General features: G+C 30.8%; 2 protein-coding genes across 2 annotated transcripts; one reads left to right on the top strand and one right to left on the bottom strand.

Moving 5' to 3' along the window:
* Positions 1-23603: 23603 nt before the first annotated feature.
* LOC148309259 (protein CFDP2-like) lies at positions 23604-24666 on the bottom strand (the record flags this gene model as incomplete). Its single annotated transcript, XM_088260426.1, has 1 exon — positions 23604-24666. A coding segment is annotated over exon 1 (1063 nt), but the record flags the coding sequence as incomplete, so codon positions are not given.
* Positions 24667-24688: 22 nt separating this feature from the next.
* LOC148309258 (protein grainyhead-like) lies at positions 24689-142449 on the top strand. The gene is made up of 14 exons (XM_088260425.1): positions 24689-24828; positions 25188-25409; positions 51896-52037; positions 53448-53765; positions 66808-66986; positions 87547-87709; positions 119220-119331; positions 130123-130217; positions 133462-133518; positions 134578-134676; positions 135715-136055; positions 137126-137369; positions 138688-138752; positions 139229-142449. The coding sequence occupies exons 1-14, from the start codon at positions 24689-24691 to the stop codon at positions 139362-139364; spliced, it is 2313 nt and encodes a 770-aa protein (XP_088116551.1). The 3' UTR covers positions 139365-142449.
* The last annotated feature ends 1730 nt before the right edge of the window (positions 142450-144179 follow it).

The raw sequence follows: 144179 nt of genomic DNA, 5'->3' as shown, positions 1-144179 counted from the left end.
CATAGAGAGAAATAACTCTATAATTCACAATATTATTAAGTCGATAAAATCTTTATTCAAATCATTTGTTTTGTAATTCATACTACAAAATGGCGAAATATAATAATTATTTATTTAGACTAGGTTTGAATTTTATTATCGCTGAAGGTAACAAACTCGTAAAACACGAAATTTAACTATTAAATTAATATTTATTAACTATATTAGAATCCATGAAAAGAAGCATTATGATTTAGATAAAATAAAGGATTTATTGTATCGTAGGATGTTGCTAAATTGTATATACTATTAAAACTAAAAATTATATCTCTAAGAGTACATTTCAATCGTATATATTTGAAGAAAAAATGATGATGGTTTTGCATTTTATTTGCAATTAATAAAAATATTATTAATTTAATAAGGCAAAATAGAGAATTGAAGAATGGTGTCTGCAAATTTATTTATTTTAATTTGTTAACTAGATATTTCAAATTATAAAATATATTTTTCTATTGTAGCTGTGCTTCTCCAAGAAAGAGACTAACCACTTTTGCTTGCAGAGGGACTTACACCCAATATTTATTTATTGTAGGTACTTAATTTAGGTCATAATGCAATATTTTTATTCTGTCTCTTTTTTAATTTAACTTTTTTTATTTCTTGTACACGATAGGCATATTTTTTTTAGTAGTTTAGTATCCTGAATTTTATGATATCCGTAGGGAGGCATTTATTACATTTGATTCCCAAATATTTGAAATTTTGTTGGAAATTTCGTAGCTTGATGATGTATTTTATTATTCTGAAATCATTTTGGAATTTCAATAATCTCCTTTTTTAGATTTAAATATTATATTTTTTTAATAATAAATGCTTAATTTTTTTTCAAATGGTTTCTATTGTACATTGGAAACTTTGAAATTTTTAAATTTTGAAAACAATATTTTTATAAATTAAGTTTTCTTTTTTAGAATTACTTTATAAATAATTGTTCTTTGAACTATTATATTTTGACAGAGTTCAGTGTGTTATTAAGTTATCAATAAAATTACTAATAGTCAATGTCAAAAATAATTTCTTTTCACGACATAACGTAACTATCCGTCAATCCGTATTTGGTCGTAGCTCAGTTCGATTCGTAACGCTCGTTACTCGATACGGTTTTGAGGGCAGCTGTATTTACATAGTCGAGGAACGGTGGCAGATCAAAGTGACTGATGTAGGTAATTAGTTACTCCACTTTGCCGCTTGATGCTTTTATGTCAAACAAGGATCTTGAACAAATATAATTTAGAAATACATTGTATATTGTGGTAGGAGTACGAACGACTTAATAAATATTATTTATATAACTGCTTTTTGTCGGAAAAAAGTATTATTTTTTTAAATATGGAAGTAGAACACTTCAATACACGGTACAGAGTATTTTCCATTTGTTGCCGGTGGAGGTAATAGGGCAAACGAAAATATGGAGAAGAGGCAAAATAAAGGAATGGGTAAATGATCAAGAGTTAATATTGTAAAAAGAGTGTAATTTTTTTATTCATTTTTGTGTGTATTATAGTAGATATATTAAAAAAAAAAGGATGTAAAAAAAACTATCGACAAGGCACATAAGGTGGTCTCCGCAAAAAAAAACGTAATAAATATGTTTTATGAATATATGTATGTATGATACATGTACGTATACATTTTTAACAAATAAATAAATTTCTGAATAAAAAAATTATAGAGTTTTCGTAACGTTAAAACGTGTTTTTGTATTAAATTTTGGATCATTTTTTTAAGGTAAAATTAAAATTAAAATAATAAATTTTATTTCAGCTTGACTAAGCGGTATAATAATATTTCGAAAACATTTTGTTTTCGTTACATTCCATAAAATGTTTTTCTTTTCCTTTCTTTCAACTCCATCTGATTCTAGTTATTTTAAATATCATCTATCGTATTTTTTCCGTGACCAAAGCATGACAAACTAATAACTTAACTTCGTGATCACCACATTAATGATTGGAATCAGTTTTTTTGAAGGAATACTCCGCGGTCTCTGTTTTCAGTAGCCGCAGATGGGATGTTAAGGATAGGGAAGGATGTGAAAAATACGTTACAAATACGCAGACCAATAGAAAACATATTAATTAAATTAATTTTTCAATAAGCGGGAATCGAACCTGCGACGAAAGTTTCGCTGTCAGGCGTCTTCCCACTAAGCTACGTTGCCTCTCATTTATTTACAGTTATTATTGGTTTCATTTTTATTTCGAGTCGGGTTGAGATCCCATCGTAATATTTCTGTCGTAGTTTAAAAGAGTAGTTGTAGTTCAGGATAGACGAGTGTGGCGTTTCATCTTCTCTGCTACCCCTACAAGAAAGTGGGGTGATGGTAGAAGCAGTAGTAGTATGTAAATATTTATATATGTTTCAGTCTCATGTAAATAATGTCGATTACATATTTTCTTTTTCTTTATACGCAAATAATCATCCATATTTTTTTTCATTCCCCGTACCTACACCCTTAAGTAAATAATGTCACACGTAACAAATCTAGCTAACGTATCATTTTAATATTATGTATGTGCATAAATTGATTCGCTGAATTTTATATCACACATGCCACACTTTAAAAGCCCATTAGTTCATAAACATTAGCAATTCCTGCGTGTTGCTACTCGTAAAAAAACATTTTCCCACAGGTTAATATGGATCTACTGTGTACAGAGCCAAAATTGATTTAATTTTCAATTAGTCTCCTGGTTTTGAAGAATCACGATGCGTCATTATTCACGAACGTATAAAAAAGACTGCTTGTTGCTTGATACTATATGACTCGGCTTTTTTGGCCTTGATACCGAATAACTAATTCAGATTATTAGATATGCGTTTTTTTTACTTACCAAGTTATCTCAAATTAATCACGTAAATAATTTAAATAAATATCAAATCCATTTGGATGAATTCGTAAAACGAAATCGACACATTGAAATATTGAATATTTTGTTGTTTGAGATCATTAATAGCAATATTGGATTGTCTTGAAATTATTGAAATTGATAGGAATTTAAATTCTCAAAAATGTTTTTATCACCCCCCAAAAAAATGCATATGATATTTTTTCAAAGACTTCAATGTGTTTCATCTGTCATTGCTAGTCTTTGTCATTGGGATGCATTGTAAGCAGGATTTACTCTAAATTAAATATTCGCAATGCATTTATACGCCTCCACAGCGTAGTTGTTGGTGCTTTAAGCTACAGTGCTAAAGGTCCTTGATTCGATTCCCAAGAGAGTCAAAATAAATATAAATGGTTTTTCACCCTTGTATTTAACTTGGACTGATACCTAGAGCTCTAGACTGATCACCTTTCATTAATGTATTTAAGGATATACGATAACACTGCTGCTATGCGATGTAGTGCTCTAAACACTATTAAGTAAGGGAAAAGGGTTAAAAAAAGAGGATGTATTTAGTTGTTCGCTTGATCTTCTTACCTGCTTTATTTATTTTAAATATATTTTTAAATAGCAAGTTTTTACCGTGTATGTAAAATAATAATCAAATTAATTTTGATGATGTTCATGTTTTCAGAAATGATTTTTTTTTATAAACGTAAAATGTAATTAATTTGTGTAATGATATATCGCTCACTTCTTTCAAGAACGTCATAAATCAAAAAACTTGATTTTTCAGGAGAACGTTTTTAAAGTTAAAAAATATAACACAATGTATTAAAAATAAATATCAATATATTATTGAACTTTTTAGGTAAAACCTGAAGGTTTTTTCTCCATTTAAAAAATATTTAGTATATTTAATAAAATAAGTAAACAATACCTTTTCTTCAAAATGCAAAAACCACATTTTCTGCCCTATAACGGGTATATATTATGTTAAAAATATGCCGCTTTTGCTGGGATATAGTATATTTTCTGGGCATTCTGAAAATATGCACAACTGAAAACGGTCGATTTTTTAATTATGACGTTCTTGAAAGGAGTGGGCGATATGTCTTATTAAAACATTTGTATTATTTTACTCTTAAAGAATCGTACATTTTAACGTTGCTTTAACCACGTATTTATTTAGTCACTAAAAGCGACCTTTTATCGTGACTGATAGATATCCTTAGATCGGCTGCTGTATCAAGCAGATATTTTTTATGTAATGTTATAATTTAATAATAATAAATTGATTTATTTCCTTCAAAGTAAATAAGTGGTGAAAACAAAAATGCTGGTGTTTTGATTCATAAAAGGATGCAATTCGACTTAAAAATTTTGGTACAACGATATCAGTTTTACAGTAGTCAAATACAATGTATCAAGAAATATGAACTATATTATGTTTCAAATAATTTCTAAGTGTAGAAATGTAAAATAATTAGGTTGTTCATTAATCACCCATTACGTGAGTCATAAATCTTTGAGAAAACCAACCTGGGTTGTTTCGCATATATTGGGTTTGCAGTTTTCAAGTCAAATTTGAACCCTAGACCCCGAGCGTATTAAATTCCCAACTAATTTATAGCTCGCCTCCCTGCAATTTAATTCGATATTTAAATGTTTTAATGTAATAATAATAATCTTGTTAATATTAAAAATATATAATATTTTGTTTCGATTCACGATTCCGCGTACCAGTGGAAAACACGTACGAAGCGATGTTTCTCCTGTATAAAAAGTAGGAGTTGAGTTCCACGACTTTCTCGATAGCATTTATTAATAGAAAAAGTTTTTTAAACAAAATAGTAGGTACTTTTATACAAAATTCTGATACGATGCATCACTGGTACACTGTCAATTATACGAAGTTAAATTAATGTTTTAATTTAAACGTTAATTAAAAATGTTAATGAACTGTGTCTGCTTTTACAAAATATTTGATAGTTTTTTGAGAACACCTCAAAAACTCTTATTCTGAAGAATTCTAATTAACAACTAAAATAGTCGTTTGATGGGTCTATTCCCTAAAAATTTCTAGAATTTATTTTAATGGATTTGATTTATACTCGCACCTTCAATATTTCCATTTAAACAGAGAAAACTGAGTTTTTATTTAATATTGGTAAGAATAAGTTTTTTTAGTGTTAGATAAATATCAATCATTTGAACGAATCACAAAAACCATATGACGTTTCTTTGATAAACGAAAGCATATAGAAAGTTCAACAAATATAGAGTTATTCCAATTTTCTACTTATTTTCTTTGGAAAGTACGTTAAGAGAACTGGGTTGCGTGTAAATTGATTTCAAGCACATCTGACACATAGCCACGTTAATTTACAAAATAAATGATAGTTTCAACTGAATGAAGAAGAATACAGAATATGAAAACTGGCCTAATATATTTAATAATGTCTTAATAAGACGAAACGCGTCACATATTATCATATGTACGTAAATTAAAGTAGAATTCAATCCAAGAACCGTGTTTAATTTTGGATATTGAAAATGAATTGAAAATGAAATTCTACCAACTGTCTGCAGTAACAATAAGCTAATCTATTTTTTTTCGTATAGGTTTTTCGTTACAATGTGAAATCAAAAATCAACTATAAAATTACGATTATTTAAAAAAATAGATATAAATATACCTTCGATTTATGAGAAAGTATAATAGATTCTCAATCATAATGATGGTTTACAATCTGACTGCGGAGCACTTTGACATCAAAATTATATGTCTATTAAATCGTTTATACGAAGCGACTCCTGCAGTTAGAATGTAATTCTTAAAACATTACACATTTCTAGAACCATATAAGCCAATCTCCCAGCTCCACAACCGTATGCTATGTAATATGGACACATCTGAATATGCTTTTAATACAAGGAGATACCTAATATGAATATAAATTTTATTCAAGTCTTAACTCATCAGTGGCGGGCCGTAAATTTTCTGATAAGTAATAGGTAGGTACAGGTATTTAACATGTATATGTAAAAAAAGTATTTCAATAATCCAAAATACAAGAAGAGAAAATAAAAATAAATTAAAAGGACTCCAGTCAACAAAGCGGGAAGGGACATTTAACTTGATGCGGTGTGCTGAGCACTATTAGGTACTAATAATGGTTAGAAGAATAAGAAAAATAAAAAAAAAACTTCAACAAAAAAAACTAATGAACAAACATAAAGTTGAAAAGAAAGAAATAAAGAGTGGCGTTCTATTCTCTATGCCTACCCCTGCGGGGAAGCGTCGTTATGGTTAGTTGGTAAGTTAGGATAAGAGTAAAAGTTGGAACAAGTCGGGATTTATTTTGTGGATGAAAAATCCAAACTTATACTCAACCCATTCAAATCTATATAATAAAAAAATTCTTTTAACGCAGTGTTATGTTGATCGTTACTTACACGAAGGCAAGGCGATCACTCCTTCGCTTCAGGGACCAGTCCAGAGTAGTATTGAATAAATATTAGAGTGTAAAATCAACAAGATTTATTCCCCCCCCCTGGGAATCGAACCCGGGGCCACCAGGACGGTAGCTGAACACGCCAACTATATATTACACCACGGAGGCGGACATAAAAATAAAATCAGCGGCTCCTAAAAGGACGCAAAACCTGTTCGCTCCCAAGACGATAACCCTAAAAGGCACGCGCATAACCGGACGAAGAACAAAAATATTACAAAAAATGGTCCGGAGCCTGTAAAGAGATGCACCCGGCAGTGATTTTGGACCAGTTTTTAGAAATGGACAAAACAACTTGCCCGGCCCGTATTACAGGTTTACCCACTAAGCGGGATTACAAATCATACCGCTACCGAGGGGTTAAACACGTGGTGACCGTTTAAGTGATAGTCCAGTTATATTGCATACTAGCTGTACCCGGCCACGCGTTTTTGTGGCTCAACCTAGTTAAATAGAAATGAAATAAAAGGAAAAACACATATAACTAATTAAATATTTGTTTTTCACAATCCTTGAATGTATAAAATATTTTAGCAGCTGCCAAGAAAGACAATCTCCACCGTGAGCAATTTTTAATATGGCTTGTGCTTCTATTATTTTCAACAGACGGCGCTGCCATTGCTGTATTTTTATTTTTTTAAATAATTTTTTACACGACACACGTAAAGACACCTGACACAAGAATAATAATGCGCGTGCATACGAATACAACGTTGTGTCAAAATTTCAAAGCAAGTAGGAAATTACGTTAGTGAGATTTAAGATTTTGTGCAAATTAACATGGACTTTTCTTCGTGCAATTAATAATTTTTAAAAATATATGTAAATCAAAATTTGTGATATTTACTTTTATTTATACATTCAGTATATACTCGTATAATAGGTACCTACATCTTACTAAATACGACGATCAAATCATAAGGGATGTTTTTCCTAAAAAAATCAATCTGTTACTACCTTCATCATCTTTGATACCCATAAGTATGTACGCATTGGTACACATACTCTTTTTACTTTTTCTCTTGAATATGTGATTTTTTCAATCTTTATTCATTAATCTCTTCAATGTTTATATTACTATTTTTATAAATAATATAACAAATGTAAAGCTGTATGTTTCCCATATATTAAACCAATATACATATGTAATTTTTTTGACATCTCATCAAAGATGAAGAAGAATATGGAAGTCTGGGCATTTACGGGGCTGACGACCGTCATAGGCTGGTTAAAGTGATCACTTTACACACGTCTAACATTCACCAATTCTACCTATTATTGACAACCACACTACTCAAATTCTTAGAAGTTCGATATATATATATGAACCAATTTTTGAAACATTGTTCTTGAATCATTAGAACTTCACTAGAGATATCTATTGGTGAGATGAAAAGAAGTATTTTAATTAGCAGTAACTCTTTTATTAGTATGTGAGGTCCGAATCCTGGATTATAATCACACACATGAGAAACGACAAAAAATTTAATTTTCATTTTTATTATTTAAACTTAGAGCAGATAATTTATTTACAACACTTTGAGTGTGTCCAAATACTTTTTGTTAACAAGTATTTGGACACACTCAAAATGTTGTCAATATACATATATTAATCCACTGAGGTTTAAGTTTAAGTCTGACTCAAGCTGTGCAACTATTCTGTATGCAGTCTTAGTACAACCAAATCTATCAATCCTTACTTATCCAGCATCTGTTCAGTCGTCCTCTGCTCTCTTAATAAATAAACAGTTTTTTTTTAATTAAACACATAACCGGACGATAACTGTCAATTTATTTATTGCCGACTACGCAAACTCGTAGATAACATCGCTACTAAGTGCGCGGTCGCCGTACTAATGTAGTCTTCCATTCGAATCTAATCTCTTCGATATTCGTTACATAGTGTCTTCCATTCGAATCTAATCTCTTCGGTATTCGTTACATTGTAGCTCTGATAGGTTAATCTCTAGTGTCACTATTGCGAAATACCATGAAAGGTTGTATGAGATTATGTAAGCCGCGTAAATGACGCTTTATTATATTTCATTACAATTTAAATGCAATTTCTGATTACTACCTTAAACTTTAGTAACTGCATTTTTTAGATTCTCATTCGTATTCTCATTTTTTAAATTCTCGGCTTATTATATATGCATAAATATGTTTACCTGTAAAAAAATAAAAATAATATATATATATATATATATATATATATATATATATATATATATATATATATATATATATATATATATATATATATATATATATATATATATATATATATATATATATATTATATATATATATTATTATTTTTTTTTTAAATATATATACACATATATTTATGTAGGGGCGTGCCTTACATATAGGCAGAAAAGCAGTGCCTATTCTAACTTACTCGCGTGACACATAAAAACGCAACCAGTAACTCATCATCAAACCCTTATCCGTACCTCAACGGTGCATATGGCACTGCATTATATAAACACGGTGTTATCTTGATCGTTAACACGAAGGAAAGGTGATCAGCCCTCCGCTTCTGGTACCAGTCCAGGGTAATATTGAATAAATATTATAGTGAAAAAATCACTTATATTTATTTGACCCCCACTGGGAATCGAACGCGGCACCTCCAGAACGGTAGCCGAGCGTGCTGACCGTTACACTACGGAGGTGGACAAACAAACACCAGTAACTACCCTACCTTATTAAGTAGTACCAGCTTACCTTTATACCTACCTCTACTGCTTACCCTAGTAAGTAGTACCTAGCTTACCTTACTACTACCTCCACTGCCTACCCTAATTAATTATCAGTGCACGCCACTATTACGTGTGTGTGTGTGTGTGTGTGTGTGTGTGTGTGTGTGTGTGTGTGTGTGTGTGTGTGTGTATGTGTGTGTGTGTATGTGTGTATGTGTGTGTGTGTGTGTATGTGTGTGTGTGTGTGTGTAATTAAGTAGGTACGTATAATAATTGTTTTTAGTAGTTTCGTTGATAGATTTATCATTTGTCATATATGTGGTAATAAAGATGAGCTTTTTCTTGGTAAATACAAATAAATTGAAAGCTATGGTGACTCGTATTTAGCTGCATCGTGAAAATAATGGTAAAAGTTTAAATTAAAAGGGTATTACGTAACTCGCTGTATGAATGGTAAATGTTACAAGTGTATAAAGTGATCACTTAAACAACCTATGAAAGATCGTAAATGACTTTCATATTCTTCTTCATATATGTTATGATATTGATAAATAATTATACCGTATTTTATGAGACGCGTTACAGTTGTAACCTGTGATTCGTCTGTATTTAAGTAGTAACATAAAATTAAGTAACCTTATTACAAGAAATAAAATATAATTCGCATTTGCATGCGTAGCTATTTATTCAAATTTAATGATTTATCCTGGGGCTGGTATTTTGGTGAAAATTGAACTCAAATGATAATTGAGATATACATAAAGTTAAATAGCCTCGAACGTATGAATTACGTACTTACGGTCAAAAAGGAAAAATTGAAGGTATACTGTAATTAGCCGCGAGACCTTAGTCTATTAGCTGGTGAATTTAAATAATAAGTGCCATACATAGTTATCAAATAAAAATCATGTCAAATTTGAGTTACGGTGGATTTATTTATGTGGTAATTTTTTTGAATAAAAAATCGATTTGTCTACACTTGCCTACTGTATTATACAACTTACTTCTAGTTAGGCAATCCTTACGTCACAAGTGTAAAAATGGCTACCGTCCGGCGTATCCTAACCTTTTGACCACTTGTGACCATTTTATTGCTTTTTATTATTTAATATACATACATTAACTGATTAATTCAATGGGTTATTAAATAAATGTCACTGCTAACCTTTAAAGAAATTCAAATCATTATTGACTTAGTATTTGAAATTATTTTTAAACCGGCAATACACACAATTACATACAAAAAGTGGTCTCTGCTGCCCATAAACAGATTTTTTTTTACTCTCATCTGCTCAGATGGTGAATAGGGCACCGCATTGAATATAAGGTATATAACTTATCATTCATTAACTTTATATAAAAAGCAAGAATACACAAGTGTGAGTTTTTCTACTAAGGAATTATTTTTACAATGTAAAATAATTCATCGAAGGATCTTGTATATATTTAAAAATAAAAGAGTCTCTTCTAAATGATATTTACTCAAATCAACCATATATACCACTGCGAATTCATACATAAAGCGATGTGTGAAAAAAATGAGATGATGAGTTCGAAAAATTTAAGTAGTGTGATTATCAATCATGGGTAGAATCGTGAATATTATAAGTGTATAAAGTGATCAATTAAACCACTATTTGATAGATCTGAAGCCCTGTAAATATTCATACTTCCATATTTTTCTTCATCCACGTTGAGATTTTAAAATGGAAATGGTTTAAGCTTGAATTTAATATTTTGTATATTGAAATCATTGATTACTTTGTGGTATGGTAATATGACACTCTCCTTATCATTCATCGTTCACTTTGTGTAATACCACTTTTATGAACACTCATTCAAAATTGTATTTTTGTACAAATGTCAAATCGTAATTATATGACCTGATGATGGAATGATTATTCGGAAACCGGCAGTCACGAATAAATGTTTACAAATGTGGTATTACACAATGTGAATGATGAATCAATGATTAAAGAAAACACTTATTTTTTACCACTTGAGTTTTATTAAAGACTACATGTTTCAGAAGTTAAACTTCCATCATTCAGGTCTGTATAATAAATAAAACTCAAGTGGTAAAAAACAAATGTTTTCTTTAATCATTGTAACATGTTTTACCACAAAGTTAATGCCGAAACAATAAATGAATGATGAATGATAAGGAGAGTGTTGTATTTCATCTATAAACAGTTGACACTTGCAACATATGAAAAAAAAAATCGTAATTATGTAGTTCATTAATTGATTCTCATAAAACCATGAACTAATCTCGATCGCTTTTAATTCACGACTGAAAGTGTTATTAATTTCTACCACGATTTAATTGAATTAACAATGCAGAATTACTTTTAGCAACATATTAAAGCACCTGGTCAAATAGTTCTATAAGCCATCCAAATAGATTAGCTTTATAGCCTTATAGCGAGGACCACTTAAATTTCCTTTTGATATTAAGCGCCCGTTCATTTTGACCAATCAAATTATCATGAAATTGTTTTTATTTGATTATTATACAATAAAGTACATATTTATTATATTATTAAAACTGTTCAGGCAGTTCAATCTGACTTGGAAAGAGATATTGCAGATTACGCTTTTTTTTTCAATCTTATTTTAGTATCGATTGCATCTCCGGCATCAGAAATCATAGACTCTCTGGTTAAAATTATATCTAACCCATAAATAGTACTCAGACCTTCATTGCTTGTAAGTACTCGGCAATTTATTTATTTTTATTAAACTGAGCATAAGAAACATCATATTACCTCCACTTAGTTACGTTGTAATGATATGAGTAAAAATTTGTAGGTAATATCCTACAAACCATCCTTTTCCGGGACGATTTGTTGTTCGCAACGAGAGACTCGCCTTTTTTTCGATTTACACGGTAGAAGATAAGCGTATGTTCAGAAAAAATAATTTAGGTTTATTATTATTATTCCAGATATATAAAATTAAACGAGTAATTTGATTTTTTTATTAAATAAAGAAGTATTTCTGTTTTTAATATTTACTTATTAAATACAAAAATACTTCAATTTTATACTATTTCTTAGAGCCAAAGCAGCTCATTATTAGAAATAGGTATCAAATTGTGGTAGAGTGAATTCGAACCGAGAAACTCTGACTCAAGAGTCCGCGACATATGATGAACCAAATTCAGTTTATTTTTGTATATTTAAAGCATAGTTATCTTTGTGGTATGGTAATATAACATTCTCCTTATCATTCATCGTTCACTTTGCGTAAGTGGTATAACCAGAGTGAACGTTTATATAATGATTAAAGAAAACACTTGTTTTTTACCACTTGAGTTTTATTATAGACTACATGTTTCAGAAGTTAAACTTCCATCATTCAGGTCTGTATAATAACTAAAATATAAAATATAAAATTGTTCTAAAAATAAGGAGAGGGGAAAGTAAGGGAAGGAACTTATTTTTAGAACAATTTTATATTTTATATTTTAGTTATTATACAGACCTGAATGATGGAAGTTTAACTTCTGAAACATGTTGTCTATAATAAAACTCAAGTGGTAAAAAACAAGTGTTTTCTTTAATCATTGTAACATGTCTTACCAAAAGTTAATGCCGAAACAATAAATAAAATAACGTTTATATATATATATATATATATATATATATATATATATATATATATATATATATATATATATATATATATATATATATATATATATATATATATATATATATATATATATATATATATATATATATATATATATATATATATATATATATATATATATATATATATATATATATATATATATATATATATAAATATAAATATATATATATATATATATATATATATATATATATATATATATATATATATATATATATATATATATATATATATATATATATATATATATATATATATATATATATATACATACATATATATATATACATACATATATATACATATAGATATATATATATATATATACATGTCACAATAGATTATATGAAATAGTGGTATTTAACAGGTAAAATTTCAATTCAAAACGTAATGATATCTATCACCATAAATAACTGCGGGATCAATTGATATCAAATTACTTAATATGATTATTATGATATTCAACATATTAATATATTCAACATATAAGATTCTTATAGTAAATTCAACTTACACATGTAACTAATAAACAGCAACTATTTTGACCTATCATGTTTAAGGAATTGTATTTTGATAAATGCATAAATTAAAAAGATATTTGTATCATATCTCCATACAAACTTTTCAATCTCCATATATCCAAGGTGATATTCTTCCCATCATGTTATCAAATCGCTTGATTTGAATTAAACGTTAACAACAAAGCAATAAAAAAGACAAATGGTTTGAAACTTTATCAAATCACGATATAAAATACTTATGGTATTTTCCATTTGAATGTTATTCGTAATGATACAAATCTTAAAATTACGAACATATTAAGCACCTTATAATTTTTAAACAATATCATCATGATCTGAAATATTTATTCTCCATACAGAAAATGAAGATTGCTCATAAAGGATACCGGGTTCGGTTTAGGGTAGATCCATATAATAAATTTAAAAAAACAGTGAAATGTTTTTCAATGCATATATTTCAAGAACTATGAGCATTCATTTTATTTGTGTAAATTAACGCTCCCTCCAATTGACAATCGACTTTATTGCATTGTGGTACATTGACATGACACGCACAGAAGAGAAGATTATAGCGTAAGTCAACCTATTGCCACTGCCTAAATACATATGTATATGGTATTATATTTATGTATAGTGTTTTAAAATAAAAAAATGTTTTTAAAAAACTAAATAAGTGTATTAAAGCCCCTTGTTTTAAAGTATATTAAAGAAAGATAAAATACAATCTCAAAATAGAGAGAGTGTTTTTGCCCAGAATTTTCAATCATGAATTACATAAATTGCATGAATTTAAGTGAAGTGAATGAATAGATTTACTCTTTGTTTAAAGTTACTTCATGTAAATATATTCACGAGTAGATATGGGCTATAAAACTTTTTTCTTCATATAATATATATGTAAACTAGAAATTGATTGTAAACTAGAAGTTGATATATAAAACTTAACATTGTTTTAAATGTTGTTTGTTTTACTTTATCCGTTATTTGATACGAAATAAAATAAACATAGGTACAGTTGTAAGTACCAATATATATATTGAAAAAAACTATGTTTGCAAAAATGAACCTTCGATGTATTAAACAGTTCTGTATTTTATCCCAGTTTTACCGAATCCTCACCATAACGAATGTTCAATTTTCAAAGTCAATAAATTTTGGGTTTACACAGTTTTAATTACAAGGAGGGATAATTGAATAGTTTCGCGGCGTGTTAAGTTCTCCGAGGGCCGCTCTTAAAGTTATGGGTGGGCCGGAGAGATTTACTAACGTTCCGTATAAAAAATGGTCACAGATAAACACCAATTTGGTCTTAAACGGTACTAAAGTATGACTCCGGAGATAAACCGTCCATTTAAAGATAAAATTACACACATTTCGAATATTTATTCGACATCTTAAATATGTTCATTTGTTTTTTTATTTTTTTATTTTTTATTAAATCTCAAATTCAAATCTGAAAACCATTTAGCGTGTCAGATTCCAAAGTCAATCAATATTTAACAATAAAATTGGCAGATTTAATGATATTTTAAATCGATAGTTTACTGATGTAGAGATAATAATCGTATGCAAATTTAAGGACATATTTTAAATGCCTTGTTATAACTACGTTTTAAAATATAATATATTAAAGATGGACATACAAAACTTCACCATGCTATATACATGAGGTCATAAACATTTACGATGCTTACCGTAACTAAGGATTTATATATTTATACAAAGAGAATCATTAAAATATCTTACTCATTATCAGATATCTACGACTTTTATACAAAACAAATTTTTAAGTAAGCAAATTATTACACATTTTTTTTTGTTACTAGTTAGATTAGCATTATTTTTTAAAAGTTTTGTTACATATTTTATTGTATTATTATGGCATATCTCACAGAGACGGATCTCATGGCTCAGGAATATACGAGATTAGACGGGGATCAGTACCGTCGAGGCACTGCTTAGAGCTGTCCAAGACAAGGGACAATTACTCTCAAGTGATAGTCGACGTCAAAGGTACCTGATATGACACGCACAGCAGAGAAGATCATAGCATAAGTCAACCTATTGCCATCGCCTAAATATATGGTATATGCTTATGTATAATTTTTTGCAAGGCGAGACCTTATACCCATTCCATTATTCAGAAGAATAATGGAATGGGTATAAGGTCTCGCCGAGTCCATTGTTCAACATATGTACTATTCGGAAGCAGTCATCTGAATATTGTATCAATCTAGTTTTTTACTAGAATAATGGCAATCTGAGTATCTTGCACTATATACTTTTTGTTCAATATATAATAATAATAATAAAAACCCTTATCCGCACCCCAATGGTGCATAGGGCACTGCTTCATATAAACGCAGTGTTATCTTGATCGTTAACACATGAAGGAAAGGTGATCAGCCCTCCGCTTCAGGTACCAGTCCAGGGTAATATTGAATAAATATTATAATGAAAAAAAAACACTTATATATATTTGACCCCCCCTGGGAATCGAACCCGGGACTTCCAGAATGGTAGCCGAGCGTGCTGACCATTACACTACGGAGGCGGACAAAATTGTTCAAAATCACAATAAATAATTTTTTACTGGGCATGAAGATTTAAGGTAGCCGAATGTCAGTTTGTAAGCCCTGGAATGCTCAGACTTACATCATATCTTAGTTTGAAAACAATAGATGCTCCGTCTCAGTTTAGACACCTATAATGTATTGTATATCATGATATATCATCTATATATAGGGTGACAAATTCAATATCATTGTTCGTGATTTTTTCACATGCGATTTAAGTATTACTGTGATATTATGAAGGTCTAAAAATGTGGTTTGAGGAGATAAATATCAACTCTAATCACGCTTTTTATGAAGTCCAAAATAGCTGACCAAATACAAGGTGTGACAAAATGTTTATATTTATACTCGCTTGGTTCATCAACAAATATTAGGACATCCTTAATAATATCGTTGAGTTTTGAATGTGTGCTTCGTTTTGTGGTATTTATACCTCTTAAGTAAAATTACCTTTTTTGTCAGCATCCTTCTTAAGACAATCGTAGCACACCCTTAATCCAATACACATGTACATTTTCAAGTATTTGGTGTACTCGATCATACTATCAGTCTTTTTCTGTTTCAGTATACAGTATAGAATATGAAGATACATCTTTACAAACCAAAAAAAAATTGCTTCGTGAATATGTTTTGCCGAACTTTCATTATTCATTCGCTCCACCTTCCAAAATCATCTTAACACACCTTTTTAATTTTATAGGAAACGCGATTTAAATAAACATTAAATAGCATTACCATTTAATAGTTTCGGAGTTATTACCGATACTAAATTTTATTAACCAGATAAATACTTAAATCTTTTGGTAATTGTTAGAATATGTTCACTTTTTAGATTCGTTCAGCAGAGCATCGGGCCTTTGAATCCGAGGCTAGGTCTAATATGCAAGCGGATATAGTAATGGTATATTCGGTTATTTATTTCACAATAATTGTGCATCTGATACAATTAATCATTTGACCACATCGGAACTGGAGTAATTTTGACATGTTTATTGGTCTTAAAGCCTGTCTTGTCGATTAAGCTGGAATTATTCATGTTACGAGTATCTGCCATTATTTACTAGTAGTAAAAAACATAAATATTGTATATTTTTAGTTTAAGTAGTTACGGGCGTTTAACATACGAATCTCGTATCAATTTATCTAAACAAGTCTATAAATGTAATATATTTGGGTATCAAGATGCCTAAAAGACTTTTGGGTTATTTAACACCTAGAATTAACTATTCGTAGGGGTTAATTATTATTCAAATAATAATTGGCACTCAGAAAGATATTTATAATAACGTAAACATTACTTAAAAAATGGTAGTCGTGAATCATAAAAATAAACAATACTCTACGATGTTATCCTGGTAAATCTAACATCAGTACCTACATACGTATAGGTATTTACTATTCTCATTGTAAAGCTTGGTAAATTGGTGTCGGGTTGTGGTCCCGTGGTTAATGTCGCAGACTCTTAAGTCAGGGTTTCTCGGTTTGAACCCACTCTACTACAATTTGATATCTATTTCTAACAATGAGCCGCTTAGGCTCACATAAATAGTGTAAAATTTAAGTAATAGATTTATATTATCCACTGACACTTCGTGATGGAATTGCATTTTTAATTTATTATTAGATTAAAACCAATATTTTTAGCTGACCAGTCTGATGATGTCGGTAACGACGAAACCCGGTCGCTGGTCAAATAAAAAAGTGGAAAAGCTAAAAATATTGGTTTTAATCTAATAATAAATTAAAATTTAAGTACTTAAATTTCATAAGTCAATAATAAAAACACAAACACTTATCTTTTTACTAAATTAAAAAAAAAATATGTATATATTTTTAAAATGGATTAAAACTACCTCTCTATGCCAGCGTTTCTACAAATGTATCAGTAGTATAGTACGTTCTAGGGTTAAAATATTTAATTAAAGAAACATAATTTACATCATATTATTGTACATTAGTTTACAAAAATAATTTTTAAAATAGAAAAATTATATATAAACTTTCTGGTAATGAATTATATCAAATCTTCTCATTTTCAAACGATACATAGTGTTCTTAACAGTAAAAATATCAGTTATTGATAGAAATTGTAACAATATGTAAAAATAATATATATATATTTCTAATAATATATAAACTTTTGATGTAATCACTTAACGTTATATATTGTATTTAATCAATTACGGAAATCAAAGATATCCTCTAAAACGTAAGTTTTGTAAACCAGGAAATGAATCAAGTAATAACGGATATGATTAAAATATTTAGGTCTTCCGAGTTTTCTATCTCGAATTATCGTCAATCTTCTTCTACTTGTTAAAATAAATATCAATTAGGCTGATAATATTAACTATTCACGCTATTAATCTATAGTATACCTACTGAAAAATGTTTTAACGAACTTGTTTGGGCTACCACCAACCGTTATATGTATTGAATTTTGACTTTATCGACCCAATTTACTAATAATTAATATCTCTCAATCGTTGGCGGTATGCAGGTAGATTCGGAAACTTGTTTCGAATTCGAGAGTAAGAATCAGAAAATTTTTCCTAAGAATACTTGTCAGTTAAAGAATATAGTTACTCATACATATCATAGATGAAACAGATAGTAATTAAGCCGGATACCGGATATCCGACAAGCTTTTCTGCCGGAGAGAAGGTGCAATGTCATATCACAGCTTGTGACGATTCTATGTAGAGCCAATGGTGACTCCAAAACATAGCAAGAAAAGGAATACAAATAATAGAAGATGAAGAAAAAACAAAACTTACCACCACGCTTCAACGCGTATGTAAAAAAAACAGCAGTGGCGTGCACAGATTAATTAGAATAGGCAGTAGAGGTGGGTATTAAGGTAAGCTAGGTACCAGTTATTAGGGTAGGTAGTAAGGTAAGCTAGGTACTACTTAGTAAGGTAGGGTAGGTACTGGTTGCGTTTTTATGTCACGCGGGTAAGTTAGGATAGGCACTGCTTTTCTGCCTGTATGGAAGATACGCCCGTGGTAGACATAATATAACGCCATGCCAATCTGTATTTTTTTTTGCCTCTTCCGCATTCATGCATCTCCTCATACAAATGATATTGATCATGATATTAGCTATGAAACCCATGCAAGTTTTTGGAATGCCTTAGGTAGAATTGTAACAGCATGAGAGAGTATTAGATTATTTATATTGATATCTCAACATAGATAACGAAGGATATGGAAGTCTAGGTATTTACAGTGCTAAATAACTGTAAAAGGCTGGTTTAAGTGATCAATTTATACAAGTGTGGCATTCTTTATTTTACCCATGATTGACAACCATACTACTTAAATTTTTGGTAAGTGTTAGTGTAAAGTACATACTTTTTTACACTCTACTTCTCAGCACCATCTATAGTTGAATTAATTTAGTTTTATTTAATTAGCAGACCTTTATAAAATGTATATAAGATTCATTGCGAATTATTTTACATTCTAGGAAACGCTTCAGAACACCATTTTCAATTTTCAAAAAAAAATGTTTTCACCATTTTTTTTTAACCCAGATTTGTGATCAAAGATTTGGACACACTCAAAATATTGTAAAATCATAATTTTTTTACCCTTTTCTGCAGACTAAGTAAATATGAAGTTAGATATTTTTTATTAAGCTGACTATATTTTTTCACACATACATTTTTTTATAAGTAATTACTGCTATAATTAAATATTAATCTGGGGTGTTTGTATCATATGATGATAATGAAAAAAATCGGCATAATCAAGCGGAAAATTAATCAATATGATTGGAATTCGATTTCATGCACTATATTTTTTTTCTTGTTGCTTAGTTGATCGTAAATGTGTATTTTTATATTGTATTTTTTTATTATGCGAAACAGTTTTTACCATTTTGTCTTCCAAGAGACCTTGAAATTTTCGGGACACCATTATGGTAAAAAAAATCATCAAAACATTGAATATTCATAACGAAATTCCTACGTAAATATCACATGATGAGTGGGTTTGGGCTTGGTGTATTTTAAGACATATTTATAGCTCCACTAATGTCAAGGTCGATTAGTTACCGAAGGTCTCACCATTAGATAAGAGATCCTAATAGGTGGGTACAGATTATCGTCATGTATTCAATCAATTTAATTAATGTTTTATAGATCAGTAAAGTTCCCGATAGCATTTTTTTTTTACTTCAAATGGATCTATGGAAATCGATTTAAATTCATGTATGTTTTTTTTTTACCAAAAAAACATAGAACTGGAATACATGTATAAAATTTAAATGCATGTTTTTTTTATTTATACCTTTAATAACGGGTTGTGGTCCAGTGGTTATTGTCGCGGATTCTGAGTTATAGTTTTAAGGTTCGAACCCATTCTATCACAAATTTATTTCTATTTTTGCTTCATTTAGGCTTAAAAAATAGCATGGTGTCAGAATATTCGAGAACACAAATATTTCTCAATATTTTCAGTATGTCCAAATCTTTGTTCACAACTATGGATTTCTTCCATTAGTAGTTATTTATATTGACATGATGAAGACAAATACGATGATGACCAACACAGATGAAGAAAAATATTGAAAACTAGGTATTTACAGGGCTTACATAGTAATACATAGTAATTTATAGGGCCTGTCATAGGCTAGCTTAAGCGATCACGTTACATATACACATTCACCATTCTACCCATGATTGACAACCACACTGCTGAAATACTAAAAAACTTTAACATGTATATATTGTACACCATACATCGAAACACGTATCAAAATAGATATAGTGATATTTAGTAAGTAAAATTTTAATAAAAATGAATAGATATTACCACAAGCTGCCGAATCACCACCACATTTCGAAAGCGTCAATTTTTCTCCATTTAGCTTCTTTTATGGTCCGTGTTTCAGGAGCTTACAGAAAAATGGAGTGGACCAAACTCTTGACAAGCTTTATCTTGATGTTGTTAGTTACACCACGGTCTTTCCAGATTTTGTCTAGCTTAGATATGACACTTTTGGCTATGGCGATACACCCCATATCGAAAGCTTCAATCTCCACATCAAATGGAGTGGACCAAACCCATGACAAGCTTTATCTTACACCACACCACACGCCACATCAGGCAAACACATTTTATTTTGAGCTTAATAGTATTTTCACTCTTTCTTGTTGTTATATATATATATATATTAAATATGAGGTAGTATCATACATGATAAAAATAGTGAAGGACATTGGTTATATAAACCAAAGTAGGACACGAAATGCCGAACCCTCTTCTAGTGGAACGGAAGGTCTGCTGATGACAGTCAACAGTCCGCCTTCTCCTGAGGAGTTTTACGTGATTTCCTCCTAGCAATGAGCAAATGCTGAGAGGTTCCTGTTGGGCCCACACTAGATTATCCCTCCTGTTCCCAACACAGATTCAAATAAAAACATATTTAATTAGCTAGAAGGAACGAAAATCCACTAAATGATCTATAAACCTTGTACCTACATAATAAGCAAGGTAAATAATAAATGCAATTCCCATCTAAATATATAGATATATATATATATATATATATATATATATATATATATATATATATATATATATATATATATAGATATATATATATATATATATATATATATATATATATATATATATATATATATATATATATATATATATATATATATATATATATAAATATAAATATATATATATATATATATATATATATATATATATATATATACATATATATAAATATAAATATAAATATATATATATATATATATATATATATATATATATATATATATATATATATATACATATATATATATATATATATATATATTTATATACATATATATATATATATATATATATATATATATATATATATATATATATAATAATAATAATAACCATATCCGCTCCCTAGGTGGAGCATATGGAGTCCACAAACTGTCTCCAGGCTTTTCTGTCAGCTGCCAGCTCCCTTGCATCCTCCCAAGTCAGATCCGCGTCGCGAAGTTCTGACGAGAACTGCCGACGAATTGTCAGCAATGGTCGCCCTGGGCGGCGCGAACCTGATGCCTTGTAAAAGAGGCAAGCTTGATTAAGGCTCTCAGGAGGCATGCGGAGTACGTGGCCAAGCCAACTGAATCGCCTTTTTTTGACGACAGTTGTGACCAAGATTTGCTGCGTCCTACGCCTTATCTCTTCATTCCTCACAAAGTCAAACCACCGCACGCCTAAGATTCTCCGCAAACACCTGTTCTCAAAGCTTAGTACACGGCTGCTTTGGGCCCTTGTAAGGTGCCATGTTTCACAGCCGTATAAGAGAACAGGAGCAATGCAGGCATTGTATAGGCGGCATTTGGTTTTCACCGAGTATAAATCCGATCTCCAGACAGCCTTCATACTGTTGAATGCGGACCCAGCGAGTCCTAACCGCACTCCCAGTTCCTTTTGAAGGCTGCCATTTTCAGTCGCGTACACTCCCAAGTACTTGAAACTCTCGACCCTTTCGATGCGCTGGTTACTCAACGTCAAGGGTTGTTGGGCATCTAGGCATGAGCTGTTGCACAACACATGGGTTTTTGCAACATTTATTGTAAGCCCCATGTGCGTAGAGTACCTATTTACCCTGTCGACGATCAATTGAAGACCCTCGACGGAGTCATCAATTAAAACAGCATCATCTGCGTACTCTAGGTCGCAGAGTTTCCGGGAGGGGGAGATGGATATACCTCGGTCAGATGGTAATGACTTTCGAAGAATGAAATCCATGAGGATGATGAAGAGAAACGGTGCAAGGACGCAGCCTTGTCTGACTCCGGTAGAGACCCCAAACCAATCCGTGACAACATCGTCAACTCTCATTCGGCATTCACTATTGAGGTGAAGGGACTTAATTAGCTCCACTAATTTCGCAGGCACCCCATAAGCTTCCAGTACTTTCCAGAGTGTGGGCCTGTGCGGACTATCAAACGCTTTCTCATAGTCTACAAAACACATCGCCAGAGAACTGTTAAATTCCTGGCTCTGCTGTAGAATGTGGCGAATATTATGGATTTGATCCGCACAGGACCTGCCAGGCAGAAACCCTGCCTGGTTTTCTCTGAGCACCTGCATAATGGGGGCTCGGATTCTCTGCAAGATTACGTGGGCAAGCACCTTCCCAGGTACGCTGAGTAGCGTAATGCCGCGGTAGTTGTCACAGTTGAGTGGATCACCCTTCTTATGTAACACGGTAATCTCCCCATTTATCCAGTCTCTAGGGCATCGCTCTTCTTCCCACACACTGGACATTAATTGGTGTAAAGGGCCAATAATGCCAGTAACGCTGCATTTCAAGAATTCCGGGTGGATACCATCAACACCAGGGGCAGTCCCATTTTTCAATTTCGACACGGCAGCTATAATTTCTGCCTGTGTCGGTGGACCATCAGGTATGGCGACCGCCCGCGGAATGCTTGACGCAGCCTCCGTGGGAATATCGAGGATGATTGGAGGAGGAGGGCGATTCAAGACCCTGTGGAAATGATCACGCCATATTTCCTTTATACGATCCGCGTCAGATTCGGTAACTCCATTTGTGTTTTTCACAGCTCCAGGGGTTACCGAATTCTTTCCGCAGATCTTCCTTGTTATTTGGAATAATTTCCGCGTGTCATTTCCTTGGGCAGCATGTTCCGCCGTTACAATAAGAGAATCGAGATGACGGCGCTTATCGAGTCTGCATGATCGTTTGACTATACGATCTTGGCGCCTGTAGTCATCTCTGAGGGTGTCCAGTTGGTAGGGGTCACTTTCACTGTCCCTCAGTGCTTTTAAGTGAGCGCGCTCAGCCATCTTTCCCCAGGTCTCATCTGACATCCAATGGGGTCTTTCTCCTATCCTGGGGCCAAGAACCTCATTGGCGGAAGAGTTGAGAGCCGATTTGAGACTGGCCCACTGTGCCTCAATCGAGTCAACATTAATGGGCTGAGGATCGGTGTCTTGCTGGACACGTTGTCCGACCGTTTCCTCGAATCTCAATCTTATTTCGGCACTCTTCAACTTGTCTAAGTTGATTCTCTTCCGCCGAGGACATCTCGGCAGACGTTTGAGCTGCAGACAGATTCTTCCGACGAGTAACTCGTGATCACTATGAATGTCGGCCCCTCTGTAGGACCTGACATCGAGGAGCTCTCGCCGGTTAGCACGTCCATAGAGGATGTGATCTATCTGCGCTCTTGTTCGTCCGTCAGGGGAGGTCCAGGTGTACTTATGGATGGACCTATGGGGAAATAGCGTACCACCAATGACAAGGTCGTTAATACTAGCGAACTCGACCAGTCTTTCTCCATTGCCATTGGCTTGCCCATAGCCGTGCCTTCCCATCACCGTTGGGGCAAGTGATGGGTCTGTTCCGACTCTCGCGTTAAAATCTCCCAATACTACCACGCGGGTTCTTCTTGGGAGAGAGGCGATGACCGCATGGAGAGAGTCGTAGAAGGCATCTTTTGTTTGGGCATCTGCAATTTCGGTAGGCGCGTAGCACTGTAGGACAGTGACAGAACTATCGGCCGTTTGGAGGGTGATGCGTATAAGCCTTTCAGAAATTGGTTCCCAACTAAGCAAGCACTTTGCTGCTCTTTCTGAAAGGAGAATTGCCACCCCTTGACGGTGATATCGTACTTGGCCGGAGTGCAGACACATGTGACTATCCAACAACCTCTTTCCAGATCCTTTCCATCGCGACTCGCTCAGTCCTAGGATATCTAACTTGTAGTCATCCATGATACGAGTCGCGTGAATATCTTTTCCGTGGACCTGCATTGTCCGCACATTGTACGTTCCAATGCGGAAAGATGAATTGTTGGATAGGAGCCGTTTAGTGAGCGCAGTCCTAATACCACAGCCGGGTCGGGGGGTGCCAGAGAAGCCGGTGTCCGAGGCATTTCGTGGACTTATCGTAATCAAAGGGTTTAGGGAGGCAGAGTGATTGGCCCAGCGCTCCCGAGGCCTGAGGTCCGAGGACCCCTCAACAGGTCGGCTCAACCTTGTTTCCCACTTTGTCTGGCCTCTCTTCACCAACCTGCTTGGCATGGGAGACCCTTCTGGTAGTTAGACTACCGCCATAGCCTGGTGAATCACTGAGGCACGCAAGCCCCCTCACCGCGACAAGGTGGGGATCAAGAGGGGGAAATATATATATATATATATATATTCTCATTATCGGCTCCTTATATTGTATATGTATATTATTTTTCTTAATGGCTGTTGATTTCCAATTACTAAATAAATCTTGGTGTACTCACATCTTGGATTCTCTAATAATTCATTGTTTTTGTCCTCAGACGACGTCGCGAGCCGCCGGAGCGCGGCGGGGGCGGCTCCCTCGAGGAGCGCGAATGGCGGGAGTCCCTCATGGACGAGGTGGTGACCCCCACGCTCATGGTGGGCGGCCAGCCCGTGTCGGAGTCCCCCATGATGTACGACTACTACAAGCTGCCGCCGATATCCTCGCCCGCGCAGCAGATCATCACCACCAAGGACGGGAAGTTTGCCGACGTCTGGTCGTGAGTATAACATTCAACATCTCTATGGCACTGGCTTTGGATTATCCTGTAAAGTACAATAGTGGTAACAAACTATGGTTTAAAACAAAATAGAAAATGTAAAGTAAACCATCCATCGAACCGATTACCATCCATGATAATCTTATTCACAACTTGCTAGTTATCCTTGTAAACTTCTAAATTGAGAAAAAAACTGTATATATTATATTATTCTATCCCTTAACCGCACCCAATGGTGCATAGGGCTCTGCATCGTATTGACGCAGTGTTATTTTGATCGTCACTTTCATGAAGGCAATTTGACTGTTATTTAAATGTGTGTGTGTGTGTAAAATAAATTAACAACTACATATTTATTTTTTCCTACTTAGTCTATTAGTTTAACTTGACTAGTGACCGGGATTCGTCGTAACTGGTCAAATAAAATAAACGTGAAAACAACTAAATGGTTATTTTATTATATAAAATTCAATGGCACCAAGAAATGGCAGTATAAAATTTAAATATATCATCCCTGGCTCTATAAAATACACGAGTGGACAGGAGTACAGAACGTCGAAGAGATATTTCGGACTGCCCAAAGTAAAGACACATTCTCGTAAGTGATACTTACGAAAGTTTATTCGAAATTCAAACCGTTTATTCGATTTGATTCTTTAGAAAAACGAAATGAACAATCGATTCGTTGTGACTAGGAATACGTGTAAAGTTGGGAAGTTTCTCTCACGCGTCGTTAGCCCCGGGCCATGATCACGCATCGCGATGTCTTCAACCCTTAGCGGCACAAAGGGCGCGTTAAGAATAACAAATAATAAAAATTTAAATTAAATACTCAATAAATCACGCGCCCGAATTTACATTTATTCTAATTCGGAATCCCGGTAGCGAATTCAGAACGCGCTCTCGTATTCTAATTTTTTTCGCACACACAGAGCCGGAATATCATAGGTATATAATTTGATATACGAGTTTTAATATATATTTGAAACTATTCATTTATTTATACAATACAATATAATGCATCATTTTACGAACAATAGTAGTATGAACCTTTTAATTAAAAAGTATTTTAAGCGTAAAGAGCGGATAAATGAATAATTAAAAGTATTAATTTATTTTTTAATATAGTATGCATACGAGTATAATCAATCAGAACGCTAAATTTTACATTTTAAAATAAAAACATACCTCAATTTTTTTTTTATGAATAGGAGAATTGTTGATATTTTAAAAATACATATTAGATGCGTAGTTTTTAACACGTTTTATTTTTCACTCTGATTTTATTTGATTTTATCCTGGACTAATGGCACCAGAAGCGATCACTGTTTCTTCATGTATTCAACGTTCAAGATAACACTGTTAATAAACAATACAGTTTTCTATGCACCATAGGGTGTGAAAAAGAGTTAGAGAGGAAATAAAATATTTTGGAAATAAAATAACCGTTTCGTAATTTTACATAAAATTAATGGCAGTTTACATTTCAAACGAATTCGTTTTTAGATTTTTACATAATTTATAATAAAACCCTTATCCGCACCCCAATGGTGCATAGAGCACTGCGTCATATAAACGCAGTGTTATCTTGATCGTTTACACATGAAGGAAAGGTGATCAGCCCTCCGCTTCAGGTACCAGTCCAGGGTAATATTGAATAAATATGACAGTGAAAAAATCACTAATATTTATTTTACCCCCCTTGGGAATCGAACCCGGGACCTCCAGAACGGTAGCCGAGCGTGCTGACCATTACACTACGGAGGCGGATGAAAAGATTTTTATATGTAAAGGAATTCTTAAATTTTTTGATAAAAACAAAACTTTTGGTATTGTATCCAAGTCCTTGTTGTTCAAACTAATAACAATTTTTATTGTAGAATATTAAAATGATACCTTATTGACAAAAAGTTCCCAATTCGTCTCTCTATCTTTATCACTTTTCTGCATATATTACCCCAAAAAAGAGCTCACAATAAATGTGGAGATTGTTAACAACCCAACTTTAATAGAAATGAGCAAATGGGGCATAAAAAGTCTCAATAACATCTTACATAAATAATCAAGGGGGGGTTGCTAAGCAGATCCCCACTCCCCGCATCCCCTGACTCAAAACCACCTTCCCCCAGGGCTCTCAATCATCCCTCTCGATGTTCTTTCTTAACCAAATCAAGCAGAAAGATTATTTTAATATCACCTAGATACGTATAGTAGTCCACGGATAACTCCGTTTGTGTTTTCAGTCCACAAACATATTGAAGAATTGAAAGTAATACTATTTTTAATTTAACAAAAACTCTTTTTAATTTCTTTTGATATCTCATCAAAGATGAAGAAGAACAAGTGTGTACATTTACAGGGCTGACGACTTTTATAATTAATAAATTATTTTTTAATTAATGTTTTTCTTGGTAAATACCACTATTTCTTCAAATCTACTGTGACACGTGTTTCGATGCATTCTGCATCATTTTCAAACACCGTATACGGTGTTTGAACATCACAAAGTGACTACCGAATTAATTAATGAAAAAATATTTTATCAAGATTTTATAAAATAATATATTATTTCTTTTCATATATTTACTTTTTAAATTTGTCAACATTCTTGGAGTATTTCACAAGTAACACTCTCCTTATCATTTATCGTCAATTTTGTGTAATATCAGTTTAATAAACCCTTATTCATGACAACCGGTTTCGGAATAATCATTCCATCATCACGTCATTGAAATAAAATTATCACGGTCTGACATTTGTACAAAAATAAAATATTTTTATTACTTACTTTAATGTCACCATAAAAATAATGTTTCCAAATCTGGGTTTCTCCACTAAGTATTTTTTTTTTAAATTGTTGAGATGCCAAAAATAAGGGTATATATAAACTTACAATATTATATTACAAAGCACGTATACCTAAATACATTTGAATACTATAATATTAAAAATTTATACGGAAAAAATATACAAGAAGTTCAAATAAAAAAAATATACAATACATCATACATATATACAATATAGAAGTCAAGGACAAGGTACTGAAAATTTTTTTTTTTCCAACGAACTGTATTATTTTCTCTTCAAAGTGTGTTTGTCACTCACTTCGTATATAAATATATAATGTACGTGTCCACTTGTCTGGATTGTACTAGTAAATAAGACCACAACTAATTCCTTACGGATCGGCTGACAGCCTCCAAGTTATACCCTGGCTGGCCGACTGTACCAAACATCGGACCTTTGTATGCTAATAGCAGCGGGGCCTCGCATGCGCCCGAAGAAGTTTCTCGACTCTCCGACGTAAGAATGACAGGAGACAGACTGATGGAACTGTAGAGTGCTGCCAGAGATGCGTGGACTCGTAAAACCTCCAAACCAGCGAAAGGCTCATCACCAAAAAACCAAACTGTCGTAAGCCAAGTAAATGCCCAGACTTCCGTATTCTTCTTCATCGATGTTGAGATGTCAAAAAAATAATATGAAAAATAACTCCTAATTAACCAGATTTGTAAACGAGTATTTGGACACATTAAAAATGTTGTTATTACCTTACAGCACTCAAATCTACGCGAATATTTTTTTTATTTCTAAACTAATTACATACTTGAGTTATATAATATTCCCGAAAAGTAATTGGGACATGCGATTAAGGTTAAGGATAATACAAATAAGAAAGTTCAAAAAATATGAAAAATTAAAAAAAAAAACTAACACAGGGCAAATTATAAAATATAAAACAATAATGTGTATAGTAAATAGGCATATCAAAAATAAGGTTAGAGCATGTTTAAAAGAAACAAATGAGAAAACATAACTAAGAACCGACTCAAATACATATTTTTCCATAAAGTATTTTTTCAGTTTTTTTATTATTATTATGGATCCTTGAATGGGTTGTATTTTATATATGTTTGTCAGGTAGCTGGTTAATTTGGGTATAGGCAATGTATTGTAAGGACCTTACTCCAAACTTAGGTGTGTTTATCGGCTCCACGTCTATTTGATTATATCCTAGTGTATTATAATGATGATTTTTTTTGTTAAAAATCGGTTTGGTGTTGCTGTGAGTCTTTTTCAATATTATTTGTAATCTCATAAAAAAATACACCTTTAAATTAATTTTAACCTTTTTGTTCAAGTGCCATATCAAAATTCACATTTGCTTTGTATGGGATATAGATCACGCTGAAGACTGGTGTGATTATGCATGCCATGTTAAGTAAGGATTCCGTGAAAGGAGATTTTGGTCAAAGAGGTTTTAGGGTTTCGTAAGTTTGATACTTTTGATAAGATGATAGCGGGTGTCCATTTTTTACTGCCATATAAAGTACCGACATGCCTAAACGAAACATATCAGAAGGAGAGCACATGCGATTTGAACATAAAAAAGCTCATTTATCAACACCACACACGACTTGAGACACCTCACCGCGCACCGGTTATATAATGAATATCAACATTTAAAATTCATATTATATTTCGTAAAATCCGTATTTGTACACAAATTCTTATCTGCCTCCATAGTAAAAATGTTAGTACGTTTGGAAATCATACACATGTTTCTTGGCAATTTTTTTTAATTAAACACTTGAATATACCCCTTTTAAGAGTTTTATTTATATATACGACTAGTTTCGAAAACTTACAGATGTTTTCATCTTCTGGTACAAATTAAAACTAAACTTAATTAACTTAAATAAGAAACTATCGTATATATAAATAAAACTCGTTAGAGTGGTATATTCAAGTGTTTAATTTTAAAAAAGTCAACATGTCATTCCACAAAGTTAATGCCGAATCAATACAAAATATGTTTCTTGGTTAGCAAAAATACCTATATTTTTATACATTAGTATTAATAAGGAACTAAAGATGAAGATTTATCAACTTTCCTTCATCTTTTATAAGAATCTATATAATATGGCATTAATGTAATAAATACAGATAAGATATTGAAGAAAAAACATATGATATAATAAATTGCAAGCAAACTTTGCAAGCGACTTGGCAAAAAACATAGAGCATTTAAATGTAAATTATTTTCCGTACATTTTCGACGTCCTAATTTTGTTCATCGTTCATCTAGTTGTTAATCACGAAATTCTACTAAGACAAAATGTACGCAAGATTTTTTCGATATTCTATCTTGTTTTTTTGTTTTATTTAAATGCTGATTTTATAGTGTAGACCTGAATGTTAGATAAACGAACTTTTATTAATATTTCAAAGGAGTTTTGAAAATACCCTTAGTTTCAGATGTAATCAAGAGGTTATCAATCCTTTTAATATCCTATTGTAAGCGTATTGATTGAGATAATCGTAATTATGCATTAAAAATAGTTTATCTTGTATCCTCTCACGCGATCTACCAAGGATCCGAGTTCCTAGACCACAATGAAAGCGAGTTGTTATTAACAATCGCCGTACCGGGGAGGCGAGCAATAAATTTATTTATACACATGCCGTCGTATAAAACTATGAATGCTCCCCTTGATCTTCTCTGTCCGCTGTTATTATTGTATTATGTACCTCTGATATATCTCTCGTAGTAATAATAGTGCCCGAAGTAAAAACACCATTGTAGGTCGTCTGTTACGAGAGACCCCAAATATGGTAGGATTTTATAGGTGTCTTGTATCTACCGAGATAATATGAAACGCGGGCTATAAAGCTCCTTGCGCTCCGCTGTTAGTCGCTTCATACCTACATGCTAGGACCAAATTACTTCGTTTCAGTTTATGACATTGAAATATGCTATACCTACTAGTCTAATTCATTTATTTTCCGTACTGGAGGTCCCGAGTTCCATTCCTATGAAGATCAAAATAAAAAATTATTTTGATCTTATATTTATTTAATATCATCTTGGATGTGAAGCGCAAGACTGATCACCTTTTTTGCTTAATTAACGATCAAGGTAACACTGCGTCGATGCAACGCAGCTCCCTATGTACCATAGAAGAAGGAGAAGAAGATCTTAGTATACTACTCTATTATCATAATAAATTTAATGATTCTTTTTGATGTCACGATAAAACACATCTTTACAGGTAAAAACACTCACATGTTGTTTACCTACATTCTTCCCTAATTTAACCTAATTTCATTTAATTGGATAAATCTTATCTAAGCATCCATTCCATCAGGAAGGTATTTTTTACTATTTAGCATAAATAACATTAACTTTGATTTTCAACTTTTATTTTAATAAACATTAGCAATTCGAAACTGTCTATAGATCACTAATGAAATGGAAAAGAAAATTAACGTTTGCTTGTATTCTCACAAAAAAGAAGTAAAATAATAGTCATTTACACTACATACTTGAGGCATTATCTTTTCAGCCCAGAAAACACATTGTGTTTAAATCTGGTAAAGTACCTACCGCATATCTTTTTACCTACATATCTGAGTATTAAACCTTACAAGTATTTAGACTCGCTCGTTTAGGTTTCACTCATGGTGAATTAACCAAAATTTTACACTCACTCTTAATTATTTTTAATTATTAAAATATCACATCACAGATTCTACTTGTTTTAACTGTCCGTATTTATCAAAATACCTGTACACATCTACTTGTCGTAAAGAAACCAGTCTCCAACATAAATAGAAACTTATCCATGTTGAATTAAAAAAAGACACGTGTGTTCATAATTTATCTAAATACATGCTATTCAAGTCGATGTTATTTATAAACATTTAACTTAGAATAATAATTTAATACGGAATTCAACGAAAGTGGAATATATAATTAAACAACCATTTTTCTGGCGTATAGTTTTTCTATTTTGAAACCCTGTTACTGGTCAAATAAAACTAAAATGCAAAAATGTAAATGGTTGTTCTTTTACTATATGAAATGCAGTTCCACCCAAAAATGAAAGTACAAAACTTAAATGCGATAGTGGCATAAAACCACGCCATCTTCTACAGAGTGTTTACAGGAATTTTATAAAACAATTTACTACCTCCTTAATGGTTGTTCAAGTACCTACCTAGTGTATTGCACTCCTTATATTTATGTAACGATTTATTTTTAAGGGTTTCAGTTTAGCGGCGAACGGAATTTCGAATCGTCGACCATTAATTTAATTGATTCCACGTTCTTCGAGTTTTTTATTGAATAAAAATATCTCTTCAGTTCGTCATATCTACAAATTATTTCAAATCACGTCCGACAGAAAATGGAAACGGATTGTTATCTTACATTATGTATGAGAAGAGAGACATAATGAATTGATTTTGCAATTATGATTTCATAGAGGTGCTAGTGGAATAAATTGTTTTTTTTTTTTATATCGAATGGTTTTCAGATTCAATTTCATTTATAATGAGACAGAGGAATAGATACGCGTAGGTGACGTTATGCAATTTTCAATTTGTTTTGAAAGATGGCATGAAGTATTCAATCTGCGCTTATTACATATTATATTCGCGAACCACAATAATTTAAGGCGACGTAATAAATTCTCATTTTTTCACGATGACCATAAAGTCTGTAATAATTCTTGCAACACTATTGAAAACGATCCAAAGAACATCCGATCGAAACCGCAATACATTACGAATTTGATTATCTGAAATGAATGCTCAATTTGGTGTGCCGATGCAGAAATGTCACACAGCACTCGAAGCGCGACCTTTTTTTACATTAGGAAATATTATAAATAGTAAGGTTAATGGCACTGGCAAAAAATCCCTCCTAGAACAGAGCAAGGCTCTCCTTGTGTCAAGGAATTGTAACGACTTTGCGGCAAACCGGTTTTCCGTTTACCCGACATGTGAGAGACAACCAAAAACCACGAGGCGTGCAACAATGGCGGGAAACTTGCAGAAAAAACGCACAAAAGCGAGACAAGAAATTACGTATAATTTTTCATCTGTCTTCAAAAAGGATGTTCAACATCTCGGAGCCTCTTCATGAGTGGCTTATAGGTTTGTACCATTTGGCGAGAGACCCGCTGCTGGATTAATGTGTCTCATTTCGTGTAACTAATAACAAGTAGCCGTCTTACCAAAGCTACAATTGAGCAAGTCTGCCTACACTGATCTTACAACAAAAACTGTTAGATGAGATGAGTTTTATTATAATGTCATCTTAAAAACAACATCGACTATTATGTTTCTGATGTTTTTAAACGCTCATTCTGATATATGAGTTGAGACACAAAAGCGCTATTGAAAATGCGATTAAACAACCGCGTTTACAGCATGAAAATGAAACAAAAATATATGTTCTTAATCCATTTGTTCAACACTTAATTTATACGGAATATTATCGGTAAACGTGATGGTAGTTTAACTCTTTATTTTTTCGATGTATGGAAACGGTTAGTAAAACCGGTTTTAAAACAATAACTACTTACTATCAACTTATCAGGTAATAAAAGAAAAAAAATGGTTGAGACGCCTTAGGTTAAAAAACATGCACCAAATATAGACCACGAACAAAAGTGCTTCTGGTTCCTAGAGAACTTTTATAATTATCAACATTAGAAATCGTTTTCATTTAAATAATATATGAAATTAAGGCGATTCGAAAATACTGGCCAGTCTCACATTTTTAAAATGTACTCTATTGGTAACTATGATACCTGATCAATGGTCAAATATATAATCGTTTAAAACAAAAATGCCTGTGTTTCAATTTATAATTAAATGAATTTCTACTAAGAAATATCAGTATACAATATCCATGTTTTAAAATTAACTGTATTTTACACATATATTTTATGTCTTAATTCGGAATTGAGGTGACCAGTTATTTGTAAATATTGAACAAATAATACAAATGCAAAAACATAATTATAATAACAGCACGTGCAAAATGTAGATGCCTACGTATTATTCATCGATTTGGCTTGTGGAATAACATGAAGATTCAAATATAAAAAGAAACACTTACAAATAAACACTTCTTTGAGTTTATTAATGTAAACACGACCAGTTACGAGAACTACGATGTTTTCATTACCATGTGAAAATACAAACTTTTTAATAGATTTATATTATCCACTGACACTTCGTGATGGAATTGCATTCTTAATATATTATTAGATTAAACCCATATTTTTAGCTTTTCCACTTTTTTTATTTGACCAGCGACCGGGTTTCGTCGTTACCGACATCATCAGACTGGTGATGTCGGTAACGACGAAACCCGGTCGCTGGTCAAATAAAAAAAATGGAAAAGCTAAAAATATTGGTTTTAATCTAATAATATATTAAAAATACAAACTGTTTGTAGTTTCACCTGTTGGTGAGAACATCTTTAGTTCTTGAAAGTAGTCGTGTTTATATTTTTATACTAAAAAGTGGTCTTTCATAAGTGTTATATTTTTATATTTAAACTATCAAAAATTGAAGCAAGAAAGTAATACTAACCGTGAAAACGTTACAAATACCATCCCAATCGGGTAACCGAAGTACTCAATAGTTACATCTCTATTTTGGACCATTTAATTTACCATTGTATCCTACACGACTTTATTTTTTTTTTATTCCTACACACCTGTATAAATTTTTCACTTTCAGCACTGAAAACAATACGAACTCAAATATTTATTGTGTTGCTGGCTGTCTTTATTAAACGCAATAAAATATTTTGAAAATGAGACGTTTAACTATTAAGTCACAATTATTATTACACTGAGATGAGTCTAAGATTTCTATCAGGTTCCCGCGGTCCCTTGCATGTTCTTGTATCCGTTCCCCCATCATAACAGCGGCATGAACTCTTCAACGAATAAAGGGAAGATCACACCTTATCTCTATTGAAAATCTCCGTGAAACATGATATCAATATGCCGTCATCACCCAAGATCTGCTTCGCGATAAAGCTCGCAGCATTCTGCATACCTGTATCACAAAACACGGCAACAAATATAGTCTTTACTGTGCATTAGCATAAAATCCAATTTCCCCGCGCATAATCTGGAGAATTTATAAAGCAATTTGTAACAGCACCCTTTGCCAGGGAGGAGATTTTTGTGAATAATTTATCATGCGTAAGGGTGCTAAGTAAACATTGGGTTGGAAATATATGTAACATTATAATTGTTAATTCGATTTTGTTCATTTCGTATGCATGAGATTTGATTGATTCGCGACAGCTTCCGTACCTTTTCGCTGAAAATAATTCAAACTGTCGGATTACCCGAGTATCGCATTTCGACACTGAAATATTCATTCTTAGGGATAGAAAATTTTAAAGACTTTTTAGCATTATCACTTATTCCATGCATGCTGCATCTTTCGCTAGTACACGAGATTTCCGTATTTTGCATCAAGTAATGTATAGGGTACAACGTCGTTCTTCATATGAACTGTCGTATCTGCAGTTACAGAAATTTTCCAATAGAGCTTTCATGTGTTTGAAGTTATTACCACTGGCTTTGCGTTTGAAAGTGGTGTACTTTTTTAATGATTCATTTTTTCTTTATTCGTCGATACAAAATACATATCTATAATAAATTATTAATTTTGCAAGTATTTTAGAAAGCGCATACGAAAAATGTTTATATACTAGATTCCAGTTTAACTATTAAATACAGAGATAACAGAAGTCAGTTACGACAGTTATCCTGGAGAGTGATGATATAAAACTAGGTATACACTCCTATACTCTAAATTCTTCGGTCTTTCTCCAACCCTTATCCGCACATAGGGCACTTCAAAGTTTATAAGGACTAATCTTGATCGTTAAATACATTACGAGAAGGTCATCATCCTTTAGCTTCAGATACCCTGGACTGGTCCAGGGTAATATTAAATAAATATTTTAGTGAAAAATCGCTTTTACGAGTATTTCTCTATTTTCTTGGATAGATGCCTTTAATGCTGTAAATGAAATACTTAAAGGTGAACGATTATTACTTAAAGAAAATTACTGCTAAACATATATGGAAAAGATACAAAATTAGTTGACAGTTATTTTGTAAAAACATGTGTCAGTCATTGTACATAAGTTAATTTAATTTAATATTTCATATAACATTGATTATCTGGAGGACATATAAAACCATTGAATCGTACCAATAAATTAAAAATAAAATACTTAAATAATGATAACGCATAACGACACACACGTTAAATAAATACATGTTCAAACGAACTAAAATACTTTCCACACTAACTAAAAATGAAAAATCAATATAAAAACACGTGATGTTCCATTAGTATAAGCTATCTGAATTTTTTTAAACTTCTGTTTTCAGTGGCAAAACACCGGTTGCTAAGATAAAAAGCTCTAATATGTGTGTATGCTCCGTTACATTACATACGCGTATGTAGGCACCTTGAAATAAATAATATAATTATTTACCCTGTCATTATGTTCGTACGTACTTTATTTTTTTATCGATTTGAAACAAAAACCAATGTCCTAATTACAAGTATTGCGAACGATTGTGCGTTGACCGCAAAAGATTTATCATAACGAAACCTGAGCCTTAATTTTTTGTACATACGAGTATGTTCTTGGATAATATATGGTTACCTACGTAAATATTTCAATTGCCTATTTTTTTCTCCGTACGCTTGATAATGTTACCATAGGCTGTCAGTGCGTAGGTACTTGCTCTTATAAATGGACACCACAGCACCTAATTTTTAATTACGAATTAATTAAAATGTTCAATGAATTATTCATTTAATTGCTATTAAGGGCGTGACCTGGGTGTTTTAAGAACATTTATATTAAAAATAATGATTAATGGTGTTGTCCTGAGGCATTAATATACTAATTACTGCAGTACTGAATATTAATATTCTACCTTCTAATTTCAGTGAGGACTAAACAGACCATTTCGTTTAATCATATTATATTATATACTTCATATATGTATATATATATATATATATATATATATATATATATATATATATATATATATATATATATATATATATATATATATATATATATATATATATATATATATATATATATATATATATATATATATATATATATATATATATATATATATATATATATATATATATATATATAGCATACACTGATATCCTATATATATAAACTCACTAAGGAATAAATCATAGGAATAAAATCATGCATTTAAGTAACTTTATTTATAACTTGAAGCAATGCATTGTATAAACTCCCGCCTTCAATGAGATACCGAGTGCTTTTACCTGAAATTTTTACTAAGAATTGCATGAAATGAAATTAATTTTTAACATAAAGAGTAAACTCTCTCACAAGTAGAAATATGATATAAAACTTGGTATAATGTTGGAGTCTTAGCAGGAACATGATTAGCTGTGTTTCATTAGCCGTACCTATATATCAGTTGTCACTTAGACGTTAGGTTATTTAAAATTACCCTATAGCACTAATTCCCTGTTTAGAGCGGCAGCACCCTTCAGCGTTAAACGGGACCATCAGAAGAATAATAAGATGTTTCACAAAGAGGTTCCTATTATACGACTGTTTTATAATCTTTATATGATATTTAATATTCTAGTATGCGAAATAACAATCTCCAAATTAATTAATTTCGTTATGTAAAATATAATCAATATATGCATGTTCGGACGTATATCATTTTACGTATTCCGCTTTCTCCTGCCTCATACGTGTCAATTTTGCGGTGGGAAATTTCAATTAAGTATTGGAAAAAAACCTAACCAATTTATTCAAATAATTGCGACATTTTTCTTAGCAGCTTCATTTGGATCGATACATTCAACCCGCTAATGCATGAAAATTTTCGATAAGAATTTCAATTAAGATTAATAACGGTAACAATTACAATGTATGATTTTTTCTTAATTAAAAACATTGACAAGATTCGTGTAAAACACTTTGAGGAAATACCTGTTAATATAGTATAATTGTAAGTCCTACTTTATTAAGATAAATCTAAAATATGTATAAATAATTTTTTATCCATCATATGTTTGTTAAAATTTCTGGATTCTTGTGAAGAATAATAAAAATAATAAAAATACATATAAAGCAACAAGGCAATCGTAAAACATTTAGAAAACTCTTCTTATTGACAGCGCTTGTCAGAAACGTGCTATCCGCCATGAACAATTTTTAATTTTTTACAATTTTTAATTTTTTTAACACATTTTTAACCTGTCCTCTGATTCATGATTTATTTATGTAAATGAAGACACGAGGGTATTCAAATGCAACGTTTTGTCAAAATTTCGAAGAAATTTGTGAATTACTTTAGGAAATTAAAGATTTTTAAAAATCAAACACACAAGGTACTTTAAAATTAATATTCCAATATACACCGCTATACATACTTTCCATTATTCTATCTTACCCTGATCTCTATCTAATATGTGTTGTAATCAAATGTTATTTTTATATTTTTATAACTTAAAATAAATTTCGAGTACGAAATTGAACTTTAAATACTTAAACAAGTTTCAAATAGTCATAAGGGAAGCCATATTTTATTTCGAGAAATATTTAATTATATAACAAACACTTTATCTTATTAATCGCAAAGAAATAAATACCAGTGTTATGTATATGATAAAAAAAAGTTCGTGTGATAAAATTAGTCAATCTTTTTTCTATACTAATTAAGCAATCCTTTGATATAAAATCACTTATGCATATATTATATAAATGGATAGATATTTATTAAATGGAGAATGTAGGTACACATATGGCTTTTTACATATATTTCATCTGTCACATTGCCATGTTTTTTTTACAGTTGATAAATCGGAATGTATAATTTTTATATTAACTATAATTAATATAGATTAATATAATCAAATGTTATACGCGGTGGCGAGGTACAATGGTGATAATACTTGTGTTTATTTCGTCAACTTTGGTTAAAAATGGGTGTAACATAAATTACGTTAATTTTTTTCATTAATTGATTCGGTAGTCACTTCGCGGTAAAATCTATCAATTTTTAATCAAAGTTTTACTTGGTAAATATCACTTTTTTTCTTAAATCCATCGTGACATGTGTTTGGATGCGTTCCTCGTCATTTTCAAACACCGTATGTGTTTGAAATACGGTGTTTGAAAGTAATGCGGAATGCATCAAAATACATGTCAGAATAGATTGAATGAAATAGTAGCATTCACAAAGTTAAATTAAAAATGTATTAAATTTTTCCAATCTTTACGATATTAACTGAAAAACTCACTGCTCTTAATTTTCTCATGCGTACTCAAAGATACAATATATATATACATATAAATGTCCGCCTCTATGGTGTTATGATTATAGAGTTTGGCTAACGTGCTGGAGCCCCTAGTTCAATTCCCAGGGGAATCAAAATAATGTGATTTTTCACTTTACTATTCATTAAACACATTGGAATTGTACCTGAAGCACAACACAGATCACTTTGTCTTCATGTAAAATATTAACGATCACGTTAACATTGCGTCGTATGATACAGTGCCCTATGCACCATTAGGTATGGATAAGAGTTAGAAGAAGGAGAATTATATAGGTGTATTTATCTATGTATATATATATATATATATATATATATATATATATATATATATATATATATATATATTTATTTTTTATATATAAAAATACATTTGTGTGTGTGTGTTTGTGTGTGTATGTGTGTCTACACATTAACCAACCTATTATTTCACAAGTGTTATAATATATAATAATTAGTACTACCTATCATTTTGTTACATCCGGTACTTTGTTGATACAATTTGAGTACCGCAAAAGTAGACCATTTCGCTACAGGAGGCTTTAAAGAATGTAGTCCAATTATACCTATTAAGAAAAAAAAACTTTTATCTGCGTATTTGTAAATAACGGATTAATACATTATTGTATTTCAATTGGAAAAATATTTAAATGCGATTTTGATTATTGTACCTACATTGGATTATTCTTATCATTTTATTTTTTTTTATTTATATTGAGCTTTTAGTTTTTTTTATTTATATTGAGCTTTTAGTTTTTTTATTTATATTGAGCTTTTAGTTTTTTTTTTTATTTATATTGAGCTTTTAGTTTTTTTTAATTTATATTGAGCTTTTAGTTTTTTTTATTTATATTGAGCTTTTAGTTTTTTTTTTAATATAACGAATGAGCAAATTTATAATAAAGAATCAAATAAAGTGAAAAAACAATAATGATTTTTACTCAGTTATGTTAAATACTACCTCAAAAGCGCTTCACTGTAATTAAATTGGGAAAAGGGTCAGTTATGGAATTGATTTAGTAAAACAAATGCGTTTTTATATATTTGTAAAGTTCACCTCACTCTCAACAGGAGTATTCCATGTCATCGGCCCCGCAATAGCAAAGGCACGCCAGCCAAATTTTGTGAGCTGGTAAGATCACTTTACCCGTAGATGTTGCTGTTGCCGATCTTAGTGTGAGACGTCTATCAACCAGTGTTCGTAGTAGATCCTTTGGTATTTATTTATTAATTAAATCATCATGTACAGAAAATAAATTACATTGGCAGTCTAATTGCTAAAAGCAATATCTTCGAACCAACCAAAAACAGACTAGCGATATTGGTGAAAACGTTTGATACCATAAATAGCAGTTTGCAATCAGAGGTTAGATAGTACATGAACATTTAAAAAAAAAAAGAAATTGATGATAACAAGGATGGCAAAGGAAAAAGGTGGTTTAGGAAAGGAAGTAGAGGGAAAAACTAAAGGATAAGGTTTGATGGACAATTAGGATTCTATTTCGTAAATTAAAATCATTTTTAACTTTGTGGTATGGTAATATAACACTCTCATTATCATTCAGCGTTTACTTTGTATAATATTAGTTTAAAAACTTTAACTTATAGTTAGGATCCTAATGATAGATAGAAATGTCTCAGACGTTTCATAAAAGATATTAGAGAGCATAATCAAAATACACGAGGACATAACAAAATACAAGTGGAGCCGATAAACACTACTAAATTTGGAGTAAGGTCCTTAAATTATATTGCCAATACCAAAATCAACCAGCTGCCTGACATATATAAAATAAAACCCATTCGGGGATCCAAAATAAATGATCTGAAAAGGTACTTTATAGAAAGATATATATTTAGTGATTAGTGATTAGTCATATTTTCTTGTTTTGTTTTTACCTTATGTTTTTTATATTTTCTCATTTGTTATATTTTCTATTTTTTAATATTTTCTCATTTGTTTATTTTAAATATGCTTCTTACCTTTTGTTTTTATCATTTATTTCTTTTAAATATGCTTCTTGGGCCTATTTATTTTACCTGTTTATTGTTTTTATATTTTGTCATGTATCAGTATTAGAACATTTTGAGTGTGTGACTTGTTCACAAAATCTGGATTATCTCCAATTACAGAATGCCCAGACTTCCATATTCTTCTTCATCCTTGATGAGATGTCAAAAAATAATATTAACAAAATAATAATAATATTGGTATTAGTTTTGGTTATTTAAACGAAATATTTTTTGTTACTTTATTATTTGTGTTCCAGTCTTGTTAACCTTAATCCCATGTCCCAAAATGAGAAATAGAAATTACTCATCGGGAATATTATATGTATATATGATTTATGTATGTGTGTAATATTTTTTTTTAAATAAATAAATGATAAATAATTTTTTTTATGTTATGGTTTTATGTTGGGAGTACTCGTCACTCGACCCTATCGAGAATCTCGATTAAGTGCAGACGCGTAGCAGGTACATTCAGATACTTGCACCAGATAACCGCAGTAATGGCGTGAAAATGCGTTCGGAGTAATTTTCGACATGCAAAATATCGGTAGCCCAATTTCGCAGGCGGCGAGTTGCGTTGTGAGCGTTTACCAAAAAAGGTTAAAAACTTAATGAGGGGTTAGTCTTGCTCGAGTAACGTGGTGTGTAGGTAACTGATAATCACTTCGGCCACCTGTGGCGATGTGCACTCGAGGACAAAAATATCAGATCATTTTAAAAATGAAATACTAATCTGTACCATATTGTTTTTTGTCATCTCAACACTGATGAAGAAGAATATGGATGTCTGGGTATTTATTTATCACTTTCACACGTGTAACATTCAGATTTGCCAACAAGTATTTGAACACACTCAAAATGATGTTAATCTGTACCATATTGACAATCATTTTCACTATATGTATATTTTTTTAAGTATAAAAACCTTCTAGTGCACGACTATGATACTCGCTTCACCCACAACGAAGGGTTGATGGTCCAAAGCGTGAACAATAAATATTGAAGATCCTTTATTTTGCCTTTGCTTGTATTGTGGTTTACCCTCAAAATTAAAAATAATAGGAATTATATATTGAAGTATTCTCATGGTAAAGAAAATGCTCGAAGAATAGTTAGTTATATTAATTAAGAAGAGGTTAAGAAGTATAGCACTAATGGCTAGAGCATTAGGGGCTGCATTCCCATAAATATAATGTTGAAAATAACTAAAAAAAACAGGTATTTTTTATCCACTATTTACAAAATAATATTCCTCCTTTCTGCTTTGTGACAACCAAAATATCATTCACAAGTACCAATGCACAAGTACCTACCGCACAATGTGATAATAACTAGCTATGAAGTTGTCATAATATATAATTTGTACTAAGTAGTTCAACCATGAGAATAATTATTTGGCAGTTCTTAGTATAATCTTGAAACAGATTTCGATATGTCTCATGTCCAATTATATGGCATTTCTAAAGTAAAAGCAGTTTAATTGTGCTTATTACTCATTGCAATTCGTTTCAAACAGACACACACAAGATCAAAGGATCTTTATTAATATTGAATATTTCGATACAACATTTTTAGTGTGTCCAAATCGTTGTTCACAAATCTGGGTTTCTCCACTTTATTTTTATTACGATATTTGTATTGGCATCTCAAAGAAGATGAAGAAAATTATGAAATGCTAAATATTTACAAGAATATCATAGACAACATTTTGAGTGTGTCCAAATACTTGTTCACAAAATCTGGATTATCTCCGATTATAGTTATAGAGGTCCCGGGTTCGATTCTCAGGGGAGGTGTCAAATAAAAATAAGTGAATTTTCACTCTAATATTTATTCAATATCACCCTGGACTGATACCTGAAGTGGAGGGCTGATTACCTTTCCTTCATATGTTAACGATCAATATAACACTGCGTTTATATGATGCAGTACCCTATGTAGAATTGAGGTGCGGATAAGCGTATGAAGAATACTTATTTTATAGATATTAATTAATTTTTCAGTTAAAAATTCATCAATTATCCATACCAAATATTTACATACTGAAATTGCATATAATGCAAAAAATTATGTACATTAGGATGGAGTTAAATATATATTTTTAACAAGACGAAAAGCACAGATTTTTTTTTATTATATGATTTAAATCCATAATCGTAAACAGAAAAATATAAATAATTAAATTATCTTCACTTATTTCCTAATAATCAATAAAAAAGACGGCTGTAGGTTTGATTTATGGCTGAAACAAACATCAAACATAGCAATTTAGAAATTAATTAACCTTTATTGCGAGATGCTTTTATTGCGTTTAACAATGTGCGGAAGATAATTGTTATTGTGTGAACACAGTCGTGGCATTCAACGAGTGACAAAAAATATTGAAACACGTGACCATGACTTTAGAACAATGAATCTACGTGAAAAATGCACACCTATTCCAGCGATAATTTTAATGTGCACACAAAAAAGAACATGCAACGGTACGCCTACACAAAATTCGCGATTACTCTTCGCGTAATTGTAATAAGAGTAATTCAATAGTAATAATAAATCAATGTTGTGTTGTAGTGTGGCTGGAACTAAACCTATAAGTTGCCAGATGAGTTTCAGAACCCTACCCAATATGAGACTATAAGCTAATAATAATTGATAATATCTTGGCATCTTAAGAGAACCGTAGGTATATTACCAACAATTGTATTAAGCTTTAAAATATTAATTCTCTAAAATATGGCCATGTCAATAAATTCTTCCTTTCCCAGAAAATAAATATAAGGGTACATACCTACATCCTCCATTAGCTGCTGTTGTCTCCCATAAATTATTGCTGCACGTGTTAAAACTGTCACTTAGAATTGTATAGCTACATAAGGACCGTAGTCCATTTGATCTTCACATTCGTTTGATAATGCCCTAACAAGGCGAAACAATTGTCACAATATATTTTTTATGTGTTTTTGTTAATAAAATACAACTTAGTAGACTCAAAAAATCTGTGTTTGATTTAAAATTAATACATAAACTAAAACAATGCTCTAAGAATATGTCTTTCATACTCGAGATTCTAATTATTTATAAACATATGTTTATTCCAAACCACGAGTTCAACCTTTAAGTTCAACCCTTTAAGATTCGTTTGATATATGCATTTTTATTAAAATAATATTAATTAGTTGCCTTGCTCATTATGTACAAGGATTTATAGCACATTTAGTTTATATGACTTGAAAATGACAGAAAATGTGTAAAGTTAATCATAAATGTTAAAGGCAATCCCTAAAAACAATACAACACAATGGATTATAATTCATTAATAAATTACAATACAATCAAAGATCAAACAAAATTTGTCACATAATTCAATTATTTGTCTTACTCGTCTTGTCATATTTTTAAACTATATTTTATATGCATTATTTAAAGTGTATTGAAGAAAATTATTATAAAACACGACATAAATGATTGAAATAAATAATAGCATAGCAAAAATTAAATTAAGAAAAATTACAGATATGTAAATAATTAATATATGTATATAACTAAAGATATATAAATATATAAACATACGAACGCTATTGTGAGGTGTTTCGACACCGTTCCGCATCATTTTCAAATACCATATAAGAAAAACTTAAATTTAAAAATGGATAGATATTGCCATAAAGTGACTGCCGAATCAATTAATGAAAATAGAAAACTAACTAACTAATCATCATGAGAATAACGTTTACTTTTACACACATTAACTCTATATTATATTATATTATAGAGTTAATATGTGGGAACCAAGTGCTTCAATAACCTTCCTACAGAAATAAAAAAGACACGAAAATGATAAAAAAAAATATTAAATACATCAAAGTTAATCTAAGAAAAAAGAAGAAAAAAAAGCACAATAAAATTTATTATAAAAAATTCTATTCACAAAACATTAACAATAAACAATAAATGTAAGTCCCTCTCCAAGCACAAAAGCTTAGTCTCCTTATTGGAGAGAACTGCGTTATTAATTTTTAGATTGTAAATTAGAAATGTCTAGAAAATTACAACATTTTTAGTGTGTCCAAATACTTGTTCACAAAATCTGGATTATCTCCAATTACAGGAGTTATTTTCATATTATTTTTTAACATCTCATCAAAGATGAAGAAGAATATGGTCGTCAGCCCCGTAAATGCCCAGACCTCCATATTCTTCTTCATCTTTGATGAGATGTTAAAAAAAAAATCTAGAAAATTAATTAAAATATAAATAAAACTATTGTAATTATATTAATGAGATTGTAATTATATTAAAAAGAGTATGGAATAATATCGTAATTTAATAGTATTTATTATCGTCATGGATGTAAGTACGCCAGTTCAGAAATTTTAAAGTTTCTCTAGCTTCATTCATTTGTTCTTCTCGATGATTCTATATACGTCTAACATTCTAGCCAATAACTTGCTCGGCATTCCGGTTAGCGCGATGGAAAACAAATTAAGCGCCATAAATTTAATCGGGTCTTTACTTATAAGGAAGTACGCGTTATCATCCATTCCACTTCCATACAGGGTGTCACGAAATATATAGCTCTAGAGATAATGGCGAAATTATGGCGAAAAAACACGATGAAAAATTAGTGATTTATAGATCGTATATTTTGTGCCAATTTTTGATGGATATCATTTTTAGTGTATAAATTTAATACATAATAAATCTCGCAATATCCGACGACCTTAGCCTGCGAAACAGCATTTGCGTATTAATTCCAGTAAATTGTAAAATAAATTTAACTAACCAGCAGCCGCTCCCTGCAGGGGTTGGCAGAGATAATAGAATGCCACACCAATCTGTCTTTTCAAACAATTTTCGCCTCTTCTGCATTATTGCATCTCTTTATACATACCCTACGATTATTCCGACTCCTGACTTGCCCACTATAAAGTATTTGAAATATTTAATCATTACAAGTTTTCCTCGGACTTCCTTTGCTCCTATTTCCAGCTACATTCACCTCATAAATTCGTTTTACCGTTCTATCTTCACTCATTCGATCCAAATGTCCAAACCATCTCAACACACCTTCATTGATTTTATCGATAGTGTTTATCTCAGCCCTGCATTTTTTCCTTATTTCACCGTTAGAACATCTATTATATATCGTTTTGCCACGCATTCGTCTGAGAGATTGCATTTCAACTGCATTCAGTCTTTTTTCATCCTTCTTTTACCGACTCCATACGTCATATCTACACATAGGTTTAAAATAAATTTTAACAACAAATTTTCGCTGGTTTGAGCGTTGCATGTATATTTCATTATTTTCGTCCCTTTTTTCTTTTTCTTTTCCACTTTCACAAGACAAGCCCTTAAAATAGAAGCTTTTCGAGTTACTGTTTAAATATATATATTTTAATAAACTTTATAAAATTAAACAACTTTGTTTAAACCACTTTTTTATTATTAGTACACTTTAACCTACCGGTTTCGATAAGAACCTTGTCATTATCAGGGTTTATTAAATTCGAAAACATTAAAAACATTAAAATACTCATAATGAATTACATTTTCTTACCAAAAACTTTCACACACTCCGTAAAAAATCCTAAATGTTAAAAATGTTTTAGAATTTAATAAACCCTGATGATGACAAGGCTCTTGTCAAAACCGGTAGGTCAAAGTGTAGCAATAATAAAAAAAAGTGGTTAAACCCAAGTTGTTTAATTTTATAAAGTTTATAAAATGTGCCATAAAGTATCTGCGAAAAACATTCATGAAAATATATTTTAATGCTTTGTTTTTATGCATGACGGTTATTTTTATACTTCATGACAGGTAGTATAAAAATACTTTTAATATTAAAAAAACTGCATAATTAGTTATTCGTGTATGATGAATGTGTTTCTGATCTTTAAAAGCAAAAATAATATTTATGTTTTGGCTATAATTCAAGATTACGTATAAGAACCACCTGTATTTAACAGAGATATACATGCGTGTATTTATGAATGTATTCACGTGTGAATGATTATACATTCCAATTGGTCACACATTTATGTAGGTTATTATTTCGTTTTTTATGTCCGTGTTTAGGCGCGCTACACATTACTTATTTTGACTACCGGATGGGTAAGGTAGTAGTGGTCATGGATTGACCAGTAATTAACGGGTTTCTTCGACTCCTTTTATTGAAAACTAAGAGTAGCACCGCACCGCCTTTCTACAGATTCCGAATGATAAGTCTACATGTAAATAGACACTCAAAGAGCTGTCAGCCTGGTGAAAACGTAACTAGACAAAAAACTGCATAATTTTTACACTTCACATAATAAATACGTAAGTACCCAGTAGACACATCACTATCTCTTTATCTTAACGTGTTAATCAACGCAGGTACGTAGCTACTTAAATTTGATATTATTTTGAATATGTAATTAATTTTGTAAAAGCTGTTTCCGGCCCACAACCTTAAAGTCTGCGTGGTGACCTAAAAGCTTAGAGACGTGAATCTCCTACATCTTATTTTAATACTGACAAGTACCTACCTGATTGTGCACTCTTTTTAGATAATCATAACTGTCTTTTTTTAATATATATGTTCAAATTTATAATTGTTAAAAAAAATAGATTTCACTTGGTAAATACCGCTTTCAAACGCTGTATACAAAGCTAAGTATAAATTTTAGAGTCGTATCATTGTGACGCTGGAGGATGAAGAGGGGCTAGAAGCTGTTTCTTATTTTTTATTTATTTATTTCTTTCTATCAGTGTGAACATAGACATAAGGACATTATGCGGAATGCACCAAAACATGTATCAATAGATTTTTAGAAATAGTGACAATTGCCTAGTAAAATTACAATTTAAAATGGATGGATTAATATCCACCAAGTGCTTGCCAAATCAATAAATGAAAATAAATAAAATATTTAATTCCTACCCTTATTCGCACCCGATGGTGCAAAGGGCTCACTGGATCGTATAGAAGCAGTGTTATCTTCGTCGTTTAATACAAGAAGGAAATGTAATCAGCCTTCCACTTCAGGTACCAGTCCAGGGTCATATTAAATAAATATCAGACTGAAAAATCACTAATATTCATTTTGAACCTCTTGGAAATCGAACACGAGACCTCAAGCATGGTAGTCTAGTGCGCTAACCACTATACTATAGACACGGACAAAATAATCTGCAAAATATGCAATCGATAAAATATGTAGGTAGGTACTTACTCAAAAAAAATTGTTTTACTGTTTTTTTTTTCTCAATCATTCGTTCCACAAGTCCTAACGTCAAAATTATCTCAACACACCTCCTTATTTTAATAATTCTTATCTCAGCCTTGCATTATTTCCTCATTTCATCATTCGGTCATCTATCACACATCTGTACCTATCTGTACCTAATTTTTGTAATCACGGTGACTCAAATAACCACTTTTTTTAAAAGTGATTGCCTTCAATATTAAATATCGCTTCAATATTTATAATAAAGTACATTATAATTATACGTTTCAAATTATATTCAAGTTCTAGGTGATTTTAAGAATTATACAGTATAAATAAATTATTTTAAGGTCAAAAGCTCTCCAAAACACTTCAAAAGAATAATGATTATAATATAAATCTGAAATTGATTTTGTGTCTGAATTTCTATTTGCTATATCTTGTTACTTATTGAAGATAGAACTCAGTAGTTCGTTATTAAACCGCATTTTTGGCGCCACTGACCAAGCAGAGCTTTCTGATAATTTTTTAAATAAAATTGAAACTCGATTTTAAAACGATGTGAAAATAATAAATATCATATTCTTTTTTGAAATCTCATCAAAGATGAAGAAGAATATGTATATAATATGAAGTCTGGGCATTTACGGAGCTGACGACAGTCATACGCTGGTTTAAGTGATCACTTAACACACGTGTAACATTCACAAATTCTACCCATTATTGACAACCACACTACTCAAATTCATGGAAGTTCTATATATATATATATATATATATATATATATATATATATATATATATATATATATATATATATATATATATATATATATATATATATATATATATATATATATATGAAAACCAATTTTGAAACATTGTTCTAGAATCACTAGAACTTCTCTAGAGACATCTATTGGTGAGATGAAAAGAATATAATAATATGAAAAATAACTCCTTTAATTAGAGATAATCAAGATTTGTGAACAAGTATTTGGACACACTCAAAATGTTGTAAATAAATATCTTCGCATTTTTTAAATTATTTCATATGAACATTTGAATGAAATACTTACATATACATATCGCTCACTCCTTTCAAGAACGTCATAAATCAAAAATTGACAATTTTCAGTTGTGCATGTTTTCGGAATGCCCAGAAAATGCACTATATTCCAGCAAAAGAGGCATATTTTTTACTCAATATTTACCCGCTACAGGGCAGAAAGTGTTGTTTTTGCATTTTGAAGAAAAGGTATTGTTTAATTATTTTTTCAAAATATACTATATATTTTTCAAATAGAGAAAAAAACCTTCAGGTTTTACCTAAAAGGTGTATTGCACAGTAAAAAGTTCAGTAAGTGGCTTGATATTTATTTTTAATATATTGCATTATATTTTAAAACTTTAAAAACGTTCTCATGAAAAATCAAGTTTTTTGATTTATGACGTTCTTGAAAGGAGTGAGCGATATGTGTCATCATTTTAATGCATAAAAACAAAATAGGAACAAATGAATATTTAAAATTATTACGCAATATAGAAAGAAGATACGGACCTACCTACTGCTTTTTGCGTGTTAAGTAAAAAATAAATTAAATATGAAAATGAAAATGTCAAAATTACGATATTTTTTTTACATTTTTGGATTAACTTTGTTTCCGCAAAATGGACTTATGCGTCAGTTAAAAAATAAGTCATTTATTTTTAGTGAATAAAAATATTCACTTTTTCGTTTTTCTATATCTAATACGTATTTAAAAAATAGACACGGTAGATAAAAGGTAGATAACTAAGCATACATTTAATAATAGATTTACCTATGTGTAATTAAGCCTTATATGATATCTACACACATGTTATTTTAAAATGTTTTACCTATCCCATTTTTATACTATACAAAGATTATTGTAATTTGTGTGTAATAATAAATTATTATTTTATATTTTAATGCCATCTTTCATATTTTTACGGTGTTCCCTACTATGAAATCGTGCCTAGATTTGCCCATAAAAATAATTACTCTATTATTGTTGCGTAGCAATATTAAAAAAAAACGTGAATTTAGATCCACGATATTGAAAATTCAAAGTTGTTGGCTTAATAAAATGAGATAAAATGTGATCAATGTGTGATTAATGGAAACGATAAATGATTATAGATAAAACGTCAAGGATCACATTTTAATATGATTTAATTAACGTAGATGGAATAATTTGATTTATTGTGTTTTCCTTAATTTAAGTTTTTTTTCCTTTCTTAATTTCCTCCTATAACTTTTTTTTACTATTTCAATTTATTTTGTTTGTAAGAGTCAAAATCATTCGCACATGAGTGAGAGCTTATAAATAAATAAATAATAAGAAAAATAAATAAAAAAACGAAGAGACAACATTTTCATGATTTGATTGATGTAGATCGAATAATTTTATAAATATTTTCATTAAATTCAGTTTAATTATTGTTATTGTTTTTTTCCCTTTCTCTTTTTCCTTCTATATCCTCTTTGTATTTTATTTGTAAGAGACAAAATCTCTCGCAAATAAAAAAAAACTCGAAGGACCACATTTTAATGTGATTTATTTGAATATGAACATTTATTACATATTTTTATTAATTTTAGTTAAATTGTTTTTACTGTTTTTTTCTTTGTTTTCTCTAATATACTTTTTATTATTATCACCCTGTATTTTGTTTGTAAGAATAAAAATCACTCACAAACGAGTTAAAACATATAAATAAAATAAAATGTTGAGGATCGAATAAGTGTAGCATTACAAAGTAAAGAGTAGTTGTTCGGTATCAATAAAAATTCCCAGTTACACTATTTTACCTGTTCGCAAGCACCTTTCCTACTGTTTGTCATTACGAAGTAGCTGTACGATTATTATAATGACCCCCACTCCGAAATAAAAACAAACACATTTTCAGGAATACTGTAACGCTGAGAAAACTGACACATCTGATGCGATGTTTCAAGGCGGATTATGGATTCCGGCGAGATTGGAAGTTACGGCGTTTCGGTGTGGAGATCCGCTGACCAATGAGGTGGTTCCGTTTCAGGTTGCGCGCGCAGGGGGCGGAGCTCGGCGCCGAGCTGCAAGGCCTGCTCCACGCAGGGCTGGTGAAGCGCGAGCCGGAGGACCTGAGCAGAAAGGTCGCGGTGCCGCCCGACCTGTCGCCCGTGGCGCCCCCGAGGAGCAAGGTACGCGCATTGTCACCTCTTTCCAGTACTTAGTTGTAGCGCAGCCGCCGACGCGGACGCACGCGTAGCTCACGTTACTTGCCCAACACGATACTGTCTATTTCTTCCGTAACTTTATAAATAAGTCTAATTTATTATATTTTTACTCCGTTGTGTTTCGATAGTATTTGCGAACGTTGTTTTATTGGAAAAGTTTGACATTAAAAAAATACGTATGTGTTATATTTAATATTATTAAATAGTTCTACGACACTACCCTTAACACTAGTGCCACCCGTCACTGCTGGATTATAATATTTTGTACACGACAATTGAACGGATTATTAGTGCTGTGCATTTTTGTGTTGCAATTTTTACTTCATTTGGATTTTGTGACTTCGAGTGTACTCAGTGAAATTACTGATTGCAACACCGCAATTATCAGTTCAGAAACCCTTAGGCGAAAATATTGTGAAACTGTTTCCATCGATTACACACATTTTACATCCGCATTAGTGAAGGCAGTGGGATTTCCAAAAATCCGTTTGAGTAGAAATTTTCGTGGTGACTTTATTTTGACACTTCGTATTTTACAGGGTGTTACGAAAATATTTATACAAAACTCGGATTCCACTCTGTCGTCCGCTCTCGGCTGAATAATTTAAGTTTTTCAGAAACTGTCACCGCCAAGTGTCGTGACAGCCAGGATTTATGTCCAGTCAGGACGAAGTCCAGTTTTTCGAAAGAGAATTCAAACCGAACATTGACAAAACGTACCGACAGATCGAAATCTCTCGGTTGGAAGTGTGACTGCGAATACATAATAAAGGCGACTATCGTTTTTCGTTATTCCGTATCTGGACACAAACGATTGGAATATCGCTCGAGAGATTACGTTTCCATAAAAGCAACGTCCGTTCCGCAAAACCGATCGAAACATAAACAATGAATTATTCATCACTTTGACATTGCTCATATATACTGTACCTACTTGTTGCACATTCGAGTAGTTCGTTATTGCGCGTGTTCTTGGCATAACGATTACTATCGATCATTTTATACACTTATCGATATCTTATTGCGATCGGTTGTGACAAGCTCGGTTTGTGATTCGATTTCCCAATAATGAGGACTCGAAGATAATCAGTTAATTTTCACGAGCAAGTGTAGTGACTCTCATCCGATAGGACTAACCGCCTTTCCTCGATCACACCTCCGAGACGATTCAGAATCACGAGACAGGGAAGTAGGAATAGACTCGGGGTGGGTTTGTCGAGGAGATCTAGAGCATAGATGCTGCAGAAGGCGCCCCTAAATAGTTAGGGGCCGAGAGTTAGTGCGGCTGCGATCGTGGCTAACTTTTGGCCCGGGCCTACCGTGGGGCGGGGTGCTCCGCCCCAAGCGCGCCCCTGCAGCGACTGGCTTTTGCAGGACGAGATGTACGCCACCCAGATGTTCGCGGCCGGGTCGGGAGCCGCCAGCCCCGCGCCCTACGCCGAGCAGTACCAGGCGCAGTACACGCGGGCCGCCGCCCCCGCGGGCTTCGCGGAGCCCTACTACCGCGAGTACTTCGGCGAGACGTACCAGCGGCAGTACGAGGGCGAGGCGGGGGCGGAGCGCTACGCGAGGCCCCCGTACCACGGCAAGGGCGTCATCACGGGGGCCGGCCTCACGGTGGACCTTCCCAGCCCCGACTCGGGCATCGGAGCCGACGCAGTCACTCCTCGGGACCAGCCTGCCACTCATCAGGTTAGTCCGACTCCTCACTAATAACTCTCTTCCCGCAGTGTCACATCCCGCCCCACACTCCTAGTTTATTACAAATACCCGAAAATTCAATAAAACCTGTAATTTTCAATATAAGACATCGAGCATTCTCGTATTACTAAAGTATACATTTACGTAGGTTTATTTTTTCTCAACAATGAGGTGATAGAAAAGTTCGATAATATACAAAAACAACAACCGATAAAATCTCATAGACTTCGGGTTAAACGGTGTGATATTATCTAAAATCTATCCGAGTTTTTTATGAACAACCTGTACTGCTACCATTGTTCGTGCTCGTTAGTAAACTCACAGGGAGGTAAATATAAATGAAAAATTACATTTTAGTGTCCATTGTATTATTGAACACGGGTAATTTTCAAATTAACCAATAATGCCTCGCAGGCGTTACAGTCACAATACGATCTTGTTAAACCAGTATACTTAATATCTTACATTATTCTATCACTATATTGGTGTAAGGCTGAGCGATAAAAATGCCTAACTCGATACGAATGTCACTAAACTATATAACTTATTTATTATACCAATAACAGTTACGATATCCTTATTATAAAAATAAATGGGAACGGCCAAAAATATTCAGGCTATATTTTTAGCATATTCCGATTAAAGCATTCTTTTCCAAATATCATTGTCACATAATTCAGCTTTAGGAATGCCAAAATTGAGACGTCTTAGATACAATAGAGTTGTCTTATAGACACAGTAAAGTTTATATCATTTATTCAATATAATATGTGGGAATTCCAACTGTCACGCCAATGACTATGATGAAGTGATTTTCGTTACATTATTGCGATTCTGATATTAGCACTACATCTGAATCTAGGAAATAACAGTAAATTCATTGGACACATTCTACTTTATATTCATTTCAATGATCTTCCTTATTTACGTGACATTTTTGGCACATTTCTAATAATACGTTTATAGAGCTTTTTAAAACATTATTGTAAAATAATGTTAACTTTAGCTTTATTTTTTAAATTTCTTTGAATTTCAATAGAGTGACAAGTTGATTAAATTGCAGTTATTTTAAAGTTATAAACTAAAATAGAAAAAGTTATTTACAAGATTAAACTAGCGTTTTGTTTATATAATAATTGTTATTATACAAACAAAACGTTATTTTAATTTACAATAATAGTTATTAATAATTATTCAAATACAATAAAGGTTCCATAAATGAACTAGTGTTTAATTATTAAACCTCTTAATATTAGCAAATATTTCATTCATTTCAAAAGTTATTTTATATGTTTTCTTTAACTATAAAGATAAATGCTTTTAATTATTTGCCGGTGTTTTTATATCGTTTCAATACTTTTATGCTGTTGCTGTACATAAAATACGTATGGCTCAGATTAAATTTGTGAGATAAATTGAAACATTGGTACATTTTATTTTGCCTTAGTCGATTACTGATTCGATGTGGGCGGGGATCTATGTAGGTCCTATCGGCTCGTGGTAACGCCCTGTGTCTCGTGAATGATGAGTTCAGTAACTCGCTCCAGCTCCACGGCATCTGAAGACATAAATCTGATAGTAGATATTAGAACAGGCCGCCCACAGATCGATGGGCGGATAGGAACCAGCCACCTTACTCACTGACGTGATAATCTAGCTTACCAGATTTCTACTGCAATCTACTTGGAACGACTAGAAATACTTGGTTCTAAATAACTATTAATGCTCTCTCCTCGACGTTTTGAACATGGTAATGAAATTGAAAAACTAAATGTTATCTGTGTTTTTATTTATATCAATTTTAAAGTATATATTTCCCGTTTATAAATCGTTACCATTGGCATGAGTAATAATAAATTACGATAGAATGAAGTCAATTGGAATAAAAACTAATTATAATTACATGGATCCATCGTTTGTCCTTACATAAAATATTAACAACGACAAAAAATACAATATTAAAATTACCTTTTTCATGTCAATATTATGAAAATAAAATAATTTTTAAATTTAAACGCGTTATCAATAAATAAAAATATGTTCTCGTATTCATTTATACTTTTGATTTAATTTTCATTCGATTCTCTCTGTAAATCTGTTTACTTGAGCCGTTATTGAATGTAGGGATTCTATTATATGTTAAACGCAATAAATTGGATTTGATGAAAAGTTATAATTTTGAGTGAAACGTGAAATATAAAAATAAAAATATTATTTATTATATTAGACACTGGATTATTCACCCTACGGATGATATGTCAATATTATAGGTGTCTCAACTTGATATGAAACATTTGTCGTACGTTTTATATGAAAGAAGACGGAAGTCTGAGGATCACAGGGCTTATGACTTTGGAAGTTTGGCTGACTATGGTGCCACCAAGTGACCAGATCGTAAACCCTGGGATGCTCAGACTTCCATCATCTTTCATAAAAATAACCATAGATGTTTCATATCAAGTTAAGACACTTTTAATAGTGGTAATATAATATTGATATTGCGTGAAATGTAAAGAAAATTATTTAAATACTGATAATAATTGCAATCAATCTAAAGTAGGCAGCAGACATATTATTTTAGAGTGAAAATACACCGGCGTGGGTGTTCTTTTGCTGTTAACACTTTGTATTATTAAGCGGTGATGAATTATAAAGCCTCCCCCTCACAACACGTCCAGAAATCGCAACCGTGTTTTCTTATTTCCGATTTTCGTGTTCTTTGAAGTCGTGGGACGGAGATTTATACGTGCATCAATTGTATCAATGGCCTTGGTGACGTGCGGGGGTTCGATCCCCGGCTCGGCTATTTTACGATTCGCGCACATCGGTTCGTACCCAGGTGTGGGATAGTGCATCTGGGTGGGTTTGGGGAACGCAGATTAAAGGAGTTTTATCATACGACGCCTCTCATTTTTAAAGGGAAAGACAAAAGGCGGATTTATAGGACCCGATGCTCGTGGGATTAGCATGAATCACGGACACATAGACGGACAGATCAGACATACACGAACATACATATATTTTAAATAATATTAGATCAATACCCACACGTACTCGTGACATAACTTTTTTTAAATTGACATTCAATGCTACCAAAAACGTATTGTTTATTTTCAAACATCAAGACGAACAATCGTGATTGTGACAGATTCTTTACAAATACGTTTATTTTACAAGAGATCTGCATTTCTATGGTTTATATTGATATCAGTCATCTAATTTAGAGTAAGAAGCTTTTTTAAATTTAAGAATATCAATCGTATCACATTCCCGTATCTCAAAACAAAATTATTATTTTAAATTTCATGCACATATTTCCTTCATTAATAAAATAACTTTTACTAATACATTACATCACACGTAGGCATACTCACTCAATCATAACATTAATAAATATCTAAAAAGGTCTTTTGAAAGTGATTGTATCATCAATATGAAATAATTGATAAGATCGATAATCGTATAATTTTTTTAAATGCCAAATGTGAACATCAAAGTGAATTAATATATTATTTTACAAAATCAGAAATTGTACACTGTGTAATTAATTTTATGAAGTAGGTACAACATTTTGTGGCAAGTAACGTGAGCTTTAGGTTACGTTTACGTTAACTCGACTATCGTAATAAATAATTGTTCATTATTTACTTATGTTTATCTAATATTATTTAGACTTTTTTTTTCTTGGTAATTGAATGAACTGGTGTATTTTTTCTCTCTAAATGATTACAGTCTTATTTATTTATTTCTGTTTTTCCATGTACACGCATAATAATTATAAAACGAAGCATTAAAGATATTAATTTCTATGTTTTTTTTTATACAGTTTTATATAAATCGCCGCCAAATTATGGTATAATCAAATTATAATTATATCGCATTTCGAGGACATTTCCCATAAAATTTTCTCAAAATGAGTTTTTTTACAGAACATATTATTATTATTTCACGAATTTGAAAACCCGGAAAAAGGTTTCAATTTGATAACATTTTCCTTATGTACCAACTTTTAAATTATGTCAAATGAACACCATTTTGACCAGTATCATGGTTGTTGACAAAAACTAATTAGATAACAAGACAGATTTACGTTTAAAATCTATTGAATTATTTTTGTGATTCCAGGTTTTCGTTTGTATGATACATGATTTTTATTTGTAATAATTTTTGCGATAAGAATACGGAAAATTATTTGATTCCTTAAATGTAGAAAAACTAAATGCGTACGCAAAAGTCTAGGATTAATAATATTGTAATTTTTGTATTTTTTAATATCAAAATGACATCGAAATTGGGATGCGTGAATATATCGACTGCCCCTCCCTACTCGCTAGAAATCGACTATTCAAAATTAAAATAATATTCTATGTATTTAGTTGCAACCAAAAAAAATGAAAGACAATTTTTTTGTACAAAACCCGGATAACGTAGACCGAATATTCCGGATATTTTTTTTCAAACTTTTTCATGTTTAAATAGTTACCTACGTAAGAGGGGTTGATAAATGTGCATACTAAATTGGCACCCAGAAACAACATGTATATTTTAAGATAGTACATACTATCATATAAATGTACATATACATATACCTTGAACCAATACATAATTTTTTTTTCCATTTGGTAACACAGTATATTTTTAGCATTTAAATTGCATATACGAAAATATTCGGTACAAAAACAGGATTGTATTTTAATAAATGTTTATCTCTATAAAATACGATCACTTTTTATGTAATGTTTCTTTTTTCTAATTCATACCGGCACGTCTTGGGTTACAACACGTGGCGTGTGATGAATTATGGAAATAACATAGTATTGACTGCTTGTAGTGGAGACTTTTCAAGGTTCAGATTCTTGCTCGATATAATATGTGTTTTGCAATCTATACAAAAAGAATAAAATTATAACACTAGCATACAAAGATTTATCTCAAATAAGTTCATTTTAAGTTAGCTTTTTGTATTGGTGCTTCTGATTTCAGAATCGTGGGTATATTTTTAAATAAGAATGAAAAACAAAAACAAAATAATATTGAGGCAAAATGGTGAATCCTTGAAATATTCAAATATCATCACATAGCTTCTTTATGAACTACAGTTTTATATAGCGCTATCACGAATTTATACTATGCATAATCGTCAGGCTTTATTCTTAGCAGTATCAACCCAATTAAAATATTGATCTACGATCAATGCAAAGTTTGATCAATCGTATAGTCATCTTAAACTATGATTATATATTATTTATTGTTTCGGCATTCACTTTGCGGCAAGACATGAATAAATTGTAAATAAAACACTAGTGTATATTCATTTTGTCCGCCTCCGTAGTGTAATGGTCAGCACGCTCGGCTACCGTTCTAGAGGTCCCGGGTTCGATTCCCAAGGGGGGTAAAATAAATATAAGTGATTTTTTCACTGTAATATTTATTCAATACTACCCTGGACTGGTGCCTGAAGCGGAGGGCTGATCACCTTTCCTTCATATGTAAACGATCAAGATAACACTGCGTTTATATGACGCAGTGCCCTATGCACCATTGGGGTGCGGATAAGGATTTCATTATTATTATTATTAGTGTATATTCAAACCCGTAGATGGAGGCATCTACCTGGTATAGTTTCCGAAATTAGTCGTAAAATTATAATACTTAAGTGATAAAAAAACAAGTGTTTCATTCATAATCTATGACTAGGTATATCACAAAATTTCAGAATAGAATTTCAGAGCTTTTAAACTTTATAAAATAAAACAACTTTGTATTAACCACTTTTTTATTGGTACACTTTATCCAACAGGTTTCGACAAGTACCTTGTCATCATCAGGGTTGATGTACTAAATTCTAAAACATTGAATTACTCATAGTTAATTACCCTTCCCCTACCAAAAACTTCCACGCACTCCGTACACCATATGAAAATACGATTTAAAAAATATGATTTAAAAACTCAAGAATTTTTATTTGAAAAACATTAAAAAATAAGAAGCTTTATCCTATGCTTTGGTTTAAACCACAAATACATTAAAAAAACTTCATTTTCTAACGGAGTTGTATAGATTTTGAGATACCTTTCTTGAATGTAATTTTAAGGGACTTAGCTGTACATTGTATATCGATCTGTTACCAGCGTTATTAATTGTATTATCTGGAAACGAATCTTGTATAGAAGTTTGCGACCGCCTCCTGTAGCTTGTCCGTACATTTTGCTTAGATACTAGATATAGTAACGACTGTATACATATTTATATTCCGCGTACAACTCCAATGCTACATCTATTAACACTTTATACTTCAATGTTACATGTATTTGCAATTTGCACACCTTACCTTTCAAGAGAAACATTTACTTAAATGGACAAAGAATACAATATACAAAGTACCTATATATCATATCGCTCACTCCTTTCAAGAACGTCATAAATCAAAAATCGTCAGTTTTCAGTTGTGCATGTTTTCGGAGTGCCAAGAAAATGTTCTATATCCCAGTAAAAGCGGCATATTTTTTATTTAATATTTACCCGCCAAAGGGCAAAGTGCTGTTTTTGCATTTTGAAGAAAAGGTATTGTTTTTTTTTTTAAATAAACTAAATGTTTTTCAAATGGAGAAAAAACCATCAGGTTTTACTTAAAAAGATCTGTTGCACAGTAAAAAGTTCAATGAGAGGCTTGATATTTATTTTTAATACGTTGTACTTATTATATTTTTATACTTAAAAACGTTCTCTTAAAAAATCAAGTTTTTTGATTTATGAAGTTCTTGAAAGGAGTGAGCGATAAGTACGACTATCAGGTAAGTCTTTTTGATAATATTAATTGATGGTGATTTAGTGATGTTTATAATGACGTCACGGGTTCGATTCCCGCCAAATGCAATTAAAAGATTCTGTGTTCAGTGGGTCTGGGTTTAGTGATATTTATTTCATATTTTTCTTCCTAACCTTTTATTTCCCAGCTGTAAACCAGCCTCTAAATTACATATAGGCCTCGGTTTTTATCTGTAAAGAAAGTGTATTTTTCGGAAGCTTGTTTATTGGTAAAATTAAATCATCATTAAAAATATTAATATCTAATTAAAACCACAGTACATATAATATGTTAGTAACACGAATCGAAAGATTTGAATTTAATAATATTATTATATGGCAATTTTCGTAAAAACTATGCCAAACTGACATTTTATGGGTACCCGTGTGTAATAAATAGAAAAGAGCTAATTAGTAGGTCGGTTTACACATTTTATCGATTTAATTTATTCGGTATAATTTCCTTCCACATTTATAAAAATTAATTATTTTTATACAAAAATTGTAATAACGACTTCCTTTTTCACCATGGCGCTAAATATCGTACATAAGTATCTATTACTTATCATAAATGCTTTATTTCCGACTCATGACCCTCATGGTTACGATAGGTGAAAAACGTTAACACTAGCGCCATCTTGCGGCAATGAGTAGAAGCTCGGGTGCCACTACATACTATTATTATTGATTATTACTATAGAATATTCAACTCTTTTTTTACGATTTTTGCTAATTTATTTTATCAAACCGAAAATAAATACATCAAAATGTTAGTTTAATGGTATTATAAATACGTAATTATAATTTACGTACTCAAAATTATATTGGGTAAAAAATGGTAACTTTCAAACAATATTATTTTCGTTGGTAATTTGAGAAAAATATAATTATTGTGATGACAGACTTAAAAAGAGAAATTCCTTTTCCGTATAATAGGACTTAAATAAAAGTGATTGAAAAATTGTGTTTTTTGTAGTATTTTTAAATTTGAGTGAAAACACTTGTTTATCACTAACTATTCGAAAACAAATTGAAATAAATAAATTGATTTAACTTACTTTTATAAAAGTATTCACAATTATATTATTTATTGATTTGACATTAACTTTGTGGAATAAAATATTAATTTAAACATAAAAATCAAACATTTGTATAATACCTACCACTTTTGTCTTAAGTGGTATAATATAAGTGTTTTATTTTTTTATATTCAAAGTTCAAACACACGTTTATTGTCGAAATTAAAAATGTGTTTTTTTTTGTTACACAACCATTACTATATAAGTATATGGATATGTTTGTACTATATGCAAATCTCACGAGTTCAAAATATTAAACTACGCCGCAGCTTTTTTTTATATCTAAGTAGATTTAATAAATAAAAGACCCTTATATAAGCCATGAAACGAGCGAAGCGCATAGTTTTTCATCACAAACGTATTAAAACTTTTTTTGTAGATAATAAATTGCCACCAAGGCGCATGCGTTGTCCTTGATACTCTACGGCGTCCCTCCCATGTCTTACCGGTCACAAAATGATCGAAAAAGTACGTACCTACTGACATCGTTTATTATATTTGGGAAGTAATAAAACCAACGTGAGCGGCTCGTTAATTTATTTGCACCTACAAATAACAAACTCGGCTTCCAAACGAGTAGATTAAAAAAAAATGTATAAAATATAATGTACATGATACTTGAGACCACAAAAAAACTGATATGAATATAAATCGCCCTAAAAACTTGTGATTTTTCACGCAGATTTTTTATATCCTTCGGTCACCTTAGTAGTTTAGTCACTTAGCCTTTTCATTCGAACCGATTATTGTTATTCCATTATTTTTTTATAATTATTTTTTAGCCGTGCAATCATATAAATTGACCGGTATAATGAGCTTTTAAACTGAAATAGCAAAACCTAACTTTTTTCTTAGATTATTATATACATGATATTATTGTATAATAAATTCGCCATAACAATAATTGTAGAAAAAATATTTTAAATATTCATGAAAATTCTTGCATAATGAAGGTCAGGAATTTAATAAGGTGTCAAACTAATAAAATGTTTAAAATATGTAACTGTCAAAAAAATATTGCAAACGATTGATCAAATATCTATTCCGGCTCTATACACATATTGGAAGTAACTTTTGACATAGACTACATTTTTCTTCCGGCATCTTTACGCACCCAAGAGGTGCATAGTGCTCCATATCGTAATGATGCGATGTTAGTTCAATCGTTAATTATATAAAAGTAAGATGAATCATTGTAAGCTACTTTTGGATCTAAAAGTGGAATTTTATGGATAACAGATGAAGTAATTGAAGGACCGTTTTATGAAAATATAAATGCATTAGGAAAAGTAGGTAAAATACGAGACAAAAACGAGAATAGCGTTGGGACATTGAGAAAAGCTTAGAGTTGCATTTCCGGGGGTATTCAAGCATGAAAAAGCTACCCCAGATGTACGAATCTTATGAAAAGCAAAAAAATAAGATGTTTGAAGTAAATATTTTTTTTACATTAAAAACATTGAATACATTGGTTAGGGTGATATTTCTCAATATATTTTTATATGATAAAAATAACACTCATGTTCAATGTTTTAAATAAATCAATATATTTTGGGTATGTAAAAAAGAAAAATCAATTTATTTTTAAAACCAAGCTCTAAATAATAATAAATTGAAAATAAAACTAAAATTCACAGTGATAATAATATAAAATAGCTTTATCTGAAATAAATCATTATTTTATTACCATTGGTGCATTTATATTTCTTTACATCGCTTTACCTCCCCTCGCACATCCAGCTTGTGAATTTAATAGTCAAACTGTTAAACCATATATTAATATTTTATTGGAATATTATTGTGTTATCCTATTTTACAATTTCAAAATAAAATATTCCTCACCACTATAACACAAAGCGTCCTTCTGATTTTACGAGACACTAAACACAATTTTATTTTTACCAAAATACTTTTATAGTTTTATTTAAAGTTTTATTGGGACGATTTTTACGAATAGAGCTGGTTAAAAATTGTATTGTTAGTAGGATTTTATGATTTAAAAACATATATGTTTGATTAATTACGTTTTTTAAAGTATATGCTAATAATACATTGTAGTACTTTCACATAAGTTTTTCAATTTTATACCCTGGTAAAAATTATGTTTGTTGGATACATAAGGACGCTCACTTAGTTGAATTTATATTATTCCTCAGTAGTCGATGAAAGCATTGAATTGCACTTTTCAGAAAATTTATTGCACAATTTCAATCTTTAACTGTAATTGACAAAAGAATCCTTTATTTATTGTTTCGGCATTAACTTTGTGGTAAGACATGTTACAATGATTAAAGAAAACACTTCGTTTTTTACCACTTAATAAAGAATCCTTAATTAATTTTTTTAAATGTTTTGTTTTTATACACATATGTTATGTAGGAACAGTTTTGTTAATTTTTTATTATTAAAACGCCTTATTGCTTCCTTCTTAATCCAAAAAAACAAGGAAATTATTCGCAAACCATTCGCAAGTTTCCCTCAAATTAACAGAACACGTGATTGAACAATCACTTTTAATCGCTGAAAAGAGTGTTTATTTTTAAATATTAATTTTAAAATAAATAGTTTCAAAACTAAAATATAATGCATTCAAGAATACTCATTTTCAATACGTCTGGGTGTGTGACATATTAATACCATCCCTATCCTTACTAGCTGACAACCATGTTACATCCTTAAAAAAACGAAATGAATAAAATAATGAAAAAATGCACCCAAGAAGCAGATTTAAAATTACCGAAAAAATGACCGGAAACTAAACGTTACCATTGAATACTTCAAAAAAATATCCAGGAAGTATTTAGTTTGGATTTTTTAAACATTACGCATGCTAAATGCTTAATAATGTATTTTGCACGTACCTAGTTTTGAATAATTATGATAATTCAAATATAATATTATGATTAAAATAAAATACAAATAAAGTCGCATATAATATATTTTAATATCAAACTTCATCTTGGTCATGTATTTATACATAGAAATATAGTAATTACTTGTATATGGTAATTTTTAAAAGCATTATAATTCTATGTCGTAAATCCTTATACGTTATATAAACTATAAAAAGCTATATCTCACTGATTGGTACCGTTGCGTTGTTAAATGTATGAAAAAATTATAAAGAATTTATTATTTTATTTTATCCGGAGAGTTGGTCTAATTAACCAAACAACCGATTGATGAATTGCTCCACAATATCTAATGATGGAGGAAATTATGCAGACCGACTAAGAAATAATGATTATTATACATTATACGACCAATCAGAGTTAATTAACACATCACGAACGTGGGTCAGTGTGTGCAGTAAAAAAGCTCCACCTACACCCATGAAAAAGCTCGATCCTGAAATATTTACGATATCCGCAGTCATTGAAGAAAGTTGTACGCTTCACCAGGGTCGGCATGTGATTTTTAATCATGAATAAATAAATAAAACATTTATTTAATTTATTCAATTACTAAAACGTTCGTAAAATGTAGGACATTGCCTCAGTTACTGATTGGTAAGTGTAAATATAAATCATACTTTATTTGAGATTTCGTGCCTGCGAATTTAACTATAACTAAAATAAATAAATGTATGAAGTTTTTTTGTGAAACACTTCTTGATTTCTTTAAAAATTGTAAATTGAAGAATATCGCAGAAAATGAGATTATAAATACGCTTTATTTATTGATTTAGCGTTTAATTCGTAGAACTCCATTTTAATTTATGAGTTAATTGTTAAATCAAACACAGATTTTTTGAGTCTACTAAGATGTATTTTATTGTTAAAAAACACATAAAAATGAAAATTATGACCACTGTTTCGCCTAGTTATGGCATTTTTAAACAAATGTTTGAAAATTGCGTTTTAAATGCCTTAAATAAGCGAAACAATTGTCACAATATTAATTTTGATGTGTTTTTTAACAATGAAATATATCTGAGTTGACTCAAAAAATCTATTCAATTTAAAAAATAATTCTAAAATATAAATACGATTCATAAATTTAATAAAATACGGCCCTGTGCTTGGGACTCATCCTAGAAAATACAAGCTTAGATCGTTCATAAAGTTGATTTCTTTTCTGACATACGTAGGTGATATAAAACTATAATATTACCCGTGTTATTACCTGATCCGGTCATGTTCTGTTATTGACACACCAATAAAAGTTGCGAATCGAGTTCTGCACGCAGACGCAGTTACCAATAATTTGCTTTCCAACTCCAAGTTATGGGCCATAAAAATGTCAGACGAATGCAAACACTACTGACGTCCGACTTCATCTCAACTGATGAATGTAGTCCGAACAGAGACCGGATAGATGTGTTAGAATAAAAATATTTTTAAGTTGAATTTAAAAAAAACTGTTATCATTTTTTTTGTAATTCAAAAAGAAATCAGAAATGAGGCTACCATAAAAATGACGGTGTTTTTAAAAAGTGTCTTAAGCATGACAAAACTAGAATCATAATAAGAATTAAAAAACAAAAATTTTCGCTGTATTTGTTAGGAAAATATTAAGGATTTCTTATATGGATCGGGTTTGCCCTGCGATTCAATTGTCCTCAGTCTGCACAGCGGAAATATTAATACACATTATAATTTTTTTACTATTTTTTAATATATTTTGCATTTATTTGTAATATGACGTATCTAATTTACTATTGTTTAAGTCAACTATATATTTTAATGAAAATATCAAAAGCAATAAAACTCCTTATATTATTCCTAAGAGCATATGCATTTTTTTTTCAAATATTTATTTTTTAATATATTCAAATATATTATATTGAACGTACTTCTGAATATAATTTTGTATAGAAAATATTAAAAATAACAAAAATATATAATAGCAAAAAACCTTACTTAAAGATCAATTTTGTTTTTTATCGAACGTTTTGTTCGAATGAAATCAGTTCATTCGAAAGTTCATGTACAGAAAGTAAAATACAGTTAAAAATAAGGTATCGTAGGCTTTTGGTTTCCCGTAATAATGAATTACAGTCCCTTCATACTAAAATTGTTATTTCAACAAGTTATTATGAATTTTAGTAACTCAATATAATGTTTTAATTACATATCCTTGCTTCTTTGAGATTTATTTTTATGAAATCAATTTAGTTCATGTCTAATAACAGTCTTCATTTGCAGTCGTTCGAATACACGGAGCTGTGCCAACAAGGCGGAGGTCCTGGCTCGGTCACCGGAGGACTCGAAGGCGGGTCACTAACGGCCAGGGCGCAGGCGAGTCCTGGATCCGCGGGTCGCTCTCGACCCTGGCACGACTTTGGAAGGCAAAATGACGCGGACAAGATACAAATACCTAAATTGTAAGTATTTTTTACCTGCTTTGACTTGTATTCGAACGAATATCTTCAATTCAATTATCTGATCATTTCACAGGATCAGATTTATACTGCAATATTTGGTGAAATAAAAGTATTTTAACACTTTCCTCATCGTTCATCGTTAAATTTGTGTGATACCATTTAAAAACACTACTTTATAACTACAGGTTTCGTAATAGGCATTCCACCTTCAATTGTAGACATCATAATAAAATAATCCTTCCATCATCAGGTCAAATATAGAATACATTTGTCCAGGTGATGGAATGGTTATTCTGGAGCATTGTGTTAAAGTGGTATTACACAGAGAAAACCATGAATGATAAAGAGAGTATTATATTGCCATACTACAAAGTTAACAAAGCTTTTAACATACAAAAAATATATAATATGTCCAATGACAAAAAAATCGTCCTTGATGATAAAATATTTGTACAATGTACATGGTACAAAGAATTTTTTAAACGATAAAAAGACCCATTGTTTTTTTTTGTTGATTTCAATACTTTTTTTCCTGAAAATGATAATGTTTTTAGGTATATTTTATTCATTTTTAACAATTATATCGGATCGCATACTTTGAAAAATATCATTTGAGTACTACTCTTTTGTGTAAAACAAAGGTTTATATAATTCAGTAGTATAAATAAGATTGTAGAGAATTTCATTTCTGTATGTCTTCGCGTGAGGTTCAGAGTCCTTGAATATAATGCGTATTTAAATATTTAAATCTGACGTGTAGAAACATTAAACTCCCTTGCGGAGTGAAATGACCGCGCCCAGAGACAGTAATTATCAAATTACTGCCAACTTACACGCAACGACCATCGCGTGTATTAAACTCAACATTGATTGTTCTTAAATATAACTTTGTCTAAACCATGAATTCATTACAAAATCCTGAAACGCGTTTATTCTAGAATTTTCTCACGTTAAATTTTGCACCTGCAAGTATGATTTCCCTCGCGAATCGCTTTTACACGTGACAATTGAACGGGTATAAAACTACCCCTATATTTTGCAAACAGCAAAGATTTTTTTAATTTCGTATTTTATTGAAAGTGCTACATATTCGATAATACGAAATTTGATGCTTTGTTACAAAAATCAATGTTATTAATTTCGTGTAAGGAACGTATGAGTAATAATTTTGCTAGAGGAGTATCAGACAAGGCATGCTATACCCATATGTCACGCAATATATTATGGGTACTCTGTAAGTTAGTAGTTGTTTATATACCTATTATGAAGTGTTGAAGCTTCCTGTTTTAACAAAGTTAATTACTTTCCGTTGATAAGTATGTGCTCCTTATCTGCCATTAAGAAAACTTTAAAGAAACGTTCACATATTGAGGACAGAGCCGGCTACAGTTTTTTTTATTAAAAAATAATGTGGAGTATACCAACACATAAAAATCGAGTGAAATGGACAAAAACACCATAATTAACACCATGCCAACATAGTATTTATGGCGTTCTCGGAATTACCAGTTCAATAATGTATGTATGAATAGGAAATAAAATTATAGATGTGGAGTTGATTTATTTTTCACCATCGACGTGTGAAGCATATTATGTCCCACGATTATGAATATTTAAAAAAATATATTTACAGTTTATAATGATAGATTTGTTCCCACCACCCTTTCACACCTATGCAAGTGTTTTTTTAACAACTGTGTGATTTAGTACCGCTCTGAATTGACCCCTGAATTAACACCCTTAGCTTCGTCAAGTTCATGCAATATGCTCATTTTTGTACAATCGGGATAAAGAAAAAAAAAATGTCAATATTTATGTATTATTTCTTCATTGTTTTGGGTCATAATTTTAATATTTGGCCCATTAAAACCAAGGTTTAATTTCCTTAATTCTTTATTATTTTCCCGTGAAATCGTGAAAAATTAAGAAATCAAAGGAACTTACAATCTTTTTATGAATGTAATTAAACGAATATTTCCTTTTTTAATATCACAACAAATAAACGACGATGTTACGTATTAAGAATAAAAAAATAGAAAAAAATCATAATAAATTCCATTTTCCACAAACACTATTCATGGTTTTTAAAGTATATTTTCCTCAAATAAATAGGAAAACTACAGCATTGTCATAATGTTGAATGCATCGAAACATGTGTTACAATAGATTTTTATAAACTGTCGTAGTTACCGAGCAAAAGTAAAATTTTAAAAATATAAATTGTCGAGTGTTAAATGACCAAAACCAGATCTTTGATGTGTTGAATGATTTTATTTTTTATATAAATGCACTGTGCTGGCTCTGTTGTTTTATGAAAATGCCCTGTAATTTTATTGATAACGTAATCTATTTGAATTATTGTAATGTACATACAGCGACTGGGTACTGATAAACTAAAATGTATTATTTGACATACATATGTATATATGTTTAACTTCGTTAATGACTTAAAATCTTATCGCTTAATTAATATGTACGTATATAAGACTTAATTGCTGAAATGGCTATTGTTTTTCTAATTAAAAAGTCTGGTGGTAAAATTAATGTCATATTTTGACTATAAAAGTAAAACTTTTCTTTACCCTTATTTTACTATTAGTAATTTTTAATGTCAAAATAAACCACCCCTTAAAAAATTTAAAAAAAATTCAGGTATTGGTGTCATTTTTTTATAAACATGTTTCTCAGAAAAATTATTTATTTTACATGTCTTAGCTATGGCAAAAATATGGTAAGTACAAGTAATTAAGTAACATACAATACAATAGTATATTTCGTTTGTCTAATTAATATTTATTATATTTAATTTTATTAATCCTGTATTTACATTAAATAGCCCAATCACTAAAAACGTAAAAACTATTAAAAAAATTAATTCGCATTTTTTTTAAATAACAATTTAGTTTTCATTTATGATCGTTTGAGCAGTTCATTGATATTATTATCCATAATGTTGTTCTGGAATTCACATTGAATTAGTCTATTTTTGACATTGAAGGCTTTTATAGTACTTAGGTATAACGTAACTTGTAGGAAATTAAATTATTTTTATTTTTAATTAATGTTTTACTTAGTAAATACCACTATTTCTTAAAATCTACTGTGACACGTGTTTCGATGCATTCTACATCATTTTCAAACACCGTATTCAAAATGATGCGGAATGCATCGAAACACGTGTCACAGTAGATTTTAAGAAATAGTAGTATTTACTAAGTAAAACATTTATTAAAAATGGATAGATTTTACCACAAAGTGACTGCCGAATCAATTAATGAAATTATTTTTAGCTTGAGTCATGATCGATTTTATAAACTTAGACTTAAAAATGAAAAAAGTGACATTTACCTATCGTTTTATTTAAATTATTATTCCTCGAAGAAATATTCACTCTCGGATGTTTTGACGTGCATAGTTTTAGTACATTAGCAATTTGATTTCATGAAATTTAAGAGATTAAACATATAGAGGTGCATTATAACGATAGAGATAAAATTGACTTAAAAGGTCTACTTATAATTTCATAATATATCTTAAGAATATAGTTCATAGTTTAAGTACGTCAGTAATATGATTTCATGAAAATTGAGAGATAAAACATAAGAAGGTGCATTATAACGATAGAGATAAAGTTGAGTTAATAAGGTCTACTTATAATTTCATAATATACCCTAAGAAGCTTAGAGCCGACGTAAATTAATTTCACTGATACGATTCCTAACAAAACCCTCTGCTGCCAGTCTGGGGTCACGGAAACCCATTAGTATTTACACGATAAACACATTAGCATATTATCTTTAAGTCTGTTTATAAATACCGTCATATCTAACCATTTAAAGGTAGCTACCGATACTTTGTATCAAACTCGCGTTTTGCCGCGCTTTTGGATTCAACCACATATCACATATAATTAAGTTACTAAAAAATAATATTCTTACGTCGGGTGAGGTTATCGCATTTTTATTAACTGTTCGGTTTTAATTATTAATAAAAGAGAGGTTCATTTTCAAAGACTTATTTATATATTTTGTTGATTATACTCCCTGTAATAAATTGACTTTAAAGACATAATTGAATTTTAATTTGTTTATTTTCAATAATTAAATTAATTTTTTTTTAAACATTTTTGTTTATATATTAATAAATCGCTATAAAAATACATGAGATTTGGATTACCCAAACAGAGTATTAATTAACCCAGATATGAATACTTTTAAACCATAAGACAGCTTATACAACAGGTCATGGTATTATAACATAGATATTTTCTGATTTTTTTTTAAATATATAAATTGATGATATGAAATTGTTACGGTTTGATACGGTTTATATATTAATTATTTTTTTCATGTCATCACTTCTTATCTTGTTTTTTCTTGGAATCCAATAATTATTGATTTAATTGATAAAAATAATTGCAGCATACCGTTAACTTTTATCTCATTTCCTGTGAATTTGAAGAACACACATGTTCCTTTAGAATTTTAAAATCAAACATTAAGTTAGCTTTTTTGTTAAAAAAAAAACATTGAGTATTCACAATATTTGATAGAAACTTTATAGCATTGGTACCTCGCTATAGACTTGCACATTTTAATACCAATGATAAGCAGTTCTTCGCTAAGTGGCAGGGTATAATAAAGTGCCTGACATTATGTTTTAATTATATCCGTTTTAGTATTCCGACTGCATTTGATAAGTCATAAACAAAAACAATATTATTAAACGCTGCCATTTCCGTACATCCGGTAAAATTTAATACGCCATATATACCCAGAATTGAATTGAAAGTACGATATCAAAAAGCTTATTATATTAAAAACTGGTTAATTAGTCGATTACTTTTTGCTGACCGATAACAAGTTTTACCACTCTCAATATATTGTGAGATTGGTGTTTTTTTCGTAAATGTAAAGGATGAAATTTCTTCATCTTTTCATATTGAATTATATTCAATCAGACAAAGCAGAAATAAATGTCATTAATGTCATTATCATTAAAAAACAATTATTTCAATAAATAATGGTTTTGTTATAGTTTTTCTTCAAGATTGCATAGTGTACAGTCCCTTTTGTTAGCGATAAAAAATAACTCAACACTTTTTCAACACAAATATTTTGAATCGTTGGATAATATATCCAAAATTAAACACGGTTATTTGATTGAATTCTTCTTTTTCTTTTATATACATATATACGGTTATATTTAACGCGTTTCGTCTTATTAAAACATTGTCAAACACTGACAGAACGACAAAATGAGTCAGTGTGTGATAATGTCTTAATAAGACGAAACGCGTCACATATTATCATATATATGTAAATAAAGTAGAATTCAATCCAATAACCGTGTTGAATTTTGGATATACATATCACCCAACAATTAAAAATGGAATTCTACCAACAACTATCTGCAGTTACAAAAAACAAATATTTAGATTTTTCTGTCTTTAAATGGTTATTCGAGTAAATGTTGAGTTTGGACAGTTAAAATAACGAAATAATACGAACAGTCGATCCTGTTTGAATTCAGATTGCGTGTGCGAGCCGCAATTCTGTAGCACTTTTCGATAAGTAACTTGATTTTAATTTATGTGTAGCATAACTCATTTCCTTTATCTGAGCCAACGCGTCTTACTGTCACTCATGTTATTTTGCGACAGGTTAATCAGCAGGTGCTAGCGGGTTAAAAAAGTTGCAACTTTGAGATAATGATTCACTGCTCGCTGAAGCAGAAAACGCATACTAAAATAAATATAAAACTCCTCCTCTCCTTTATGTTTTCCTGGTAGCCGCATATATTTATTCCACATTTTTATAAAACAATTCCCTTATTCATGACATCAGGAGAAGCCGAATTAGATTAAACTCAAACTAATATTTAACTAAATTTGATAAGCTTAGTAAGTCTGCCTCCTTGCTGTAATGGTTAGCGTGTTAAGCAACCATGCTGGAGCTCCCAGGTTCGATTCCCAGGGAGGGATGAAAATAAATATTATAGTGATTTTACACTATAATATTAATTTCATATTACTCTTGACTGATCCCTGAAGAGCAGGAGTGATCACCTTGCCTTCACGTAAGTATCGATCAAGACAACACTGCATCAATACGATGCAGTGCCCTATGCATCATTGGGTGCGGATAAAGAATTAGAAGTTGAAACTTAATAAGTAATCCGCCTCCGTAGTGTAGTGGTCAGCTCGTTTGGCTACCGTGCTGGAGGTGCCGAGCTCGATTTTAGGGGAGCGAAAATAAAGGGAATTTTCACTCTTTTATTTAATATATAATAAATTTAGAGATTCGGACACACTTTAAATATTGTTTTTATTTTTTGTTGTTGTCGGGAGATGGTTGTTTTACTAGATTTTCTCCCTGGCAAAATATTTCCATAGAGAAAGAAATTTTGTATGTTAAAACGTGTAAAACAACATTAAAAGCTCAGTTATTTTATAACTTTTAGTACCTACCTCATTTCAAATGCATTATTTTATATTTATTCTCACTCCAAAAAATCTCTTGAGCTATGCGTATGCAAATGTGAACTGTTATTTTTATTCCGATGGTCGACATAAATTATAGTGGCACGAATCTGACCTAATTTTCTTAAACCAATTAAAAATAATTGTCGTCGGTGTTAATAACTATTTATATGCCCGTTTTTCTCATTCCGATTATAAGATTGTCCGAAAAAAGACGTATGAAACACAGTTTCTTCAAAGATGCGGCCATAGTCATTTTATCGCGAAGCAATTTATTTTTAATTAGCAAAAAATAAGTGGTCGTGGGTGTAAAAATTGTTTCAGGAAACGCTCTGAGTAGTAAAGTAATAATAAACACTCAGGTAATAGACACATTTGTATTCAAATTAGTGGTTCCTTTTCGCGCTGAGTCTGATTTGTGAGCATTTTATAATATCGATAAAAATGTAAAGATTAAAATCTTCCTTACACGAGCTTCTTTCATAACATTATACAATATGTGTGTATCTCTCTACCTTTGTTACAAAGAAGAAAAAAATCAAATTCACAAGTTTGATTTTATTTATTACCATACGAATTTCTGGTTTTATGTCAACTTTTTTTTGACGGTATATCATTTTTCATAAAGGGTTGTAATAAGCCCATTATATTCAGATTAGTATACGTAGTTATGTTTGTCCGCATCCGTGGTGTAATAATTAGCGTATTTAGCTACCGTGCTGGAAGTTCCGGGTTTGATTCCCAGGGGGGGGGGGTGAAAAACAATATTAGTGATTTTATCCTCCAATATTTATTTAATTTTACCCTGGACTGGTCCCCGAAACGCAGAAATGATCACCTTGCCTTCATGTAAATAACGATAAAGATAATACTGCGTCAATGCGATGCAGTATCCTATGCACTATTGGGAGCAGATTAGGGTTAGAAGGAAGACAGGAGGAGGTTATGTATTATTTTAATTAATTGATTCAAAACTCAACATCGGTATTTGAGAATGATGAGGAATGATAGATTCTAATAAAAAGAGTTATTTACCAAATTAAATTTACATTGAAAATTTCTTTTACATTGGCGTTGATGCTCGTGTGCGTGATGTCTCTAAATGACAAACTTACATTCATAAAATGTCACATGTGGTAGTAAAATATTACCATCTCGTCGAACGTAGGCGAACCTATCACATTAATCCCATGATCTACTTTGACTCTTTTTCCTTCACCAAACCAGGAAACTGTCATCTGTTTGAATGTTCTTATTAATTGTGTTAATCCATGTGAATATTGTAATTGGTTGAATTTTGATCGATAATAAATTAACACCGCGTGACGTAATCGATAATATTTCCACTCGAATGAATTCTGTAAAGGGAACATAAGAACGTTGAAGTGTATGGAGTATTAAGCTCTTAAAATAAATGAACTGCGAAGATGGTGGTGGCATTATTTATTCATAAATTAAACACATTTTTATAAAATATACCATTTTAATACATAAGGATGTCCCCTTTATTGGTTGCCCATACTATGAAAATAAGACAGAAATTAACAGAAGAAAATAAAGTGCTATAGAATTCCTATTTTTTTAAATTCATTTGTCATATCACGAGTGTAAAATTGTGAAATTTGATAAACCTAACATGTTAATTTATATTTTGTATCGTAAAATTTTCTTTAGACCACATATGAATATAAGTTAAGACATTGTTTATCAATAAATTCAATCTATGTAAGAATCAATTAATCGGTAATATCAGCGTAGGCTGTATCGGGTTTAAGGCCTTTTTTCACGTTATAACTACGCCAATGATTATTATACAGCACGGTTATAATCTGTTCACATTCATACCCCTCCCATATTCTGTTAACAAAATTGTTATTTGCCTTGTCTAAGGATGTTCAATAAATTGTTTAATTTATTCTCGAATCTTCATGTCAAATTTATTCTATAGACATGGGTTATCATTAATAAACATACTATTTCGATTTCGTAACATTTTACAAAATACAATTAAAAGATGGCTAAAAACAGAACATTTTATCCAATTGAGAAATTATCATGAAAATTCGTTAAATTTCAGGACCTCAGAATTTATTTTATAAAAGTACCACTAATAAATAAAAATGGAAGTTCTATTCCCATCAAAATAATGTGTTTTGTTATCATCTGATCTATTGGTTCGTTAATTTAATGGTTTCGGATATTACATCACTTTTAATGGAAAACCAATGCCCTCGTATTGATTGCTAAATAGAAAATTTATTTTAATTTATTGTCGTGTAGGTTCATTATTATTATTCCGGTATATTTTATTGTTATCAGCTGTATAGTTCGTGTGTTGCTTCTTCACAAATTCCTATGGAATCTGAGAAATAATGTTCAGTTACATTTTATGATCTTATTAATTTATTTCGTTAGGTAAATTTGACAATTATAACATTATTTTATTTATTTAAAAGATAATTATGAATTGTTATAGTAAAAAAACTGATGGAATATGGTGACAAGTTTAATAAATCTTGATTTTGTAATAATCAAAAAAGTCTAAGTATATCAAGGATTGTTTAGAAGAAAAAAATGTAAATTTTTAAATACGTAAATAAAATTATTGGATTCACATTATTTTGAGTGTGTACAACATAGTTCATAAATTAGGGTTTTTCCACTTAGGAGTTGTTTATATTGATATTTTGACATAAACGAAAAAGAATACAGTCTGGGTATTTACAGAGCATTTATGAAGGGGTCTGCTAGTTTAAAAACTTACTCGACTCAACCATAAATGGTGCCGATTACCTACTAACTAGTATGCAAAAGAAGGTCTCAAATAAAGCATAAATATAACTTCCGAAATTTGAGTACTGTGGTTGTCAATCATGGGTAGATTAGTGAATATTACATATGTATAAAGTGATCAGCTAAGCCAACCTATGATGGGTCGAAAATCCTGTAAATACCCAAGCTTCCGTATTCTTCATCGGTGTTGATATACCAATATATATTTATTGCACAAAAAAATAGTGATTTTTCCATTATTTTCAGAACAATACAAATTTTATTCCACCCAACTCCTTATAAACAAACACACATTAATGACTTATTTTTTCACATGGCATTGAATTAATAAACGTATCTCGTTTTATCTCTCACGTGACCATCAATATTCATTAAGCTTAAATGATAAATTCTTTAATTAATAAGTTCGTTCTTATTGATCTTGCTGTCATTCTGTTGTAATTTATTTGTAATAAGCGATTCGAAAACAAAAATGTAGGAATGTCATACTTAAGTTTTATTATTTATAAATTTAATAATGAAGGTACATACTTAAGTTTCTTATAACATTTCTGCTTCTCGAGAATTTTCTAATTACTGCCATCCATCTAAAGTCTCTGATGGACCCTGTCTCGTTTTAAAGAGAAAATTTGCAAATAATCACCTATGTGGGCATAAGCATCCTGGCGTCAAGAGATTTTTTATTTGTTTCCATTTAGGATTTGTTTCCATTCGTTTCCATTTAATTTATTTTTATTTGTATCTATTTTTATGGTTAAGTATTTTAAGTACTTTACTGTTCAATTATGTGTATTTTTAAGTATTTTATGTAAGTATGAGTATTTATATTATAAGTATTTTACTGTTCAATTATGATACGGTAAAATACTTATTTTACATTATTTTTTCATAGTTTCAATATAGTATTACCAATATAACATTACAGCATTTTAAGTGTGTCCAAATCCTTGATCACAAATCTGGGTTTCATAAGAATAAAAAAAACTAGTCAAATAATGAGTTAAATAAAAATTGTAAATCATGTTTCCAGGCGTCTCCCAGTTTATAAAATAATTCAGGAAGAATCTTACATACAGTTTCATAATGTCTCTGCTAAATAAAAAGCTTACTCAACTCGACCGGAGATTCTGTCGAGACCTCACATAAGAAAGAATGTGTCAATAGAATATACATACATATGTCTTAAGTTTTCAAAAATTGGGTAGTGTGGTTGTCGATCATGGAAAGAATGGTGAATGTTACACGTATTTAAAGTTATTACTTAAACCAGCTTATAAGAGGTCGTAAGCCCTGTAAATACCCAGACTTCTATATTCCTCTTCATCTATGCTGAGATGAAAAAATGTAGCACCATTAAAACATCCGTGTATAATCAGTAAACAATACATTAAAGGAAAATGTTAAAGTTTTTCTTAGCTTTGCAATGTGTATATATGATAAATTTATATTCAGTACAATTCAATGTTACACGTGATTACCATTCTTATTTACTCGTTATTTTGTATGTAAATGGCAGCAATAAGAATGCATTTTTCGTATTGATTCCCTGTTGCTTAAATCCGGGGGGTGTCTGCCTCGGAATTCTTCGGCATAGTTCGGCATTGATCGCCATATATAAATAATAAACATACTCGTGTATTTTTTTTACTACATACGCGTGGTTCATTCGTAATTAACAGTGCATTCGTCCGGTCCATATCGGGCGGCTGAGGACATTCGCCAAAGCCGTTGCGGCCGGTATTTGGATCTGAGCGGATTCCTGAGCGATACATACCGACCCATCGCGAGCCAATAAATCGATCGTTAATATCGTTAAGGCTTTTTTACCGATACTTCTGTACGTTATGGGCGAACTCACAAGCAATAATATGCCCGATAAAATGGAACTATTTACCTATTAGGCGTTTATGACGAACACAATTTTTTATATACTTTTCTTGCGTAAGAAGTCCTGAGGATGTTCGAACAAGTCATTTGTTTTACATGAATATAAAAAAAAATGATAAAGAAATTTTCCATGATGATCTTCCATGTAAACAGTAAACATTTTGTTTAAGGCAAGTAATATTATTTCATTAATTGTTGGAAAATTATTCGGAATGCATCGAAACGCGTGTCACATTATATTTTAAGAAATACATATTGGTATTTTACAAAATAAAACTTTTTTTTTTAATGTTAGACTTAATGAACGATCATTTTTTTTAAGTAAAAACTTATTTTTTATTATGTGAGAACAAATATACAAATAAAATATTTTTACCATAGAAATTTCTTCTCTAAACTTATTATGGTTCTACATACATTTCTTAGTGAAATCGCATATAAAATAATAATTTCGTAATCGAATATTTTACGATATCAGATTGGTCAATTACAAAGTATACAGGTCTAAAAGCTTAAAGGATTGCATAAAAGCTTTTTTTTGCATTTTTCAATATTCAATGAAGTTTGATAGCTATTTGAAATGTTTTAAAAATTGCACGTAGGTGCTGTATTTGTATTAAAAATTTACTCTCATCGATTTAGAATCGACACTGAATGGTATTTTTACTTCACATTCAAGCGAGTACGAGTCACCAACTTACAAACGATTACTTCAGTAGTTTCACATACCACATAATATACTCACCTAAGTCGGCAGCTGATGTATGTAAAAGGCCTATCCTGTAGGTACCTGCACATCCGCCGCGAGTAGGTACTCTACATCATCTATAAATAGGAACCATTACAGTTTATAATTACCCTTCTTCTATGGACAAAATAATTGGTGACTACCATACTCTTTGGCTAGGTAAAGCGAGTAAACGGAATAAATACATCACGCACGTATTACTTACTACCTAGTATCACGTATATACTTGTTTCTGTGTTGTTTTCTTTGCCTTTATTAGTAGGATTGTACATAAATATATTGAATTGCGAGCCGTTTTTCCCTCTACTTTTTATTCTGATGAAAGTGCGTAGTGTTCTTGGAATATGCGCACATAAGAAATTGTTTTCACTCATTACTTAGGCAATTAAAACGATTATTTGAATAAACAAGTTGACATATTTTATCTAAACAGCTATTTTATCTTAATATGATCAATAATGTGATCGGTTTTTTAAGTTTCACTTCCAACAACGTTATTTACAACTTTTTTTTATATCAGTGAATAGGCATAAATTTATCGAAATTGATGTTGTGTAAATACCTGTCGATTAGTTATTTATTATTATATCAATTAATAAAATTTCAATAAATACTATAGATGTCTCAACTTAATATGAAGCTAATATCATTTTCATATGATAGAAGATAGATGTCTGAGGATTCCAGGTCTTACGACCTGACATTTGGCTAGCTTAAATTATCACTTTAATACGCACTTGTGTAAGGGTCGCCATTCTGCCCATTATTGATCATGCATATTGCATCAATTGTTGAAAAATGTATTTATGCACTGTTGTTGGACTTCTTTCGTATGTGAGTTGTTATTTTGAAAAACGTGGAATTTTGACTATTGGTGTTGCCATCAGATGAGAATTTATAGCTTTCTACAGAATAAATAACAATAAATTGTCGACAGATATTCAATTATAATTTTCTGTTTTAAAAATAAATTTGCCATTTTTTTCAAATCTTTTTAATGAAACGCGTTTTTTTGACTTGTTGAAAATAAATAATCTACCATTTCAATATGTTTCTATATTTTTATATAAACAAGTAAAAAAATCATGGTCTTAAATAATTTACAACATGTTGAGTGTGTCGAAATACATTTTCACAAAATCTTGATTATTTCCAATTATAGGAGTAATTTTCATGTAATTCATGCCCATACTTCCATATTCTTTGTCATTTTTGATGAGATGTCAAAAATAGTCTTAAATCATAGTTAAAAAGGAAATATTTAAATTACTTTCATCATCACCTAATAATATTCTAAATCGTTGAATCTCCTAGTACCTAAGGACCGGTTTTAAAAAGCTTTTTTAAACTTCCGTTGCTTGCTTGCTACCATTTTTATCTGATATTTGGTTGAACGGGCAATTTGATGTTTCACAAAAATTACTTACTTACTATCGAGCAGTTACATTTCGCTACTCAAAGCAATTAAGAAAATTATAGACTTTTTGACCAGAAGTTTGCGATACTCACTTAATCATAGAATAGTTTCAAAAAACGCGTGACGGTAAGATATTATTGGCAACAGTTTAAATCTAGTTGCGTTAACGAAACATGAATAAAGCTATGTATGTACAATTAGGGTAATAAAATCAACGCACGGTAAAATAGAAAGATTCTCTCATTCTCTCATTAATACACTGATCGTTTGTATAATATTATATTCAAATTTAATTTTCTTTAATGTACATTTTATAAACTTTTTTTTTCGAAATGAATTTATACTATCCCTATACTTGCTGAAATTCTGAAAGAGCTTGTACGTCCTTTATCAAAAACAATGTCTACTATTTTTCTATGGGAATCTTTATTAAGGATTCAGATATCTTACATTATTTCAAATTGGTAATGAGATCCTCGTTTCAATTCAGCAATGTTGAACATTCATTCCTTTTTAGTAGAACTCCATTCCATGTTCTCTGATTTTTTTACTTCTACATTTAGAGACTTTTCAAAGCTCATGAAAGATTCAAGTGAAGGTACTTCCCAATATAGAACCATAAAATTCAGCTTTTTTCAAAATATAATTATAATACAAAAAAAGTACATAATTACTTTACCCAAAAGTTCATTCGTTGCATAATTCACTTTTTTCGATATACAGAAAAAAATAAAGACAACTTGTACTAACTAAATCAAAATTGTTTTAAACAATTGGCATTTTGAACTCCATAGCCTATTGTTATTAATACAAACATTAATATTAACTCGATTTATGATTTTACTGAATTATATGATTTTCATGACATCTGTTTTGCCTTGTTTTATTGTCGAAAAAGATAAATACAGATATCTTAGAACACAATTTGTAAAGTAAAAGAAACATTATTTTCCACACAGTTTGATAATGCTCTCATACAAGGCGAAACAGATGTCACAAAAATTATTGAATTCAGTACAATCAAAAGTCATGTAATTATCATGAACAACAATAAAAAAACCATTTATTTGAACTTACATAAATTCATAATAACTTTTTATAAAAGATGAATTATTTATTTAAATAATAGTGTTGTTATTGGATTAAAAAAACTTTGTATAGGATGGTACGTGGGACTATATAAGCAATTACAACTCAAAACTTTTACTAATTGATGATTATTTTTTATTTATTCTTATCATACTAGTATTGACCCTTATCCACATCCAATGGAAATCGAACCTGGGACCACCAGAATGGTGGACAAATACGGTTACCATTACACTATGGAGGCGTATAGTCTTATCATACCTCGTCATAAATATTATAAAAATTCTATTTATTAAAATTTTAGTCGTCTTTTTTTAATATTTCTTTTAAATAAATTTCAACAGCCTGACAGTAGATAATGGAAAGATATACATTTTTGAAAGTTTGTTATCAGAAAAAGTACATTTGTAAAATTCAATACAATGAGGCGTTTCTTGATTTCGAATGAAAGACGACATTTAAAAAATCAAATGATGTCAGACATTCATGGTTTATCTAAGCTTTTTATTCAATGTGTCGTTTATGGTAATCTTTAACACCAATAAATAACTTTATTCTCCCATTTTTATGCCACGCGAACAAAATCTTAATAATAATAAATGATAATGAGCACCATTATAATATCAACATACTACGACTTCATAAGAGCTTTTTAAAAAATATTTGCATAACCAAACGAATACATTATCCTTTATCTGATTTGAGAATATTATTTCATGTTTATGGTATAATTTTGATGGACGCTTCTGAACTACCCTTATCTCATATTCTGGCACGCAACCGCTGCATTTTATCAATTGTACTGCATTCGTTGCATTTTTCTTGCTGCGCCTGCTCACAAGTAGGTACATATTACATACAATGGACGGATCGTATTTTTTCCCATTCGCTCGAAATGCCCTTCACAGAAAGGCAATACTGACAGAATGGTGGATTGATAAATTTTCTTCGAGATTTTATCGAAAACCGAGACATATCGACCAAAAATGCATATACTTGAAAGTTTGTAAGAAATACGAATATGAACGAAAATCAGGACTCAAATAATAAACTTTTATCTTGATATCTACTTATTTCCATGGTTTTGGTAACGAAGAATATAGAAAAGATTAATGAAATCTTTTATATTTTTGAAATATATTGTTTGAAAATTGTGCGGAATGCATCGAAATACGTGTCACAATAAATTAGAAGAAACTGTGGTATTTACAGAGTAAAATATATATAATTATTTATTTATATAGATGTATATTACAACATCGTATTTAGTTTAAAATGAATTCTCATTTTCAGTAACGAATTACTTCCCCCGTAAGGCGTACACAAAGCACTGTTTGTTTTTTTTATATATAAATATTATTGTTTGTATATTGTGATCTTTCAGTAAAATAAATAATTGGTTAAAAATGGAATTTCAGTAAATATTGATATTGTTTTGGTATGATATTCTTGCAAAACTTTTAATAAAATTTAAAATCTTATTCATAAAGGTCTCAGCAAAATAAAAACTTATGTATGAAGAAATTCATTGAAAGATTAAAATACAGCCGTCGAAATTTAAGAAGTGTGGTTGTCAATTACGGCTAGAATGGTGAATGTTACACTTGTATAAAATGAACACTTAAACCAGTATATAATTGATCGTAAGCCCGGTAAATACTCAGACTTCCATATTTTTCTTCATCCATGTTGGATTATTAATATTATATTTAGAAGGAAAAAAGGTACTAAGAAAACGTAGTCAGCAAGTAGAAGTGTCTAATTTATTTAGCGTAATTGATGATTGATATGTTTTACATACATGCGTACATTAAAAAACTTTACCTCCATCTAATTTAAAGACTATTTGAAATTATTAGTACATCTGATATTCGATATGTCAAGTAGCTCTTATGTAAAGTGATCTCGTATATTTTTATGCGTCCGGGAAAGATAAAAACTAATGCGTAGATATCTACATATATGTATAATATTATGTGTGTATCGACGCATTTTCTCGAGTGTGGAAACAACCTTATTATTATAATTTGTTATACGACCTTAAAAACCTTTCGGGAATACAAATTACACATAATAATAAAAAATTACCATTGTACAAGCCTTTCGTCTATAAATTTTAATTAATTATTTATATTAAATCGATTGGGTACTTTGCTACAAAAGCGATTATAATCTAGCTCCAAATGGAATATGGTTTTACAGCAGGCATGCTTCTCAGGTACTGTGTACTGAAATTATGCGTAGATGGACGAATGTGGAAGAGGCGAATATTTTTGGAAAGACGGATTGGTGCGGCGTTCTATTCTCTCTGCCTACCCCTACGGTGAATCGACGTGATGATTAGTTGGTTAGTTAATTAGTTTTTACCACAATTTTTTTTAAATATATATTACCCTGAAGGTGGCCTCTTGGATGCTGCTAGATTAAATTTTTTTTAAATATCAACCAAACTAGAAAAAAATATATCTTCCATAATCAACAGCTTCCGTTTTCATAGTATTGTGGCCAAACTCTTTATTTATCATATTGGAGCTCCCGGGTCGATTTCTGGGCCAATCATTAAAAAAATGAAGTTTTTTTTTATTTTCATCGGTATCTGAAGCGCAGGACTAATCACCTTGCTTCCATGTAGAATATAAATGATCGAATTAACACTTCATCAACTCGACTCAGTACCTTGTGCACCACTGTATGCGAATGAGGGTCACAACAATAATCATTAACAGTAATGGTGATGATCTACATGTATATTTATGGTAATAATATAGATTTATTTCTCCTTTCACAATTTATTTAAAAAAATTATAGTAATTAAAAAAATAATAATTACAAAAGAAGTTGATAATGGTTAAATGAACTATAAATTTATTTAAAACAAACCAATAAATTCTTGATGAACGTGGAACGAGGGGCTTTGTAGGTAGCAATTTTAAAAGCTTAAAAGGAAAAAAAATGTTAAAAATAAAAGCAGATTCGAATGATTTTACCATGCCAGTAAAACAATGCAAAGCACTTTTCTGCTTGAACAACATAAATATTTATAATGGCATTGCAATACAATTCCATTTTTTTAAACTCAAATATACCCGATTGTTTTTTTATACAATGTCCGTCGAGCTAATGTAAATATCTTTAAGCTGAGATCTCAAAAATATAGGGTCTCTCATCTTAAAGTAAAATTTTAATACTGCATCAGTTCAAACTAATTCGGGAATGTATTGTATTTGCCGAGCCACATGACGAAATTTCTGCATGTTAAAATCGGCCCTTGGAGTAGCCACAAAAATACCGAGCGTCTTCTAGTTTATGTTCAACTGAAATATTTATTTAGTATTTCATTCAGAAATAAACATGGTTAAATTAATGTGAATATTCATCTCAAAATACGCGCAATTTGTTTTATTTATCTTTAATTTTTTTGGCTGCGTACTTCGGATAAGTTGAAGTGTTTTATGTAAGTAAGGTAACGTATAATGTTAATCTAATAAATTATGGTTTCTACGGGCACCCAAGCATGCCGTGCTTTTAAGACATTATGTTAATTTTACTGCGTTAAATATTTCTATGATGAAAAGTAACTAATCACGCGAGATTTTTTAGCCATTATTTTTCAACCTGACAGTAGAGGAATAAATTACCACAAATTATATAGAATACGGTGGCTGTTAACGTTTATCAATAATGTTAATAAATCGATTTTAAACCCGGGCATCAGAGACCGAAAGGAGAATATCGCTTCTTGAGAGTTTTCTCTTATCCGCTGCTCGACTTGTCGGACATTGATTGATTCCCGAGTTGCCAACTTGATCTCTGATTAAAACATCTCATAACTCCTCTGCGCTCCTGTGAACAACGCAAGAGAAACGAGGTTTTTTCGGTTTTCTTACGTATTGTTTATCTTCTGGATTTGAATGCTCGGCTGTTCGTTTTCCACATCACGGGATTCTGATTTTAATATTCAAGGTGATAAGAAGAAGCGCAATGGTCGAGAGAGGAAGATAGTACCTACAAAAGAAGTGCAAAACGCCATATAGCAATTAGCATAATCCGCCGATTTGTAAGCTGTTTCGTAATATTTCCAATGATGACAGTCGGAGCTGAGTCGCTCGAAAGTTCCTATGACTAAATTTATTTCGTCTATAAAATCAGTTGTATCATTTGTGGGAATCTTTAAATTGAAGTCGGAATCAAAGGGCAAGCCGCCACTCTGTACGGCGACCGGGAAATACAAACGATGTCAATTTGGATAATGTGTTTAGACGTCTTGAGTTACTGTAAGTAATACATAGACTGATGTCAAACATTTTATCTAAACTCTCTCTGCCTCTCTCGGATCCTCGTAGTACCTGACTTATATATATACATGTATTATATTACGGTTTAACCTTTTGTAATGTGAATTAGTGTCACTTTGTGAAACTAAGACATGCAGTGTACATTATTGCTACATCTAGTTAGGCAGTATTCAGTGCTTTTGTTTTATGTTTTACTTTACAACAAAAAGTGTAGGTATATAACAAAACGAATAACCGGAATTTCATCCCCTAACTCTACCCTTTTCAAAATCTTCATATTTTCTAGTAAATCAATCACGCTCAAGACTCAAAAAAATTATGTCAAAACCCAAAACAAATGTAATCTGATTCATTACGTTCATCTAAATTTTCAAGACATTCGTAGTATGTATATTTGTACAACTACTTAAAATTAAATATTTTTGAGTGCTTTAAAGAATATTCATATTAATTATTATACTTAAAATTACGTTAAAACACAAATTATTGTTTTAATAATGCTATTCATCTTGCACTATTATAACTAGTTACGTTTGTATATATATGTATATATGTGTGTTCCCAAAAATTAAAAAAACTAATTTTTGCTGCTGTTGTTAGAAATGCACGTATTTTAATTATATTTATAACAATAAAATTAATGCAATTGTTAATAATACTCTTCCGTTTTCATATGATTTATGCACTCAAGAGTGTGAGAAATAATTCGAGGGGAAAAAAGTACAAATGCCATTAAAAATATTATAAACTAACCAATTCATTACGCAAGCTCACAAACTAGGAAATAGCTGTGTAAGTGGCGTACTTAAGTCATCAATAATTATATTTAAACATATATATACGTATTATTACAATTCAATCGCGATTCAAAACTTATTATTCGACAGATTGAAAATTTAGCAAAAACGAAACATTAGCATCGGGAAATTTACAAATACCGCAGCTATTAAAAACATAGCCAATATAATAATTTATATACTATTTTATCAAAAGAAAATTAAAAATCAATTTGTATTTTACTACATTTTAATCTGTTTACTTCACAATCCAATCTTTGTCTCTTTTTTAAATCAATCCATATGTAAATATATTTTTTCATTATTGTGTTTCAAATTTCTTCTTTTGCATATTAAATACTTATGTATTTCATTTTAATATTATATATATATGATTAAGTTTTAGGAAATCCATTGTAGTAATTCAATAACATTTATTGTTTAATTTTTTAACAAATAAATTCAATATGAAAATAAATTTACGTAATGGATGATTTTTTTGTGAAATTTATATATTTAAGTTTTAATTTATCATCTAATTGATTTTGGTATCCTTGTTCGAGTAGCTTCCTGACCAATCACAGATTAAAAAATATATGTTCCCCGCTGCGTAAATTATTATAATAACAAAAAATGTCAATAGTAAAATATGTGGCTGAATTCGTCATAAGAAGAAAATTATAATTTTATATAAAAAAATTACCTTAATTTTTTTCATTAAAAATTAGAAGTTTGCTTAATACAAACAGGACTTTATTATGTTCTATGAGTACTCAATCTACGAAATTACAATTAATAGTTAAAACTTAAACGCAACTCACTTAAATTATTTAGTTTTAAATTACTTAAAATTATCTTTTCCAAAATCGTTTACATGCAGAATACAAATAAATAATAAAGGATATTTCTACAATGGTAATTTTTATGGATATGAAAAAAAATATTACGTTGTTTAGTTTAAAAGATCATGTTTTTTCGTATCTCTTAATAACTTTGAGGAGTGAGAAAAATCTGAGGTATTTTTTTTCAAACAATTTCCCGTGTTTTATTTACACTTATATATTTTTTTTTCAGATACTCACCCTGCGGATTCAAATACAACCTGGAAAGCCCTATCAGCAGCTCACAGCGGCGGGAAGATGACAGGATAACATACATAAACAAAGGACAATTCTACGGCATATCACTCGAGTACATACATGATCCAGATAAACCAATAAAGAACCAAACAGTCAAGGTAGGAACCATCAATTTTTCCTCCATTAACCTATAAAGTCTCCATAAGAGCTTCCAGTAGATTCCAATAGAACAAACCAGGGCATATTCATTAATGAAACACACATTTAGCTACCGTGCTGAAGTTTCTGGGCTCGATTTCCAGGGGTGTAAAAATACTAAATGTGTGTTTTTTTACTAAAATATTTACTTAATATTACCTACCCTGGACTAGTACCTGAAGCGCAGATCTGTTCGCCTTGTCTTCATGTAGTAAACGATCAAATTGCATCAATTTGATGCATTATGGGATGCAGATAATGGTAAGAAGCATGTATATAAACATGTATATGTGTTTCTTATACAGTTGTATCAACATTTCGGCTGTCCAAACTTAAAACACAGTAAGGGACATTTTTTTGCATTTTTGGATTAAGTAGAATCTACTTAGTCCAAAAATGTAACAACAAAAAAAAACGTACTACAAAAAAATGTCCCTTACTGTGTTTTGAGTTTGGACAGCCGATTTTATAAAATGAATACGCTTAAAATATTCGTACACGTAAAATTACAAGTAAATCAATTTAAAATATATTATTTATTCAAAGCATACCAAACTACAATCTAATTGACAAGTTTTAATTCAGTAATGTTTGTTTTTATTCAATGGCATAAAATTGTGAATGTGTCGGATTCCATTAATGATTTTTTTTAAACATTAAGGAATAATGCGTAATTGTTTTCGAATACCGTAATCCGATTTATTAAAATTAAAATATATCTAGTGTTTATTAAGGTTACTCAAATACCAAAGATTTGCATATGTCATAAAATAATTATGCAATATCTTTATATGGTAGGTAAACATTTTCAAGCTTTAGGAATATGTCAATCAACAATACATTAGATTATTAGTTATTTTTTATTTATAACTGAGTGATATAAAAAATGTTATAAATTGCTTAAATAAATTTTGAATCATTTCATTTAAAACCGTTGTGCATAAACCAATCCTTAGTTTTTAAAAATTAGTATTCTCTGGGTTTTTCAATAAAACATTTTTGAATTCTTTTTAGTTTCCCTCTTCAAAAATGTTCACTATTTTTAAAATGTGTAAAAATTTTATCGAAAATTTCAATTTTGTCTCTTTAATGTGAAAATGACAAACATATATTGGAAATTCATACTGCATTTCAAATATACTAACTCTATTTTATACAACGAGACTTCATTTTTATATTAGCTTCCAAGTCACTGTTAAAAAAAATCCCGTTTCTAAGTTGTATGATCAATAAAATGCGTCTCAAACATCAAACGATATCATTATGATCATGTAGTTACAGTTATATTTTTCTTGCTTGTTAGTACATTTTTTTACAATTATTAATAGTTGTGTAACAGGTTTCTCATATATTTTATGACTCATCAATACGTCAATTTCTGACGAGGGAAACTCGAGCAGAAATTTTTCTCAAGCGTTGAAAAAAACTCAATAAAATAATTTATGAATTAAACTCATATATGTATTTTACTTTGTTAGTATTTGACGTACAACGAGCGTAGAAATATTATGATGGCAACAAGACAACGATGTATACAATAATGTTTTCGCAACCGTTCCCATTCCTTAATAATTTTTAATAAATTCAAAATATTTTATTTTTGTTTTCTTGTTTCGGTTTTTATTAATTCACAGGTAATCATAGACAATAAGCTTTGTATTTTTTAAATATAATAAAAATACCAGACTCTCGTTGAAATCAAGTTAAAATTTTTGTAAGCACATTTTTTACCATTTTTTATAACAAGTTTTCATTCATTTAAAAAATTATTTTCATACGATTTTATCCAATCAAACACCCTGCTATTCTCAATATTCTACAATATATATAAACAACTACACAAATTATATGCTAGCATATAATCATTTTAAAGTATCCACATATTTCTCTAAGATAAGAACTATAGACGCATTACTAGAAAACTGGTTATCTTGCAAAGCTCGCGATGTAATTTTCTAAATTTCTATATCATTAACAGACTGAAAAACAGCTGGATTAATTGATTTTTATAGCCAATACTCTTCAACTTCATGTTTAATCCGTAGCAAATGAAATTAATCCATTCTAATATATTAAAACGAAGATTTGATCCAATCTTATTAAGCTATTAGAGTTTATATTGAGGTTTTAAATTTATTATTTTATTTAAAAACATTTTATTTTTACAAAGCGATTGGAATTGCGTTTTAAATTCTCATCCACACCTACTTACATATATACTTCCATATATTCTCAAAGATATTCTTTATTTGTTTTATTTAGTAAATAGCACTATTTGTTAAAACTTATTGTGACACGTGTTTCAATGCATTCCGCGATTTGAAAATGATGCGGAATATATCGAAATACGTGTCACAAAAGATTTTAAGATATAGTAATTTCCCAAGTATGACATAAAATAAAAAAATGATAAATTTTCCCACAAAGTGACTTCCGAATTAATTAATGAAAATACATTAATTTTCAATAGAATCTTACTTACTATCGTTAAAAAATATGTACATTTACTCGTTCAAAAATAATTTGCATGTTTTAACATTGAATAATATAAAACCAGCAAGGTAAAATAATATAATAAAATAAGTACACATTTTTGATACATGGTATTTTTGCCTACTTAGCAAAAAATCGGAAATGTAACGAAAGCGTAAGGATTTTCATAAAATCGGTTGAGAAATGCTCTCTTTTTGTCATATTATTTCGTTAGTTGAAAATGTGTCTACATTGGCAGTTTGATGCACTTGAAAGTGCAAGGGCGCAGTGTCACCTTTAGAAAGCAGCCTCGGGCAGAGCGGGTTGAGGCGGACATGTCCATATCTAAGCGTAACACAAGTGCATAATGAAATTTTACACATTCTTTAGTAGATTTCTTACAGAAACTCGATTCGTACTTTGCGTACTCACATCTCCGTGGAGGAATGATGCTGACGGCTTTATAGCCAGGAGATATTCAGACAATAACCATTTAATACATTGTAGCAAACGCATTTCTTTTGTATTCTTCTCTCCTTCCTTGTCAACACCTTATAATTCTTAAGACACTAAAAAATGTCGATGTTAAATTCTCTAAATACAAGTTGATCAAGTTTATACCTCTTATTATATTTGAATTATTGTTTTTATAATATGAGCTTAATATACGTAAATATTTACCCCTAAAAACGATCACAATATTGAAAATTTCAAACATAAACAAGCGATTTCACAAAGTGAAATATCTACATAAATAATTAACAATTTAATGAATTCCAAATTTTTAACGGTTGAAGAATGATAAGTCACTCCCAACTCTCTTTGGTAAGTCATTTTGTCATTGTAATACAATAGTATTTTCGTGTCACTTCAAAATACAACTAAAATTTTATTTGAAAAATCATCTCGTAGTTAAATGATTGGCTTTCACATATTTATTTATTAGTTAACAGCCGAACTTCATTCCATGTTTTTTTTTTCATTCTATTAAAGTCAGAAACATAAACGATACGCTGAAACGACCGATTACTGTGTCATTAAGTTCAAATAAAAAACAAACAAAAACATCTTACCGTGCCAATATTACGTTTTTTAAAAAGCTCCTTAATTGAACGCCTTACGCAATTTTTCATCGAAATCGTATAATGAATATCGTTGATATCTGTGTCAAATTTTGGAAGATATATATGATCGAATGCAATATGGTATAAATTATTGTATATTTTTAACGCTTCTGGGAAAAAATGTAAATCCGGGACACATTTTCTAAGATCACATCACCTATCACTCTTTTTATAGTACGCCAACATTCGATTTTATCAAGCTTTATTAATTTATAATCCTTCTTGTATTTTATTATCTACATTATTGACATTTAAGATGTTTCCAACAGCGCTTACGTCTCCTATAACTTTGCGAATCAAATACATATATTTAAAATTTGTCGAAATATATCTATGAATATTCATATCGGCATTAAATCAATACTTTGTAATTCTTTAGGTTATAAAGTATTGTATCGTGCAATAACAATTAATATTCACGTCTTAAATTACAAATAAAGTAAAACTCAGTAGTAATATTATGTCATGCAAATTCATAAATCTTTTTTTAATGTAGCAAACATAAATTATAATATTATTTATGCGTTGTTAAATAATTAAGCATATAACAATTTAAAGATTTCCTTAAGAGAACATGTGTGTCTAAATTGAAAGGAAAAAAAACTTGATTTTATCGTTGTTTGCTTTATGTTGTCCTTGCGAGTGGGAAGATATACTAGAAAACTTTTGATTGTTAATATTAAAAATTTCCACATAAATAAATATTTTTTTAATATTTATGAATGTACATGTTTTCAACCCCTGCCGACGAATTAAATTAATAATAATTATTATTTTTAAAAGTTGAAAATATTAAATGGATCAGATGAGGCGCCCTCGGGCCGATCCACGTTATTTCTATGCAAAAATGGAAATAGAGGAGTAGGACGATAATAGCGATGGCTATACCCATAGTCGTATAAGATTTTAAAAGTTCTATACTATTCGTATCTTTTAGTCAAAAAGATAGGCATATCATACTATATATATTTTCATTTACTTATTTCAACGTTAAGAGTTTTCATTTTTCAGAATTATAATAACGTCATTTTGCCGAAAAATTTACAAATACATGTATTTTTTTTTTAAATTTATTAGAACGTTTATATCAACTAAATTACTTTTTTGGTACCAAATTTATTCGTAACGAGATTTTATTTCATATTAGAACATTTTTATTAAACATCCAAATTATGTCATTTTAAATTTATTATGACTTATGACACATAATAAATACAATTAATGTAATATCATGATTTTTATCCTTACTTACTCGCACCACATCTTACCGAATTTCGCACACATCTTACAGAATTTGAATATTGCAATTTTAAATTTTGAAAAAGGCATCAAGAACAAGAGCGCGCAATCAGAGAGCACGAACAGTTAAAATCTTTATAGTATTATTGTTTGTGGGACCAACATACATATAAGAATGTAAATAAGTACAATAGTACATTGTAGAGAACACAAAATTAGCACTGGAAAACATCGAAAACTTATTAGTGCTAAAACAATTTGCCGTCAATAATTTATTACCCCTTTCTCGATAAATAAAAAAGCTTTATCTACGAAACAAAGGCAGATTTATCAAGCTTTTGTTTATGAAAGTTCTAACTAAGTTACAACTCTCGTTCAATTGTTCTCTGGATTTATCGTCCATGTTCAGGTCTTGCAGCCAATCAAAGTAATTTAGCCGCCATGGTCCATGGTAACCTTGTACTGTGCTCTGTGGGTACCATGATACTGCGGGCACAGATGGACTCGGGATCTATAGGTATGCGTACACACGTGTACTGGGTACCTTCCATCAGACCCGTTTGTAGGTATTGTGACGTACAATTATAGTATGAGAATCATGATACATAAATTTATATCCTACAATAGTTTCCATTTTACTTCCTCTTTTAGTGACCCTTATCGGCACTCTCTAGAGCACAGGATAGTGCGTTGGATTGATGCAGTGTTAACACGGTTGTTACGTTAATAACACGTTATATATTTATTAGTGATTTTTTAATATTATTTTGACTATGAATCGAATATAATTTAGGAAACCAACTAGTACCACGGAAGAAGAAAAAATAATACAACCAATATTCGTTTCACTACAAATCTGTTAGTTTTGACTGCTTTTAACCTTTCCAATGAAAAATTTAGCTTAAAATAATAAAAAAAATCTCATGAATTTTTTTTTGCTTATATTTATGCACATTTTATTAACATTATAAAATTAAACTCCAACTTTCCTTTCAACCACTTTTATTTTTGGCATTGCTTTCCAACCGGTTTCAGCAAGCACCTTGTCATCTTCAGGGTGGGTATTTACATTTCTATCCCGAAAGATAACAAGGTGTTTGTCGAAACCGGTTGGAAAAAGTAACATAAATAAAATTGGTTAAAAACAAGGTAAGAATGTTATTTTATAAAGTTAGTAAAAATATAATTATTGTTCAAAATTCAAAGGATTTATAAGCAAAATATCTAACGAAAATGCCATTTAATTTAATATTAGGAATAAAGTGTAGGTCCACTTTTTTTACGTGTGTATGCACAAATTGTGTGTATTGTTTAATATGCTCATATTATGTATTTTGTGTCTTTTATTCTTTAAATTTTAAAGAATCGTGGATTCCCAATTAAAAGTTCGGTTAAAAGCAATATTTCTCTTAACTGGGTGGTCATCATTTTGTGATGCCGATATTAATCTATGACTATAATCTATAAATTCATATGTATTTCTTCAAGCTTTTTCAAAATTAATATTGTTTTTTTTTTATCGCAGGATTTTAATGATTTTGTTTATCTTATTCCTTGGTGGTAAAAATAATTAGAAAAACATCCAGTTGTTAATAAATATAATCGTTAGCTATAAGCAATATTTCAACATTTTTTCTAAGCATGTTTGGAACATCCCGCGGTGAGGCGTATATTTAATGTTGCTTCTAATGTTCATACTGAACATTTCACCAGTTTAGCTACCTGATATTGTGGTAACTGAATATCTATAAATTTATAGGAAACATAATATTAATTGAAAGTCAATTTTATTATTTTATTTTAAATATATGTAAAATGGATGCTTAATGATTTGTACCGTGTACTTCAACAGTTTATTTCAGTCCGCCTCCGTTGTGTAATGGTTAGCGTGTTTAGCTACCGTGCTGGAGGTCCCGGGTTCAATTCCCAGGTGGGTCAAATAAAAATAAGTGATTTTTTTGGTGTGTCCAAATCCTTGTTCAAGCGTCTCCCGGTATGTAAAATAATCCATTAAGGATCTTGATAAATGCCTAAATGACAAAAAAGATTTTAATATATGTTACTTCGGCGGTGGACAAATTGTCCGCCTCTGTAGTGTAATGGTCAGCACGCTCGGCTACCATTCTGGAGGTCCCGGGTTTGATTCCCAGGGGGGGTCAAATAAATATAAGTGATTTTTTTCACTGTGATATTTATTCAATATTACCCTGGACTAGTACCTGAAGTGGAGGGTTGATCACCTTTCCTTCATGTGTCAAGATGCAGTGCCCTATGCACCATCGGGTGCAGATGAGGGTTTGAAGAAGATGTTGATTGTTGACGAATGTGCGGCAAAACGTTGTATGATAGATGTTAGAATGGTGATATAAAGAAAGAATGCAAGGCTGAGATAAGCTTTATAGATAAAATTAAGAAAGGTGTGTTAAGATGGTTTGGACATGTGAATCGAATGAGTGGAGAAAGGATAGTAAAACAAATTTATGAGGCGAATGTGGTTGGTAATAGAAGACCGAGGAAAACTTGGGATAATCAAGTATTATATTTCTAATACTTACTCATAGTCAGGTCAGGAGTCAGAATAATCGGTGAGTATGTACGAGGATGCATGAATATGGAAGAGGCGAAGACTGTTTACAAAGACAAATTGGTGTGGGATTCGATTTTCTTTGTCAATTCTGCGGAGAAGTCTTGTGATTGTTAGTTTAGCTTTATACTGTTTTAAGTCTCATAACTGTCACTTTGAAATTAGGTAAGTGAGATAAAAGACTTTAAATTTAAACAAGTAGCTACATATCTGTGGTATATCTACCTAGTAATTTAAATAAAATGTCAAACGTGAAATCCATTTCTAGAGCATAGATTATATCCGATTCACCCGTGATATTTTCCTATTACGAATCTTCAGAAGTTCATAATATGTGGTTTGGGAACCACACATTTATAAATCAATCATCGGTCGTCTCAATCTCATTCTAAATTTTTATTTTGGCCATGATTTAAAACCCGCATTTTTTGCAATAACCCTCATTAAAAAAAATGCTATACAATTTGTAAAAGAATTGTATAACATTGTAAATAAAATACACCCTTTTGAAATTCACAAAGTACATGAATTTTAACTTTTATCCATTCTATCCTCAAGTATATTTTTTTTGGAAATTTTCTGAAAAAGTTTTATTACCCCTTTCAATCACAGTAGCAGTTGTCAATCAAAAAAGATTATCAGCCACTTCGTGACCTATATGATTGTTAGAAGGTTACGTTCGCAGGAAGTATCGTATTCACAGTTAAAAATTAGATTGATCACATTCGATACATTTATACATACGAGTGTATAAGATGGGTTCCCAATTCTTTTACTTGCAGTCTTTGAATACGTCGATAGGTTAATGTGTTTGCGACACGGTATCTTAAAATGACAGCTAGGAAATGGAGAAAAAAAATCTAGAAATAAATAGAGTGTTCTGAAAAACAAATAATATTATTATATTATTTGTCTCATTATAGGGCCTTAATAACATAATGGGCAGCGGTTAAATCCAGTATAATCAAATCAAATATAATGTTCAATATTTTGTGTTATTTTCGTTAAAATATTTATATAGAGGGTTCTCTCTCTTGTCTTTCTTGATATGCTCTGAGTATCTCATTCAAGGAAGTTGAATCTTAAACCTTATCATATAGGGATAGTCCCACATCAAACACATTCGTATCGTGTCATAGACGTGTGTGTCAACCACGATTAAGGGGTAATATGTCTGTATTCTACAAGTGCTCACAAAAATCAAATATTGCATTTACATATATGCTGGTAATATCATTATTTTCCCCAAATGATAGAAAGATACATCTTGATACTGAGCACTAGATCAATAAAGATATAACTAATCTGATGCTGTATTATAATTGGTTTTTATTATTTCTTGAAAAATGCTTCTTAGAATCAATTATAATTCTCTCAATATCTCATACGTCGACAGGATGCAACAATCACAATACTAAGATGTCTAATTATCATTGATAACGGGAATAGAGAAAAATGCGAAGTTTTGTAAAACTGTATATAGTAAAATGTTTTGCAGTGATTGTTTTATTATATTACCAGAAAAATTAAACAGACACGTCTCCTTTTGTTTTTATGCCCCTCGAATGTAATAAAAACTTATTTGCATTAGACATAAAAGGCATCATAACATTTTTCTTGTCGCGGTGTGATGGACAAAGAAGACGTCACATTTGTGCTCGACATTTGTGTTTATCCTCTCTCCCATCTGCTGCCCGTGGAATGGAGATTAATGACTTCTGCCTCCTATATCAATCTTTCTCGTCTGTAAGTATTAATCACTTTCTATAATAGAGTCCCCCTAACGCTGTATACTTAAAATTCGCTAGACAGGATTTAGACATTTACAATAGTCATTCTGAAGGGCATATGACGCATCAATAGGTTGACATATTGTGTGTTCGTGTATAATACCTCAATAATTTTATTGAGGTATTATTTAGGTATTCAGCGTTTTAACTGTGTATACTGGCTTCATATAAGTATACTTACTAAAAGTTTTTAAAATGCCTACATAGATTTTTTTCATTTACACGTTTTTTTTAATCAGTAAATAAGTGCATTTTTTAAGCTTTTTTTCATTTAACCCTCAATGGTGCATAGGGTACTGCATAGTATGGCGGCGCAGTGGTTTCTTGACACAAATGCAATGTGATCAGTCCTGCTCTTCTGGTAATAGTCCAAGATGATTTAAAATAAATAATTCTGTGGAAAATTATTACGGTTATCACCCTGGGAATCGAACTCGAGACCTCCAGTACAATAGATAAGGATAATACCAAAATACTTTTGATCAAAGAAAGGATTTCAGGTGAATTGATTCGGCCATACTCGAATTATAATAAATATATTAGCGAAAATTAATTTAATTAATAAATATTGTTCAAACAATGATCAATTATGATGTAATTTCGTTTTTTTAATATTTAGGATTTAGATTTTTGCACCACTTTATATTAAAAAACGTATATTTCTTTTTTGACGTGTACCTTATGTTTCACTTATATCTTTAACTCCCCTTTTAAACAAAAATGATAAATTTACCATTTAAAATGAAATAATGCACATTGCACGTTGCACAATCATGCAACAGTAGTTTTGCATACGATGTAACACGACGCTGTCGACTTGAATAATAGAGAAGAACTTATAAAAAGATAAACGTCATTAATTCGTATAATGTTGGGAAAGATTCACACGCTTTTCTGGTGATTTATTTGCATCTCATTATAACGGTATTGAAATTAATTATTATGAGAAGTTTAAAGCGTTTTTTAAACACACTACTTATGTACATATTAATAAACTATTTTTGTCAGTATAAGACATTTTTGTACTTTGTATATATGGTACAATTTAGGTTCTTACAATTTTACTTTATATCAACATTATTTAAAATGACTGCATGAAAAAAAAAACGGTAATGAAAATATTAAAATAATATTTGCTATCCAAATAAAAATGTCAAATCACTGATTTTGAACTGTTAAATTTATTTAATATCACCCTGGATTGGTACCCGAAGTGCAGGACTAGCTCTTATGTAACGTATGATTAAGTTAACATTTTGTCAGTTGATGCATTGCCATATGCACCATTGAATGCAGTTAAGGGTTTTAAAATAGGTACATACAAGAAATGTGTTTTCTAAAAAGTTTCAAGAGATAAAAACAGAAATTTCAAGAGTTTAAAACGGAAAGTACAGTGTCTTATATTAAGATCACTTCCATTGATGTGTAATAAAAAAGTACCTATGTAGGAGTTTGTAAATACACATTTGTATTCACCGCCTACCTTTTAATATTCATTTAGCAGGTGAATGGGTAAAGTCATAAAAATAATGAAGACATCAAGAAGCAAGACATGATTTGTTTTAATTGTTTTTCATATCTAATTAACACCGCTCGTTTCACAAGCAGAAAGCTCTCTTCATTGCACAACCGACTTAACGTTTATCTTGCGTCAATAAAAGTTAAATACTTCATCCACTACGGTACGTTTGGTATCGTTTCATGCCTCGCTCTCGTAATTTCATAGGTTATAATACTTTATTGTGTGCATAAGACAATAAAGTACACACATATCAAGATAAAACTGAATTCAGAAACTAATTTTTAAAAGTGTTCAAGTCCGTATATGTTTTCCGTTAAAGTCCAAATTTAATTTATGTATCAAATGTTTAAATCAAACACTGATTTTTTCACTTAATTATATTTTATTGTAAAAAAATGTGACAATTGTCATACCAAGGCGAAACAATATTCACAACATTTATATTTATGTGTTTTTTTTTACAATTTACAATACACAATTTAAATACAATTTTATACATTTATTGTATTTTATACTTTATATTTTATATTATATTTTATATACAGTTTTTACAATATACAATTTAATACACTCAAAAAATCGATGTTTGATTTTAATATTTAATATGGAAATTAAAATGGAGTTCTACAAAATAAACGCCAAATCTATAAACCAAATTTGATTTCCTATAAAATGTATTGTTTATCTTTAATACCTACGGAATAAAACGATTGGATTGAATTAAGTTTCAGTTATTTTTTGCATATTAAGATATCGTCTAGTGTTGATTAGGTATATATTGGGAACATCAATTCCACTTAGAAACGTGACCACTTTAGAAAATTAGCTCCTGAATTCCATTATATCTTGATCGTAAATTCTTAAAGACAGAAGATTTATTTAACAATTTTGATTAACATATTTCACTCCCATGCTGGAGCCCCTAAGTTCAATTATCAGGGGGATCAAAATGAATATAAAAATAAATTATGTCTAATATTTATTTAAAATCATCCGGTACTAGTTAGTACCTGAAGCGCATTACAGATCATCCTGTCATCATGTTATTAACGTTCAATGTAACACTGTATTGATTGTAGTGTTATGCGTGCAATTTGGCAAAGAAATTGGATAGAATATGAAGAAAAAGACAATATTATGTTCATAATATAATTTATTCTCTTTGCGGAGAAAACAATGAAATCAATACAGAATTATGTACTGTTATCGGAATCGATATGTTTACATAATTACTAGTAATTTCTCTCTTTTGCAACACTTGTACTATTATGAGAGTGATTATTAAGTAAATTATATAAATGATTCATTTTATAGGCTTAGAGAAGATACGTAACATTTCGTTTCGCCAGTAAAAGTAACATTAATATTTGCACGCCATTTTCACTCTAGATACTGCATAAAGTAAAGTTGCACACATTATGTATAGCTTTTCATGTTAAACGGACGCGGTTCGATTACCAACATGATAAATTTTTAGATCAATAGGTAAAAAGATTTCATTTTCATTACACAATACAATCCAGGAAATTGAGAAACACGTCAATGAGTCTAAAATATTTTTTTCGAAATAATACATGATATCAATGTTACCACTTATTTGTGAGTATTAAACGTTTTTTATAACTCTTATTATCATATTAAAAACCTCTCTTTATATTAAATTTTATGACATACTTCGTTTATAATTAATAATTTTTAAAAAAATATCTGCCACACACCTCGGTTTAGACTGTTGAAATGATGATCATAACTCGTGTTTTAAAAGATATTACTATCTTTTATAAGTTATAAGTTAAGGTATTATTTGACAGCTAAGCCTTTTTATATGAGTTTTTTTTTTAAAAACTCTTATTTATTAATCTCTATCCGCACCTTATGGTGTAAAGAGACGCAGTGTTAACAAGATCATTAATTACGTGAAAGGAAGGTGATCAGTCTTGCGAACCAGACCCTTAGATCCAGGGGTTGAATATAACAAAATATAGAACTGAGGATGAAAGATATATCTGACATGAGAATTAAAATGGAGGATGAATCGAAAATAATGTTTATTTACTATTTATAGTTTAAAATTAGTAAAGTGGTAAAGTAGTAAAGCAGGAAAAGCTATAACATCATATGTTTTTATACCACAGTTTGTTTTATTAAGCAGAATTGGTGTCTGAAGCTCAAAACTGGTGATTATTTTAACGAAATTCATAATGGAGATACCCCGAATTATTCTGAGACAGTGCCATATAGAAAAGTTAGCTCGAACGAGGGACGAAAGTTTAAATATTGCTTAAGTATTTTAAAAAAATCATTATTTTACAACTTAAAAAAATAATTCATTAGTGGCTGATTAGTTACGTAATACTGTTATATGAGAAATTGAATTGAGAATGTTTCTGCTCGCGTAATATATATTACAAATCACACCTGTAACGCGATACAAAAATGTACATACTTCGTCTTTATTGTTCCATAGAGTGCATACTGTTAGGTGAATGCGATACAATATAATATCATATGCAACTTGCACCATGCGCTTTGTGTGCATTTCAAGAATCTACGCTGCAGTGCATCTTGCAACATTCTGTAAAATAGGTTCACTCGAAAAAATGCCGATCCATTTCAATCCGGGAAAATTTACAATGAAAATTATCTCCAAGATCATCTTTTATTAACTACATTTTTAAATAACTAATGATTAAAAAATGCATATACTTCATGAATATACGGGGTATATTTAATAAAGTCGTTCCAAAACTTAATTTATTTCTATGATAATTACCACTATTTCTTGAAATCTATTGAGACACGTTTTTCGATGCATTCCGCGTTATTTTCAAACACCGCAAAACCATTTTCAGCACCGTGCGGTTATAACTCAAAATAAATAGATATTACCACAAAGCAAATACCAATTCAATTAATGATAATTGATTCGTGTATTTTTTACGTCCACGCGTTTTAAACTTTTTAAACATCAACATATCTTTGATTTAACTTTTTTTTTTTGTATACCGTCATTTATTTTAATCATTGTCGTGTTATGTACTTAATTTTCATTGTATGTTTTATTATGTTAATCCCATATTAACCTTAGAAGCTTGCACACCTCACCTCAAGGTTTAGAATAAAGATAAATAAATTGACTTTATTAGATTATATTGAATGTGCGTCACTTCGGTACGTAGCTGATATATAGGGATTATGAAAATGTGGATTAACTTTGTAATATGTCACACGAAACCCACCCAAACGAAATCATGACACCCACAGATTGAATAATCATAGATATTATTGTATCCGGAAATATGAGAGTACGTAGACGAAAACTCACCTTTGAAGAAACCGGATCAATCAGCAACTACGAAAAATATTACGAGCATTGTAAATATTTTCACTGACTTCAACAAATCAATCAAGGTGGTGTTGCCTGTAATATATTCCGACACGTCACTAAAAGCACTTAAAAAGGCGGCATCACGGATCAAAAAACACACAGAAAATAAATTCTCTGTAATCAGATCCGCGCATTACCAACAAAAAATAGAATTAGCGTTAATCTTCACAAAAAATAACATAGTATATTAAGTTTGCTGTGAAATTAACCTATTTTTTGTTGATGCAAAGCTTAAAGGCTTTCTCCAGTAAGAATTACTATGCATTCGAAGTGATGCGTGCTGTTATTTAAATATTATAGTATTTATATTTTGTATCAGGTGTAACAAAAATAGCGGCATAGATCAACAGAAAACTGTAAACATTTCAAAGTAATTCAAATAGTTTAAATAGGTGTTTGTAACTAAGCATGTATTTACTAATCGGTATTTAACCATCTTAATAAACAAAAATTGCATTGCCTTTTTGTTCGAAATCTTAAATCATTTTTACAACGTTGCACTTGAACACACGCGTGTCTTTCTAAATAAAAATCTAAATAAATAAAATTGCAAGTATTCGTTTTATGTAAGTATCATACAATTTTCGGCTTTTCTTTCCTTTTTCCAACCAGACTGAGCTTCTGCAACGCCTGACCAAGTAAAGTTAGTATTTTATAAATTTTATGGGGAGTTCTTTCGAAAAACGTGTTTTAATTGTAATATTTCTTAAAAAATATATCGGTTTATTGTAAATTAAAACATTATAGGTACTAATGAATTTAATGCTAATCCAATATTATCTTTTCATTTTCAATTAATTTTGAGCAGCTGGCGTGATGAGTGCTTTTTTTAATTACTTTTATTTATTTACGCACGAATGTCGTCGAATTGCGGGACAGGGTGTATTTCAAGTACGATAAATCTGACGTTTCCTTTCGCATATGAAAGCTCCAAGACGTCGCTTATAATTTCATGTTGAAGATTTTACATGATACCTAAAATAAATGTCTTATCCATTGGGCGATCTAGAGGCTAATTAACGACGAAATTCGTTCAGCTGGCTTTAAATGAGATCATTTTCGGGAATAATTAATTCTGTTGTCAATTATGCGTACTGTTCGAGTTAGCGGCTGTAATGACTAATCTGATCGTTGGATAGAAATGTCTCAAATCTACCTACCATGGTATTCGGTGTCACAGTAATTAGTGACACTTTGGATTCCCATCTACAAATTTAAATCAATACAACACTAGCATTCATTATTTTAAAATGAGCATTAATTTCATTAATTAATAATTTGACTGACATTCAAGAGGTTCCTGGTTCAATTTCCATAATATTATATTTGATATCCATAGTAATGGTACTGAACTGGGTCGAGAAAATATTTATTTTATCGTTAAATACCGTACGACTTGACCAGGCATTATCTGCATGTACCAAACAAGGGTGCTATTTTAAAATATAAAATTGTAAGTAATATATATTTGTTTCAATCATATTACATGCGTATGTCACATATATAATATTCCCGAAGAGTAATTTCCATTACTCATTTGAGATATGGGATTAAGGCTAACAAGACTGAAAAACAAATAAGAAAACACTTGGCAAAATGTAAAATATAAAGCAATCAAATGTAAAGTAAATAGGCATACAAAAAAACATAAGGTAAGAAGCATGTTGAAAGGAAACTAATATGAAAATAAAACCAGTATTTATTCAGTTCATTCATTTCCTGATTGTCATTTTCGATTATCGATTTTAGTCAGTTTTTATTAACAACCTCGCATCTTTCATATACGTTTTAAAAAAGCACAGTGAAAGTGAAAAAATATTTGAAAGACAGAATAAAAGTGCTACATTTTTTACTTTTACATACAAGTCCTAAGAATTATTTGGCTACCAAAAGAATCGATCAAAATGTTACATTAACACCTTTTTTTATTTCTACATGAACAAGAAATTGATTTTTAAATAATAAAACAACAAAGTATGGTATATGTTAATATTGTTATTTAAAAATATCGTAGTTAGCTTCATACTACAGTGTACATTATATCATATTATTTATCCATGCATAGGCTAAGCCTATGTGGGGTTCTATAAATATTTATATTACAAAAAAGTGTGGGTTAAGTTTTTTTTTAAATTCTGCAAAAAATGGATGACCATCAGTTTTGTTAGGCGGTATGTATGCCAAAGGTATAACAACAAATCAATTAGTAGCACTAATGCCTTCATAAATAACACCTTCTTAATGAACTTGCATCTGATTTCAACTTTCTATGAGACCTGTCACTCACGTAAATCAAACATGCTTAGCAGAAAGCTTATTTTACGTACCGTTAGAAAATATTCACGTTTTTTAAGTAAGTTGTTCACATATCGCTGTCTTTAGTTGTCCGTCAGTCCAGTACATACTTATGATTATGCGTAGATATGCTCTCGTTTTAAAGAGCTGTTTTTGTAAACAAAAAATACCTTTAAGTGTAATAAAAAAAAAACATGAGACCTGTTTTGATTTTCGAGAACCACAGACGATCTTATTAACAGTTAAAAATAAAAAATATAAAAATAATTAAAAGATGTCAAATTATAAGCTACGAAAACTTAAAAATCATATTTTCAGTCGTTTCGCAGTATGTAAAATTAACCGGTTAGAATCTAGCATAAAACAAAATAAAAGCTTTCCCAATCTAACCATAGATGGTGAACTCACACGTACCAAGTGTAATGGGAATAACGACATATCTAGAAGTCCCAAAAAATTGAGTAGTGTGCTTGTCAATTATGTGTAGAATGTTGAATTTTAGTAAAGCGATGATAGGTCAAAAGCCCTGTAAATATCCAAACTTGCATATTCTTCTTCAACCAAGTTGAATGTCAAATATATATTTTTTTAAATTGTTTCTGGCTTCCCTTATTTCGATGTATAAGTGCTTGCAAGTATTCTCCCATTTCTGGATACGCACGCGGAGCGTGCCTGCGTAGTACTGCTGAGTAAAAACCTCTTTCCTATTGTTTTATACCCATCGCTAGTCCAAGCACGCTTCCTGCCCGGACGTGACAGCTCTCTTAGCGATGATTGGTCGCCCAGACCATTCTGTGGCCAATCAGGAATACTCTTTATAAGTCCATTATTGGACAGAGGCATGCGGCTTTGGGAATGCCTAACGTCCGCAGGACGCACACAGAATTGTAATGAGGTATTTTATAACCATGCATTCAATATGGTAATGCTCATTAATTATTTTTCAAATAATTAATCGAACGCCCCACCAGGGTATGTTAATATCTACATACAATTCCCTTATCGCAAACTTCATCAATAATACCAAAACATTACAAATCTCATATTATTATTATTATTATTTTATTTTTTTTGACATCTCATCAAAGATGAAGAAGAATATGGAAGTCTGGGCATTTACGGGGCTGACGACTGTCATAGGTTGGTTTAAGTGATCACTTTACACACGTGTAACATTCACCAATTCTACCCATTATTGACAACCACACTACTCAAATTCTTGGAAGTTCTATATATATATATGAACCAATTTAGAAACCTTGTTCTTGAATCACTAGAACTTCACTAGAGGTATCTATTGGTGAGATGCCTATGACGGTCAGCCCCGCAAATGTCCAGACTTCCATATTTTTCTTCATCTTTGATGAGATGTCAAAAAAATAATCTGAAAATAACTCCTGTAATTGGAGATAATCCAGATTTTGTGAACAAGTATTTGGACACACTCAAAATGTTGTATTACAAATCTCTATTATCTATTTTTTGGATGCGGTAATATTTCATAATATTTTGAATATGTTCAAATCTTTATATTCAAATATTGGATAGAAGCATTATTGATAAAATTTGTGTGTTGCGATGGTTCGAGTATGTGAATCAAACAAATGAAGAAAGAATAGTAAAATGAAGCGAATATGGTTGATAATATAATATAAAGAAAACCGAAGAAAACTTGACATGATCAATTATTTCAAAAACTTAAAAAGTCGGAATAATCTTCGAGTATGTATGAGAATATGCATTAATATGGAAGGGGTGAAGTTTCTTTGCAACGATACATTAGTATGGCGTTCGTTTTTCTCCGTCTACCCTCGCAGAGAGCAGCTTGATGGTTAATTACGTTTTTTTTACTTAGGATAATAAAAAAGATTATTTCAAGATTTTTTTATTGAAAAGGGGATTTGAAAATATTCAAATCATTTACGTGACCTACAATCTATCATTGACTAGAGGATATAATTGTACACTTTATAAACAGTTTAAAGTTCACCTTTTTACCTCTGATCGATTTTTTTAAATCATATGTATATAATGGTAATTTTTACGCAATGTATAAAGTGATCACTTAGTACTAGCCAACGATAGATCGTACGCCTAAGCTTCCATTTTCTCATCTCATAAATTGCCTCTGTTGAGATATCAATACAAATCGAAGTATTATTTTATTGGACACGATACTAAAATATGTAAAAACAGGAACATTATGGTAAATCTTAAATTATGATAAAATCTCTATATGATTCACTTCTCAAAACTTGCGTTAAAATGTTATTCAATTGTATAATGGGAATTTCCATTTATTATGTCTGGTTTTTCTGTATAGAAATTCCGAACGTAATTTACAGCATTATCAAATAAATAACAATACTAGTTTTTCCACGTTTAGATCCACCATTAGTATGCAAAATTGCTTATAGAACTGCTAAGAATTCAATATCCAACGGAACAGCTACGGACTGACTGGCTGAAGCGATACCGGCGATACACTCGGTGCAAAGTGTTTCCATAATAAAAAATGCAGATAGCCCATCTGGGATATGAACCCAGGACGCGTTGTACGTGCGTTACATTCAATTAGATGCGGGAATTGATTTTCCTCGTCCTATTGTGCCGGCCCACCTCGAGGCATGGGAAATTATTTATGCAGGAAACTACCATAAACCGGACAATTCCTGTTATCCTGATTGCCAACATTCTGCCATAGGTTGATGAAATAATTCACAATTGAAATGTGCTCAAATCTTCATAGAAGTTTCCTGCTCCCAGTCTGTATCTACTTATATTATTTATGGATTAGGCATTAACTTTCTGGAATGACATGTTGATTATTAAAAGCACTTGTATAATACCACTTATTATTGAGTTTTGTTACATACATCGTTCTCGTGTTTTACTATGAAAACAACTGTAGTTTTCGAAACTAGTCGTGTGTAATGAAATAAAACTCTATAAGTGGTTTACAACATTTTGAGTGTGTCCAAATACTTGTTCACAAAATCTGGATTATCTCCAATTGCAGGAGTTATTTTCATATTATTTTTTCACATCTCATCAAAGATGAAGAAGAATATGGAAGTCTGGGCATTTACGGGGCTGACGACCGTCATAGGCTGGTTTAAGTGATCACTTTACACACGTGTAACATTCACCAATTCTACCCATTATTGACAACCACTCTTGACAGAAACTCTTATATGATCTCACATACTAATATAACAGTTTCTGCTTAATAAAAAGCTTCTTTACATCTCACCAATAGATGTCTCTAGTGAAGTTCTAGTGATTCAAGAACAAGGTTTCTAAATTGGTTCATATATATAGAACTTCCAAGAATTTGAGTAGTGTGGTTGTCAATAATGGGTAGAATTGGTGAATGTTACACGTGTGTAAAGTGATCACTTAAACCAGCCTATGACGGTCGTCAGCCCCGTAAATGCCCAGACTTCCATATTCTTCTTCATCTTTGATGAGATGTCAAAAAATAATATCTATAAGTGGTACTTACTTATAATGAATATTGGTTTATTTTGAAATCATTAGACAAAGATAAAATATATATTTTATAAAATACTACCTGTACCCTATCAAGCGTTGCTCAGTCTGGTTAAATGGAAAAGAATGATGAGAGAGTGCACACCTTTCTTATGTGTTTAATTTCATAGTGCTTTTGGGTATACAATATTTTATCAGTTGTCAAGAAGCACATAGTCTGCCATGAAAAATATTAAGTATTGCTTGTGTTAACATAACGTAAGAAAGTACTTTTACTATTTAATAATGAAACCTTGAACTTTACCCAGTTTTCATGGAAGGTGTGATTTTCATTATTTACACAATTACTGTATGTTATTTATTATTAAGATTACATTTATTTCGAGGGTTTGGTTGCTTTAATAACATATCAGCTACACAATGGAAAAGATGGCCGTTTTATCTTTTTAAAAACTAGTTTCTACTTCTTTCTTCCGAACAATTGAAGCTAATTACATTCACGCAATAGAGGGAAATAAAGTTCCTCATTACATTGTACATAATAGTATCATGATATCATCCTAATTATTATATTGTGATAACTCGGAGATGGCCATTGTTGTCAGTAACTTCTGTTAATAGGTGTAATGCTGTGTATGTACTTACCCAGCCATACCAAAACTAGCATTACCTAAAAAATCAATTCAACATCAATTTGACTTTCAGATAAAATTTAAAAATATATTTTTTGACTTCCATTTTAACCTTTTGACTGGCAGGAAGGTATTATGTAGCTGTGTCATGTACTCCGTAAATTATCCCGAGAGCTGTCTCTGCATATCTGCATAGACCCTGGCTAGTAAAATAAGTAGGAAAATCGTAGTGAACATAAATCTTTTGTAAGCCAACAATAACGAAAAATTGTTAACGTAATTATTGCAATCAAAAGGTTATCAATATTTCAAATAATTATTTTAGATGTTAATACATGGAAAAAATTACTGTATAGATTTTTCTGATTATTTTCGAAAATCCGACCAAACTCATGATATCGAGAGATCGACGATTCCATTTTTGCTAACATGTTTCAGTAGGTTAAATTATAAATAAATTTAGGAATTTCGTTAATCCTTTTTTATCAAAAGATAAAATGTTAAAATTTACATAATCGAAGGGTAACTCTATCTGAACTATCGTACGATACTAAATGTCACTATTCTCTATTACCTAATATTTAAATTAATTTTAGTGAATAAGCCTTTATTTAGTTTTTTTTAGCGCGCGATTATCTTAAATTATTTCTTTTATTTATATTATTATAACATATATTTCTTTTCCTTTAAGTAATTAATTAAAAGTAATAAAACATTATTATTTTGTTGCTATTACAAAATTACGTTTGTATGGAGAACAGAGATTGTATGTAGAGTGGCGTCAGATATACTCCTTGTGCATTCTTTAGTACGCGGACATATTGTTTATTATATATATTATACATCCTGAAGCCTTTGAGATCAGATCGCGATTAGGAGCGCATTAAGAGTAAAGAGATGCTATCTACCGAGATGTACTGATTCATAGGATTCTGAGATATATCCATTGTAAGAATTATCTCACCATCGATCTGTACAATGGAAAAATTACCATAAAAACTGCTATTAGCTCGATTAAAATTTTAATATGGACCACCATAGAGCGATGCTCTATTCAAAGATGCATAATTGGATTTAATTACATATACATTTGTTTGGTATCGGTCAATCTAGCATGGCTGCCAACCTATCTAGGAAACATTTACATAATTGTATTTTTTAGCCTAGTGACATTTCACCCAAGGCCTTATTTGGTATTTTATAAAATTTACTGCGTGATTTACCGACTTAGATATTATTAATTTTACGGGTGGTATTTTTTAATTATTATGTAGATGCTTATCAAGTTTGATGCGTTGGAAAAAAGAGTTTTATTACATGTTGTATATTAACAATTATTGTCTGCATACAAAAAAATATTAATGTTCTTGCAGAAAATAATTTTACCAAGCATTCACTACATACGTATGTATATATTTTTTTCATATGATGTAGAAACATAGTTATCACACTATTTTGATAAAAGTTGTAGCTTAAAAATGAAAATTATTACGTTAAAAATTATCGAGAAAATATCTAAAAACATTTCGATTGTGTTCACAAATCTGTATCATCTCCAATTATGAGTTTTATTGCAATTTTTAACATCACAACATTGATGGAGAAGAATATGGAAGTCAAGGCATTTACGGGGCTTACGACTGTCATAGGTTGGTTTTAATTGATCATTTTACACACGTGTAACATTCACCAATTCTAACCATGATTGACAACCACAATACTCAAATTCTTGAAACATCTTTATATATTGATCAAATTGAAAACACAGTATGCGAGAGTTCACTAAAGACATGTATGGTGAGATGAGGAAAGCTTTTATTAAGCAGAAACTCTTTCCTTTGTTTGTGAGGTCTGATAATCCAGGATTATTCTAGAAGTGTGAAAGGATTCTGAATGAATTTATCTTTATTTGATCATTTTATATTGATTTTCACTAAATCACTCTGATAAATTAAAATGCAGCCTTGGGTTATATGTATGTATATGTACATCTCATATTGTACATTGCTCATTGAGGAGCAAGTAATACAACTAAGTAATAATGACTCTCACTGCAACTGTAAAAGAGATCCACAATCTCGTATTTCCAGAATTCAGCGTCATAACTGCGTTATAATATATGATTTAAATTCTCCCTGTTTATTCCTTATCCAACCTGCCGCCGATGCTAGGAATAAGTGCTCACATAGAATTGATAAAATCTTCCACATTAATTCCAATCGCCGACAGCCATCCCAGCCGCCGATTACGGTCCATCGCGCGATTAAACTCTATTATTACATTGAATATTCACGATGAATTACATTCAAGATGGGGTTAAGCTAATCTAAAGCTCTAGAGGCAATAATTACACGTCTTGGTGTTAAGAATTCTCTTCCTGATTTGCAAAGGAGACGCCCAACAATATATCAACTCAAGTATGGCCAATATCCAACCTTTCCGAAGGAACGTTCGTAAACGACAGTACTCGATGTATTTTTTCAACATAGCAGAAAACCCTTTAATTTAGAGACTTGGTACGTTGCATTTTAAAGAAAAAAGAAGGAATAAAATATTGACAAAAGTAATTAACGATCAATTTTGAAACATATCGAAATACATTAAAAAATCTATCATAGGTCTATTTTGACATAAATTTAAAACTAAAACGTTTTATTAAAAAATCAGAATCAAAAATAGTTTAACAAATGTCATGTATTAGACGAATGTTTCTTGGGGGTAAAGAAAAGGGTAAATCATAAAGAAAGTACATAAATAATTGAGTTATTCTAATTTCTAATCATTACCGTTGAAAATTTCATTAAAATACAGCGAATTCGGTTGCATTTGTTCGGCTTCGGTTGCAAATGTTCATTTAAAGGTATGATTTTTTTCCTGATACTTTTTATGCAATCATTACGTTTTCTGAAACCATAATAATAATATTATAATATTGGACGTCCAGTCTCCATTTTAATTTTATTTATTAATAACTAATATCCAATATTGCATTCTGGAAATTAAATTTTCCATTCGGTGAAATAACGCAGTAAACTTTGGATTTTAATTACTCGAAGGAAGGCTTTACTTTTACAAATGTCTTTTCTTATTGGAGATGTCATTTCGTAATATTTTTACATCGCTCGCACCTCAGGAAAATTATTTCTGGAATTAATGTTGTCTTTAAACGTCTAAAGCATTTACTTAGTAATTTTAACTTTTTACCTTTACTGATATGTGATATGTGAAGGTTTTAAAATCCATTTCAATCGTTTTAAATTAGTACCCAATCATGTGCTGGAAAATTTAAAAAAAAAAAGGTAATTTATTTTTTAAATAATTAAAAGTTTATTTAATATTTTCTAGATCAATCAGTAAAAATGGTTAATAATCTTATTGATTATGTTGATTTTAGTTTAGTAATTTAAATTATAGATGAATTGTCTTCTTCTCTCTAAATGCTGAGTTTTGTGATTATCTGGGATGAAACTCAGTGAATCTTATTCTCCTCTGTTCCTCCCGATTTAAGTTAAAGGAAAAGAGAACCCAGTTAAGTCCTTTATGTGGTAATTACATATTGTACGTTTCTCTTTTTTTAAATCATTAATTCATTAATTCCTGTAACTGCTAGTTTCTCATGATTTTCCTCTTCTTTCTGCAACATTCCTCGATAATGGAAGAATCCTTGTTAGATTTTAAGGCATTTGGAGTGTTAATTAGAGAGGTTAGTGATAGTATCTACATATGGGATAAAGAAAAAAATGCATCTTGTAGTCCAAGCAATAATCAACGTAAATTCTAGTCTACACCTAGTCAGTTATTAACTGTTTAGTGCCGTTAGTAAATTTGTTATCATCACTTCAACCTTTTTTTCTTAGTATATTTACAATATATATAACAAAAAATATATGGAATACTAACAAATAAAAACTGGTCTTCCACATCTTAAATCTCAGTTTTTCTAAAGGAAACAGCATCGCACTTTTTTGTACGACTTTGTCGTCAGAGATATGTTCTTTGAAGTTCTTACGGTAGCGCAGTTCACGCGCACTCATTTCAATAAAATATCAATTTTACAGTTCAAGATATTGTGCGAACGAAAATAAAGACGTGAAATGATGCTTAAAGATATGTAACTTGAATGTCGTCGGGGAAATAATTAACGTTAACGGAGTTCTGTATTCTCTTGGTAATATTTAATAATTTACGTTTATGCATCGCGTTAATTTCTTGTAGCTATTTCATGACCTTTTGGAAAAATGATGTTTATCTGACCCCACGCAAAAATGTTTGTTATTGCTATTTCAATGAAAAAAAATCATTATTTCATTCACAAACTTAATTATATTTGCTGCCTTATTTAATGATAAATAATGGAAAATTATTGTAATTTTTATCTGTTTTTGAATCTGTGAAAATACAAAGAGAAAAATTGTGTAATATCTAAACGTATTAAATTATTTAACCCTAATCTTGCCTTGATCTTTATTAAAATTGTAGATGTAAGGTTACTATTTAATTAAGTTGTAGGCGTTAATTTCGTGTATCATACATACTCTTATATTATTATGATAAAATATTTTCTCGCCCGAGTATGACGAAATATTCTAATTAAAATAACACTAGAGTGTGTTTGTGTGCGTGTATGTTAAAATCTATTGACAAACGTGTCAAAAATTTTGATCGATGACAAATTAAACGATCAAATAAGTTTGGTGTACAAGTAAACACGGTTCGTGCGTGGGACGCAGTTTCAACATTAAAGCTTTCTCTTAAAACTAATTCTCGTCTATCGAACCTCCTCGGTAAATGTGATAAGACCTTTAATAACTGAGTGCGTTACCATGTAATTTATAACCTATCTAGAAAAATGTCATCTTTTCTTTGATAAGCAAAGTGACACGATCTAAGAGCGTCTATTTTACCCGTGTAATGAAGCCTTATTAGTCTAGGACAAACTCGTGGGTACTTGGATAGTAAAACATAAAATATCAGGGTAATTGGTCGCGTTTAATTTGATCACAAGTGACGTACTCGTAAACTGCGTAATCTGTTTGTATGAAAGCTTCAATAATGAATAATAAGGCCTTAAAAGGTTTTTATTATTAGTATCTATGGAGCTTTTGTTATTTCATTTTAACTTATGCAAATTTACAATAATATTACATTATAATTCTATCAATATTGATTGATCTTATTAATATAACTAACTAACTAACTAACCATCACGCCGCTTCCCCGCAGGGGTAGGCAGAGAGAATCGAACGCCACACCACTCTGTCTTTGCAAACATTCTTCGCCTCTTCTACATTCATGCATCTCCTCATACATACCCGACGATTATTACGACTCCTGACCCGGCCGCTTTCAAGTGTTGGACATACCTGATTGTGCCAGGTTTTCCTCGGTCTTCCTCTGCTTTTTTTTCCAACTACATTCGCCTCATCCGTTCTTTCCTCACTCATGCGTTCCACGTGTCCAAACCATCTCAACACATAAGATAAAAAAACATAATGCGGTAGCGATTGTCAATATTTCTCAATCCAGCATTAAATAAATAGGAATAAGTTACAACTAAGCGCCAAAATAATAATCGTTACAATGGTTAAAATTGTATTTTCAACCTTTTACCCATGCTCACTCAAAACACCATTATCTCTTGTCCATCGAAACAGGTAGATTAATGTGTATATAAATACCATTCCGTGCATCCTATGAGGAAACTGAGTTCATTATTCTCGAGAGGAATCAATAAAATATTAATTAAAATTATTTATTAAGACGTGATACAATCATCTCTGAAACTATGTGTATTCTTACGTAAGGCGATCATAACAGAGTTAATCTGAACTGTGATGGAATGTTATGTACAGTATAATAATGTTATATGTTATTATTTTTTGACATCTCATCAAAGATGAAGAAGAATATGGAAGTCTGGGCATTTACGGGGCTGGCGACCGTCATCGGCTGGTTTAAGTGATCACTTAACACACGTGTAACATTCACCAATTCTACCCATTATTGACAACCACACTACTCAAATTCTTGGAAGTTCTTTATATATGAACCAATTTAGAAACCTTGTTCTTGAATCACTAGAACTTCACTGGAGACATCTATTGGTGAGATGTAAAGAATATTCCATATTCTTCTTCATCTTTGATGAGATGTCAAAAAATAATATGAAAATAACTCCTGTAATTGGAGATAATCCAGATTTAGTGAACAAGTATTTGGACACACTAAAAATGTTGTAAATGTTATATGTTTATGGGATTATATCAATGTATGAAATATTGAGAAAATTAAATTATAAACTAAGTGATCCATAAATATTGAGATAGTACCCCTTATTCCTACTTTCTTTATTAAACATGACGAATAATACAATATGTCTAACTCCACGATTTCTCTTTCTACTGATAAATAATTATATATTAATTCCATCTTAGAATAATTTTCTCAAGAATTATCTTAGTAATTATACCGCAGTCAAGTTAATGACATCAAGTACAAGTTCTAAAATAAAATTATTATTATTATTCATAAATTTTTATCAGTTATGAAGAAATATACTATCGTGACATTATCTTACCCACCTTTTAAGTTGGAATATTAATAAGGAAAATCTTGGAATACTTTATTTACTATTGGATATACGTTTGATTAAAATTTTAGATTATTTCAACAACTAATTAACGATTGTTTTTGCACTTATTTTCAACATGTAGTCTTTTAAAATAACTAAGGTTTATCGTAGTCGTTCATTATATTATAAAAGCAAAACTATGACGAAAGATACGTGTTCAATTCTAGAATCAAACCCTATTACAAGATCAATTTGTATTAAAATTTAAATATTATTTATTATATCAGACACTGTATTATTCACCCTAAGGATGAGATGTCAATTATGTTTAAAATGAAAAAGCTAAAACTTCACAAATCCTTTAACTTCACAAATGTACTGAAAACGTTACCGGTATGCTGAAGGTTCTAAGACCATTGCATATATATGCATAAATAAATAATATATATATATATATATATATATATATATATATATATATATATATATATATATATATATATATATATATAATGCAATATGGATAATTCAATAATGGGCAGAATGGTGAACGTTACACAAGTGTAAGTGATCGCTTAAGCCAGCCAAATGCCAGGTCGTAAGCCCTGAGATACTAAGATTTCTATCTTCTTTCATAAAAAATGGAAGAATGATACGTGTTTCATATGAAGTTTAGACGCCTTTAAAAATATATACTTACTATGTGCCCAAATCGGGAAAAATGTGTTTTTTTAACGTTTTAAAATGTTACATTTCCTTAAGTTTTATTCACAACATTGTATCACTACAGTTGCTCATCTTTTGTCGAGCGTAACATCTGAGCTAATTAATTAGTAACCTGTAGCGCATCCAGATGGCACTAGGTGCTCGAATATAATGAGATGTCAGTCTAGATGTTAGATTAGTACGAGCATACATTGTCCGATAGTGCAATTACAGGTGTCTCCTTCGATAATATAATCTGATGCCTTTTTTGGAAAATCTTAATTGACGGAAACAGGTGGACCGATGTACGTGAACTTTTTATTTATTACGTGACCATTAAATTTCGTAAAATGAAATGGCTAAGTCCCATCATTACCCACGAATTGTATTTCGATCCAATTTGTAATTTCGCCGAGGCCAAATTTAAGCGGAAAACCAATCGAAAAAAATGTCCAACAAATCATTAATGAAATGTTTTACCAAATGTTTAAGCAAAGCAACAGCTGAGCCTTTCAAATAAGTACAGTGTTTTGTTTAATGTATTTTACTGACACGTATATTTTACGTTAAAAATACAATTTGCGGGTACCTATCGAAGTTATAGTTTACTTGCAATGTTAATTATTGTAGGTTTATGTACATACGTACACAGAATACACAATATTTCCGCCCATTCATTACAACTTCGTATAATTTAGTAGAATTCTTCATGTCCATAGTCAAAAATCACAATCATAGATTTTGAATTCCAGCAAGAGCCAAAGAAAAAGCTGTTAATTTATTAAGGTTAGAATTTTGTCCATTCTTTTCAAATTTATTTTATTTATACATAATCAAAATACAAAACTTACTCTATGTATTTTGGTATTTTTTATTTTATTTGTTCGGGAATTGTACAGCTTACATATTAAAAAAAATGATATAAAACAATAGTTACATTAACAATAATAAACATTACATTACATTGACAAAAAATAGTTACGTTAAAAAAAAAAAACAATTATACAATTCCACAATTATGTTATAAAACTACATATTAAAAAACATTCAGAGATTAAACAAAAAACAAAAAAAAAAACAAAAAAAGTTTTGGTAAGAATATTTATGATTAGGTATAACCATACATGGATTTTAAAGGAGTGTCAACTTGATATTAAACATGTATCGTTCTTCGCTTTTATAAGAAAAAATATGGAAGTCTGAGCATTCCAGGGCTTACAACCTGGCATTTGGCTGGCTTAAGCGATCACTTTATACACTTGTTTAACGTTCCATATATGCCACGGTCTTAAATCTTTTCGCAAACGGGTAAGGTTTTCAAAACATTTATGAAAGATGTTTCATATCAAATTGAGACACTTTTAAATTGACATCTCATCCGTAGGGTGAGTAATCCAGTGTCTGATAAATAATATTATTATTATTTTTATACGGTTTACATCCCCTTCCGTAGTATAATATGGTCAGTACTCTCGGCTACCGTACGGGTTCAATTCCCAGGAGAGGTCAAATAAATATAAGGGATTTTCACTTTGATATTTATTAAATATTATCCTGGACTGGTACTCGAAGCCGAGGCTTGATCACCTTTCCTTTATGCGTTAGCAGATTTTGTTTATGAGATGCAGTGCCCTGTGCACCATCAGGTGCGGATAAGGGTTTGACAAATGGAGAATATGGTTTATTGATGAAAGAAAATGTGAACTATACCTTGATTTACAATCTTTTAAATCATCTCTCATTTAAATAACAAGACGAAAAAAGAGTGGGGACTGTTTTCTAAAATCGTTCATATCATTACCTTTTGCGGCTTAATGCAAAAATAATTTCGCGCGATTTGCGCCAACTTAAATGTTCTTTGACCTCAAGAGGGCCGTCATCGTCTGGCTCCATGCATGCCATGACGGAACCTTGGTGGCACCTTGGTGGCACCTTCGTGGCACCGCCCTGAGGGCAGCAGCCGCCATCTTGGCGTGTGGGAAGGCCGTTAGGGAGAGACATGCCACCTTAATGAATCGGGCAATTAGGCCTGCTTTTCCCGAGTAAATACTAAATCCAAGCTTAACCCTTAAACCACCAGTTTAAACTTAATGGACGAGAGATTCATAAATAAACTGAGGGTTTAGTTCGAGGCGTCTTAAGACAAGGTGCTACCTATATACTGAGTGCCACCTAAAAAAAGTACCTAAATAAGGGATTACATTTTTTATTAACTTTATAAAATTAATTAACTTTGTTTTCACCACTTTTTTATTAATACAATTTAACCTACCGGTTTCAACAAGAACCTTGTCATCATCAGGGTTTATTTTAATAAAAAAAACATTAATGTACTCTCACCAAAAACTTCCACACACTCCGTAAAAGTCTCTGCAGAAAACATTCAAGAAACATTTTTTATTATTTGATTTGGCACTGTGTGGTTATATTTATTAATTTTAAATCAAATTTCTTTATTTTTAAATTTCAACTATTTAAAATCTATTGTTTAATTAAAATATTATTCTTATTAAAATCTATTGTGATACGCTTTTCGATGCATTCCAAATCATTTTCAAAAATCGTATAAAATAATTTAAATCATTTAATTAAAAATCAATAGCAAAAAAACTGTGCCACGATGTATTTTTAGAATTAGTGGTATTAACTAAGTGATACGAGTTTTAAAATAAAAAATGGTTACATTTTTGCTATTTCGCTCGTTTTTGTAGTTTAATAGGACTCAAATATATGTTTCATAGATAATTTGTATACATTGTACTATCTAATAAAAAATATTATTCTCCTTCTAACCCTTATTCGTACCCAATGATGCATAGGGCACTGCATCGTAACGACGTAGTGTTATTTTGATCGTTAACTGCATAAAGGCAAGATGACCAATCTTGTGATTCTTATACCAGCCTAGGGTGATAATTAATAATAAAAAAGGGCCGTAAATGCCCAGACTTCCATATTCTTCTTCATCTTTGATGAGATGTCAAAAAATAATATGAAAATAACTCCTGTAATTGGAGATAATCCAGATTTTGTGAACAAGTATTTGGACACACTCAAAATGTTGTAAATAAATTATCTGGTCAAATTATAAGCTTAATAATAAAAATGAAAATGGTATTTTCTGGCGTTTCTCATGTGTGTGATTATAATCCGGGATTCGGATCTCACATACTAATATAAGAGTTTCTGCTTAGTAAAAAGCTTCTTTACATCTCACCAATAGATGTCTCTAGTGAAGCTTTAGTGATTCATGAACAAGGTTTCTAAATTGGTTCATATATATAGAACTTCCAAGAATTTGAGTAGTGTGGTTGTCAATAATGGGTAGAATTGGTGAATGTTACACGTGTGTAAAGTGATCACTCAAACCAGCCTATGACGGTCGTAAGCCCCGTAAATGCCCAGACTTCCATATTCTTCTTCATCTTTGATGAGATGTCAAAAAATAATATAATTAATAAGCATGAGAGTGAAGGACACTTGTATTTATTTTGACCCCCCTGAGAATTAAACCCGGGACCTCTAGCGCGGTAGTCGAACGCGCTTACTTTGACAATATGGAAGTGATTTTTTTTTATATATCGTTAATATTAAAGCAGTGAATATCTTTTTTATGTCATTAAAATGTTTTTAATTGAGTTGTATTTTGTCCACAGAGTGTAGTCATGCTGATGTTCAGAGAAGAAAAATCACCTGAAGATGAAATCAAAGCCTGGCAATTCTGGCATGGAAGACAGCACTCCGTCAAACAAAGAATATTAGATGCTGGTAAGTTTTAATATTTCATTTAGATTATGATAAATAACATATTATCCAAATTGATATTTCAAATATAACGCAGAAATGTTTCTGATTTACTTAATGTAGATACATTTTACTTTATTTTATGAGTGACCAACATCATTCAAATATTAGTTTGATCAAAATATTTTCCTGCCAGTGATGAAAACAGTTATTTTTCTTTAACGGTTTTTACTGAAATGGCAGCGCCATCTGTTAACCTTTTTGGCAAGGTATCCAATGACAAATATTGCTAATGGCAGACTGCGTACTTCTTGATACCTCCTAAATTATTGTATACCCACACGCATTGCGAAATAAAATATATTTCCAATATATATTTTTCTTTTCCTTTTTTTCTTTTGTTTCACAGAAAAGTCACGGCAACATGTGATTAGGTACAGCTAGTACAAAAAAAATCATTTGTGACAACGGTCATAATCTCTATTAAAATCGTATCAAATTAGTCATAGGAATTGAAATAGTTTTATCACCTACTAAGCGGATATCAACATTCATTACATGTACATTATACATAAATTCTATTTACTCTATCCTAGAATGATCGCGGTATTTAATTACAATAACTTAGTATGACCCCAATCGATGATGCCTCGTACATGAAAAAGGCGTTAAACATTTACATAGAAAACTCAACAAATCAATTAAAATAAATAACATATTAATACCTCTCTTATAAGTCTGGAATCTCAAGAGAATTAACCGAAGATATGCATTGAACATACAAAATAAAAGTGTATACTTGTATATGTACGTAGAGTATAAATTCTTGTCGTATCGAAATGTTACTATAGCTAGTTTTAATCAAACACAAGATTGAAATCAGCGATATTTACAAATTCGAATCATTAAGTGTAAATGTATGTCTTTTATGACTTCATAAAAAATATCTCAATCAGTTAAGAAAACTTGGTAATGGTAACATTATATCCTGAGACAATCGCTTGTCTCGAAGCCATATCACTTTAGAAATGTCAAGGGACTTTAATCAAAGTACGAAACAAAATGTCGGCTGCTTCGATTAAATGTGACCGCGATAATTGATTCATTTACTTTTTTTTTCCAAGGAACGTTTACACAGATACTCTCGCGTTTCATGTTATCCTGGTAACGATACCGACCATTTTTATTTATTAGTTTGTTTTTCTTAGTTTTTTAATTATGTCCAAATGATGATTAATAAGGCAATCGATACTTTAGAACTTGACATATCATCTCAGCATTAATTCGAAAAGGTTCATTAAGGCTAGAGTAGCACCTGTCATTAGCAGTCATATCGTTTATTCTCAGACTAATGATGTTCGGTAGACCAGTAGCAGAGATACCGATTAATCGCTGTTGGAGTTTAATGTTATGGACTTCCATCCAATTAGCCAGAAGTTTGAAGCAAAGGTCAATATTCAAAATGCCACCGTTGCGTTAACATTACCTTGTATCTCCCTTTTTATCGTTAATTTTCTATACCGCAAAAACGTGATCTTTTAAAATGGTATAATATTTTTTTCTCACAATATATACATACATATTTAAGAATATGGATAGTCACTATACAATAGTAAGAATACTAATAATTCGTTGGAGTGATTTTGTACATGAAGGACTGATCATCGTTATACACAATAGTTCTCTATACTCCATTTGCGTGAGCAAAGTAACAATAAAAAAGTTGAATGTTTATAAAGTTAAACTTAACAAATAAAAGATACCAATGATATTTCCTGTATTAAAAATACATTATGTTTAAAAAATGTAACGCGAGTATATGTATATATTTGATTGACATTATATGTTTAAAAAAAAATTATCAACTTGAGGAAATCAATCTGCTGATCACCTTTCCTTTATATGTAAATGATCAAGATAACACTGCTTTTATATGAAGCAGTGCCCTATGCACCATTGGGGTGTGGATAAGGGTTTTAAGAAATCTTTTGTAGTAATTTTTTATTGTGACATAAAAAAATATCATTTTTCTTTTGCACTATTATCAAAAATTACATTAAATATTTAATTAAATGTATTAATTGGTATTCAGTAAAGTTAACAAACTTCTAAATCAAACTGAAAAAAATCACGTCAACGCCTTATCTCACAAGGAATATTTATTCCGCGGACTAATCAGGCACTTTAACCCTTAATTAAGATCTTAAGAGTTAATTTATTCTGGAATTGAATTCACCATTATTATATCACAGATTCGCGCAACTTTCAGCAACGAGTAGTAGTTAAATTGGCACCAAATATAACGTGGAACTTCCACTAATGCTACTCCAGAGATGTAATTTAAGATAACAGAAGAAAAGGCTGCGCAGTATAAATAACCAGCACTCTGTTAACTGCCATAAACACAGGAAGCCGAGTTATAAAATCGATTAATATGCTAATTCCTCGAATATCTTATCGATAGCTTCTACATAACTTGCTTCGGTGCTTTTTTAAACGCAATTTTCCATGGTACACAATGTTTTTTATACAATATTTTGCCTTTAATATAATGAAAATAACTATTTTAATAAATATCTCTACGAGTAAGACAAAATTTCCATATAATTACTCCCCTCTAAATAATATAAACAAATAACTTTTTATTTGAGTTTACCAAATACTGGACTATAACAACTAAAGGGCGATATATCAAAATATATATTAGGTAATATATGAAAATGCAGATTGAAGTTCATTTGTCGGTTCTTACTAAAATACGAATGTATGACTGCATAAATACAATTTTAAATTCATAAAATATGACAATATGTTCGATCTGTGCAAAATGGTGAACTTTACACAGTGTATAAAGTAATCACTTAAACTAGCTAGTCGGTAGCTTTGTGATTGCTTAGACGACAATATTCCATTCATATAAAATAAAATTAATGCCTCGTCGTTCTTGAAATAACTAATATGTATATATTCATATCAACTCTATTAATATTTCATATTTTCTTATCATCCCTTAGTAGAAACAGTGTTTAGTAACAGTCAAGACAGAACATAATGTGTTTTATAAGAGATTAAATATATAATAAATAATATTTAATCTCTCCCTCATCGTATTTAATAAAGTCTAAAATATATACTGTAAAATGTGGTTTTACAGTTTTCTTGTATTTGTCTTAAGCATTTTCGTCTTCCGCGTTCACTGAATAAATAATTAGTCAATTATAATTTACGTAACTTTTTATCGTAATAAATTATAACGATTGTACCAAAAGAAAAAAATGACATATATCATTTCCGCTACAAGTTCCATAAGTCAGCTTTCGGAATCAATTATTTTATCGATTCACAAATTGAAAACTGTTTGAGATTACCTTTTGATTTAATTTTATATTTATATTTAATAATTTTTGTACATGATTTTGTACCAGTGATTTTCTTGTTTTAAGCAGATTTGAGTTTTAGAAACACACAATTATTATCGTTCAAAAATTTTAATTTCACATATTTTAAATTATATGTTTTTTTAAATGAATGATTTATATACTTAAAAGTATCAGGTTTCGTTATTTTTTACTAAACTTTTTTTTTGGGATAAAGGAGAATAAATATTCTGATGAATCAGTCATCGGGAGTGATTTATTTTATTTCTATTTCACCATTTTAGTACTTAAAAATCTAGCTTCGTATTTATTATGTGTCCTGTATCAGAAATAACACAAACATAAAGCTAAATCTTTAATTACGGCTATAAATCTTCAAAATCGGGTTTCTGTCCTGCTCGGCCGTCGGAGTTTCCCAGTACTTGGGAATGTTTCGTTCTCATCGTGTTCCACGCGTTTCATGAAAAGCCAACACGTAACCGAACACCACCATCGGACAATAGTAGGATATCATATTGCACTGAATGACAATGTCTTCACACACTCGAGGTTAAGTGTAATTGAAATGAAAGTAAAGTTGGCAGCGAAGCGCAGTTTTTCACGGTAAAATAAAATTATCGTTAACACTGCATCCCAGTACTTTTTTCTTCATAACGTATGTACATTACGATGATTGTATGAAAATGTTAGTAATCTAAGTATATAACCACTCACCGAGGTTTTATTTCACCAGTTTCGTGATGTGCCCGTCTCTTCGTCAGGACAATCTATAGAACAGCCTGTAACTAATACTACACGTCACTACCATAGCATTATTCACACACTTGCAATTATTACAAATATTTTTTAGTGTGATCATTCACTGGTCTTATTTCATGTGCACCAAAATGTGCAAAGGGCACTGCATCGTATTGAAGTATTGTTGTTTTGAATGTTAATTACATAAAGGCAAGGTAATAATTAGTTGTGCGTTTATGGTACCAGTCCAGGGTTATATTAAATAAATATAAGAATGAAATAATACGATTATTTATTTTGATCCTTGCATATTTAGGTATTTCATTTATTTCTTATAAAAATATCAGATATTTTTTACTTTAATGACATTGCTCTTTAAGCGATTTGTGTTTGTGAATTTCTGTATTAGTTTGTTTACCTTTTTATATATTTGCTTCTTCCCTTTCACTGTGATCCAACGCTTCTGTTCACTCGACTGAAAATTGTTAGGCTTAAATTTCAAGCGGGTTTAAATATCAAACGCTGACGTAAGCACCTTATTCCCATACTCAGGATAAAACAGAATGGCAGCCGTTGTAAAATGTAACTTAATTTATTTTTTATTAACAGCTTTGATCTTACATTATAATCTTACATTGTAGTATATGCTTTTTCAAATAATTATACGAGCAAAACATATCTCACAAATTGTACGGTAACGTTTATTATATGATTCTATAGCATTGCTTTGTGTAGCATGGTTTAAAATTAACCAAACATTGTAATTATTAAAAATACAAAACAAAAACTTACATAAATAACGAGTAGGTACATTTGTATTTACACAGCAACCATTAATTGAAATAATTCATACTTTATGTTATCTTTCTTACCTGTTCACATATTGCTACATATGGTACGAAGTAAATAAATTCATAATTCGATTTGAGACAATATTTATAATTTGCATAAAGTAATTTCAAAAACGTTTGTAGATCAATATCTGATCAATATTGAGGACAGATTGACATGTGCACGATTAGGAAAAATTCAAACCGACAAGGCGAGCAAGTAAGTAATTAAATTTATTATTAAATTAGTCGATCAATTTAATTAACGGAATGGAAAACAAACAAAAAAATGGCGCAATTACTCTTACTACATAATGCAAATACTTTATTTTATAATTTCACCTTGCTCTCTTTTATGCAATATTTACGCCAGTAGCCCGACAATCGATCACTCTTGATATTTAAATATCATTAGAAATGTTTGATTTGGAGTTTGCATAATTCCGATAACGGTACTTTTGTAGCAAATTGACTTTACGGCCCGAGGGCGGGTCCTATAAATCAGGACCTACCCCGCCCACAATTGAGCCCCGCTTGTAATGGCTCAGTCACAAACGAGCAGCAAATCTGCACAATGTGTTTAGCGTCAACTATCGCTCAAGATTTACTGGACGGTAAGTTTGTTCGATATTATTTTTTTACAACCGCAAATCGGCAACAAAAGTGTAGAAATTATTATTTGTTATGACGTGTCGTTAAGGCGGACTGTAGTTGAACACGCGCCCTGGGGCTAAACTAATCTGTCCTTATTGTGATTTATGGATAAAACTTGGAAGCTGTAATTTAACAAAATCGAAATGATTAAAAGTGATATCACTCAGTAAGTTGAACGCCCTACCGCAGATTAACTATCAAAGTGGACTGGCAATTCACTTATTACTAAACTCCCTTAAAAGTGAGTACATCTTATATGCTACAATATTGTATGACGACCACTTTGGTATTCAAACAGTTAAGATTGCTAGTGACATATGAATTAACTTGTAAACGAAATAAATCTTCATTTTACAAGTATATGTTTTCGTTTTTATTATATTTAAATACACATTTTCGTTTCATTTTAATATTTTACGGTAAACTAAAAAAATTGTTCCAGTGAAGTCGTTTCAAGATATTCTAAAATATTTATTTATTTTCTTTCTTTTTCTTACAACTATCTGCACCCAAAAGTGCATAGAGCACTGTATCGTATTTAAGAAAGATTATACGAAAGATTACACGAGATATTACATGAAGGCGAGGTGATCAACCCTTCGCTCAAGTACATACCCGTCCAGGGTTATATTTAAAAAAAAACATCTTTTATTTTTATGTTATATCCACCTGGGAAACATAGAGCCTCCAACATTTTCCGAATTTGGCTTCATTTATATGAATATTTATTTAAGCCCTTTTGGGTAGTAATTTAACATTAAACACATATGTTTTTCAAAATGTTGTTATGTTACTTATTGTTACTTATTTTTTTGTAGCAATAAACCAATTGTATGTACAGTAATAATATAATTACGATTTGTTTTTTAATTTAGTTTATTTGCTTTTGAATAGCTACTTGTTTCTTATGATTAGTCACAAATCATATTTTTTTATCCTCTATCAATCGGTAAGTCTGTGATCAAAAATATTTTAATCGATTTATCTTCAGGCTATAGAGCTGCATGAACCGCCATGAAAATTTAAGAAACACATCTAAGATTATTATGAATAGCACCATTTCACACTAACATTACCTCCACTGAACTTGTTCTTTGCCAGTTCTAGTGTAGTGTAGTGTGCGATAAGTCATGCGAGTAATAGTAATCGAAAGATCTTATTGAGATAACGGTCTATTTTATTTAGAACAATTAAATTGTAGGTTGTCATTGAAAATAAATTAGCCTGTAACCCGTTAATATGTAATCGTTTTATTAGTATGGACATAAAATAAATTAACGTGGCGCAAAACCGACAATACATTTTTTTTATGTAATACGTATTTTTTTGTCTATAAACGAACTTTTTGATCACGAAGATTAAGAGGAACAGTATATTTCCCTGATGCTTTAAAAAACTCACTTAGTTCAATCAATAGTATTCGTCGATTGTCGTAAAGTAAAAAAATATGCATATATTCTTATCTATCTAAATAAAAACAAAGTACAAAAAAATTTAAGCAGTTCATTTTTTGATTAGAATGCATTATTTCTTCCTTTTAAATTAAAGAAAAAAACAATCTAAACTCCGTTTTTATTCTCAATTTTTTGTCAATATCAGTGGTAATTTTAATTGCAAAAGTTTGCATAAAAGTCATTTAACATCCTCGAAATACATCTTTTAATACCAAAATAAAATTTTCTTGGTACGTCAATTTTCGTGGTGATTTTGAATTTGGCTTTGCTCAATGACATACGGATAAGTTTAGTCGATAAGATCAATAACGACTTTATTTGGTAATGAAACTTCAAATTCAAGGCGTCAGTGTTCAATGATTATACCTAGGTTGGTATTTTAATAAATTATAAAATATTCCACTGAGTAATTATCAAAAGCGTTTCATACATGCAGAGGTGAATGAACAAAATGGGCGTTGGAATAACTGACATTTTCATTAAGTTTTTTTTCCTTAAATTTAATTTATCTCCCGTCTTTCTCATCAAACCAATCCACGCATTCATACAACTATTTTAATTTCCAAATAATGTAAATTCAATAAATAATTTAATTACAATTTTTTGTTACTATTGTTTTTATCATATGGTATTGTATTTTGTATATACGGTTTATAAGTAATAATAAAAATAAAATAAAATGCAAAAAAATGTTAAATCGTTGATGATTGAAGCGCAGGTCTGATCTCTCTGCTTCTGTATAATTAAGGATCAATATTACACTGCGTCGATGCGATACAGTAACATATGCACCAACTGGTAAGGAGAATGGTTAAAAGATGAAGATATTTGTGATATGTCTTGCTTTTGGCAAAAACTCTTTTTGATATGCATTTTTTAGATACTTAATTCGTAACGTATAATTATATTAATAAATTTGGATAATTTATTTAACGCCATTTTTGTAAGATACTACCTTAAGGGTGCCATTAAATGCAGTTAAATTATCCAGATATATAATGTCAACAAATCTGCAGAAAATACCTCAAACGATCTTAACTGTTAGATAATTAACTATCAATTTAGTAAATAAAATACATACAATTTCCTGCTGGACACAGAGTCCTCTAAGTAAAATGAAATGATTATGCAATTATATATTAATAACTGTAATAGCAAGGTTGGTATGCAGATACAAAATGCATTTTCTAAATGACGCTAAGATGGCCGTTCAAATCATATAAGCAGCCACGGTAACGGATACACTAATCGTAATATATAGAAAGCTCTGCCGAAACGGTTTTATTTTATGTATAAAAGTCTGAATAAACACACCTTACTCGCAACTTAAACATCCAAACGATTAAACTTTGCTCTGAATGCTAAGCAGTTTCCTCTTGAAAATGCCTCCGGTTCTATGGATTCCTCGCAGCAGTTTAATGCTTAATAAATTATATAGGATTACTTAGTTTATATTCGATCAAGCTGATGCCCTGTACCGCGATACTATTATATTATCCCAGCTAATGCTATCCATCAATGTTGCAAAGTGTATTACACTTATACATTTACAATACTTCTATCTTAACGCTATCAAAGCTACATTCTTCATTATTGAATAATTTACTCTTCTGAGCTATTTTCAAAAGGAATGTCGTCCGTGAATCACGCATTTCATTGCAATATTAACCATTTTTCTTGTAAAATTCCGAGAAAACATATATATATTTTTTAAACGATTTTTTAAAATTAAAGATGCTGTCGCTAACCAGCTTAGGACGGGTCGTAAGCCCTATAAATACCCAGACTTCTATATTCTTCTTCATCTATTTTGAGATGTCAAAATATTAAAAACTAACTCCTAAGTGGATAAACCCAGTTTTTTTAACAACGTTTTGGAGACCAAATGTTGTAGATAAATCAGTTTATTTATTTTTCGGAAATTAAATTAAGTTATATTTATCATCATTTACATAATTATATTAAACAAATACAGATATATAGACAGAGGCAATATGTGTTTGATACATAATTTGATTTATTATTAATATCAAATAACACGAAATTCAGGAGGCATATGAAATAAATTTATCTAAACATGAAACCTCAATAGAGCAGTTATATTATTTGATACAAAAAAAACACTTATAATTACAAAATCATAATAATTTTGTCCATAAAACTTAATGGTATTATCTGTACCTATCTGAATTGCGAAGGACAAAACAAATCTGACTGTAAAAAAAAATTAAATTGATTTGTGCAAAACGTGTCCCCGTACTTACATTGGTAATAATTTATACATTGCTATCATTAAAAATAAGTAGTAGGTATTTGGTGAATGTAGCGATTTTTCTTCAACCGCAAAGGCTGCGTACTGTGCGGACTCTGTAGATAATTTAGATAATTCCCAGTTTATACGTTCGCCGTAAATCAAAGTAATGCCTTAATGCCCTATAAAACTGCTTCCGAGGGCGCTTAGGCCGTACTCTAACACAATGAGTGATTGTCACTCGTGATTTAACAATATCCAAAGCCTATAGCCAGTAATTTAACAGTACAAAACCCGGTGCGGTTGAAATAAATAATAACGTTATGAACGTGACACCTCCCACGCTTAACTTATTGAATACAATATCCAATATTGAATTTAAGTGATCAACGCCATTCAGTGTGACGCAAGACCTCTAATCTTACCGGCTGAATATTTTTATAAAATGAATAATTACCATGAATTTAGGTACTTATACTCCTTTGACTATCGGCTTCTGATAAAGCTCATTACTATCCATTTTTTGTACGTAAATATGTCAACTTAGTACTTACTCAATTTAAAAATAATTCACTAAAAGGACACTTAAACTAACTCCTAAAATATATCGATAATTCCTACAAAAAAGTTTTCTTTTTGCACTCGCAGTGATTTTTTTTGTGTTGCAAAATCATCAATCTCAACACATGCATATTATTTCATTTAAAAAAATTGCTATCAGTAATCCAGTGCAATTAAGGATTAAAAACCTTGGTAAGTATCAGTATTTCTTATTATGTATTGTGAAACATATTTCGAAGCATTCGATATCATTTCAAACATTGTATGTGAAGCTTAGTATAAATTTTAAAGTTGGGACGTTGAAAATTGGGGTAGAAGCTGTTTCTTATTTTTTTAACAAACGGAGTTTGATAATGATATTGAATGACTCTAAACACGTGTCACAATAGATTTTAGGAAATAGTGATATGGACCGAGTAAAGTTTTAATTGAAAATAGATAGTGTATAAAAAAAGTGACTGCCAAATCAATTAATGAAATGATTAAAAACCTCCCTGATAAAGCGAAGCGATGCTTCGCCTTTACTTAGTAACGTTTCGATAGGCGTAAATCATTTATTTACGTAACTCAATCATTTTTAAATCCACCGAAACATATTTCTAAGTAACACTACCAAGTTGTATCCATTAATATTATTAATATTATTCAATAAAGATTACATAATGCACTAGCCGTATAATTAATAACATAGTATCAAAGACTCCATCGCTCATGTCAAAGGTCGCGTAAGAGCAATGTCTGGCAATTGTTGATATCACGACTCTTTACTACATTAAGTAAAAGTACTATTGTATTTTGACACCTCAAGTTTCAGAATGATAATTGGCAGGTTTTGTTTCGATTCGATACGAATTATCAATCAGAAATGAAAAATTGACCGAATAAATTTGTTCCTTGAACCAATTTTTTGATTTGATGCAATAATGATTAATTTGTGTCTTTGTTTTCAGATACGAAAAACAGTGTGGGACTTGTAGGGTGTATAGAAGAAGTGGCACATAATGCTATAGCCGTTTATTGGAATCCACTTGAAAGCTCTGCAAAGGTACGTAAACTATTTTTATTAATTATATTCTAAGTCTTATTATAAATTTAAAACATTTTGAGTGTGTCTAAATACTTGTTCACAAAATCTGGATTATCTCCAATTACAGGAGTTATTTTCATATTATTTTTCGACATCGCATCAAAGATAGAATTGAATAGAATGGGTAGAATTGGTGAATATTACACGTGTGTAAAGTGATCACTTAAACTAGCCTATGACGGTCGTCAGCCCCGTAAATGCCCAGACTTCCATATTCTTCTTCATCTTTGATGAGATGTCAAAAAATAATATAAATTTAAAAGTCTAAATTCCCATCAGCTGCCCTCAACTAAATCCATTGCTTCAGGCAATAAGCTTTAATGCGGTTTTATTACGTCTAATTTCTTGGCCAATTTGCAATACTTTGTATTATGTGTAAAATGCAGACGTGTAATTTGTGCAATTTTTAGACCATCTGCTGTCTCATAATTGTTGTAAAATTGTTTTAAAATTATTAAATTAAAAAATTAACAATATGCATTACGATATTAAACAGTAGTTAATTGACTTTTTCAAAAAAAAAAGTTATATTCCCAGTCTTTTTTAATACGGTTTTTATAAATCTTACGATAAAATCTTACCCTTTTTTTAAATGATGAATTTTAGGGCTAATATAAAATGTTCCTTTAAATGTCGCACTTTAGGACTTCAAAGTTGGAAAAGCTAATGCGAAATTAATGGTAGTTAGCTCGTACAATTTACAAAAATATTCTCCTGAATTTTGATGAGATTGCATTACACAGTTCTCCCTTCATTCCTCGGGAACAATTATTATGATGCCGTATTAATTTGCGGGTAAGTTACACGATTAGTGTGCCCGCAGTAAAATGTGCGCGATGTTTTGTAATGAGGTGTTCCTTGCCTCCGAACAACCGGATGCGACCACTTAGACAAGATACAAACATTGAGATTAACCGCCTTGTTAAGAATTCTTTGGGTTGTGAAATTTCCAACGCGGAGAAAAAAGAGTAAAATTGATTAGACGCAGTACTCGTACTCGCCTAATAATAGTGTTTAGTAGCTATCGAGACTAACACGCGATAGAACAAGATAAAAAGACTGCTCGCATTATGGAAATTTATTTTAATTGATTCTCATTTCGTCGATACGGCTTTCCGTTAGAGCGATAAATTCAATTCCGGGGATTACTCCTATATTTGTGTTATCGTTTCACAGTTAAATTTATAATTTATAATCTTAATCCGATTAAGTTCGACCGTACCTAATGTTGCCGCTTGCCCCAAATGGGACAACTCGAATCCGCCGATTCGATACGCGCAACAAATTACCCACTCGTACTTGTGAAATCGAGCAAAGTAAACGCCTTTTCGTGAATTTTTTATACTTTGTATGGCACGGGAGATTACAGGATTCGTTTTAACCGGAGATATAAGTACTGTAATATGGAGCTTTAAGCTTTATCCGAAGCTTGTATAAAAAGTGCAGTAATTCACTCCTGGTCTTATTGACTTGTCAGTAGCGCCTTTGATTGCGGAGCGGGGAAACGTACGCGGCCCGGTGTTTACCCTCGTGGCTATTATTGCTTCCCCGAAGACCGTCGCACATCCGTGATAAGTGTAATTTCACTCCTGAATCACTTCTGGACGGAGAGTCTCGGTAGCCGATTATCCTAGGCGTCACTACCCGCAATTACTTGTCTGATCTGCGCAATTTCCTTCAGCGGCGCGCGGCCGCCGGCAGCACCGCCCGCGATGGCTCTTTGCATTTTTTAAAACGTACCATTACGAGTCATTTCAATGTCATCTTTGAGAAAATTGCAGAGTCCTTCGCAAACTGCCATCATTACGCCAGACGCGTTTCCGCCTCACAAATAGTTCATTAACTTTCTCTGAAGCGGAGTATAAAATAATATAACTTAATACTATATATAAATAAATACTTTTTTCTCGAAATCTACACGATTCATTAAGATTTGTATAGGTACCTGACAAATTGTTTCATGATACTGTATTTTTTCAATCGATTTGACGATTCAGTCCAAAATTCACTATCGTTACTTTGAAAGCATCACGTATAAATGTTCGTCGTCCAATTCGGCTTTATTGCATAATTTCCAAACTATCGGTTCGAGCCAAGTGATCCACTGGCCATAAAAATGCGGGAAGCTCATTCCCCACAATTTGAAATTGAGTAAATAAAAGGAAAGATAAAATCACACACCGAAGTTCCAAGGTGTAATTGAGTGCCTCGGCCCGTGTATAATTTCCTTAATTAAATTAAAGCAAACGTGTAATTTGTCACAATATTTACCGTCCCTTCAGACGTTGGGGAATATTTGAAATGTTTGTAATAAAATATTCAGTTTTGTAACGTAGACTATTTTGGTTACAAATCACTAACGAACCGGCATCTCGGACAGATCTAACGACAACTCCTAAGACCCCGCGACGAGAATGTTTTGTGTTTAGCTGTTTTATAAAAAGAGTTTTTGTAAAATAGCTAGAATTATTCTAGTATCGTGTTGAGATTCTATCAAGTTTGTCATCAAAGCTCTATGTAAAATATATTTTACTAACTATAATGGAAGTTTTATGAGAATATTAATATTTATTTTCTTGAATAAAGTCGCACCTTTAAAAATCTTGTAAATGTGTCATTTTCATAGAGTCCTTAATTTTATATATCTAAGATATAAATTAAATTTTAAAAAAATTATATTTGAAATATATAAAAAAAACACTTTTTTTTAAATTAATCAATATAGCATTGAGGAATATCATGATGATTTAAATATAAAAAATAAATTGTATTATACCACTTTCGAGTTTATTAATCTAAACACGACTAGTTTCAAGAACTACAGATATGCTCGAAATTAGTCGTATTTACATTAATAAACTTAAAAGTGGTTTTATACAAGTGTCGTATTTTTATATTTAATATTATCGGGTTGTGGTCCCGTGGTTAGTGTCGCGGACTCTCGAGTCAGAGTTTCTCGTTTCGAACCCACTCTACCACAATTTGATACCTATTTCTAATAATGAGCCGCTTTGGCTCACATAAATAGTATGAAATTGAAGTATTGAAAGCATGATAAAAGTGTTTTAGCTAACTTTGGATACGAACAACATCGAATTTAACGATAATTATAAATTACGATTCTCCCATGATTTACATTGTGTTATACGGAGTCAACACGACAATAATTATAATTATTAACGCTTTTATATTTTATTTTCAGATAAACATAGCCGTACAGTGCCTCAGTACAGACTTCAGTAGCCAGAAAGGAGTCAAGGTGAGAATTGTTCATAATGTTAATTATGCTTAAATGTTATCTTAATCTCGAGAAATCTCAAGTTAAATTTATTATCTAATGCTTATCTCGCGTGCGACGCTCATCGACGATTACACTAATCGAATTCGATGGTAATTTTCATTTAAATTTCTACGGATTGTCACATGCATCTTAAACATTATTTATCTACCCCAGAGATCTCCAAACTTTTTGACCGCATACGCTAATGACGACAATGATCATAAAATGTAAATAAATGAACGGAAAAAATGCAGAAAATCTAGTTGTTTCTATTCAATTTCATGGATGTATTTGGCAGTCACTTCGCGGTAAGATGTTTCCATTTTTAATTTACATGGTATATACCACTATTTCTTAAAATCTCATGTGACTCAGATTTCGATGTATTCCGCATCATTTTCAAGCGCCGATGTTTGAAAATAAGATACGGTGTTTGAAAATGTTACGGAATGTATCAAAACACGCGTCACATTAGATTTTTTTAAATAATGGTATTTACAAAGTAAAACTTAAATTTAAAGTGTTTTTATTTATTTTAAATGAAACAACACACGTACGTGCAATCGATAAATTACAAGATAAATAATGAAACAATATAATTGAATTTGTAGACTAATTTCGGAAAAATCTGGCATGATTACCTCTGTTAAAGAAATAAGTTGATCTGGTTCTAAATTTGTTTTTCTGATATAATTTTGTGCGCTCGTGAGGACATTAAATATTTTGAAGAGAAATGTGCTATTCCCCTTACAATTTTCTGAAAACCTTATATATACTTTGAAAACCAACGATCTAGAGAACCTCACCGACACGGTTCTGTAATCAAAAACTTCACCCTCGAAATAAATGCAACGAAGCGTACTTCAGAAAAACAATAACCTTAATTTATGATATTATTACTTGTGCCTACTCATTCCATACACATGAGAAAATCTCCCCTATTAACATCCTCTAAATTTACCTCACACTGAGACTGAGTGAAATATTGCGTATGCTTTCATTAGACTTCTTTATCTGTAATCAAATCTCTTTTTTCAGGGTTTGCCACTGCATTTACAAATAGACACATTTGAAGACCCGAGAGACCCCACTGTTTTTCACAGAGGATACTGCCAAATAAAAGTCTTCTGCGATAAGGTAAGTAATAAAATTAACCCTTGTTATGAGTAACATCAAAATTTTTGTACAGATTAGAAGTATATTAGTACACCTCTATGTTAAAGCTGTTAATTAATTTAACTTATATGTTCCGGGTTGAATTTTAGACGGATCAAAGTGACAATAATTGTTTGTTTAGTTTTGTTAATTATAATGAGCAATAAAAACAACTGCTACCCGGCAAAGTTATTATTTATCAATTTTGCATTAGATTTATAGAAAAAAAAATATACAAAAATAAAACACTTGCACAAGACCCAGCCAATTCCCGCCAATTGTAAAATAAATCTAAGAAATATTTATTTTCAATTGGTCTGGGTGTTTGCGATGTATTTTTCATACTTATATACATATTTGCCTTACTTATCCCTAATATCCTACCTGCAAACAAGCCTCAAAAAGTAGAAGCTTTTGTGTTATTCCTTAAATAAAATGAAAAATACCAAATTCAATGTAACAATTTTTAAAAACATAGGCATCATTTATTTTAATTGTGTTAATGGATTGCTATTATATATGCAATCCATATTGATAATTTGTGTTATCTAGACTAGCTGTTTTCGTATGTGCCATTCGGTTAAACTTTTTATACCTTTAAATTATTTTAAGATCCTTTAAAAATTAAAAAAAAAATATAAACGAGTTGTTATTTATTTAAAGATTTGACGTTTAATTTGTTGAACTCCATTTTAATTTATATATTGAATCTTGAATCGAACATTGAGTTTTTGAGTCTACTGAGTTGTATTTTATTGTATTCATAAAAAAAACACATTTAAATAAATGTTGTGATTTTTTTCAATTGTATAGCTATACAAGGACCTCAGTCCATTTAATTTTCACATTTGTTTGTAAATGCCATAACTAGACGAAACAATTGTCACAAAACTTATTTTTAAGTGTTTTTTAACAATGAAATACAACTTAGTAGACTCAAATAATCAGTGTTTGATTTAACATTAAAAACATGAGTTATTATATTTCTGGGTTTAATTTTAGATGTTTTATTATTTTCAGGGTGCTGAGCGCAAGACTCGAGACGAGGAGAGACGCGCGGCGAAAAGAAAAATGACCGCGACGGGCAGGAAGAAGCTGGACGAGCTGTACCACCCAGTGGTGGAGAGGAGCGAGTTCTACACCATGTCCGACCTGGGCAAGCCGCCCGTGCTGTTCACGCCCGCGGAGGACCTCGACAAGATGGCCGGCATGGACCTGCAGGGCTTCTACGGGCACGACGACGGCTCGCTGTCAGGCGACACGCACGCCATGAAGGGCGCCTCGCCTTTCCTGCTGCACGCCGCCAAGCCCGCCACGCCGACCCTCAAGTTCCACAACCACTTCCCGCCTGACGCGCCAAGGTATGGCGAAGGGTAAATGCACTTTTTTTCTTCCATCCATCTCATATTTCACTTCATCTTTTCATTGAATTCTGGTCTTGACCTTGGTCTTTCCTGTCAACACGTTTGCAGTGGCCTTATGGCATCTTTATATCTAGATGTCTAAAAATTGTGGAGGTCCTCACCAAAAAGTTACATTTCCAATATTGCACAAGAAATCTTTTAAATGCAAATCTGTTCTGTTTACTGTATTCTATCGAGATCTTAATCAACGTTGCGACAAAACGGGTCCAATCCTGTATTAACGCAATATGAAATCATTATTTTGGCGTTCATAGCGCATCTTTTGGCTAAATTATGAACTATATACTTGAGTTATGAATGTATCTAATCAATAACAACAAAAAATGGTTGCTTATATTTTTAAACGACCTTTTAACACTAACTTTTGGGTATGTAACAAATTTGATACACTATGCAGTGATAGGTTAAATAGCACCAAAACGATACAATTTTTCCAGCTAGAATTTCTGATACTTAAAATCGTTTATAATCGAATTGTAACGTTTTGGTGAGGACTCCACAATCATATAATTTATTTTGTATTATTTTTTGATACCTCAACATAGATGAAGATCATCTATGTTGAGATGTCAAAAAATAATGCAAAAAACTCTTAATTGGATATAATCCAGATTTGTGAATAAGTATTTAGACACTCTCAAAATGATGTTATTAAAATTTCTTTCATGCCATCTTTTTAATCTTTGAACACTAGTCAACTTGATTGAGGACGGTGCTTCCTTATGTATATAAATTTGTTCGTACATAATTGTTTTATTCGTGTTATATTATATTATACATATGGAAAAAATTCCTTTCCAATACCTATGAGTGAGGTATTGGAAGTCCTTTCCAATACCCCACTCATAATAACCAATATCTAATTGGTAGTTCTTTACCGTTAGAGCCCAGATACGAAATTATACCTCTTAATTATTGTAAAGCCAATTATTTTTTATTATGTGCTCAGTATTTTAATCGATGTTGTTATTTCACCCGTTTACATTGCCATTTCTCCATTATTTTAGCAATTACCCATCAGAAAAATCGCCCCCAATCAGCTGTATGACGTCCGCCATTTTGCTTTGCAGCGACAAGAAGGACCACTCGTTGCTGGACGGTCCGGACGTATTTGCGCCGGTAGTGAAACGCTCTCGGCCTTGCTCTCCTCCTCTTACAGAACGGGTGATGCTGTACGTCCGGCAGGACTCGGAGGACGTCTATACCCCTCTGCACGTGGCTCCGCCCACCACGCAAGGGTTGTTGCACGCAGTAAGTAATAGTAACTAAATCGTGTCTTCACCATACGCTTTCCACAGGTGCCAAACATCGCCACGAACCTAAACCTCTCACGTTTTTCCAGATCCCAAAGTCTTTTTTATGTGGTATTTTTACCCTGCCAACAAAACATGTTTCCCTTAGTAATCGAATAGTTATTAATAATTTCAATAATTGATTCGGCAATCACTTTGTGGTAAAATCTATCCTTTTTTAATTTTAGTTTTATTTAGTAAATACTACTATTTCTTACACCTACACGGTGTTCGAAAGTGATGCGGAATGCTTTGAAACACGTGTCACAATAGATTTTAAGAAATAGTGGTATTTACTAAGTAAATCTTAATTTAAAAGTTAGTACGAACCCTAGTTGACTGTATGAAATATTCATAACCGAAATCGAATGAAATTCAATCGTTCACGAAAATATTTCCCTCTCTATTGTGTTCTATACATTTTTTTTAACTGTCAACAAATTAAGAAATATTCATTCAATTTTAAATTTCATTTTTATTTTGATCGATATACTTGATGATGTAAGTTTAAATATTTTCCCTCACAATATTATATTCTGAATTATCAGTGGTTAGCTTCTTAAACTTGGGAAGCAAATGTGGTCCAACAATGTTACTGGTCTTTATTTGTTTAAGATACTCTTGGAATCATAGAATTTTATTTTACAACAAAAACATATTTACAATCAGTTTTTGATACTCTCGCTGAGAGCATAATTCCTAACAGAGCTTAATACGGTGAACCTAACATTAATAAATAATTATTCGTGATGAGCTGATGTAAATGTTAATTTTCCATTACAACAGGAAAAGTTTACATTATTCGAATCGATTCCTGGCTTAATGGTTTTATCTTGCGTTTCATTGAGATAAGTTATTGTTTATAATATAATACTACCTAGTGTTATAACAAATCTAATCTGAGAAAAATGTGAGATACAAATCAGCCACGAGTTAGAATTGTGTTGGTGTGTTACCCGGAAATTTGGTTTGGATTTGTCTAGAACTGCTATATAACAATGTGGTGCTTACATAACAATAACAGCATGTTTGTCAATTAACAACGTTACGATCATCTGACCCACCCTGTGGGGTCTCATCTCGTCATCACATGCAATCGAGATTCCGCCATTCGACGGCCCCTGCCGTTCTCATGTCGAAATCTCGAATGGTACTTCTTTTCAAATCTAAGCCGAAATTAAGAAAGACAGAAATCATTTTTTACGAAGTATTATACGACGTAACTAAAGTTCATTTGTGGCAAAGATTTGTAATATTCTGTTTTCCTTATTTTGCAGATTGAGAATAAGTACAAAATTTCAACTTCGGCCATTAATAACCTTTATCGCAAAAACAAGAAGGGGTAAGTGGAATTCACTTTTAGACTAATATCCATTAGCTTTTTTAACAATAATATTCAAATAAAAAATGCGCAAAGGCATTTTTATACAAACATAACACTTGGACAAATGAAAATACTCAATATATTGGCTGCAGCACATACACACATGGGAATAAAAATCACAATAAAAAATAAAACAAAATATCACTTTCAGGATATTACTTACTTTAAATACTAACCCCAGGTACTAATTTACAATGGAATATGGAACCCTTAATCCCTATAACTGAATAATCATGCAAAATTTCATCAAAACAAGTTTTTCATTACCACAATTGCCTTCTTGGGAAATTTACTTGACCCACGAAGAAAGGCTGAAAATTCTACTGAGACAATAAAATCGAAAATAATTTCGATTTCATAATTATGTATTGTAATAAATACAATTATTATTACCTAACCATTAAACGAGTTTCTAATTTTGGAACTATTTTCAGGATTACGGCCAAAATTGATGACGACATGCTGACATATTACTGCAACGAAGACCTCTTCTTGCTAGAAGTAAGACAAGTTCCCAGCGTTGACGAGGAACTCTATGATATCACCTTCGTGGAACTACAAGACCACTAGCACAGGATTCCACCTTCCGAGGACTTAATAATTACTAGACACGAATCTCGGGTCAGAGCGTACATTGCTTTAAAAGCGTGTCACTTCGGTCGTTCTTGTTTTCCATCGAATCGTGTAAAATTAAAATATCGTTGTTGATCATTATATCTTTGTTTTTATATAAATAATTGGTAAATATATCATTAATTGAAAAGGCAATAAGAATAAATTTAGATGTTATTTATTTTATTGTAATTACTTACATACATACGTACTTCAAATACAAAAAATATTGACATTATTAGATATGCGTAGTGACGTTAGAAGCTAGCTTTTTAGTTTTATCTCACTCGAATAATTCATAATTTTACGAGAAATAAATCAAATCTTTTTTGTAACACACACGAAAGTGTCATTTTTCAATCATCACGTTTCTTTTAATAGATCGTTGTTTATGTTGGATCAACAAAATTTAAAAAATTGTTAATTATATCACAAGTCATATCACGATTATTTTGGATACTAAAACTATAAATCTTTGTTTAAAAATATGAAATTCTCGGGAAAATATTTTAGCTCATAGTTATTGTTTAGTTTTTAGTTCAAGAGACTGTAAAACAGTGCCTTAATATATGAATACAATATCGTAAATTGATACGATTTATACTTCTATAATAAATATATGAATAAGAAAATGCTCCCACTTAAAGTACTCTTTTAAAATGTCTAATTTAGTTTTTAGCACACTCTTGGCCTTCTCTTGGCAGTATTCAGTAATGCTCTTAAAAGATTGACTTTCTAAAAAAATTGAAAATTCTAATCAACAAAATAGATTCACCGGATTCTCGCCCCCTGTAACCTACCCTCATCAATTTTAAAACATTACTTTCATAATTAAACTATCAGCGCTCAGGACTCATGTGCCAAAAATTGGAGCTCAACGTTTCATTTCACGAGATTTTCAATGAATGTGTGCCCGTACTTACCTCTAAAATATTTCATATGGTGTACTGCTGTTCTATTCGCTGATTCAAGATTATGTCATTTGACGCATGGTTAGATCTTTATTCTACTGTATAAGTTATCTGTCAAATTGGAAAATTATCACGCCTTTCATTATTGTTTTGATATTAGTATGATTATTTATTTATTGCTATTTATTTATCTTTTTTTCCTGGCCGATATTTATTGAAAATTACGTATATATGTGTAAATTGTAATCGCTTTTCATTGTGATTTTTATGTGAAATTTTCTTTGTACACCTGTTTAGTGATGCCAAGTATTTGTTTTGTTTTGTTATCTTTTGATCTAAGATCTTACATAATATGCCCGATCCTTAAAATATATACGTTGCCTTTTTTAATCGGCAAATTTCTTAAATAACGATAATGAATAAGATTATAAATAAATATTTAATGTACCTATTCATTGTGCCTTATTTTTAAATGTTAATTTTTTCATTCACAGCAAAATATTATAAGGTTTTAAATAGTTATGGTATATATACGTAATTTATATGTATCAATCCTTATTTCAATGTCTATCGGGTGTGTTGATCTCAAAATAAATCTTATGAATTTTCATTATTAACATTGATTTTGTGTTTAATACAAGTAGTCCGAGACCGTAAAAATCTCAATCGTGCCTTTGATTTTATTAAATCCGTAGTTTCAACTTAGATGTCTCCGTTTATTATGAACAGTAAAATCATTAAGCAATATATATTATGAATTAAGTACTTCCATATTAAAAATATTCTCAATGTCTCATAGCAGTAGTTTGTATTTTATAAAATATGTGTAGAGTTTATTGTCGATGTTATTTATGTTATTATCTTTAATCTGTGATCAATGTCACAAACTGTTTTCTTAAACAATATCTTCTCCAATCAAATTAATCTTATGTATTTAGATTTAGGAAAGATCGTTAGATTTCTATAGAGATCTGTTTTTAAACTGAAGAAAAGCTCAAATTTTGATATTGTATAGTGTGTATGTTAAATATATAGTACTAAACGGATAATAACGGAAATAAATAAAATAACAAATTTAATTACACATTATTGCAGGAAATTTATATTTTTATACCATTCAAAATATTTTAAAATTGAAAAACCATTATTATTTCCTTTTTTATCACAGTTCAAAAGTCAAAAGAAACGGTTCATCAATGAATTAAATTTATTATTAAAGTTATGTTTGTATTTAAATATAGATTTAAGTTTTAGGGTTGACATATTGCATAGTCACAATTTATTAATCGATAAATTTTAAATGTAAAATAAAACTGCCATATTACTCTTAATAAGCAGAAGTCGGGAAGGATATTGATTATTTTAAAAGATCGGGAAAAAATCGGCACATTTTTAAATGGTACCTGAAGTTTGCTTTATATTCCGACTAAACATAATATGTATGAGATTTTATAAGAAGAATTGGGTGTTGGATTCTATTTCCAATGTGTAAAAACACAGAAATTTGTAATTAAAAAAAATATTATACGAAAATCAAAGCATATTATATTAAGTTATTAATCTATTATATCTTTTATACATGTATTTTTATTTTTTTAATAATTTTACTTTCAAAATTGTGTTGATAACATTTAAATTTTCCTTACCAAAATTTCATAAAAAATGTGCTTGATTTGCAAAATTTTATATTGATATTATTCAATTCATTTTTCAAGGAGGTTAATAATAGTACCAATCAAGTTTCGCCTTGTAAAAAAGGTTTTTGGCTAAATCATTATTTAATAATTCACTTTATAGTAAATAGCATAGATTAAAATAAAGTCATTTCATAGTAATACATCCAGCATGACAAGTTGATAATTAGAATGGTAATTCATATAAAAGACGCGAGTGTTATTTTTTATATTATTTTTGCAATATTAATTCAACCCCGAACCCTTAAGGTGGAGGCATTTATGTAGTGAAATTAGACCTTAAGAATTATGTCAGAAATGCTACGAAAGTGTGTAGCTGAATCTCTGTAGCCATAAAACTAGATGTTATACATAATTGTAAGATTTTTCTTAAAATTATATAATTTCTATCAAAGTCTATATTTTCAAAAAGAAATTTTCCATTAAATAAATGTGTTTCTTTAACCATGTGTTTTATTTTCTCAATATCTCTTCTTAAATAGAAAAATAATAAATATGAGAAAAATAATAAGTTGGGAAACCGACAAGGTATTTATGAACTCAGATTTGTACCCAACAGCCAAAAAAGTCTAGAAAAGGAACTCTTCGTAGAAGCGATAAATGTTGATTAATGGAATACCGACTCATTTGAAGTACTGGGCGTCGAATCCATATAAAAGTTAACGTTTCAACAACATTATGTGATTGCTTTAACTTATCTTCGATCCTTTATTTCCAATTACTTTAACGTTAAACCGGTTGCCAACCCTTATCATCGCCACTGATTTAAAACTAAAATATTTGGGTTAAAAGCATCAGGTTAAAATTATCTACAACACAGGTGTCAGACTCGAAAGGCACCAAGGGCCGCCTTTCGAGTCTGACACCTGTGTTGTAGATAATTAATAAGGTAAAATGACCCAAAATGGGTACGCCGGCGGGCCACATTAAAAATTTCAAAAATCTTATTTTCATTTTTATCTAACTTTAAGTGAATTATCAAAGACAGTCACATGAGGTACAGTAGATCCAACTGAATGATTTTGTAAAAGAATATCATGTTCGAACAAATTATTTCTATGAAGAATTAAAATAAATGAAAAATATAACCGCGGGCCCCAAAAAAATATATTCCGCGTGGGCCGCGAATTAGACATGCCTGATCTACAGTATGTACTTAAAATGTTAACTTTGGAATTGATCCCCTGGGGTGAAATTGCATTGTTAACAAAAGTTAGTAGTGTAGTTTAGTTACTTATGTAGTGTAGTTACATTTACTTATATTCGATAAAAATCTCTTTTCAAATATCATTAATTTCTTAACAAAACTTGACGACAAGTAGTGGTTTAAAATGCCAAATCATTAGAAATAATGAACACAAATTAATGTTCAAGTTACCGACACTATGCAGGTAAATTGTTGACATTCGTTTTTGGGTATAACGTGCATTAACAAATAATGACATTGCCAAAAAAGGATTCAATATTCTCTTCATTTCATTGAAATCTTCAAATTTGGCAAAAAAAATAACATATTTTAAAAAAACTTGCAATTTATCTGCTTAAATAAAAAAAATATTACGAGGTATTATCTGAACAGATACCATATATTTTTTTTTATTATAAATATTTTAATCAAAGATACATTGTATGGCAAAATAATCAATATGGTTACATATTTTTTTTTTACGTGCTTCCTCACTAAGAGAGCAGATTGCTCGTGTTTAGAGAGGGAGGTCGCTTACAGGGTTTGTACATATAAATAAGAAGTAAAAATAAACTTACATATATTTTCTTATAATTTTTATACTTTTCATAAAGGTACTTTGTCGTTAAATTTATCATGTCAAAGCGTAAAAAAATGTGAAGAGATTGATATAAAATAGTTGAGATATTTGTTTTTCCATGACTGGCTTTTGTCCAGTATACAGAGATATTCCCTTTTCCATAAGTAAATAAAAAATAAAGTAAAATTAAATCTACAGGCTTGTGTCTATCATTAATAATAACACTGGGCCAATTTTGGGAATGATTGTAATAATAATTTTGATAAATATTTATATTCAATTTAATTTGAATATGGTTATATGTACATTTAAAAATTGTATTAGGCACATTTTAAAATAGCATACGTATACCTTGCAAATTAATGAAATATTAACAACCTACCCCGTAAAAATATCTGCGTA

The sequence above is a fragment of the Brachycentrus maculatus genome, unplaced genomic scaffold (assembly GCF_059751285.1).
Source record: "Brachycentrus maculatus isolate JH-2025_06_01 unplaced genomic scaffold, ASM5975128v1 h1tg000135l, whole genome shotgun sequence".
NCBI classification, from domain to species: Eukaryota; Metazoa; Arthropoda; class Insecta; order Trichoptera; family Brachycentridae; genus Brachycentrus; species Brachycentrus maculatus.
This window is presented reverse-complemented; position numbering and strand designations above follow the sequence as displayed.

Bases quoted from the DNA above. Each gene is read 5' to 3' on its own strand.
- LOC148309258 (XM_088260425.1), top strand. From the start codon at position 24,689: ATGCGGAAAGATGAATTGTTGGATAGGAGCCGTTTAGTGAGCGCAGTC. The intron at 133,519-134,577 runs GTGAGAATTGTT...CTCTTTTTTCAG, and splicing joins GTAGCCAGAAAGGAGTCAAG to GGTTTGCCACTGCATTTACA. The intron at 134,677-135,714 runs GTAAGTAATAAA...TATTATTTTCAG, and splicing joins TAAAAGTCTTCTGCGATAAG to GGTGCTGAGCGCAAGACTCG.